General features: G+C 53.7%; 4 protein-coding genes and 1 pseudogene across 8 annotated transcripts; 2 read left to right on the top strand and 3 right to left on the bottom strand.

The window, feature by feature from the left end:
- Positions 1-3,443: 3,443 nt before the first annotated feature.
- ARSA (arylsulfatase A) lies at positions 3,444-8,792 on the bottom strand. Its single transcript, XM_079936985.1, has 9 exons — positions 8,674-8,792; positions 7,946-8,198; positions 7,489-7,729; positions 7,190-7,408; positions 6,944-7,113; positions 6,496-6,620; positions 6,276-6,403; positions 5,929-6,031; positions 3,444-5,834 (listed from the first exon to the last, which is right to left on the bottom strand). Exons 2-9 carry the CDS (start codon positions 8,161-8,163, stop codon positions 5,515-5,517), a joined length of 1,524 nt encoding a protein of 507 aa, XP_079793111.1. The 5' UTR covers positions 8,164-8,198; positions 8,674-8,792; the 3' UTR covers positions 3,444-5,514.
- A 16,616-nt stretch (positions 8,793-25,408) lies between these two features.
- SHANK3 (SH3 and multiple ankyrin repeat domains 3) lies at positions 25,409-75,258 on the top strand. Of its 2 annotated transcripts, XM_079938102.1 has the most exons (21): positions 25,409-25,775; positions 26,083-26,286; positions 27,135-27,206; positions 29,304-29,412; positions 29,488-29,639; positions 29,733-29,900; positions 30,002-30,118; positions 30,502-30,579; positions 31,529-31,595; positions 37,467-37,740; positions 40,673-40,875; positions 41,996-42,109; positions 48,586-48,661; positions 48,855-48,937; positions 49,390-49,514; positions 49,615-49,747; positions 50,677-50,757; positions 58,479-58,609; positions 59,253-59,337; positions 63,574-65,824; positions 73,878-75,258. In XM_079938102.1, exons 1-21 carry the CDS (start codon positions 25,497-25,499, stop codon positions 74,467-74,469), a joined length of 5,394 nt encoding a protein of 1,797 aa, XP_079794228.1. In that variant the 5' UTR covers positions 25,409-25,496; the 3' UTR covers positions 74,470-75,258. The 2 variants fall into 2 exon arrangements, with proteins under 2 accessions (XP_079794228.1, XP_079794229.1); XM_079938103.1 differs by lacking the exon at positions 27,135-27,206.
- Positions 75,259-81,457: 6,199 nt separating this feature from the next.
- Positions 81,458-87,324, top strand: ACR (acrosin; the record flags this gene model as incomplete). Its single annotated transcript, XM_079936530.1, has 5 exons — positions 81,458-81,525; positions 82,552-82,758; positions 82,962-83,245; positions 86,127-86,272; positions 86,797-87,324. 5 exons carry the CDS (start codon positions 81,458-81,460, stop codon positions 87,322-87,324), a joined length of 1,233 nt encoding a protein of 410 aa, XP_079792656.1.
- A 6,114-nt stretch (positions 87,325-93,438) lies between these two features.
- LOC307193917 (glucose 1,6-bisphosphate synthase-like) lies at positions 93,439-99,151 on the bottom strand (annotated as a pseudogene). Its single transcript has 2 exons — positions 99,139-99,151; positions 93,439-95,034 (listed from the first exon to the last, which is right to left on the bottom strand). The product of its transcript is annotated as a glucose 1,6-bisphosphate synthase-like (transcript).
- Positions 98,002-114,898, bottom strand: RABL2B (RAB, member of RAS oncogene family like 2B). 3 transcript variants are annotated; one of them, XM_079936660.1, is made up of 9 exons: positions 114,826-114,898; positions 112,986-113,147; positions 105,783-105,812; positions 104,532-104,611; positions 103,812-103,891; positions 101,537-101,648; positions 101,099-101,226; positions 100,615-100,698; positions 98,002-100,430 (listed from the first exon to the last, which is right to left on the bottom strand). In XM_079936660.1, the coding sequence occupies exons 2-9, from the start codon at positions 113,090-113,092 to the stop codon at positions 100,350-100,352; spliced, it is 702 nt and encodes a 233-aa protein (XP_079792786.1). In that variant the 5' UTR covers positions 113,093-113,147; positions 114,826-114,898; the 3' UTR covers positions 98,002-100,349. The 3 variants fall into 3 exon arrangements, with proteins under 3 accessions (XP_079792786.1, XP_079792787.1, XP_079792788.1); XM_079936661.1 differs by having other exon boundaries at positions 101,099-101,196; XM_079936662.1 differs by having other exon boundaries at positions 101,099-101,193.
- Between the last annotated feature and the right edge of the window lie 5,447 nt (positions 114,899-120,345).

The raw sequence follows: 120,345 nt of genomic DNA, 5'->3' as shown, positions 1-120,345 counted from the left end.
CAATCCACCAGCTCCTGCAACCAGACCCGGTTGTTTAAACAGAAACCTGAGCAGGCCGCTCGCCCTCTTAACTCTGCTGTGGCTCCCTGTGCGACCTCAGCCTGCCCTGTCGCTGCCCCTCTCCAGCCCCTCTTCCCTCCACCCCATTATTTCCACCCTGGACACTGAGCTTTCTCTGCATGTGGCTGGGTGACCTCCTATCCTCCCGGACGCAGGGGGGCCCTGGGCAGAGGCTGCCAACTGTGGGTCTGCTAGTGCCCCCGTCCTCCCAGAGCCTGGCACACGTGCTGGGGGCCCTCAGAGCCCTGAGTGGTGAGTGAGTAAGCCTCCAATGCCAGGGCTGTGCCAGCCAAGGAGAGCACCCTAAATGAAAAGCCTTGTACGGTACATGTTCTTGTTTAAAATGTTGAAAACACAAAAGACAATCTAAATATTGGCCAGTAGGGTTAACTGTATTGAGGTATATATACCTAATGGGAATAGTGGGCTGGTACAAAAAAAGTGTGCTTACAAACATTTAGTAATAATACAGAAATATTTGTTATGCTATTAAGGACAAGTAAATATGCAGAATCTACACTAGAAACTACACTGAAAAAGACTGAACGAAAACACAAAGACTGCAGTCGTTGTTGCCGGAGGTGGGGCTGACAGTTTCTCTTCCTTTTTTTCTCTGCAATGAACATGTCTTGTTTCAAGCATTATATGTTGCTATTAGGGACCCCCGAATGCAAATAGAAACACCCACAGAAAACTAAAAAAAGTACAGATACATTCATTAAATCCAAACATAGGGACTTCCCTGGTGGTCCAGTGGTAAAGAATCCACCTTACAATGCAGGGGACGAGGGTTTGATCCCCGGTCAGGGAACTAAGATCCCACATGCTGCGGGGCAACTAAGCCCGGGAGCCACAACTACTGAGCTCGTGCTCCTCAACTAGGGAGCCTGCGTGCCGCAAACCACAGAACCCACACGCCCTGGAGCCTGCACGCCACAACTAGAGATAAAAAAACCCGCATGCCACAACTAGAGAGAAGCCTGCACACGACAATGAAAGAGCCCACATGCCTCAACGAAGATCCCGTGTGCCGCAACTAAGACCTGATGCAGCAAAAAATAAAAATAAAAAAATAATAAATACATCTAAAAAAAAGAACCAAAAAACCCCAAACATAAAAAGTTATTTTGGCCACAATGGAAATACCAGTCTCATAGGATTTGGTGAGTTCAGCTGTCAGGCCAAGAGCAGGACTCCCCTGAGTGTATCTTTTCAACTTAAAGACGATTGCTAATGTTTTGGTGTATTTTTTTTCCAGTTTCCTTCTTATCTATGAGTTTTGTTTTGTTTTGTTTGAGGCCAGAAAGAGATTGGGAGAATCAAGGAATAATTTAGGGCAAAAAGATTAAGGCAAACGGGCTTCCCTGGTGGCGCAGTGGTTGAGAGTCCGCCTGCCAATGCAGGGGACACGGGTTCGTGCCCCGGTCCGGGAAGATCCCACATGCCGCAGAGTGGCTGGGCCCGTGAGCCATGGCCGCTGAGCCTGCGTGTCCGGAGCCTGTGCTCCGCAACGGGAGAGGCCACAACACTGAGAGGCCCGCGTACCGCAAAAAAAAAAAAAAAAAAAGATTAAGGCAGAGTAGCTAAGATCATTATAAAATAAAGAATGGTGGTCTCAGCTCAGATTCTAGTTATGAAACTGCTGACCAAGAAATTCATGATTTAAAATGTTTGAGTGGCAAGAAAAGGAGAAAAACATAATCATAGATTCAAAAATATAATCAATAAGGTAAAAAGAAATACATGTACACCCTGGATTTTATATTCTGCATGTCAAGAGCACGCTTCTTTTTGGATGTCACTGGGAATGTTTCAACAGTGGTTCGTGTGATAGGTGGGATGCAGAGCATTCAGCTCTAAGAGAACTGCCCAGGGAGACAGTCTAATAAATCAGGGCGTTTCTTGTGCCGCAGGAGGCCTGGACGCTGGTGTGGCTTCTAGAAGGTGACGTCGAGAACAGCAGGCTCCTTCCCTTGGTCCTGTGCCCTTAGTGTGTGGTCTTCGCCCTCATGACTGCCTGAGGGCTGCTGTGTCTCTGGGCATTGTGCTCAGTTCCATGCAAGAGGACGTACAAGGGCAGAGGGGCAGGCAGCTGGTTTCGTAAAAGCCCCACTGTGTGCTGTAGTGAGGAGAGGGCACGAATGAGGTAGGGAGGGAGCAAAAGCCAGTGTAAGGCCCATCCTCAAGGCTGGCTGCCCTTCTGAGAAGCATAAGAGTTCTTCCCTGAACCATATACCCGAAGGATGGGAAGCAGGAACACTTACCTGCTGGCTCCTGACCCCCACTGGTTGAAGACCACCCCAGGAGTGTACACCCCTTGCCCTTTAGAGCAGCTCGTTTGCGGGCTGAGAGCAGAGAGAAGAAGCAAGCCCCGCCTACACCAGGCCTGGGGTCAGGGAGCTGGCAGGACTCTCCAGACATCCCACAGGCGGTGTCCAGCCGTGATGAGCGTCAGGGTCGAGCTCAACACCCACAGGTAAGATGTGGGGGTCACAGTCACAGTCACGGGGGGTAGGAGGGGCGTGTCCAGGTATCTCTTCTTCCCTCCTGAGGGAAACCACAGCACCCACAGCACAATGTTCTGTTCCTTCCAAACACACGTGGCTCCTTCCAGAGGATGCTGGGCTCCCTGAGGAAGCCACTCGGTGGGCGTGGATGGTCTCAGGCTCACAGGAAAAGGGCTGCTTTTCAAATCAACAGCAGCAGAGAAGGGACATCGCAGACAGCATTTGGGGCTGTGAGTGTGTGTATGAACGTGCGTGAGCGTGTGCATGTCTGTGTCGAGTATGCAGGCCCGTTTTCGGGCGCGTGTGCACGAACACGGGGGAGCACGTGCGCACACTGGTGCCTCTACAAAGAGGGCGCATCGCACTAAAGCAGCTACAATGATGGGAAACAAGCTTTTCTGCCCTCAGAGCCTCCCAGCGAGACCAACAGTGGGGGGGGGGAACCTTGCGTTGGGAGGGTGGAGTGAACACCCGCCAGGTCTCAGCAGACGGGGAAGCAGCCCTACCGGTTCAGTCATTTCCAGCGCCCCTGCCCCGCCCCGCAGTTGCACTTTTGTGGCACCAAGCTCTCTTCCTTTGTGGTATTTACTACAGTGAAGTTTTTTTCTTCCAGTTTTCTCGAGATACAGTTGACACGATCACGATTAATATTTTATTTCTACTGAAGTATAAAATATACATGGCATCATAAAGGGCACTCAAGCGTGTGGCCCAAGTGCATTATACATGTGTGTGCACCGCGTTTCCAGCACCCCCAGTCAAGACAGAGAACTTCTGTAGCACCTGACGGTTCCCGATCCTTGTTCCCAGGCAACACCCACACACCGAAACCTGGGAAGTTGAGTTTCTACCACACTGAACTCCATTTGGTCTGAGTGCGCAGGGTTGATGGTCATCTCCTTTGCTAGACGTTAAGCACCAAAGGAGCAGGGGTGAGTCCCCCCTGTCGATCTGTGCCCCAGCCCTAAGCGCAGCGCTGGGTGGTAAGTAAAGGTCTGTGGAACTAATAAAGCGATGCTCACCACCCAGCTGGGCGGCAGACCTGGACAAGGCGCCTGCAGGTTATGCCTGGGTGTTGGCATTCATGTATTCTTGCTGGAGGGTTTGATCTTTGGATGTGATACAGAGATCATGCACCTGCTTCCATTCCTCTCTGTTCTCATCCTGAAACCAAGGCACCTCGAGGTGACTGCGGGCCCCCTAGAAGAGAAGCTGCAGGCTGCAGGGGGTGGGCATGCCCAGACCACACGTGCACGTGGGCCCTTCTTATGTCAGCGTCAGTGGCTGAAGGGGCCCCCAAGGAAACCACTGCCCTATGGGGGCAGCTCCAAGATACAGCAGGATCTGACACCACGGGCTCACTCAGGAGGACCCCTGCACACATACACATGCCCTCTACACGTCCCGTTCACACATCATTCCAGCAAGACTGCTTTCAGCTGCAAGTAATAGACAAGCAGCAGCACTCGGCTTACATAGGCTGGTTTATTTTCTTACATTGTGAGCTCTGGAGGTACGTGGCTGGAGACACTCGTTTAGCGGATGCATGATGTCTGGTCAGGCCCCGTGATGCTGCAGCACCGTCCTCACCACTCCTGGAGGATGAGTGATGCAGAAGACCCCGGGATTCCAGCAGACTGCCCCTGACCTTTCACTGACCAGGACCCTTGGTCACACGCCTCTCTTGGACCAATCACTGGATTGTGATTGGCTCAGACTGGCTACTAGCCTCCTGGGACTAGGACAGCCTGTACCTCAGAGGTCACGGGGCCTCTGCCCACCAAGGAAACAGTGAGGGGACCGTTAGGAGGACGGGGATGGCTGTTTGGTCTACCACGAGGACAGGACACCCACTCGGGGCCCTGAGCCCCCAGACGGCACTCTTCTCACTCAACCAATGCTGAGGGAGCATGTGGGGTGTGACAGCCGCTCTAGGAGCACGTGGCCCTGGATCGGTACACACACAAGGGGACCCCAGGAGGGCTACATGCCACCACGCAGATGCCAGTGGGTGGGCAGGCAGGGGGCCCCTCTGCAGAGAAGATGCCAGACAGAGTCAAAGATGAGCATCTTCCCCTGATGATGGGCAACCCGGCCAGCTGCCGGGGCTGACGGACGAGGGCTGTGGGGTGGGGCATGGTGGGCCACTCCAAGGAGTCTGGGTTCTATTCTGAGCATGATAGGAAGCCTGCAGTTTTGAGCACAAATGGAGCCCAACCTGCTTGTTTTTAAGAGATCACTTTGCCGGTGGGGAATGGCTCCCGTGGGGGCAGAGGCGAAGCCAGGAGACTGGAAATGTGTGTGCAGGTAGGAAATGCAGAGCTCTGGAAGGGGCACTGGGGGCTGAGGGGAAGCCTCCGGAGCTGCTGGCATGCCTTCCTCAGAGCTGGCAGGGCTCCCCAGCCCACTTCACCACAGTAGACCGTGTAACCCCTCTCCCTCCTTCACACAGGTTTCTAACACCCAGGGTGGTCCAGTTCCTGTGCTTCTTCCCCGGGGAAAACCTGGCTCTTGTGGGCACTCCGCGTCTTCGGGGTCTGCTGCCCGCCATGCCCTCGCCCCCTCCTCACCCCGTCCTGGCACATAAAAGCACCTAGTTTTGCCCCCGTGAACAGGTGTGCCCACACTCACCACCACGCTTGTCTGCACTGACACAAGCAATCACCAGGGGGAGGGGGCAGCTTCCAGAGCCAACCTCTCACTGGCTGGGTGATCTCAGACAAGTTGCTGGACCTCTCCACGCCTCAGGTTCCTCATTTGCAACGGGCAGAACAACACCTATCTCAGGGCTATCACAAGGATCATGTGAATTCTCACACCTACAAGTGTCAGCTGGTGTTATTAGCGTGCTCAGGTACAAACCACCTCTACACACCCACAGCACAGCAATGAACCATCACACGCCTGGGTGGGGCGAGGGGCACGGGGCTGGCCTCCGCCTATGCTCTCAGGGCTGGAGCTCAGGGCAGTGGCAGCAGGATGGCCTGGGGGTGCAGCTGGGCTGACAGCAGACCTGCAGGGCAGGGTCCTCGCCCCGGGCTATCTGGCTGGGGCTGAAGGTCACGGCAGCATCAAACTGGGCCTTGAGCAGCTGAAGTTGCTTCAGCGCCTGCAGCGCCTCTGGGGCGACCTCAGCCACACCCCCCAGAAGGTTGTAGTTCTCACCAGGGTCCTCAGACAGGTCAAAGAGCAGCGGGGGCTCATGGGCAGTCAGAGGACTAGAGGCATGGCAGGCAGGGTCCGCAGTGGTGTCGCTGTGGACAGAGCCTGGGGAGGGGGGCACATCTGTGCACAGGGCGGGGGCGGCGGGGGTGGGCTCTGGGGCTATGAGGGGTGGGCGGGGCTGGGGAGAGGCAGTTACCCTGGGTGAAGAAGTGTGCCTTGTACTTGCCGCTTCGCACAGCAAAGACCCCTCGGACCTCGTCTGGGTAGGCCGGGTAGAAGAAGAGGGTCTGCCGGGGACTCTGGGGGCAAAGTCGGGGGTCTGCACATACCCGGAGCCTCAGCCCTGCGTTGGGCCCTGGCTGTGCAGTGGCTCCCTGCCCACCCGAGAGCCCCAGGGGCGGCACCCCTTGGACGCTGCTCGACAGAGGGTCTGCCTGGCCCCAGGGGCTTCAGGTGCTCCCCATACTCACTCCGGGGGAGGGCAAGTTGGGGGGGCCCGGGGGGGGTTGGGGGGAGCAGGGGTCATGAGGTCACGGGCCCTACCTTGCCTGTGCCCAGCAGCAGAGGGCTGAGGTCAACGCCATCCAAGGTGACATTGGGCAGCGGGGCCCCTGCCAGGGCTGCCAGGGTGGGCAGTAGGTCCAGGGAGCTGGCTAGCTCATGGGTCACACCTGCGGGTAGAGGGCTGTACAGTCACTCCATCTGTGATCAAGGTTGGGGAGGTGGGGCCAAGAGTCCAGGAGGAGAAGGCCTGAAGACTGACCGGGAGCGATGTGGCCTGGCCAGAAGGCCAAGGCAGGCTCTCGGACGCCCCCCTCGAAAGTGGTTCCCTTTCCGCATCGCAGGAGGCCAGAGCAGCCGCCGTGGGACATCCGCATCGTCTCAGGTCTGCAACACCCGAGAGGTTATCTGCGATGAGGGGCCCAGGGTCTCTGGCCTGCCCCAGTGACCCCAGCCCCAGACTTCTAAGTTACACATTTTGCCCAGAAACGGCCAGCATGTGCCTGTCCGCTCCCTGTCCTACCAAGACAAGCACCTCCATGTACTCGTGGCCCCCAGCCTCCCACACACATGCACCTGGTGTCACCACATATGGCCAGCATCTCCCGAGACCCCCTTATCCCACTACGTCCTCGGCCAGCAGTCAAGATGGGAAGACCCCAGGGCCCTGTGAGGGATCGACCAGCATCCTCTGCCCCCTGCCGGAGTACCCGTTGTCTGCAGTGAAGAAGACCAGTGTCTCTCCGAGCAGCCCCAGGTCCCCCACAGCCGTCATCAGGGCCCCCACGGCCGCATCCAGCTCCATCAGGGAGTCCCCAAACGGCCCTCGGCCTGAGCGCCCCGAAAAGCTCTGCCCACTGAACTGGGGGTAGTGGGTGTGCTGGGGATGGAGACTGGAGTTAGCAGCAGGTAGAGGTCACGGGCAGCCCTGGGCTGGGGGGGGCACGATCACTCACATGGGAGGCGTAGTACAGGAAGAACGGGCGGCCCTGGCGCTGGGCATCTGCCATGAGGTCACGGGCGAAGGCCACGTAGCGGGCCTCAAGTCCAGGAAGCCAAGGGGGCTGTGCCTCCACCGATAGGTTGGCCAACAGAGGGACAGGGACCAGGCCCTGGTCGCAGCTGCCATCGCAGGGGGTGGCCGGCGGGAAGCAGGTCAGGTTCTGGCAAGGGCCCTGGGGGAGCAGCTCCTTCAGAGGTCTGGGCTGTGGGCTGGGGCTGTAGGGTCAAAGGGACGGACCCCTGTGGTTCCTACCTGGTCATGGGAGTATGGGATGCCCAGGAATCGATGGAAGCCATGGTGGGGGGGCAGAAAGGCCCCCTCAGGCCCCACCCCAAGGTGCCATTTGCCAGCTATCCCTGTGAGGTAGCCTCGGGCAGCCAGGACCTCAGCCAGGGTCACCTCCTCCAGAGGCAGGCCCCCTCGGGAGCTGGGCTCCAGAACGCCAGGGTACAGGCCCATCCGAACTGGGAGTCGGCCGGTCAGGAGGGCAGCCCTATAGGACAAGTCACAGAGTCCGTGAGAGGGAGCAAAAGTGATTGAGAGGGACACAAGGAGAAGGGGAGGGAGAGGACAAAAACAAAGAGACGCGAACTTCTCCACAGAGGGATGGAGACCCTCTTCCTCCCTCTGCAACCCAGAGTGCATCTGGGAGGAACTGGATGGGCAGGGGTGGGCATTTGGGGTGAGGGCTCCCGGTCTCCTTGCTCACCGGGAGGGTGTGCACAGAGACACAGGCACGTAGAAGTCCGTGAACCGCAGACCCCCTGCGGCCAGTTGGTCCAGATTGGGGGTGGTGGAACTGGGGTGTCCATAGGAGCCCAGGTCCCCATAGCCCAGGTCATCAGCAAAGATCAGCACAATGTTGGGTGGGCTGGTAGCAGCCAGGCCAGCAGCCAAGGCCAGAGTGAGGGTCCACAGAGCCACCATGGCACCCGGCACAGACAGGCCTGTAACAAGAGACCCTTGGGAGGGAAGGCAAAGTGGTTCCAGAAAGCTCTATCCCAGAACCCCAGACGCAAGGCACTACCCTCCCCTGATACCCCAGATGCAAGGCACTACCCTCCCCTGATATCCCAGACCCAGGCACTAACTTCTGATACCCCAGACCCAGGCACTAACCTCTCCTGAAACCTCAGACCTAGGCACTACCCTCCCCTGAGACCTCAGATCCAGGCACTACCCTCCCCTGAGACCCCAGACCCAGGCACTACCCTCCCCTGAGACCCCAGACGCAAGGCACTACCCTCCCCTGATACCCCAGACCCAGGCACTACCCTCCCCTGAGACCTCAGACCCAAATACTCCCCTAACCCCGCCTGAGACAACCCCTTCCTTAAGTCCCAGCGAACTCGGCACCTGAGACCCTTGACCTCAACAGAACACAGGAGCCCGTAGCCTGGGATCTAATTCCCTGGGGACCCTCAAGGGCCAGGACACCTTTAGATTCTTAGGCGGAGATCTGACCCTCTTCACGTAAAGGTCCCGGCCCAGGCTCGTGATCAGGGGCAGAAGTCCCAGGACGCTGACCCGCGCGAAGCGGGACGAAGGCAGTTCACGGCAGGGGAGGGGCGAACGCGGAACTGCGGGCAGCAGTGCCCTCTGCTGGCGCTTCCGCCTGGCCCGGTCCCGCCCCCGGCCCGCCCTGCGACCCGCCCCCTGACCCCGTGACTTCCGCGCGGCCACCCCACCCCACCCCCGCAGGGGCGGGGCGCAGGGCCGGGCGGGGGGCGCCCGGCCCGGGGGTGCGGCGAGGCCTTCTCTGACCGGGGTTGGGGCGGGGTCGCGAGCCTGCGGCGGGGGGCGGCCTGGGCGGGGGGCGGCGCGGTCGTGCGCGCGCGCTCCGACCCGGTTTGCGCCCCGAGGCAGTTGGCGCCAGGTGCGGGGCGGCGGGGGAGGTGCTCGCAAGCGGGTTGCCGGCGTTCGCGCTCGGCGCGCGGTGTGTTCCATAAGGGGCCTGAACCCGGAGAGTGTGGAGCGAGCGAATCGAAACAAAAACCGTGGAGCCCGCGGGCTGCTGGCTTTTCCTTCAACACTACTTTTGGTGTTTTTCTTGAAACAGGAGATAAAAATTTCTTCCCAACCCTTTCCCCTCCGTTCATGTGTGTGTCTGTTGTGCGTCAGGGTGTGTGTGTGCGTGTGTGATGTGTGTGTGATGTGCGGTGTGCGTGGTGGGGCGTGTGTGTGCTGTGTAGAGGGGCATATGGGGTTTGCTCTGCGTCCGGGTTACACCAATGGGAAGGGCCCATCGAAAGCGGAGATGACGGTCCTGGCTCCATCACTGCACAGCTTCGGACGAATGGCTTCACCTTTTTGGTCCGCAGTTTGTTTAGCTGTTTCAAAGTAAGAGAACGCCCCAGGGGGTGGTTAGGTGGGTATCTTAGTGCAGCTGAAGACCCCACGTAACTCCCCCGGGGAGCCTCCCCACAGCAGCTCCCCTAGGACATTCGTCGCCCACCCCCAGCCCTCCCCAGGGCAGCTCTCAGGCTTCAGGGTCCCCCACAAGGTCTGACCTCAGGAAGAGCAGGATGCGGGCTGCTGGTTGGGGAGGGCTTCCCGTGGTTACTGACCCTGGAGCCAGTGGGAGAGTGGACAGGGCCCCTGAAAGGCCTCTGGTCACTGGGGTGGGGGCCAAGACACAGTTTCCACTGCAGCCCTGGCTGGGGAGCTGGTATTTTGCTGGTGAAAGATGAAAGCTCAAGACGAGAGGCAGCGTGGGGGAGAAAATTGGAAGGGTAGCGACTCCCAGAGACACGGCTGGGCTTGCGGCTGCTGCTGGCCTTGGTGTCACATTCCAGTGTGGTTTCTGGGCCGGTGCGTGGGAGCAGTATGGGGTGGGTGGCCAGGACAGAAAGTTTTTCCGTGGCCCAGAAATCTTTGAACTTGTAATTGGAACTATCACAGCTGGTTGGTGCTGTGAATCGGAGTTTAAAAGGAATCAACCAAAAGCACTTTCTTCCCTCTCCGCTGCAAGCTGGGAACTACCCCAGGCAGCGGAGGGCCTGCCCTGACTCTCTGGAAGAGCCGGCCTGTGGTTGTGCTGTTATGCAAATGACTGGCACTTTCCCCCTGCAGTCTCTGGAGGCTGTTCTGGTGTGTGCACACGGGACAGCAGAGCCAGCCCAGCCCTGACCTCTGGGTGGGGGGAGGGCGCATGTGCTGCCAGCTGTGTTTGTTCAAAGCCGCGCTCTGCGGGCGCCAGAGTCTTTTGGAGATGTGAGCCTTTCTTGGCTTTGCTGCGGGAGCCGGCAAGAGGGTCAGCTTGGGACAGAGCCCCGGTGCGAGGCATCCTGCCAGGCTGCGGAAGTGGCTCTGGGCATTGCTAATTTGGAACTAACACCCACAGTTAGGAGAGGGGCCCTGTGAGCGGTGCGTGCCTGCTCTTTCGGCACCTAGGGCAAGGGAGGGCCTCCCATTTCCTGGGCCTGCCTGGGGTGAGTGGGGTGGGCCAGCCGCTTCATGGAGAACACTTGGCCCACCTGAAGGGCTTCTGCAGTGGTTCTTGGGACTGGCGGATGTGGGGGACCCAGGACACCGAAGACCATCTGTGCAGGCCTCCACCTCCTCCTTTGGGTCTGCTCCGTCCACTTTGCCCTCAGCAACCATCATTCCTGTCCCCTGGATATTGGAGGAAAATGATCCTAAGTCAGGCAGGACTGACTGAGCACAGGTTCTGGATCTGAGGGGCTCGGATGGTGTTGACTGTTTGTGCTGTGGTTAAAACCAGGGCTCATGACAGCCCATGTGAATGAAGCCAAGATGCTGGAAACTCTTTGGTTTAATACAGAAAAAGGCATCCAAAGACAGAGAGGGACAGGAGTGTATTGTGCTTGACCTGCTCTGTTGTCCCCTAACTGTCCTCTGTGAGGGCCTGGAAGATGCTCTCACTGAGACATTGAGGTGGACCTTGGAGTAAGGAAGGGAAGCAGCCACACCCTTGCAAGGCTCTGGGGAGCTGGCCACTGTGGGACACAAATGAAATGGATGACAAGATGCTAGGGTGGCAGAGGCCACATGGCCAGGCAGGTATTGTCACCATCATGGTCAGGCAGAATGGCTTGGCCTCAGAGATTTTTGGCTCCCTGGCCAGTGGAGTTACCCTCCAGGACAAAAGCAGGGGTCAGCACTAGTGGAGGCGGGGCTAGCGGTGGAAAGACCCTGGGTCTCGGGAACACGGCCCAGACGTGACTCACAGCGCAGCTCCTCTTCCAGTTCCTGGACATGAGTCACTCACAGACCTGGAGCCCTCTGCCAGAGGGAAAGACCTGGCAGAAACACCCAAGGCTGTACTAAGTCTTTTCCCTGGCCTCCGCTGCAGGGAGGTATGGCCTTTGGCCAGGATGGCCATGCACTAGGGGAAGGGACACCTCAGGCTCGGAGGGGTTGTTGGGCACTGGCTCTGAGCGAATGCCACTTCTTGGACATTTTTTTTTTTTTTTTTTTTTTTTTTTTGCGGTAGGCGGGCCTTTCACTGTTGTGGCCTCTCCCGTTGCGGAGCACAGGTTCCGGACGCGCAGGCTCAGCGGCCATGGCTCACGGGCCCAGCCGCTCCGCGGCATGTGGGATCTTCCCGGACCGGGGCACAAACCCGTGTCCCCTGCATCGGCAGGCGGACTCTCAACCACTGTGCCACCAGGGAAGCCCCACTTCTTGGACATTCTGATGACCCCACAGTACACTGATGAGAGCTGGGCTTTGGAAGTCAGACAAGTCATGCATTTGGGGCCACTGTCCATCCCACAATGGATACAGTGGTTACGTGAATTTATTTTGTATTAATCTCCCTGGTTCCCAAGCATATTATTCAAACAGATATGTTGAGCAGCTGGCCAGTGCAACACTACCTGCTGATCTAGACAAGGACTCTGAAGGTGGAAAGCTCAATGGAGTCTCCTATAGCAGTTGACGAAACACCAGCTACTTTAACAGATAAACCCCCAAGTCTCAGTGACTCAATACAATAGACATTTGTTTCTCGCTCACAGGAAGTCCAGTTTGCGACATAGGCAGGAATGGGGGTGGGTGAGTCTCTGCTCCATATAGGCATTTAGGGACCCGTGCTGAAGGAAGTGCTGCCACTTGTGACATGTGGATTTAAGGTCATCCTAGACGCCTACATTCAGCCAGCGGAAGAGCGAACAGAGAGCATGCAGGATAAGCAGGAGGTATTTATGGGTTAGGCCTAGGAGTGGCACACATCATTTCTACCCAAAGCAATTCCAGAACTCTGCGACATGGCCTTACCTAGATGCGAAAGGGGCTGGAAATACAGACTCCGAGGTGTGGTCTGTTGGAGCCAGCAGTTGGAATATCAGTTTTCTGACACCTCAGTTTGCTGACTGTGGCAAAAAAGAACAAATCCCCAGGGGACTAGTTCTGTGGTATTGTTGGGGGAGAGTCTATTTCTAGCAGCTCAGGGTAAGTGCTACCTTCAGTGCTTCCAATGACGTTGTAGCCACTAATTCCATGTATTAAATACCTTCCTGCTCAAACTAGCCATACGTGCGTCTATAATCTACACCTAAACCCTAGCTTTTACAGTCAGTGAGATGAGCGGTGGAGGAACTGGGAGGCCACGGTGTGAGGGATCACTTGGAGAGACATGGAGGATGTCAGAACTTGGAGTGAGCAGACCACCTGTCATCAGGGTGCTGAAGTTCTCAGTGAATGAGAGGATGTGGTTGACCAGGAGGGACCCATTTGATCACTGCTGTATTCCTAGTGCCTTACCCTCATACTTTGTTGTGTGTGGGTAATAAACATTTTAAAATGCAGGATGTTGGACTTCCCTGGTGGCGCAGTGGTTAAGAATCTGCCTGCCAGTGCAGGGGACATGGGTTCGAGCCCTGGTGCAGGAAGATCCCACATGCCGCAGAGCAACTAAGCCCGTGCGCCACAACTACTGAGCCTGCGCTCTAGAGCCTGCAAGCCACAACTACTGAGCCCGCGTGCTGCAACTACTGAAGCCTGTGCGCCTAGAGCCTGTGCTCCACAACGAGAAGCCACCGCAATGAGAAGCCCGCACACCGCAACAAAGAGTAGCCCCCTCTCGCCACAACTAGAGAAGGCCCGCGTGCAGCAACGAAGACCCAATGCAGCCAAAAATAAATAATTTATTTTAAAAAGTAAAATAAAATGCAGGATGTCTTTCTGTTCATTTATTGACTCATTTAATATCTGACCAGCAAACAATCATTAAACACTTCTATGTGCTGACTGCTGTGGCTGAATAAGAAAAACAGATTTCCAGCAATATAACCTAAAACCCCTCTATTGTGAAACACTTGGAAATGCTGAGTAAAATATAGTAAGTAGAAACTAAAAGCAACAGGGTAAGCAAGTGTGATATCAGGGACATTCTCAATACCAGGAACTTAAAGCTCTGGGTTTTAATGGCTGCATAGAAGGCAAGAGAAAGGGATGTGGGCCCATGCAATATAAGAAGTTGGTATTTTGATACCCACATGAAGTCAGGATTATTAAAGACTCATAATTTCAGTAAAAGGTTACAAAGGCTAGGAAAAAAAATCTCCTTTCTAGGAAAGAGAAATGAGAAAATTTGTGACAAACTCACCACAAGACAGAAATCAAATCTCCCTTCAGAATTCATAAGTACAGACTTTTACCTTCAAATGGGTGTGGGTTTTAAATATATACTGGATGGGGTTTTTTTGGTCACACTGCACAGCTTGCAGGATCTTAGTTCCCCGACCAGGAATCGAACCTGCGCCCCCAGCAGCGGAAGTGTGGAGTCCTAACCACTGGACCATAAGGGAATTCCCTACCTGGGTGGTTTAGAATTGAGTTGAAGTGGTTATATGTTGGCAGCATTGAGGCACCTAGCGGGAGCAAATGCAAATCACCTCTGGAGGAGTTCAATCCCTCCAGCTTACCACAGTTTGGATTAACCAAACATGAGATCACAATCTAAAAATCACAAAACATGTAAGGATGCTAAAAATGGCCTCAGAGATAAAAGATGCAGTTGAAAACCTGAACAAGGAACGAGAAACTGTTAGAAAGCATCAGAAAAAAAGGATAAAGGAAAAGAAAGAATCTGATAGATTTTAAAACAAACGAAATATAACTTTAGAAATGAAAAATATAAGAATTGAAATTTCAATGGGCAGGTTAATAGCAGCCTAGACACAACTGAGAATTATTGAACTAGAAGATGGTAGACTGAATGCAAAATAGTTAGACTGGGAGATGAGACCATTTTATAGAAGTTACAGTGAGAAGGTCTAATATATATTAAAAATTTCAATCTTTTAAAAATTTTCACAATTTATAATTTAACAAAATATATTCACAATGTTGTAGAACCATCACCACTATTCATTTCCAGAACTTGTTCATTATCTCAAAGAGAAACTCTGTCCCCATTAACAATACTATCTATTCTCTCCTTTCCCCAGCCCCTGGTAACCTCTATTCTGCTTTCTGTCTCTATGAATTTGCCTATTCTAGGAACCTCAGATCAGTAGAGTCATATAATATTTGCCCTTTGTGAATGGCTTATTTCCCTTCACATAATGTTTTCAACGTTCATACATGAGGTCTAACATATTTTTAAAAGAAGATACTGAGGAGGTACAATATTAAAAAAGATAATAGCAGAGAATTTTCAGATTTGATGAAAGACATAACTCCTCAGATTCAGGAATCACAACAAATCGCAAACTGGATAAATAAAACTAAAAGAACACCTAGGCACATCATATTGAAATTGAATAATATTAAAGACAACAGGGTCTGAAAAGTAGCCAGAGAGAACAAATTACCTACAGAAAGAATAACAATTCAAAACAGTATTTATTTTAATGGCAACAAGATGACAATAGAATAGTAAGTTTAAAATGTGGCATGTCAATAACTGTTAATCTAAAATTGTATACCCACAGTGGCATCTTGCTAGTTGCCTATTCTGATATCCATCATGACTTCTTCCTTATTAACAGAGCCCTGGTTTTCTAGGAGGCAGTAATGTGCTCACTTAAGAAAGAACATTTTCTAGCCTCACTTGCAGCCAGACCCAGTTCTGGCCGATAGGATGTACGCAGTTATTGGGTAAGGTATCAAAATGTTCCTTAAGTGGGTCAGCTATCTGTTCATAATGAAAAACTCTCTACAGACAAGGACTACAAGGTAATTTTCTAAATCTGATAAAGGGTATCTATAAAAAAACCTTCAGATAACATACTTCATGGTGAAATAGCAAACATTTTCTACTGATGATTGAGAGAAAAGCAAGAATGCCTGCTCTTATCACTTCTGTATGACACTGTACTGGTGGTCATTGCAACAAGGCAAGAAAAATAAATGAAAGGCATAAACATTCAAAATAAGGAAGTATTTTGCTATTTGCTGACGATTTATGTAGAAAATCCTAAGGAATCTACAAAAATACTATAAAATGAAGTGAATTTAACAAGGTTATAAGCTACAAAATTTACCTACAAAAATCAGTTGTATTTTTATATACTAGCAACAAACAATTATAGCATGAAATTTAACAATTTCATTTGTAATAACGTGACATAACGAAATTCTTAGGAGCAAATTTAACAAAATGTTTAAGAATGCAACCCTGAAAACTACTAAGCCTTGCTGAGATACCTGAGGAAAACAAAATAAATGGGGGACATACCATGTTCAAACATTAGAAGATTCAATATTGTTAAGATGTCCATTTTCTCTAAATATATTTATAGACTCAATGCAATACCCAATTAAATTCCCAGGTGGCTTTTAATTTTTGTAGAAATTGACAAGCTGATTCCAAAACTTCTAAAACATAGAAATGAAAATGACCTAGAATAGCCAACAAAATTAAAAAAGAATGAAGTTGTAGGACTTACACTATCTGATTTCAAGACTTAGTATAGAGTTATAGAAATTAAGATAAGTGTGGTATTGGAGAAAGTGTATAAATATACATTAGGGCTTCCCTGGTGGCACAGTGGTTAAGAATCTGCCTGCCAATGCAGGGGATACAGGTTCGAGCCCTGGTCCAGGAAGATCCCATATGCTGCAGAGCAACAAAGTCCGTGCATCACAACTACTGAGCCTGCCCTCTAGAGCCTGTGAGCCACAAATACTGAGCCCGCATGCCACAACTACTGAAGCCCGCACTCCTAGAGCCCGTGCTCCGCAACATGAGAAGCCACCACAGTGAGAAGCCCACGCACCACTACCAAGAGTAGCCCCCGCTCACCACAACTAGAGAAAGCCTGCGTGCAGCAATGAAGACACAACGCAGCCAAAAAAATAAATAAATAAATAAATGAAAAAAATTATAAATATAGATTAAAGGAAAAGTAAAGAAAGTGCAAAGGCAATTCAGTGGGAAAGGAGTTTTCAAAAATGGTGTTGAGGGCTTCCCTGGTGCCACAGTGGTTGAGAGTCCACCTGCCGATGCGGGGGACACGGGTTCGTGCCCCCGGTCCCACATGCCGTGGAGCGGCTGGGCCTGTGAGCCATGGCCACTGAGCCTGCGCGTCCGGAGCCTGTGCTCTGCAACGGGAGAGGCCACAACAGTGAGAGGCCCACGTACCGCAAAAAAAAAAAAAAAAAAAAAATGGTGTTGAGAGGTCCCTAAAATAGTGGTGGAGACAGAAAGTAGAAAAGTGGTTACGGGGGCCGGGGGAGGGGAATGGAGTGTTACTACTTAATGGGCACAGAGTTTCCATATGGCATGATGAAAACGTTCTGGACATAGTGGTGATGGTTGCAAAACAATGTAAATAAAAATATTTTAAAATAATTAAAAAATGGAATGAAACAACTGGACACCCCAAAAGGGAAAATACAAACATCAACCTTTTCTTGACACCGCAAATAAAAATTAACTTGAAATTAATCATAGAACTAAATGAAAAGTTAAAACTACAACTTCTCATTGAAAACCCAGGAGAAAATTTTATGATCTTGCAGGAGGAAAAAATTTCTTGGATAGGATACAGAATATAAATGATAGAAGAAAAAAGATAAGCTCACTCTATAATAATAAAAAACTTCTGTTCTTTGAAGGAAACTACTATGAAAGTGAAAGGAAGCTACAAAATTAGAGAACTTTTGCAATACACGTATCTTACAAAAAAATTTGTTCCCACAATATATAAAGAGCTTCAACATTTCAATTAGGTAAACTACACATTTTTAAAAAAATGGTCAGTGGACTTGAATGGACACTTCACAAAAGACATGTGAATGGCTAATAAGCTTATGAAAAGAGGCTCAATATCATTAGTCATCAGAGAAATGCAAATTTAATCACACAAGGAGATACCACTATACATCCATTAGAATGGCTAAAAATTAAAAAGACAGGAAACACCAAGTGTTAGCAAGGATATGGAGGAGATGGGAAAAGCTGGAATGTAAAATGGTACTATCATTCTGGAAAACTGCTTGCCAGTTTCTTTAAAAGTTAGCAAAAATATTCACAGCAGTTTTATTCATAACTGTCCCAAACTAGAATCAACCCCAATACGCATATCAACATGGTATTTTCATAAAATGGAATGCTGCTCAGAACAAAAAGAATGAACTGAGTGGGATTTATCCCTAGGAGGGCTTCCCTTCAAGATGGTGGGTGGGGACGTGTGAGTGCAAGGGGACCCTGGCAGAAAGTAGGCTGGGGATCCCCTGTCATTCAGAAAGTTGTGAAGGAGGGGCTAGGAATTACCTTTCATAAAAAGTTAAGCCCCTCTCTCCCTGCAATAACAGCCCCACTTCTCTTCTGGCCCAGGGGTCTCTCCAGTCCCCCGCCCACTATACTCAGGGAGCAGTTCTGTGCCCTGCAGCTGGAGTCAGCTGACCCCGCCCCACTCCAGCATGGTCCCACTGTGCCCAGCTGGCCCCTTCCCCAGAAGCTGCTGTGACATTAGGGCTGTGCAGCCGACTCTTCAGCTTTTGTTGGCTTTTCCATCTTCTGATCCGTCCGTATCATGTCTTCACAGATTTTATTCACAATCCATGTGCCTGTCTTTTAACACTAGGATGGACTTATTATTTTAAAAAATATATTGTTCCTTTTAACACTACTGTATCATACACTTAAAAGTGGTTAAGATGGTAAATTTTGTTATGTATTATTTACCATAATAATTAAAAAAAAACACCTCACATAGTTCTTAAATTGTCAGTGACCTTTGGGTAGAAGAGGTAGACATGTAGGCAAAACTCACAGTCTTGGGGCTTAGTGGTTGCGTAGTGGTCGACTGCGCTGGTTGACTGCGCAGTGGCGTAGTGGTTGACTGCGCTGTCCCCCCTGCAGGGGACACGGGTTCATGCCCCGGTCCGGGAGGATCCCACATGCCGCGGAGTGGCTGGGCCCGTGAGCCATGGCCGCTGAGCTTGCGCGTCCGGAGCCTGCGCTCCGCAACGGGAGAGGCCACGACAGTGAGAGGGCTACATACTGCAAAAAAAAACCCCCCAAAACCTCACAGTCTTGAACCAAAGGGTAAGTAGAAGCCTAAGTGTGAAATTAACTAGGCATATATTTCTCACTCTTAATTTCACTGTTAAAATAATATTTTAAGTCTAATGCTCTTTCTAAGAACTTACAACAAAGACCAGCTGTCCCTTCTCACGCCTCTGAGTTTTGCCACTATACATGAAGAATGTGCATTAGAATGCACTCCTTTGGTTGAGATGACAGAAACCAAATCTGAACTAGCTTTATGATCATACCCAAAATGTGTTCACTATGTACCAGGCACATGGTGAGCATGTCACATCCATGGACCTCATCTAACCTGCACAACAGCCCAGGGGGAAAGGAGCCACCTTGTCAGCCCAAAGGCAGGTTTTTGGTCTGTGGCCTGAATGAGGGAGGGAATGAAGTAATTCTTACCATTGTACCCAATGTACCAGAGCTCACAGGGAGACATAGGGAAGCAAGGAGGCTTTCTCAGGCCACTGGGGTATCGCGTGGCTGAGCTGGGATTCCAGTCGAGGCCCTTGCCCTAGGGCCAGCCCTTCAGCCTCTCTTTTCCATGGATTTTCAGCCTAGAAGGGAAAGCCCCTTTAGGGACCCTTGGCTCTTGAAACCAAAGGCAAGAAAAGCAGATTTCAGGGACTGAGTCTGGGGGCTCAAGCTCCTTCAGGACCGTCCTCGTCTCCTGTATCTATGTTCCTTGCAGCGTTGCTTTCTTCCCAAGGCTGGAATCTCGGTCACTAGCAGTTGCCGAGCTACATCTCTCCTGTGAATTCCAAGAGCAGAAAAAGGGTTTCTTCCCTTAGTTGCAAGCGTAAGACTCCAGGGCAGGATTCTCACTGGTCCTGCTTGGGTCACATTCCCACTGATGTGTTTCAAATCCTGGTTTCTCCACTGATGAGCCACATGTGATTCTGGACAAGTTAAGTTACTTCTAGTTTGCTTTGTTTCCTCATCTGTTACGTGAGGACAGTAATGGGTTTGCTTAGTGATTTTGTGATGACTGAATGAGTTAATACATGTCATACACTTAGGATGACATGTAGTGCTCAAAAACCTGGTGAGTAATCTATTTTCATAATTCTTATTATATATTTCTCTTTTATTTAAGCAATTTTCATAAAGCTTTGTGGTGATCTCACTGTGGAGAAGTCTCCCTATGAAGTTGTAACCACTGCTTGTCCCCAACAATTTTGGAGTCTGAACTGTATTACTCTTTGCAGTCCCCAGGACCACCAAGCCAAGAAATTAACATAAAACAAGTCCTGGGCTAGTCGTACTCCTCTGAGGGACACATCTAGGCTGCCCAGGATTTCCACATAAATACAGGCCCAGCTGAGTTCGTAACCCCAAGTCACAAAACTGTCACAGAAAGAACCTACAGTCCCCCTACAGTGAGTGAGTCGGTGGACACCGCAAACAGGATTAGACCACCAAAAATTTCACATAAGGGAACTACTGACTAGAATTTTAAAATAAATGTTTTTAAAATAATTAAAGACAAAAGAAATCTAAAAATTGCATTAAATAAAAATTGCATTAAATAAAAAAGAAAAAGCCAATATAAAGAAAGAGCAAGCAGATTTGATAATGTATGAAACACGGCTTACAGAAATAGAACCTACGGTCATTGAAATTTAAAAGTCTATGGGGAAAAAACCAACAACAACCCTATGGATGGGATTAACAGCAGATTAAAATCAAACAGAATCAGTGAGATGGAAGTCAGAATTGGGAAAATTACGCAGAATACAGCACACAGAGAGAAAAATCTTCCAAGTATTGAGAAAAAAATAATTTGTCAATTTAGAATTCTACAGTGGCTAAATTATCACTCAAAATGAGGGTGAAATAAGACATTTCAAAGACTGAAATCTGTCACTACTTTCAGGAAGAAGGAAATTCAAGCCAGAAGGAAAGTGAGTAAAGAGCGGGTTGACATGTGACTCCTGAAGCAGCCTCAAGACTCACTGGAGTGAGGACGATGTGGACGAATACCTGCAGCTAAAGCATCTTAAACTCCCCCTAGTTCCCGAGGTGGGTGGAGACAGTAATTGACTTCAGGCTTTGTTAATCCCACATGCTGAAAATTTAAGTGTGTTTATGAAAATGAAAGAAGGAGAATGCTGGACTTCCAAAACAATGGGAGTTGAGGGAAAAAGGAATAAAGATAATGTGATCAATCAAACGGAGGGCCCAACGGGAGAAAAAAGCAGCACAGAGGAAAGACAAAAACAAAAAACCAACCGACAACACAAAATAAGATGGTAAAAAAATATGAAAACATATCAGTAATCAATAATCACAATAAAGCACCGTCAAAAGTTGAAAATTGTAAGATTGGTTTTCATAAAAATCTGGCCACACATACTATTTACCACAAGCACACCTAGGAATGTAAGATGTAGAAAGGATAAAAGGAAAATGAGGGGAAAAGACATATGAGGTCAATACTCACAGAAAAGTGCCGTGCCTAGGCTAATTATTGAAAAAAAAAAATTAAGGCAAAAAGCATAGGGATAAAGAAGGGTACCATATAATAATAAGAGGAATAATTTATCAGGAAGCTGTAATAATCCTAAACCTGTTAGCATTAAAAACAAAGTCTGGAAAGACATATAAATCCCAAATTGGCAAAATTTCATGGTGAGACTGCTAAAGTGAGATTTTATCCCACTTCTTTTAGTAACTTATAAATCAAGCAAACAGAACGTTAGAAAGGCCATAGGATATTTGAATAATACAATTAACAAGCTTGATATAATGGAGATATATATATACATCTGCATTATGCAGATCACCTTCTGACCACAACACAATAAAAAAAGAAATCAGTAGCTAAGGGTTAGTCCTCCCTCCAAAGAAAACCTAGTTTACATTTGAAAATTTAAGTAAGCACATTTTTCAGCAATTCCTAAAGCAAACTATATAATTGATATTAGAAAATCAACAAGATGAAATTAAAAATGCTACTTATCAAGACTTACTGGACATAACTAAAGTCACACTTGGAAATTTATAACCTTATATACTCATTGTCAGAGAAGAGAGAGACTAAAAATTGAGTTGAGTACCCAGCTGAAGAAATAAGAAAAAGAATCTTAACAACAACCAAAACAGTAGAAAGAAATAAACAAAATAGAAGTAGAGATGATTAACAGAATGAAAAGCTGATTCTTTAGAAATAGATTTGTATTCCTAGAGAGAGAAAACTTAACAAATCAGACTCAGGATGAAACAGAATCTAAATATACTGATAGATGTTAGATAACTAGAAGCAAAACAACAACAACAACAACAAACAAAACCCCAAAACCCTACCCACAAAAAGCACGCCAGATCCGGACAGTCAACTGAACACTCAGGTATTCTGCCCCTACAATCTGCTCTGGAGGTTGGAGAGGGTCTGCTCTGAAGAAAGTTGGGCGTGAACAGTCTGTAGATGAAGGTTCAGCAAATACACGCTGAGCATCGACTGAGCACCAGGGCCTTGGACACAGCAGCGAACCAAACAGGCAAAGCTCCCTCTCCACAGGGAGCCTCCATTCTGGGGGGGAGACAGATCCTAAACAGTGAGCAACAAGTAAGTGATTACAGGCAGATGGGCCTAGGGCGCTGCGGAGGAGAGATCAGAGTGCAGCATAGACTGGGAGAGAAGCCCGAGGGCAGCCAGGGGAGCAGCCGACAGCGGGACGCTCCTCTGCCCCCCCCCGCCCCCCCCCCCGCCCCCAGTTGTCAAGGAAACCAGGGGTGAGGGGAGATCGGAGAGAACGCAGGCCTGTGGGGTTTTCAGCAGAGGCGATTGTGCGGCCAGGCCGAGGGGTGAGAGGGAGGGAAGGGTTAGGGTTTGGGTGAGGAAGTGGCCCCAGGAATGTAAAAGGAGGGAGGGATGGCATGGTGAGGGAGGGGTCACAAATGGCCTCACCAGGAAGGGCCAGGAGTTGGGGGTGGACCACCCACGCTGGTGGGGGGGCTTAAGATTTTGAGAGTGTGGGGCACCAAGGGTGTCAGACGGCCTATGTGTGCAGGGGTTAACCCACGGATGGGTTTGATCCTGTGCCAGGCACTGTTCTGGACGCTTTGCCCATGTGAGCTCCCACAGGCCCCGGGCGTCTGAACGTGTGTGGTGGGAAGAAGTGGGGATGGGAGAACCATGGGTCATTCTGGAACCTTAGCCCTGATGGAAGGAGTGGAGATGCAGAGGGGCCATGGGGTCTGGGGAATCCTCACCTTCAAGGACAGAGACAGGAGAGCAGCGGGGTGAGGCTGGGAGGTGGTGAAGAGCCTGGGGGTCTTTTATTCTCCACAAAATAGCTTGTCCCTGGGCTTCCTCCTCTGTAAACCCACCATGTTGCAGGGACAGGAGGACATTGTGTGGGTAAGGTGCTTCTGGGTATTGGAACTTTTGCCATTTGCCAGGGTGGTGGTGGGTCCAGAGGAGTGGTGCCGGTTTGGCATTCGTTCATTATGTACCCATCCTTTGCGCCAGGTGCTCTGTGGAAACAGCCCTGGCAGTGCAGGCCCGCCTGAGCCTGGAGACCAGGAATGTGGCCATCAGCAAGGTTGTGAGGTTTTCTCCTGAAAGCTCGGCATTCATCGTGCTGGACTCACTGAGGCCAGTGGGTTGCTGGGGAGGCCGAGGGGGCCTCCGTGAGGTCCAGGATGGGTGGCCACATGGGTGCCTGGCTCTCCAGGTCAAGGGTAGGTTTGCAGGGAGAGCACGGAGGCCTGGGGCTGCTCTGCAGCTGGTTGTGAGCCTCCTCCTTCAGTCCCACCACGAATCGGGGACTCCGGTGAGCACGGCCGGCCTTGCAGCTGCCACAGTGGGAGGGATGAGGGACACGGTGGGGGGGCAGCTCTGGGTGACTCAGGGAGGGGAGAACAGGGGCAGGAAGACAGTGGAGACAGGAGGGGGGCCGGGAAGCACTAGCTTCCTCTCTCCAGGGCTGGGCCACGTGCTTCCCAAGGTGCTTCCTGCAGATAAGTGGGCTTCCGACAGCCCCTTCCTGCTCCCCCCTTCCCCTACCCCTCCCATCCTGCTCCAGCCCCTGGGGACCCTCAGCTCCCCCACTCAGGCCAGGCCAGTGGCCTTGGGAAGAGCCTGGACATCCTGGGGCCACATTTCTAGGCAGGCAGGGTCCACCCAGGCTCGGGAAGAAAGCGGGCCCAGACCACAGACAGCGCTGGAAACTCGGCTCTGCGGGGTCAGTGAAATCCTGGGAGGCAGAGATTTTTCCTGAAGGGGGGCCGGCTGGGCAGGGAGAGAGCCCGGTTTCCCTCAGGGGTCAGGGCTGGTCCTGGGGAAGAGGGCCGCGGTCTGGGGTGACCAGAGGCTGTTGGGGGGGGAGGGGGGGTATTGCGGGGCTCTGTGGGGAGGAGGCTGTTCTTGGAGGGGGTGTCAAGCGCTGGTCCGTGTGGGGTAAGGCTGCTTCCAGGTTGTCATGGGGAGGGGTAGGGAGGCTTTCTGTGTGTGTGTGTGGGGGGGGGGGGGAGGTTCATTCAAGTTTATTCCCGGGAGGCTCAGGGGACCCAGGGCTGCTCTTGGAGAAGGTAGGTGAGGCTGGGCTGTCTTCTGCCAGGGACCCGAAGGTGTCCTCATGCTGGGGTGTTCTGTGAAGGTCGGCCAGGGTGAGCGGCTGCGGGGGTCAGGGCCTGTTTCTGGGGAGGAGTCAGGCATGTTGGGGGAGTTCTGGGGGAGTCAGAAGCTGTTTCTCGGGAAATCAGGGCTATTTCGACGTCAAGGGGCCGCTCTTCGCTTTTAGGGACCTTGGGGGCACAGGGTTTCCCAGCACTGGGGTAGTTCTGTGAGGCTGATGAGTGTTGGTGGGACCTGGCCAGCTCCAGTGGGGCGGTGGCGCCTGAGCTAGTTTCTTTACTGCGCTCCCCTCTCCTCCGCCTACTCATCACCCCCTCCCGCGTTGCCACGACAACGCGTGAAACTAAAATTCACTTCCCGGTTGCAGGTGGAGGCTAGTGGCGCCCCCTCCCCTAAGCCCTTCCTCTCAGGTCGCGCCCCCATCTTGTCGTCGCTAAGGTGACTGGGAGGGCGTGACAGGCGTTGGAGCTAGGCGGACCAGGGGACCTGAGGAGGAGGGCAGAAGAGGCGGGCCTCAGAGTCCGGAGTGAACTCCCCAGCCTCGGCCAGGGGTGGGGGAGCCGGGAGCCGCGCGGCACACTGTTCGGCGTGGTCCTAAGGGTTAAGTTGTGAGGTTAATTGGTTCTGGCTGTGGGAGAAGTCCCGGCCCCTCCAGGTTTCCGAGGTCCCCACCGTCCCACCCCAGGACTGGGGCAGTGTTGGTCTCTGTCATCTCCTCCGGGGCTTGAGTGGGGTGGGGAGGGGAGGTCGGTAGGGTGGTAGAGAAGCTGCCACCCCCGGAAATTAATTTTCCTGTTTTTCTCTCCCCTTCCTGCCCTGCCTCTGGTCCCTGTGCCCAAGGCGGCCCCCACGCCAGGTCCAAGACCCCCTCCTCGCCGCATCTTCCCCTGTGGGCCACAGATGCTCTTCCGCAGCCGAACGGCGGCGCGGCCCTTGCTGCTCAGCTACTCTCCCCACACTGAGGCCTAGGACTCCCCACACCCCCGGCGCAGCCCCTAGGCCCCCGCCTTGCTGCGCGGCCCTCGCCCTTCGCACCAACCCCACCCCTCACCCCTCACCCCGGGACCCCGCAAAGTCCCCCTCGCCCTCGGCTGGCTCTGAGCCCTCCCGGCCCCCGCCTCCGGCGCAGCCCCCTTGCCACCCCCGCTTTCCTCGCCGCTCAGGCCCCCTCCCCCCGCCGCCCCCGCCCCCGGGGAAGGCAGGCGCCGAGCGGAGCCGGGGCCGATGCAGCTGAGCCGCGCCGCCGCCGCCGCCGCCGCCGCCGCCCCTGCGGAGCCCTCGGCGCCGCTGTCCCCCGTGCCGGCCCCGGCCCCCCCCGGCCCCCTCCCGCGCAGCGCGGCCGACGGGGCTCCGGTGGGGGGGCAGGGGGGGCCGGGGCGCCGCGAGGAGCCCCGGGGCGCCCAGCTCCCGGCCGCGAGCGGCCACGGCCGGGGCGCGGGGATGGACGGCCCCGGGGCCAGCGCCGTGATCGTGCGCGTCGGCATCCCGGACCTTCAGCAGACGGTGAGCCTCGCCGCCCGGATCCCGGCGGCACCCCCGCCCTCCTCTCCCAGCCCCCCACCCGCGCTCTCGGAGCCCTGCGCGGGAGACCCCAGGCCCGCCGCTACTCACCCCTCCCCCACCACCTCCGCCGGGACCCTCCCCACCTCCAGGGCGGGGGCGGGGCCTGGGGAAGCACCGCCCTCGGGGCGAGGCCTAGCCGGCGGGGCGCGGAGGCTCGGGGTCCGCGGCCTGGGCGCGCGGGGCCCGGGGACTCAGTACTCAGCGCCGCGCGGGGCCGATCGGCGCTCACGCTCCCGCTCCGCCGCAGAAGTGCCTGCGCCTGGACCCGGCCGCGCCGGTGTGGGCAGCCAAGCAGCGCGTGCTCTGCGCCCTCAACCACAGCCTCCAGGACGCGCTCAACTACGGGCTCTTTCAGCCGCCCTCCCGGGGCCGCGCGGGCAAGTTCCTGGACGAGGAGCGGCTCCTGCAGGAATACCCGCCCAACCTGGACACGCCCCTGCCCTACCTGGAGGTGAGCGGCGGCCGGGGGCGCGGCAGGGGGCGGGCTGAGAGCTCCGACCTCCGGGACGGGAGCGGCGGAGGGCGCGGCAGCGAGGGGCACGGACGCGGCGAGTTAGTGTGGAAGCGGCGGGCGGGGGGGTTGAGTTGTGTGTCTGGCGCGTGAGGTGTGAGCCGCGTGCCGTGCGTGCGGTCAGCGGCACGTGCGATGGGGTGTGAGCAGGCGTGAGTGCCCGGAGCGCTGTGTGGAGTAAGCCAGCCGTGGTCTGTGTGCATGTCGGTGTCAGCGTCTCCTCCTCCCCGCCCGTGAAGTTGTCCGAAGGGCGACCTAAGCTTCCTCGTTTGCTCACCCGTCCACGGTGTAAAGGCTGCTGAGCGCCCTGTGAGCAAGGGGACCCAGACCCACGGTTTGGAGGTGGGGGTGGCAAGTGCAATGAGCACTGAAGCCAAGAATTACGGTGGCAGAGCTCAGAGCCGGCTTGGCCTCCGTGGTGGCCCCGGCAAGTAGGGACAGTTCTTCCCAGAGACGGCATGTCTCGGAAGGTCAGCCTGGAACCTGGTCTTGGAAGAGGACTGAGGTTTCCAGGGAATCCCGGGGATGGGAATGAGACAGAAAGGGCACTGCAGGCGGACAGCTGGGCGTACATCACGCCAGACCTCTGTGTTGGTGGTGTCCATGGTAGTGTGCATGGCTTCGTGTGGCTGGCCGGCAGCGGTTTTGTGGCGGGGGGCGGGGTGGTGGTGGCGGCGAGCAGCGTGGGGCCCTAGCCGCACGGAAGTGGGCAGGACTCGGTTATGTGCATACTTTCACTCACTCAGCCCAGGCGGATGCCTTTTTCTGCCTTGTCTTTACCTGAGCAGTTTCGATACAAGCGACGAGTTTATGCCCAGAACCTTATTGATGATAAGCAGTTTGCAAAGCTTCACACAAAGGTAAGGAGGCAGCCACAGGGAGTGGACTCCAAGGTCACCTTCTACACCCCCTCTGACCGCCGCCCCCCCCATGACCAGTGTTCACCCACCCCAGCCTTAACTGGGTTTTGTGGTGTCAAAAATGTTGTTTAAAAACTCCCTTCTTGAGGCCCTCCCCCTGTTCCCAGAACCCCCCACCCGACCTTGGTTGGGGCTGACCAGTCAGTCCTGCCAGCGTTGGCTCAGTCTGCTTTCTCTTGTCGTTAGGGGCCCAGAGTGGGTGTTGGGGACGGCTAGAGGGCTGGGTGCAGACTCGGGGCACCATGGCTTTGGGGTGGTCGGTCTGGTGATGGGTTCTAGTGAGATCAGACTCTGGCTGACCCCTCTGGTGGGCCCCGGCTAAGGGGTGGAGTGCGATAGGGCACAGTGTCTTTGTGGGGGAGAAGTGAGCAGGCGCCAGATGTGGTTGTTGCGGGGAGCTGGGTAGGGGTGGGGAGAACAGGGAGCCCAGCACTTAGTAGTCATCCAGTGCTGGGCACTTTAGGCATCTCATTAATTTTCTTCTGTGAGGGACTATTATCATCCCATTTCACAGATGAAGATACTGAGTCCCAGGGAAGTTAAGTGACTGACTTACAGCTCTGCATCCAGTGATGCTGGGGCTGAACCCAGATCTCTCTGACTCTGGGGCCCTGCCCCTAGGCATACTTGTGGAGTCTTTACTCCTCGATAATGTTGCTAGGAGGGTCTGACCCCAAGTGCTCTTTGGGGGGCACCTCCCTGTCTTCTCTGAATGTAGGAGGGGCAGGGTGGGTGCCGCGGCCCTTCCCACAGTCAGAGTCCCTGAGCTCCCACCCCAGGCTCCCCTGGGCCAATGGACATTTGCTTGCTGGACACTTCATTGACAGTCTCTGGAGCCTAAGAGAGGGATCTGAACATTCACCCCTGTGGCCCAGTGACCGCGCTGTGATCCTGGAGCCTCCGTGCCAGACTTCTCTGCTACCCCGGGGCATGTGGTGGTCAGTAGCCATGACTCTGTGGCTGGGCAGAGACTCCCTCACTGGCCCCGGTGTGACCTATCACCCTGGGTTCCTCCTGTAGTTGCCCCTCCTCCAAAACTGTCCCCAGTGACCCACAGGACACCAGTGACTCCTGACCTTCAGTGAGTCCCACTCGTTTTTAGGATGCGTTTCGATTCCTTACCACAGTCCCGTGTTTCTGCCTGCCTGGGCTCCAGCTGGCCCCCACCATCACACTGCCCCCCTCCCTCCCTGCCGGCTACAGCTGAGGTCTTTGCTGTCAGCCGTGAGCATCATTCCTCCTTTCTCACTGCCTGACCCCCCTGGAGGATGCTCCTCCCATGGGGCTGGCCCTGCGGCACCCTGTCTTATCTCTGATGCGCTTCGTTTCTAGAGGGCCCGGGGCCTCTGGCCAGGGCACCTTGCCTTGTGCACGTGGCACTGTAGCACCAGCAGGAGCTCAGTGAGGCTTTGCTGGGTAAATTAGCGCACGACGCACGTCGGGGTATGAATGAAAGGCGGTCAAGGTCACGTGGCAGGAGGGGGCACCTGGTGATGGGGGAGGGCCCCGGAGTTGGCAGTCTGCCATGGGGTGAGCTTGTGAAGAAAATGGGCTGGATAAGGAACAGGCTACCTTGAGAGTGATGGGGATGTGGGCTGCCCTGGGCTGGCTCCTGCCCACGCGGCCTCGGGCTCTTCCAGGCTGGACAGGTTGGGGCACCAGGAGCCAGGGAGAGAAGCCAGGGCAGGGGCTGAGGTTGGGGTAGGGAACTCACTCAGGGGGCGTGAGCGAGGGCAGCCTGGCCTTGTCGAGGGGCTGGCTGGGCTCAGGCTGACAGCTGTGTTGGGCTTGGGATTCAGGGAAGGACTTGGAGCAGGGCGTGGGTCCAGCTGAGCTGGGATCGGGGCCACAGCGGGAGTGCAGGGCTTAGGGTGACACGAGAGGCGTGACAAGGTCACGATGTAGGCTGATAGGTCAGACTGAGGGTGGGGTGGGGTGGTGCCCCACAGGTAATCTGAGGCTCCCTGGTGGAAGGTGGGTGATGGTCAGATGATGGTGGCCGTGGTGTGGGCTGATCAGGATGGCTGGGTATTCCAGGCGAACCTGAAGAAGTTTATGGAATATGTCCAGCTGCACAACACGGAAAAGGTGGCACGCCTGCTGGACAAGGGGCTGGACCCCAATTTCCACGATCCTGACTCAGGAGGTGAGAAGCAGAGCAGGAAGGGGCATGGCCTTGGAATGGCCAGGACTATGACCTTCATCTATCCCTTGAACCCAGAGTGTCCTCTGAGCCTTGCGGCCCAGCTAGACGACGCCACAGACCTGCTGAAGGTGCTGAGGAACGGCGGTGCTCACCTGGACTTCCGCACCCGCGACGGGCTCACCGCTGTGCACTGTGCCACGCGCCAGCGGAATGCGGCGGCCTTGACGGTCAGTGCGGGCACAGCCCTGGCCTGGAGGGGCGTGCGGCCCAGTAGCGGGAGGAGGCTGGCCTGGCATGAATACTGAGGTTCTCGCTCTCAGACCCTGCTGGACCTGGGCGCTTCCCCCGACTACAAGGACAGCCGCGGCCTGACGCCCTTGTACCACAGCGCCCTGGGTGGGGGAGACGCCCTCTGCTGTGAGCTGCTTCTGCACGACCACGCTCGGCTGGGGACCGCCGACGAGAATGGCTGGCAGGAGGTCCACCAGGTGGGCGGGGAGCACGACGGCGGGGGTGTCCCCGGCTCTGTCTCTGGGGTTTGGGGCTTGGGCTCTGTCCAGGGGCCCAGCAGCACCTCTTTCCTCCCCAGGCCTGCCGCTTCGGGCACGTGCAGCACCTGGAGCACCTGCTGTTCTACGGAGCCAACATGGGGGCTCAGAACGCCTCGGGGAACACAGCCCTGCACATCTGTGCCCTCTACAACCAGGTGTGCCTGCGCCTGTGCACACGTGTGTGTACACACAGGTGATGCTGTGCAGTGACTACCTGTGTGTGCACGTCTGACCCTGTGTGTCGCGCCACAAGTGCGTGTTCTGCGTTCTGCAGTGAGCTGTGGCCTTGTAGACCTACGTGTGTGTATCATTTCCCTGCACACACGTGTCGTGTGTGTGTGTTCTGTACAACCAGGTGTGAATTGTGTGCGCCTGGGCCCTCTGGGCCAGGTGGGACCTGCGCGTGTGCACCTGACCTGCTTGTCCCTGTGCTACACATGTGTGCGCTGAACGTGTAGGCGTGGGTGCGTGTGCCCTGCACTCCGGCGTGCGCGTGTGCTGTCGCCCAGTTGCAACCCCTACTCCGACCCTCCCACAGGAGAGCTGTGCCCGCGTCCTGCTTTTCCGTGGAGCCAATAAGGATGTCCGCAATTATAACAGCCAGACAGCCTTCCAGGTACGCCAGTGTCTACAGGAGCATGAGGCTGCCCCAGGGCGTGTTTGTCTGTTTGTATGTGGCTTGGTCTCTCTAGACCTTGCTTTTTTCCCCTGTAGAGTAATAAGGGAGCTCTGACTCCAGGATCGCCCCAGGGTGGGACGGAGGAAGGGGGTGAGCCAGTGCAGTGCCCAGCTCGTGGTGGGGGTGTTCGTTGAGGGTGGTTCCCTTGGTCCCCCTTCCAGGAAGAGGAGAAGAGGGCTAGAGGGCCCTGGGGCCAAGGGAGAACCGTTGTGGGCCTGATCTACCAGAGACAGGTGGGGTGCAGAGGCCGAACCAGGGGCGAGAGGGGTGGTCCCAGATCCCGGCGGAACTCACGTCATGTTTCTGGGCCTTTTCTCTGGCCAGGTGTGGTTCTTAGCACCAGGATGACCCGACGGATGGGTCTCTGTGTGGCCTGGAGTTTGTGGGGGGAGTCGGGGACCACGTCATGGGGACTTTGGGCACGGAGGGAGCTGGGACCCCACTCTCAGTGGGAGCGAGGGCCTCCATAGGAGACGTGGGAAGAGCAGGTGTGGCCACTGATTGTCTAGTCAAGGGGGCAGAGGCGGCAGTGGAGGGCTTTCTGGATGACGAGATGCAGGGGTGGGGGCACGGAGCAGAGAGGGTGACAGGAGTAAGGTAGTGGTGGGCCATGGCTGAGACAGAAAAGATGGTGTGTGGAGGGGCCCTTAAGAGAACAGGCAGAGTGGCCAGCACGTCCCAGCTTTAGCTCCGAGAGTCTCATGTCCCAGGAGACCCCTCGGTCCCATGCAGACTGGGGTGGTGAGTTTAGGCAGGGGACAGCGTCCGAACCTGGGGCCCCCAGCTGAGGAAGACCCCACACGGGGGTACGAGAAGGCGCCGCCGGGGCCCAGGGGAGGCGCGTTTGGGGCTGCTGAGCCTCCCTCCTGCCCCTCCCCTCCCGCAGGTGGCCATCATAGCAGGGAACTTTGAGCTTGCGGAGGTCATCAAGACTCACAAAGATTCGGATGTTGGTGAGTTCTGCCCACCCAGGTCCCTGCTGAATGTGCATTTGTGGGGGTCGTCGGGGCCCAGCAGTGCAAGGGTCAGTGGGGGTGTTGCAAGGAAGCCCCCATACCCTGAGCCTTTTCCTCCAGTTCTTCCAGTACAACTGGGAGTGGTCCATTAGTGGCCCCTGCAGGTATGGGGAATGTGCTGAGGGAAGGGCCTGTGTAGGGTGGACAAAGGGTCAGGGTCAAGGTCATAGTTAGGTGAGGGCTGTGGATTGGGGTTAGAGTCAGGTCAGGGTCAAGGGTATGGTAATAATGGATAGGGCTGTGGGTTGGCGCCAGTGCTGGGTTGAGAGATCAACTTAGGTTGCAAGCAGGGTTGAAGTTAGGGTCAAGATTTGTTTTCCTGTTAGGTCGTGTGAAGGGCCAGCAGGGGACACGTGGCAGTGGACCCTCAGTGTTTCACTTCATCCTGGCACATAAAGCAGTTCAAGTGGCCCGTAGCAAGCCTCGACACATGTATGCACGCGCAAAGAAGTCAAAACCCAGTGGCGGGGATGCCCGTGGGAGAGGGTGGCAGCGGTCTCGGGGCGAGGGGCTCTGAGCCTTCGGCAGCCAGTGCTTCAGGGGGAGCCCCGCACGTGCCCCAGAAGGAGAACCGGGGGTGCCCTGTAGTCTGAACCTCAGGGCAGGAGGGCTCACATCGGGCCTGGGTCAGGGGGCACCCACTCCCCTGTCAGCCCTCCAAATCCTGCCGCCCCTCCCTGAGTGGGGTGGCTGGGGGGTGGGCCTCTCTTCCTGGAAAGTATATTTTCTGGCCAGGGGCTGCCCCTTCCAGCCCCCTAGCCATAGAGGGACTTCCTGCTCAGCTCCCTCTGGCCTTGGTGGACAAGGCTTTTCTGCCCACGGCTCTCTTTGGAACACAGACTCCCAGGCTCCCCTTTCTGCTGGGACTGCGATATCCCCATTTTTTTTTTTTTTTTTTGCGGTACGCGGGCCTCTCACTGCTGTGGCCTCTCCCGTTGCGGAGCACAGGCTCCGGACGCGCAGGCTCAGCGGCCGTGGCTCACGGGCCCAGCCGCTCCGCGGCCTGTGGGATCTTCCCGGACTGGGGCACGAACCCATGTCCCCTGCATCGCAGGCGGACTCTCAACCACTGCGCCACCAGGGAAGCCTGATATCCCCATTTTTATCAAATTTAAAGTGACAGTGGACAGCAGAGGGCTAGAGCTGGTCTCAGGTTTTGAGTCCTTGTTGGTTCTAATGTGAGGTTATGGTCAGGCAGGGGTTAAGACGAAGGCCAAGTTCATGTTAAGAAGTCTTCCGATATAGAGTCTTCCCAGAACAGTCCTCCCCACAGTGAGGCTTGGTTAGGAGCCCCTCGTTCCCCAAGCAGGGTCAGCGGACTGTGACAGCGGGTAGGCTGCAGAATCAGTAGGCGTGTGTCGAGCACGTAACTGAGCTGATGAAGTGGTGTAGGCTTGGGGCCCAGGTTCTGCTTGGGAGAGAACTGTGATGAAGTTTGAGGTTTGAATTAGGGGTGAGAGACAGAGCAAGGGCTCCAGTTAGGGTCTGGTTGGGGCTGCTGCGTGTTTGGAGGTGTTTGTTAGCCTGGGAGAAGCCTGGTTTGTGGATGTGGGTTCCCTCTTCTGCTTGTGATGTCACCTTGGGAAAGCTGCTTGGGACCTCTGCGCCTCAGTTCCTTTCAGTAAAATATGGTTATTTGCAACCCCTTCCCCCTCTGACCTCATGTGGGATTCGATTCCGTGGGTCTGGACTCTGGCAGGTGGCCTTGAGGGTGGGGGCCAGGCCACGGTCCGGGCTGAGAGTCAGGCAGGCCTCAGCTGCCCCTCTTCTTTGAACAGACATGCCAGGGCTCCTGGGGTCACCATTACCTTTCTGTCTGCCTGATCCAGAGTGAGCTCACCCGGCTGGGGTTAGGCATTTGTCGCTGAGCTGAGAGGTGCATATCAGTTAGTCCCATTGTGGGCATCAGCTCTGCCGGCCATGTGCCCTTACCTGCTCAGGTGTCACACATACACTCAGAAGACGCAGCCAGGTGTCCATGAGTGCTTACGATAAACCCTGTTACTTTAATTCACTGTTTTAACAACCCCCCAATGAGTGACTGTTGTTAGTCCATTCTTACAGAGGAGGAAACTGAGGCACAGAAGGGTTAACGGCAAAGCCTGTCTTTAGTCCTGAGCAATCCAGGGATCCATCCTTGTGACCCCACTCCCTCTGCGCACACTCCCTCCATGAGTCAGTTGTCACGTCCCACCCCAGCTTGGGGACCCGGGTGGGACCTGCGCACAGAGGAGGAGCGGCAGGGAGGCTTTGCCCAGTCATCCTTCCTTTTCCTCAGGCACGAAGCCCACCTGGAGGGATCTGGTAGGCTGAGGCCTGTCACCCTTCCCGGGACAGGTCACCTGGAAGCCTCTTGGCAGCCTCACCTTCCCCCTCTAGACTGACCAGCTGGAAGCAGGGATCCTACCTGGGGGCAGCCACCTCTGCTTCCTCACCTGTTGCCTTGGGCTACCTCTGGGTCCACAGGCTCTCCCGCCCTCTCTTGTGTGTACACTTTCAAGTACACTTCTCTCTGACTTGCTCTCCCAGAGTGCTTTTGAAGAGTGCCCTAGGGAGGTGCTTCTCACTTAGCAATGTACATTTGAGTCACCCAGGGATCTAGTTAAATGTAGATTCTGACTCAGAGGGTCTGGGTGGAGCCTGAGATTCTGCATTTCTAAAAGCTGGAGGTGAGGCCCAAGGCCCACACTTTGCATAACAGGAGTCTAGAATAGGGCTTGGCAAACAATGCCCCCAGGCCAAATCCAGCCCACCGGCAAAATCAGATTCATGTAACTCATGTAACGTAAAATTAACTATTTTAAATGGAATAATTCAGTGGTATTTAGTACATTCACAACCAACTGTATTGAATTCCAAAACATTTTCATCCTCCCAAATGGAAACAACATATATATTAAGCAACTATTCCACATTCCCCTCTCCCTCAACCCCTGTCAACTATTAACATACTTTCTGTCTGTAGAGATTTACCTATTCTGGATATTTCATTTAAGTGGAATGACCCTTAGTATTTGGCTTCCTTGTTTTCAAGCTTTATCCATATTGTAGGATGTATCACTACTTCATTCCTTTTTATGGCTGAATAATATTCCATTGTTTGTATATGTGACATTTTGTTTATCCATTCATCCTTTGATGGACACTTGGGCTGTTTCCACCCTTTGGCTGTTGTGAATATTGCTGCTACGAAGATGTGTGAAATGTATTTGCTTGAAAACCTGTTTTCAATTATTTTGGGTGTACACTTAGGAGTGGAATTGCTGGGTCATATGATAATTCTATATTTAATTTTTCGAGGAACTACCAAATTGTTTTTCACCATTTTACATTCCCCCAGCAATGCATGAGGGTTCCAAATTCTTCAAATCCTCACCACCACTTGTTATTACCTTTAAAAGAATATTTTTTGTTAAAAAAATTTTTTTATTATAACCATTCTAGTCTAAGTGAAGTGGTATCTCATTGTGGTTTTGATTTGCATTTCCCTAATGGTTGTTGATGCATCTTTTCATGTGCTTGTTGGCTGTTTGTACATCTTTTTTGGAGAAATGTCAGGAGAAATGTTGCTCATTTTTATTTATTTTTAAAAATATTTATTTATTTATTTCGGCTTTGCCGGGTCTTAGTTGCAGCACGCGGGATCTTTTAGGTGCGGCATGAGGGCTTCTTAGTTGCGGCGTGCATGTGGGACCTAGTTTCCCTACAGGGGATAGAACCTGGGCCCCCTGCATTGGGAGCACAGAGTCTTACCCACTGAACCACCAGGGAAGTCCCTTTGCTCATTTAAAAATTGCTCATAGAATAAGTTAGGAAGTGTTCCTACCTCTTCCATTTTTGGGGAAGACTTTGAGAAGGATTTTGCTAATTCTTCTTTAAATGTTTGGTGGAATTCATTAGCGATGCCATTTCATGCTGGATTTTTCTTTGTTGGGAGATTTGTGATTACTGATCCAATCTCCTTGCTTTTTATGGGTCTGTTTAGATTTTCTATTTCTTCTTGAGTCAGTTTTGGTAATTTATGTTTTTCTAGAATTTGTCCATCTAGTTTATCTACTTTGTTGACATACAATTATTCATTGTATTCTCTTATATTTCTTTTTACTTGTATAAGGTTGGCAGTAATACCCCAATTTTCATTTCTGATTTCAGTTATTTGTGTCCCCCTTCTCTTTTTTTTCTTAGTCAGTCTAGCTAAAGTTTTGTCAATTTTGTTGATATTTTCAAAGAAACAACTTTTGGTGTCATTGATTCTGTCTGTATTTCTATTCTCTATTTTGTTTATCTCAAGTAAGTTTTATTATTTCCTTCCTCTGCTAGCTTTGGGTTTGGTTTGCTTCTCTTTTTCTAGTTCCTTAAATAGGTTATTGATTTGAGACCTTTATCCCTTTTTAATGTAGGTGCTTACAGCTATAAATTTACCTTTTAGTACTGCTTTTACTGCATCCTGTAAGTTTTGGTATGTTGTATTTTTGTTTTTCTTTTCTCAAAGTGTTTTCAATTTTCCTTATGATTTCTGTTTTGACACATTGTTTAAGAGCGTTGTTTAATTTTTCACATATTTGGGAATTTTCCAGGGTTTTTTTCCTGTTCTTAATTTCTAGCTTCATTCCATTGTCATTGCAGAAGATACTTTGTATGATTTCAGTCTTTTTAAATTTATTGACACTCTTTTGGTGACCTCATTAATGATCTGTCTCGGAGAATGTTCCATGTGCACTTGAGAATAATGTGTATTCTGCTCTTGTTCTGTGGAGTGTCCTCTATATATATATGTATATATATATATATATGTGTGTATATATATATATATATATATATATTTGTTAGGTCTAATTGGTTCAAGTCTTCTATGTCCTTATTGATCTTGTCTTTAGATGTTCTATTCATTATTGAAGGTGGGGTGTTAAAGTCTTAAATATTATTGTAGAACTGTCTATTTCTCCAAAGATATCAGTGTTTGTTTCATATATTTTGATGCTTTGTTGTATATGTATTAATAATTGTTAATCTATTTGATGAATTGACACTTTTATCAATATATAATGTCCTCTGTCTCTTGTAACACTTTTTATCTTTTAAGTCTATTTTGTCCGATATTAATGTAGCTACTTAGCTCTCTTTTGGTTACTATTTACATGAAATTATCTTCCATTATCCTTTTATTATGAAGCCTACTTGTGTCTCTGGATCTAAAGTGATTCTTTTGTAAATAGTACATAGTTGGATCATGTTTTTAAACTCATCATCTGCTATTTAAATAAAGTTTTATTAGAACTCAGCCACACCCATCTGCTTATACATCATTTGAGGCTGTTTTCATGCCGCAGAGGCCGTGCTGAGTCCTTACAACAGAGACTGTATGGCTTGCAAAGCCTGAAATGGTTACTATCTGATTCATTACAGATGTTTGCCAACCCCCGGTCTAGAACATCTTTTACAGTTTCTCTGGTTATGGTCAGCTGCAAACAGTTCTATACAGTGGTAGTCTGGTGAGATTTGTCACATGTGGCCGGTTTTGTCTCTCTGGAAGCCTGTGAAAAAGGCAGTTCCAAGACCTCATTTGGCTGAGAGGAAGGGCAGGCTTTTACCCCTGAAGGTAGAGGTAGAGGCAGTTTGGTATGTGTCCCTCCTGGCATCATAGTTTCAGTCATGGGGTGACCAGCTGTCCTGGTTTGCCGGGACTGAGGCAGTTCCTGGGACATAGGATTCTACTTTTAAAATCTGGAAATACCAGGCAAACCAGGACAAGTTGGTCACCCTTTCTGGCTGCCCAGAGTCTCACCTGTCCCCCCTACCCCCTCCCAGTACCATTCAGGGAAACCCCCAGCTATGCGAAGCGGCGGCGGCTGGCTGGCCCTAGCGGCCTTGCCTCTCCTCGGCCCCTGCAGCGCTCGGCCAGCGACATCAACCTGAAGGGTGAGGTGCAGCCAGCAGCTTCTCCTGGACCTTCACTGCGAAGCCTCCCCCACCAGCTGCTGCTCCAGCGGCTGCAGGAGGAGAAAGACCGGGACCGGGATGGTGACCAGCAGAGTGACGGCAGCGGCCCCGCAGCAGGCAGGGGCAGCCAGAGTAAGATCAGGTATGTGGGGGCCGGGACCTGAGCCTGGAGGAGCCAGCATTAGCGGGGCAGGGAGGGGCCTGTTTGTGCCTGGCACCTCTGCAGTGATGAGCTGAGGCTTTGGGCCGGCGGGGGGGTCTCTTTGGATGGGAAAGGGAAGAAGGTGAGGTCCTGTGGCCTGGGGCAGGCGCCCCCGTGCTGATCTCTGGCTGGAGCTGGACTTGTCCCGAAGGCAGTGGGCAGCTGAGGGAGAATGTTGTGGGGAGAGGGTCTGGTCAGACCTGTGGTTTAGAAAGGTTCCTGCAGTGCCAGGGAGGAAGGTGAGGGCTGGGATGAGGCAGGGCTGGGTGACGTGTGGCAAGAGGTCAGGGACTGGAGCTTCCTTTCCATGAGGGCTCAAAATCTATGGGTGGACCCTAGCCCCGTTCCCAAGGGGGGAGCCTTCATCCCAACGCTCCGTCTTGGTGTTTCCCCAGCCGCTCTGGCCCTGTATAACCACAGGACCCCATGGCTCTTCTCTTTATCCCTCACCATGAGTGCTGGGACCCTGAGAACCAAGGACGTCTGAAGGACTTGGCACTCCTAGAACTTAGAGCAAAAAGCCTGGGCGGGAGCCTCACCAGACTCTGTGGGCTGGAGCCCCACTGAGCTGAGCAGTGGGGAGTGGAAGGTAGAAACTGGCTCTGCAGACAGATGGATGGGCTCCAGTGCAGTCCTTGCATCTGCCTCCCGTGTGGCCTTGTGCGGATTAGCCAACCACTCTGTGCCTGCCTTTCTCATCAGTAAGGTAGGCTAATCCTACCCAAAGATTTCCTTTGGGAAGCCTTCTGGAGCCTGGGCAGTGAGGGCTCCCTACTGGGACCCCCCTGGCCCACAGCAGTGGCCTGCTGCTGCTGATTAAGGCCTCTCTCCTCCCTGCACCTTGAGGGCAGGAGCTGTCTTTCTCATTTCCCACAGTTGCTCCAGAGCCAGTCACATAGAAGGTGCTCGGCTGACATGTTGACTGAAAGAGTTACATAAATAGCACTTTGTTTTCACAATGACAGCTGGGCTCAGCAGCGTAGTGTTGACCGTGTATGAGGCTGTGCTGTATTTTACAGATGAGGGTCCTAACTCTCAGGTGGGGTAAATGACTTGCCCAAAGTCACAGAGCTGGGAAGCAGCTTAACTTGTCCCCCGGTAGACCTGATTCCCAACCTTCCTAAGCCTGAGCGTTCGGCAGAGGGGTGCAGCAGGAGCTTATAGAAGCCATTTCTTCCTCTGCTGTCGTCCCTGCTCATGTAGCCTCGACCTGTGATGTCCCTACCCAGACTGCAAGGCTACCTGTCCTGCCCCAAATCACCTGAGTTCTCCCCCAAAACTTTTGCATGGCCCAGTGGCTAAAAGAACAAACTTTGGGGTGTTTCAGTTTTGCAGATGGGCTGCTCCTGAGCTGGAGCTGTGTGGAAGCCCTGCTTTCATGCAGTTTTCGTATATTCGGTCATTCTTTCAGCAAACACAAGCTAAGACCTGCTCTGTGGGGAGAACAGAATTATTGTAGCTTTCTTTCCAGCAAACATTTAGTAGGTGCCTAGAGTGCCAGATGTGGTGGGGGGCTAAGGACGAAGCAGCAGCTGGGGGGGAGCGATCCAGGTAATTTTTATTGGAGGTAAGGGAGTCCCCCAGTGAGCGGCCCGGAGGGCGCTGAGGAAGTTTGGTGCACCCTGGAGGGAGAGGGCCTCAGGGGGAGAGAGCACGTTTGGTGGAAGGAGAGAAGGTAGACGGCTGAGTTTGAGCTGCTGTTGTGGGGTGGTGGGTAGAGGTGGCCGAGGTGGCAGTTTCCCCCTGGCTCCCCCTGTTGGCAAAGCCTGCCATGAAATGTAGTCGCAGAGTCCCCACCACCATCACAGAGCCGGACAGAGAGAGGTGCATTCGGAGCTGAGAGACAGTAACTTAACAGTTGGCCGGAGGAGGGGCATTAGGATAGCTGAGGTGTTGGGGACAGCCTTATGAGCGGCCGCGGGAGGGAAAAGAAGGCACCCAGCCTTGTTGCTGAAGTGTAGCTAATTCTCGTCCCAGAGAGCCTGGCTACCGGCGGAGAACGTGGACCTGGTCGGCCTAGGTGCCAGGGAGCCAGTGCAGGCCGTTGAGCAGGGCAGAGGCGTAGGGCCGAGGCCTCAGGCTCGGTGCCCAGATCGGGGGAGTGGTCCGGGCAAGGCGGTCAGCCTGGAGAGGGCATGAACATCCGAGGCAGATGTCCAGGAGAAGACCCAGGTCGGGAGGGGGATTCTGGCGCCCAGCACACGCAGCGGTCAGGGTGTGAGGAGGCCAAGGCCCGAGCTGGAGGGTGCGGGCGCGGACCCGCTGGGGGAGCCCCTCCTGGCGGCGAGGCGGACCTTCACGGAGGCGCTTCCCTCCTGTCCGAAGCCTCCAGTCCCTCCCCAGCTCCCACCCAGCCGGTCCCGCCTCCCCCGTCCCCGCGCTCCTCCGTCGGACTGACCCCTCCCCCACCTTCCCCTCTGGGCACCGTAGTCCCCCTCGGCCCCTCGGCCTCTCCCGCGTCGGGGCCGCGGCGACCGGGCCGCAGGGGGGAGAGGAGGGAGCCCGGCCCGCCGCCCGCAGAGGGAGGAGCCGGGCCGCGGAGGAGGCGGGGCGCGCGGAGCGGCCGTGGCATGGAGCGAGCCCGGCGCGCCCGGGAGCGCAGCCCCGCGGCCCCGGAGCCCTGAGCGGGCGCGGCTCGTGCGCTGGCGGGAGCGGGCCGGGCGCGGCGGCGCGGCCCATGGAGCGGCCCCGGGCCGGGCCCCCGGCGGGCGGGCGGGCGGCCGCGGCGGGCGGCGGGCGGCGGGCGCTGCGGCGGCGGCTGCGGTGAGGCCGGCGGCGGGGCCGGGCCGCGCGCCATGGAGGCCCCGGGCGCCGGCTTCGCGTGCCCGCTGCCCCCCGGCATCGCGTCCGTCACCTACGTGTTCGTCTACAGCCCGAGCGGTCCCGGCGGCCCCGGCGGCCCCGGTCCCGTGCCCGGCCCTGGCCCGGCGCCCCCCGCGGCCCCCGCGCCGCCGCCCAGGGGCCCGAAGCGGAAACTTTACAGCGCTGTCCCCGGCCGCAAGTTCATCGCCGTGAAGGCGCACAGCCCGCAGGGCGAGGGCGAGATCCCGCTGCACCGCGGCGAGGCCGTGAAGGGTGAGGGGGCGCGGGGGGCGCGGTCGCGGGGGGGCGCGGCGCGGGGCCTCCTGGGGTTCGCGGGCGCCACTCTGGGGTGCCCGGCCCGGCTTCCCGGCGACCGTGGAGGGGCTGATGCCATTTTGGGTGTCTGTTATTAGGGGTGTCCCTGGGAACTCTGAGTCGCCGTGGTCATTATGGGTTGCATCTGCCACTGGGGATTCCTTGTGTCGCTGTGAAGGGCTCTGTCAGGGAGGGGTGTCTGTCTTTATGGGGTTCCTGTCGTGGGTCCCTCTCCATCCTCTGTCATTTTGGGTTTTCCGTGTCACAACAGAAGCTCCTCTCGTCATGGGGGTGTTTCTGTGTCATGCTCGGGGCTGGTGGTGGTGGGGTTCTCTGTGTTCGTAGGACCTTATCCTATTACAGAGCTTCCTTGAATTATGGGGTTCCTGTGTCACTTCTGGGACTTCTTTCATTGGAAACGCTTGCGATATGTGGGAACCCTCTGCCATTCTGGGGGTGTCTGTGACAGTTTGGGTGTCTGTGATGAGGGGGTCCTGTGCCATGACAAGCCCCTTGCATTACGAGGGTCTCTGTCATCACTGGGGTCCCCACCTCATGAGCGCTCTCTGCCCGTGGAGCCTAAGAAAGACACAGTTGCGAGGGTCAGCTCTCCATGGCCCATCATGTGGCCTAATCCCCTGGCCGCAGCACAATGACCCTGAGCTCTTGGCCGTGACCCCTGGGGTGGGCGACAGAGCAAGGTTGGTTGGGGGTTGGTTGAAGAGGTGGGAGGAGAGGGGTCAGCTGGGAGGGCAGGAGTAGGATTGTGGCCCCTGCCTCTGCCTCCTGTCCCCCCCTCGAGTGTGTCCATCTGTGCGTCTCTCTGTCCCCCACATGCCCATCCTGTGCTGTGCCCATCTGTTCTTTTCTGTCTTCTGTGTGGATCCCAAAATTTTCCCAGGGGAAAAGACAGGAGGATGAAGGAAGGGACGGGAAGGGAAGGAGAGACGTGAAGGGTGGGTGGGCAGAGCCTGAGCCCGAGGAGGTGGAGGTGGGGCTGGTGGTGCTGGTGGGAGAGGTGTGGCCCTCCGGCCGCCCTCCTCCGCCCTGACAGCCCGTCTGGCTTCTGTCCCTCCAGTGCTCAGCATTGGGGAGGGCGGTTTTTGGGAGGGGACCGTGAAAGGCCGCACAGGCTGGTTCCCGGCTGACTGCGTGGAGGAGGTGCAGATGAGACAGTATGACACGCGGCACGGTGAGTGACCCCTACGTCCCCTGGGTGGCCCCTGAGGGTGCCGCCCCTTCCAGCTTCCCGTTGGTCTTGCTTGGAGGCAGATCCTCATTGTATACACAGAGAAAAGACTAGAACAAACTCAAACACACGTTCGAAGTAGGTGCAAACTCGTGTACATGACAGACACGGCACGCGTTCACCCCATACTTACTTACCAACACACACGTGTGCATCTGGATCCCGGACAGCTGTGGAGACACGTGTGACGTGCGCGCCCATGGGACGCACACGTATGAACGTGCACCAGTCTGTGATCCCACATGTGGCTCTCAGTGACCACAACCCTTCCCAGACACGGTTCTCACAGAAATGCTGGGTGCTTGGAGTGTGTGATTGCCGTGTGGCTGGCAGACAAGTAAAGAGGTCAGTATGAGAAAAGAGGCATCTTTCCAAAGTGGACAGATTGTCCAAGTGGGCAGTGCCGGGAGGCCTGGGCCAGCCAAAAGGAAATGAGGCCAGTTGGGCCCAGAGGGGCTGTCATGGGTGCCCTGGGGCCAGGATGGTCTGAGGGCAGCAGGTGGGGGATGGCTGCATCCTTAGCCTGCAGGAAGGACGTGAGGGCAAAGGCCGTGGCTCCTGGGGCTGGTGAGCAGCCTCGGTCCAACCCTGCTCACCACCTGAACCTCCAGGAAGGACCCCTCTGGGAGTTGGGATCTGAGGTGGTCCTGCCGGTGGAAAGGAGCGGGGTCCCTTCAAGACCCCAGCCAGGGCTGACTGCGCACCCAGGAGGCCCCTCGACCCGCAGGTATTATTTCTGGCCCCGAGAGCTGGTGGGACAAGGGAGCCCCCTCCTGAACGGTGGCTAGGTGGTGGTCACTAGTGGTGTGTCTGGACCCAGGGTGCATTCCTCTGTCTTTCTGCACATGAAGGGCTCAGAGCCAGGGTTGCTGTGCTCCCTTATCCTGGGTTGCGGGTTTCCCCAGGGGAGCCCACCCCTGTGTGGCCTGGACCCCTGCCCTGGGTGGAGCGTGGCAGAGCCCAGGGAAGCAGGAGTGTGGCCGCTGACCCACTCCTGAGCAGGAGCCTTTGTTATAAATTATTTATTTATTTTTATTGGAGTATAATTGCTTCACAGTGGAGCCTTGACTCTCATACCTGGCTGTTCACACCGCCTCACCCTGACGGCTCTCCTTGCGGCTGGGAGCCTGGGAGGGACACGACATCCTGTATTCTGCCCATCGTGGGCAGGTGGGGTGGTATGTTGGGGTGGGGAGTGGTTTCGGAAGTTTGGGCTCTGGTGCCAACTGGACAGGAGAGGGGAGGGGAAGGAGGGGCCTCGAGACCTGCGTAGGGAGTGGGTCCTGTGCGCCCCTATAGGGTGGGCAATAAAGGTTCTGGTCTGAGAACTCTGTGGGTCCAGGGGCAGTTGGAGCTGAATCGGAGGCTGGGGAGGAAGGAAGGGAGGTCTGGACTGGAGCTGGAATTTGAGAACAGCCCATGTTTGTTAGGTGGTTGACGTGCGCTGGACCCTGTGTTGGGAGCTGGGGTCACAGGGGCTGGCTCTCTGCCTAGCGAGGGGCAGGCGGGCACACTGCATGGCTGTGACAGGCGTGAGCACAGGGGCCTCCCTGGGTCGGTCTGAAGGAGTCCGGGGGCCTTTAAAGCAGAGGTGTTGTTTGAGCTAAGCCTTGAAGGATCGCTAGGACCATCTAGGTGGTCAGCATGGTGGGGGTGGGGGCAGAGCCTGTCGGCCAGGGCACGGCCTGTTGGCCAGGGCACGGCCTGTTGGCCAGGGCACGGCATGGCCTTCTAGACCTACACGTGCTGGCACCCCGTGTGCTCCAAGCAGTGTCAGGATGCCTGGCTGGGTTTTAAGCTCTCTTACATCTAAGAGTTCACTGACTCGTCCCGGCGTGCCTGGGAGGCGGGGACAGTTGTTGTTAGTTCACCTCTGGGAGGGTTCTGTCCCGCAGCCCAGGGCGCAGTCTCGTTTGCAGTGTAGGCAGTGGGCTGCAGGCTCTGTGCTGTAGCTACCACGCTTCAGGGGCTCTGGCTGAGCGAACCTGTGTGTTGAGGGGCGGGCGGCAGGGCTGGAGTGGGGAGTGTGAGGGCTGGTCCCGCGTCCTGGGACCAGGGGCTAAAGTTTGTGGCGGTGTCGCAGGAGGAGTCTGGGGGGCCGCTGTCCTGATCGTGCTGGTCATTTAGGATGAGGGTGATGGCCCAGGCAGGGCAAAGCAGGGAGACGGAGACGGGATGGGCAGGGCTGGACTGGAGTCATAGAGAAGGGAGACGACACAGAGCAACCTGTTGAAGGAGCTGTAGGCCTCCGGGCAGTGGTGGGGCTCCTAGACAGGGGTGGCTCTGGGATTTGTCATCTGAAAGTGTCAGAAGGTACCTGGGTAGATGGGAGCGTTTCATGGACGGGCAGGGAGACGGGCCTGCGGGGGCTGCCTGCTGGGAGGGGGTGGGAATAACCTCTGTCCTTATCTGCAGGCCCGGCCGCCAGCTGCTCTGGGCAGAGTCTCTGATCTGGGACCCAGGGGCTGAGTTCTGCCAGAGGCGAGAGGGCAGCCCAGGAACAGGAAGCTGCTTCCAACAGGCCCAGATCCAAAGAAAGATCTGTTTCTGAGACTGGAGCAGGGACAGAGAAGGGACTTAGAGGCCAAGGAGGGGATACTGCCAACACGTGTGGGCCAGGCCGATGCCCTGGGTCAGCAGAGAGCAAGGCTCCCACGGCACCCATCTGGGTGAAAGCAGCAGTTGCAAGCAGGGAGAGTTGAGCTGTGAGGGGAGGGAGTGGGGAGGCGGCCCTGGGCATCCGGGAGGCTGGCATAGAACACCAAAGCTATGGCTCTGGCTGGCATCCTCCCTCCTCCTCCTTTCTTTCCAGTACTGGGGGTGGGGGGGGCATGCTGTGTGTTTTCATTTGCGTTATGTAATAATTTGTGTTTGGTCGATAAATATAAAAATAGGAGTCCAGTGATCTGCAGAGGGTCATTTTTGGGGGAGGAGTCCTTCTGCAGGCAGGCACTGTGAACGTTTCCGAAGTTGGGTCAGCGTGGAGAAGGGTGTGGTGGAGGTGAGGAGAGGCCTGGCCTGCTCTGGCTTTGGGGACGGCAGGGTGGTGGGTGCAGGTGTGCTGCAGAGGGAGGAGAGGGTGTGAGCACTGGGGACGGTGCCAGTGAGATCAGACTATAGGCCATCAGAACCTAGGGGGCCCCTCCAAGGTGAACCTAGGGGGCCCCTCCAAGGTGAACCTAGGGGGCCCCTCCAAGGTGAATTTTCCTGCTTTATAAGGAGAGGGCCAAAAGGGACTGTCGAACATACTGAGAATCACACAAGTTAGTGGCAGGGTTCTGAAATCCAGATCAATACTTTTCCTGATACCTGTGTCTTCTGATGTTAACAGGAGCTCTTCTTTCCATCCAGCCACTGCTCCATCTACTCTTTTTTTAAAATTTTTCAATTTTTGGCTGCGTTGCGTCTTCGTTGCTGCACGCAGGCTTCCTCTAGTCGCGGCGAGCAGGGGCTACTCTTTGTTGAGGTGCACGGGCTTCTCGTTGCGGTGGCTTCTCTTGTTGCGGAGCGTGGGCTCTAGGCACGTGGGCTTCAGTAGTTGCAGCATGTGAGCTCAGTAGTTGCGGCGCATGGGCTCTAGGGCACGCAGGCTTCAGTAGTGTGGCTCGCGGGCTCAGTAGTTGTGGCTCGTGGGCCCTAGAGCACAGGCTCAGTAGTTATGGCGCACAGGCTTAGTTGCTCTGCAGCATGTGGGATCTTCCTGGGCCAGGGATCGAACCTGTGTCCCCTGCGTTGGCAGGTGGATTCTTAACCACTGCTCCACCAGGGAAGTCCCTCCGTCTACTATTTTTTTTTAAATTAATTAATTAAGTTTTGGCTGTGCTGGGTCTTTGTTGCTGCGCGCGGGCTTTCTCTAGTTGCGGCGAGCGGGGACTACTCTTCGTTGCAGTGTGCGGGCTTCTCATCGCGGTGGCTTCTCTTGTTGTGGAGCACGGGCTCTAGGCTTCAGTAGTTGTGGCTCGCGGGCTCTAGAGCTCAGGCTCAGTAGTTGTGGCGCATGGGCTTAGTTGCTTCGCGGCATGTGGGATCTTCCCAGACCAGGGATCGAACCCGTGTCCCCTGCATTGGCACGCGGATTCTTAACCACTGTGCCACCGGGGAAGTCCCCTCTGTCTACTCTTACATCCATCTATGCTTTCACTCACCCACCCATCCTGTCATCCATCAAGCCACCTAGCAGACCCAGTCCACCCATCCCCTCCTTCCATCCATCCCCCCACCTCCCTACCCTGCTCTCTTTCCCTCCATCCACTTATATATACATTTACCTTTTGATCCATCCTTCTGTCTACCTCTTGTTCCATCCATCCTTCCATCCATCCACCCCCCCGCCCCAGCCAGTTGTCCACCTGTCTGTCCTTCCAGTTGGCATTTGGAACGCCTGTTGTGTGCCAGGTGCTGTGCTTGGTGCTAGGATCACAGAAACAACTGCGACATGGTCCTTACAGGAGCTTTACAGTTAGTGGAGACAGTTAGTGGAGACATGGTCCTTACCCTCAGGAGCTTACAGTTAGTGGAGACATGGTCCTTACCCTCAGGAGCTTACAGTTAGTGGAGACATGGTCCTTACCCTCAGGAGCTTACAGTTAGTGGAGACAGTTAGTGGAGACATGGTCCTTACCCTCAGGAGCTTACAGTTAGTGGAGACAGTTAGTGGAGACATGGTCCTTACCCTCAGGAGCTTACAGTTAGTGGAGACATGGTCCTTACCCTCAGGAGCTTACAGTTAGTGGAGACATGGTCCTTACCCTCAGGAGCTTACAGTTAGTGGAGACAGTTAGTGGAGACATGGTCCTTACCCTCAGGAGCTTACAGTTAGTGGAGACATGGTCCTTACCCTCAGGAGCTTACAGTTAGTGGAGACATGGTCCTTACCCTCAGGAGCTTACAGTTAGTGGAGACATGGTCCTTACCCTCAGGAGCTTACAGTTAGTGGAGACAGTTAGTGGAGACATGGTCCTTACCCTCAGGAGCTTACAGTTAGTGGAGACATGGTCCTTACCCTCAGGAGCTTACAGTTAGTGGAGACAGTCGTCAGAATCATAGGTCCCCTCTCGGGCCTCCTTTCCTGCTCTCTCTCCTGCTCCCTCCGCCCCAGCTGCCCAGGCTGTTCACTGTCCCAGAAAGCCTTTACCCACACGGAGGGCTGCTCCCTTACGTCCTCGTGCCTTTGTTCACCTCTCCCTTCCTGGGGAGGCCTTCACGTGACCACCTAGAATTGCAGCGCCCCAAACGGCTTCCTTTTTTCTTACTGCTTACCAGCATTCCACACGTTCTGTGTGTACCTGTTTCTCGTCTCCTCTCTCTCTTCATCTGTACAGTTTAGCCTGTAAACTCCGCAGGGTAGGGGGGCTTCGTTCTGTTCTCTGCTCCATTCTTGGAGCCTGGTACGTAGTAGGAGCTCAGTACGTACTTGTTGAATGAATAAATTGATCTTGAGGAATGCTAAGCTGGTAGAGAAGGGGGGAGGAGCTGAGGGGTGAAATTACAGGTGGTGGTGGAGCTGGAGACAGAGGTGCTGGGGGCTGGGGGCCAGGAGTGGGTGCGAGGGTACCAGAGAGTCCAGTGTACGTGTACAGGCAGCTGGAGAAGTAAGCCTGGAGCAGGGAGGGTCGTGACTGGAGGTGCGGACTGGAACCTGCGGGCTTGCAGGACATCAGCGAGGCCGAGGGTGGGGCAGCTCTGCAGTGGCTGTGAGGGACTCTGAGATCAAGAGTACAGACGGGGATAAAGCTCTGTGGGATGCAGTGACAGCAGGATAGGGGGACCTAGCCCCCCATACATGGAGGTGGCGTCTGGAGCAAAGGACCCCATGGGGGTGAGCGGCTCTGTGGTGAGGGGTACGTTGAAGACACAGGGCCACCTCAGTGCCAGTTCACAGGGGTATGTAGCGTGACACTTGCGCATGACTGGGGGTCATGCACACACAGACAGGCACGCGTATGAGCACGGCACCTGCACGTGACTGCAGGTCACAGAGACACGCCTGTATGAACACAGCACTTACACGTGACTCCAGGCCACACGTGTGCGTGCGCAACCTTCTCTGCCCTTAGTCTGGGGGCTTGCTGACTCTCTCTGTGCTTGCCCTGGCCCTGTCCGGTCTGCTGTGTGCAGCCACTCAGGAGAAAGATGAGCCACAGCTCCTGCCCCCGTCTGGACCCTGACCCCTAGAGGCAAGAGTTCCTGCATGGTCCCCTCAGCCTTCTCACCTAGGACCGCTGGGCCCAGGACCCCAGGATTTGGACCCCCTACTTCCATGTGGGCACTACCATGCCAGGGGCGTGTGCGTGAGCGTGCGTGCATGCGTGTGCGTGTGTGTGTGCGCGCGCGTGCGGCTGGTGACGGGCGTGGTTCAGGGGGCGGTTCACGCCACGTGGAGGATGAGACCCTCTGTCAGCTCCTGAACCTCCCCTCAGAAACCCGGGAGGACCGGACGAAGCGACTTTTCCGCCACTACACGGTGGGCTCCTATGACAGCCTCTCTGCACACAGGTACAGGTGGGGCAGGTGGGCAGGCGGGCGAGGGTGGGCACGCGTGCGATGGAGCGTCAGATGTGGAGGGAGGCCTCCCGGGTGAGTCCAAGGACAGCTCCCAGGGTGGGCTGTGTCCGTGCCCGTGGGATCCTGTCTGGGGCACGTGCCTTCCCGGCAGGGTTCTCCTCACCTTTCTGTTTTCCTCTGTCAGCGATTATGTCATTGACGACAAGGTGGCTGTCCTGCAGAAACGGGACCACGAAGGCTTTGGTTTTGTGCTCCGGGGGGCCAAAGGTAACGGAGCGGGGTACCCGGCTGGCAAGGGCTGTGCACCACTCGGGGTGTCTTCTGTGTCCTGCCTCTGCTCCTCTCCTCTGCTCTCCTCCTGCCGCGCCCCTGCCCCCCTTTCTTCTCCCCCACCCGCTTCCTCTCCCTGCTGTGACTCTGTATTCTTGGTTTGGGATGTTGGTAGGAGGCAGCGGGTCCTTTCCCTCATTGGTTCCCAGGATCTCTGCTGTGCGTGTCTAATGGAGCGGGGGCCTTTCTGGTGGGGTGAGTGGCGGGGGCGGGGGGGTCTCTCAGAGGGGTGTGTCCTGGACTCCCGGGCTGGCTCTTCTCGCGCTGGGCAGCCCCCGCCTGCCGCCCCCCGGCCCAGGTCGTTCGTGGGAGGCTGCTGTGCGGCAGCCACCTCCGCCTGGACCCTGCTGGCAGGACGCCGTCCTCATTGCCCTCTTCCCGTCCCACAGCAGAGACCCCCATCGAGGAGTTCACGCCCACGCCGGCCTTCCCAGCGCTTCAGTATCTCGAGTCGGTGGACGTGGAGGGCGTGGCCTGGAGGGCCGGGCTGCGCACGGGGGACTTCCTAATCGAGGTGAGGCTCGTCCTTCCCTGTGTGGCCCTGTGGGGTGCTGGCCTCTGTGCGAGCCCGAGGAGGACTCACCTGGATGGCCCCCGGGCCCTGACTGTCCCAGGTGAATGGAGTGAACGTGGTGAAGGTCGGGCACAAGCAGGTGGTGGCTCTGATCCGCCAGGGCGGGAACCGCCTCGTCATGAAGGTGGTGTCAGTGACAAGGAAGCCTGAAGAAGATGGGGCTCGGCGCAGAGGTGAGGGCTCGGGCTTCGGACCTCTGTGCCCAGTCTCCCTGCTCTGTCCCCTGACCTTAGACCTTTGACCCCAGGCCCATGCTCCTCTCATCACCCCCGGCCCCAGACTGCTGACTGCTGACGTCAGAGGCCTGAACCTAGGCGAACGCCCACGTGCGCCGCCTGGGTGCCAATCCCCGATGTTAGACAGCCAACCCTCTCCCGGCCTCTGACCCCAGGTTGCCCTCCTAAGATCCCTGCCCCCTCCTTCCCGGCGCCCCCCAGCCCCTGGCATGGAAGAGCCCTCCTTCCCGACGCTGCCAGCAGCTGCCTGGAGGCCGGGGTTGCCATAGCAACTGTGAGGTTGACGCTGCCGCTGCCGCTTATTGTCGGAGGGAAGGGGGAGGCGGCACCTGAGGGAAGAGGAAAAGCGTCTTCTCCCCGCGCCAACGTCGCGGCACAGCCTGGGCCCAGGAGGCTTTGCTGGCCGGGTCTAGCCCAGCCCAGGCCCTGGCTTGGCTGACCACACCCTGGTCCCCCGAGGGGCAGCGGCCTCCAGGCCTGGTGGGGGGGGCGGGCGCTGGAGCAGCAGGAGCCCGGCCTGCCGGGAGACCCCTCCCAGCCCCCACCCCATGACTCTGCCCTCGAAGCCTTCCACGTGGGCCCTCGGGCTGAGGCTGGCCAGCACTGTGACCCCCCTGGGGCCCTCGACCACCGCCTGAGGCCCTGGCTGCCCTGGCCCAGCCCGGCCTTCAGCACCCCCTGAGCTCCCAGCGCCATGAAGAAGTTTGCATCCAGCCGCAGCCTGAACAAGATCCTGGCGCAGTGTGACTCGTCCTCGCGGGAGTACGAGGAGATCCAAGCGGTGGAGCGCAGGTGGCACCTGCACCTGGCCACGCCGCGCTGCCTGCTGCTGGACAGGAGGTCCAAGGCCTCCCTCTTCTTTGCAGCCCCGCCGCCCCCTAAGAGGGCCCCCAGTACCACGCTGACCCTGCGCTCCAAGTCCATGACGGCGGAGCTCGAGGAGCTGGGTGAGTGGCAGGGCAGGCGGTGGGCAGATAGCCCAGGGCGGGGGCCCAGGTCAGGGGAGCTGGGCCGAAGCCAGGCAGAGACAGAGGGGAGGGAGGACCGGGAGGTGGATGTATGGACAGGTTAGAGGTAGATGGGTGGGTGCTGGAGTGGTGGGGGAATTGGGTGTCTGTGGGCTGAAAAGGGAGCTGACGTGTGGATGGATCGAGGGCTGAGGGGCAGGGTGACAGGGCTGGGGACAGACAGTGGGACCACGACGTGTGGCGGTGGGGACTCAGGCCCTGGCTCACCAGTGTGTTTGCATGCGTGTGCGCACGCAGCCCCGGTCCTCCACACCTCCGGTATGACTTTACGTCTTCATTTCATCCAAGTGAGAAAAGGGGGCCTGACCTTTGCTCCCGGCTCTGCCAGGCACTAGCTGTGTGGTCTTCGCATTTCCTGTGCCCTCTCAGCACCCGTTCACACGTCAGTTAAGCAGGGCTCCGTAGAGTGAGCTGCCGACCTCGCGGGGCCGTTGTGAACATTGCTGGTATGGTGATGGGACAGGTCCTCGTAAGTTGCAGGAGGCAAACAAGAGTGTGTTGAGGCTTTGATGGGTATGTGGAGGGCACGATTCCAGGGTGACCACCAGCAGCCTCATCGTGGGTGTGTCTCGATATATGTGACCGTTAATAGCCTCATCATTGGCATGTTCAGATATACATGACCGTGTCCTGACATACGTGACAGTTAATAATGGTTGTGCCCTGACTGCCACGACCATGAACATCTTTATCGTGGCCTGTCCCAATGCACATGGCTGTTAGCGTGCTCGATCCTTCCATAACCTGAACCCAATTCGAGTCCCAGACTTTGCTCTCGTTCCAGCCATAGAAGGACCCCTGACTCTGGTCGTGTGCTGAGCTCTAGCCCAGTCGTGGGCACAGGAAGGGCCCTGATCCTGGTTCTAGACTGAGCCCCAACCCTGGCTTCAGGCTTGGTTCTGCCCCAGCCATAGAAGGAACCCTTACCTGTCCCCTAAAATTATTTCTGACCTCCCTCATGGACTGATCCCTGACCCTAGACCTTTGCTGAGCCCTTCCCTTCCAAGCAGGTACTCTTTTTTTTTTTTTTTTTTTTTTTTTTGTGGTACGCGGGCCTCTCACTGCTGTGGCCTCTCCCGTTGCGGAGCACAGGCTCCGGACGCGCAGGCTCAGCGGCCATGGCTCACGGGCCCAGCCGCTCCGCGGCATGTGGGATCTTCCCAGACCGGGGCACGAACCCGCGTCCCCTGCATCGGCAGGCGGACTCTCAACCACTGCGCCACCAGGGAAGCCCTGAGCAGGTACTCTTGACTGCAGTTTAGTTTGGTGTGGAGAACAGCCACCAAGATAGATTAGGCTGATGTGGTCAGGACCTTCTTCCCCATAAATATTCTGAATAAAGTAAAACTCTAAAAATACACAGCCATCTCAAAACAAAAGAAGAGGAATTTCCCAGTTCTCGAAAATGAAGAGAGAAATCAGAGCCAAGGGAGTGAGAGGAAGCAGATGCTCCCATAGTCCATGAGGGCTTGGGACCGATACAGATCCTACGGGCAGGGCACTGGGGCTCTGATACCCCCACAAAGCCAAGAGATGGGGGAAGTAGAGCCAAGCCCAGGACTTGGAATTAGCATCAGAAGAACTGGGAACCGTAGGATGCTATGAAACAGACAAAACAAGGTGTTTAAAGCCAAAGTTTGAGAGAAATAACAGAACTCATAATGAAAGAACAACACAGTGGGGGGGGGAAAATCAGGATAAGCAGATTTTAAAAGGATTCCTAAAGAAATGTTATTGAAACAAAAATAGAGCCCCTGAGATTTTAAAAATCCGTGCCTGGGAAACAATATGGTAGACCCACCTGAAGGAAGAAACTATGAATTAAAAGATAATCTGAGGAAACTACCCGAAGTTCAGCACAGAAAGATAAGGAGATGCAAAATATCAAAGAGTAGACAAAAAATATGGAGGCCAACTGAGAAAAATCCCAGCCTAAATAGAGTCCCAGAGGGAAAGAGTTAAAAGATTGGGGAAGAGGCAATATTTGAAGAGTAAATGGCTAAGACTTTTCTAAAATTGAACGAGGACAGGAGACTCCAGTTTGCAGGAGTGTAAGTCTGAAGCAATGAAGTAAAAACAAAGCTACCCCTAGACCTGTCATAGTAAAATTTCACAACACCATAGACGAAAAGAAAAACCTGAATTGCCAGAGAATGATGACTTAGAAAGGAACGGGGGTCAGACTGACAGCGGAGGTCTGATCAGCAGATGCTAGAAGACAGCGGAACGGTAACTTCAAAGTCTTGGGTCAGAATGCCTTTGCACCTGGAATTCTATGCCTAGTAACCTCGCTCATTCAAGAGTAAGGCAGAGACGCTCCGGGCCCCGGGGTCACAAGGGTGCAAGGCTAGTCATGGGGAGCTGACCCACTGCACTGATTGAAGGTCCAAACTGGTCAATAAACCAATACCAGTAGGCAGCTGGGTCTGGCTAGACCCCACACCAGGCTCTGGTGGGTGGTTCCTGGGAGTCTCTTGCCAGAGGCCGTCACGTGGCCACGTTCAGCTGCACGTTCAGAAAGAGGTGCTTGGGCAGCCTGAGGTCTGTCATCCAGGGACCCAGGGACTCTGCGCTGCAGAAACAGAAGATTTGCCTTCTGCTCTCTGGGCTGCTTCTGTGTGCAGAGACCAGTGGATGGAAGAAGAGCCTCCTTCCTCTCTGGCCTGGGTGTCCCCTCTGTTGCCTTGTGACAGGGTTGCTCCACAGACCCCTGTCTTCCAGAGGGAGGGGGCTCACTCTTGCGGCCCGAGGTCAGCATCCTTTTCACCAGCTTTTCCTGAGCAGAGTCTGGGGGAGGGTGAAGGGACAGCCTACCGCAGAGCCTCCATCCACACTGCTGAGTGAGCGGGTCACAGCTTTTGTTGAACTGGACCCAGGCCCTTCCCGTGGCTCTGTTCAGAGGAAACCCACAGGAAACCCACTCCTGCCCCTGGATGACAGCTGTCCTGGGAAGCCAGTCCACCTGCCGACCTTCTGTAGACACACGTGGTTTGAGGAAGCCAGGCCAGCATCAGGGTTTTCCCAGGTGCCTAAGCGATCATCCCATGATCCAGTGCTTGTGCTTTTACGGGACAGAAGGAAGGCCCGTGGGTTCGTTGCCAGCATGAACATGTCAGTTTTATGTCTCGATATCGAGGGCTGACAGGGCCCTTTAGTGTCTGTGGTCTATTGAGAAGATGACCTGAACACCTGGGAAGAAAGGAAAACGTGAGGCGACAGAAAAGCAGGTGGCAAGGATGGGGCTCACGCAAGGTGGCTCCCTGTGGCTTGGAGGGCCCTGCAGGGGGAAGAGGAAGGGAAGGTATATCCTGCCCCCTGGGGGGGCACTGGTGTCCCCAAAAAGAAAGGGCTGAGGTGGCTGGCAGAAACGGCATGAAGAGGAGGGGTTGGGTGGGGACTCTCCTGAGAGGGAGAGAGAGGGAGAAGGAGGGAGGGTGGGACCCCTCTAGTGCCCTTCAGCCCTGGGGCCCCTCACACTCAGCAGGTGCTCATTGCATAGCTCGAACCAAGGACGTGCTGGGGCTGCAGAGGTTGGTGGAGGCCCAGGCCAGAGGGGCCCTGATGGGTCCAAGCCCCTCCTGTCCATCCTCTTTCCACTAAGAAATCTGGAACTTCTGGGTTCCTTGTTCTTTCGAGATGAGAATGTCAGGGCAGGTGCCATGCCAGGGTGTGGTCCCTGACTGGCCTTGGTCTGGAAAACACGCTGACTTGCCTGTTGTTGGAAACACACTGCAGGAATGCTTGTGGGTGGCCACTGCACCATTGGTGGCCTCTGAAATGGGTTTTTATGGGGTTTTGCCTTTTTTCTGAACAAACGTTTGATTGAACCCAGTGTGACTTAGCTGTGTGTCCACACAGGTGTGTGCATGTCTGTGTGTGTGTGGACGTACACGAGCACGTGTGAGTGTGTGCGTGCGTGCGCGTGCATGCGCACAGGCATTGTCCCTGCTTGTGGTTGTTCCCACCTTGAATTTCACGTACTGACTTGGTATTTGGGTCGGTTTGCCACCCGCGATCTGACAAGGGTATAGGCCAGGGGTGGTGGGGGTCTGGGAGGTCCTGGTTGTCGGGAGGGAAGGGATGGGCTAGGAGGGGTGGGAGTGGGGAGTGGGGCCCGGGTGCCGAGGGACGAGTCCTGCCTCTCACCCGTTTACTCTGTTTCTCGATTCCAAGCCTCCATTCGGAGAAGGAAAGGGGGTGAGTCGTCTGCTGTGCTCGGGGCCCAGCTTTGCCTGACCCTTGGCTGCGGAAGTGCTTGTGTGGGAGGGGCTCCTGTTCGAGTCAGGGGGTCTGGGAGCCTGGGTTGCACCCTCCTGTTGGCCTTCTCCGTGGGGGGGCTGCTGGGGGCGCAGTGGAAGGACCTGGGAAGGGTCAGATGGGCCTGGGATGGTGAGTGTGGCCACAATCCTCGGGGGCTCGAGTGAGCTGGGGGCAGCGGTGTGAGGGCCATGGGGGCTGCTGAGGCAGAGCTGGAAAGGCATCCCAGTGGAGGCCACAGCGCGTGCCACAGCCCGGAGCAGAGGCGGGAAGGGTCCAGAGGGCCCAGCTGTGGAGCTCGCTTGGGGAACAAGGTGACCGGGCTGGTGGGGGCGGGGGTGTCAGGTGCTCAGCCCCAGCCCGTGCCGCTTCTCTCTGCTTGTTTCCTGGGGCTCCTGTGCCTGGTGTGTGGGTCCCGCCTCTGTGCTTGGCCCTTTAGGAGCGGGAATCTGGGCCCCAGAGCTGCTGACTTGACCACCCCGCGCCTCCCGTCAGACCTCCCACCCTGGATCCTTTGAAGCTCCTTCCTGGATGTCCTGGATGTCCAGCCTGGCTCCGTGAGGCGCAGCAGCCAGGCGGGGACAGAGTCTGGGCCTGGGCGCTGAGGTCCAGGGTCTGGTGGGGTCTAGGGCCTGGCCTTTGCCAGCCGGCTGCACCTCACGTGGAGCCTGGAGCCTCCTTCTGCTGCACAGGAGTCCGTGCCAAGCAGGGGCCTGAGGTGGCTTTGTGGCCCCAGGCGTGTGTGTTCACTCGTTTGTCTTTGTGCCTGGTGCCCGCCCACCCCTCACTCCGGGATCCACTGGGCCTTCCCTGTGCCAGGGACACACTTGCCCATCTGTCTGAGCCCAGGTTCCCTGTGTGACCTGCGATCTCACCCTCTGAATTCTCCCGTCGCCCTTGCCCCGGTCCCAGGTGAAATGCTTTCCCTTTTCAGGGTCTTTTCAGGTATAAAACAGATGACTAGGTCTCCTCTGGGGACACTTTTCTTCACACCTTTGAGGCAGACACACAAGCTATTTCTGGAATGTTTTGGTTCTTTCCTCAGCTCATTAGCGGGGCTCCCAGGGTGCTCTGCTGTGGCCTGTGTGCTTCTTCCAGTCGTAGGGGAAGTGACGGCGATTCGTCGCCCCCGCAGGCCCCTCATCCCTGCTTGGGTCCTGGTTCAAACAGCTGCATCCCCAGCTGCGTCCCTGCCACATAGCGACCCTGACAGCCAGTGTAGTGCCCCAGACCTGGTTCCTAATGGGCTTCATTTCTTTTGTTAAGTATCTAAAGTCATTTATTTAAGAATATAGTTTTCTCATTTTGTTGGGGGTTGGTGTCAACCTCACCAGCTTGTAGTTTGCAGAATTCTTGATGCTTTTCCTTTTGAAAATGAGTCTCGTCTGGCCTCAGCACCATGGCCCCATGGCCAACAATATTCGCTTTGCTAATAACTTCACGTGCACACTGCTCTGGGTCTCTGAGCTTGAGTGCTTCCGGACCTAGAGACGCAGCCCGTAAATCCAGAGCTCGGGTGAGCGTGCGCCCCGTGAGGCCCACGGAAATATCTTCTCTCCGCTCATGTCTTTATGTCTGTGGTTTCCGGATAATCTGGTTGTTAAGTCTGATCTCTTACTTACCGGATCTATGATCTGGGGCAACTTATCTCTCCCAGAGCTTCAGATTCTTCTTGGGTAGAATGGGGGCAATAGTGATCCCTTCTGCCTGTGGTGGTTGCAGCATGAGAGGGGCCACATAAACCTCTTCTAACTCTGGAAATCCCCACGGGCTTAGCAAATGGTGATCATGGTGATTTCAGCTTCCAAAGGGCAATTACTTACCTCATTACAGAAGCAAACAGGAAGGCCCCTCTCACAGCCCGCCCCTGTCTGCGCCTGGTGGCGCTGGGAGCTGTGCACAGGCCAAGCGAGCTGGTCTGTAGATGGAGCGTGTTTTGCTGGTCACTCGCAGCGTTTGTTGAACTCTCTTGTATTCGGGGACCAGGCTGGACGCGCCGGGCACAGCTGTAGCACTTCTGCCGTGTGTGCTAATTCTCACAACAGACACTGAAGCAGGTACCTTTCTTAATGCCTGTTATCAGATCAGGAAACCAAGTCGCAAAGAGATTAGGTCAGAACAGTCAGTGTACAGGATGGGTCTGGGTTGGGTCGGGTACTGTACATCTCGGAGGAGTTTATTTCCTTCCCCACAGCAATGACTGAGCAGTGCTGGGAGGAGGTGTCAGGGCTGACCACAGTTCTTCAAGGGGGGCACTTGGGGCATAAAAGGACTAAGTGTAACCAGATGCGTGGTCCTCTATGGTTGGCACAGCTCCTAAGAGTCTGGAAGGGCTCAGGGATTTCGAGGCTGAGTGATGGGTGGGCTGCGGTGGGGCTCTTGGATGAGAGGGGCAGTGTGGCGGCCAGGTGCACGTGGGAGCTGCCCCCAGCCCCTGCAGTGTCCCGTGTGCTGGCCCTAAGCGGGCCCTCCCCAGTCATCCGTCCACAGCTGATAGGTTTCAGACACAAGTGTTTACCAAAATCTCCAAGTCACTCGCTAATCAAAAGCACCACTTTCAGAAACATTACGTAGCTTTAAGAAAAACAAGCAAACAGTTTTTCTTTTCCAACAGATTTGAAGAGCGCCGCCCGAGGGCACCTGGTTCAGGCTCAGCCCTGGGCTTGTCCTTCCCGCTCCTGGCTTCTGGGGCTGCTTTCTAAGGGGCCGGTGGAAGCCCCCCAGCACTGCCCCTCCCAGTGTCCTCTTCTCTGCACCCCCCACCCTTGGTGGGGCTGCCTTTCGGGGGTTGTAGGTTCTGTGGCCTCCTGATCCGCATGCAGCTATTTCTTAGGTCTCTAGCCTCGGGCAGTGAGCCCGCCCCGACCCCCACGGTTCTTGCTTTATACACATTCTCTGTGGGCAGCGACTGTGCATCAGGTCTGTTCTGGGGCTACAGCCTATCTTTTGGTGCAGTGGCAGTACAGGCAGGCGAGGAATGCCACGTGCTAAGGAGAAGAATGAAAGGGCAAAGGGAAATGGGGAAATTCAGGAGGTCTCTGGGCTGTAAACAGTCCCGCCCCCTGCCTGGTTCTCTCCCTAATGGTCAGCCAGGCTTTTCCTGGAGTGGGGTTCGCGGGGTCCCCTGGGGCCTCCCTGAGGACGGAGGGGCCAGGCTGGAGCAGGGTCTGGGTTCTGGTGTGTGAGGGGCTTGGATGGGATACAAGTTGTGGGGCCTCCTGTCTTGTGTCTGGATTGTGTGCCTTGGGGAGGGAGGGGCCGAGGTGGGCGGGGCCCAGTGGCCTCTGTCAGCAGCCCCAGCCAGGATGCGTGAGTGGGGCTGCAGGGGGCGGTAGCGGGTTCGAGGTCCCTGTGGCTGAGACGGCACCTCCTTGGCTGTGCAGAGAAGCTGGACGAGATCCTGGCAGCTGCCACGGAGCCGGCGCTGAGGCCGGACATCGCGGATGCTGACTCAAGAGCTGCCACCGTCAAACAGCGGCCCACCAGTCGGAGGATCACCCCTGCCGAGATCAGCGTAAGCCAGCCTGGCAGCTGGGGGCGCTGGGGGATGGGTGGGGCACGGGGTCAGAGTGCCATGGCCCCTACTGGGTGTTTGTGCATTTTGGAGGGTGAGGGTCCATCATTTGGACTCCACTCTCCAGGGGTGGGGGTGAAGGACCCCATAGCGTCTCCCGAAGACACCTGGGGCCATCAGCCCTCAGAACAGCCACAGTCCAGCTCGTGCTGAGCTCTCACTCTTCTGGCGCCTCCCGCCTTCGGCAGGTTCTGTGCCACCTAGAGCAAGGACCCCAGCCGTGCTGAGGCCACAACATGGTGTCGCTGTCCCCCCCGCCCACTCCTCTCACTTGGCACCTTCTGGGCTGCTCCCGCAGCCTCACCTCGGCCATACCCAGGACCCCTGACTGCTCTGGCCCGTCTGCATCACCCCTGCCCAGTGCTGCCTATCCCTGTGGGCCCGCAGCCATGCCCCTGCTTCTTGGAGGCAGGGCCTGGGCCTGGCTTCTGGGTCAGACACCGTGGGAATTAGCACTGTTGGAATTAGCACATGGGGTGTCTGATCTCAGGCTTGGGAGGAGGATGGTTGGGGCTGGATGGGCAGCTGGGGACCCCAGTGCTCTGGAACCTCCATATACCTCCACCCCCTCCAACTCTCACAGTCACTGTTTGAGCGCCAGGGCCTCCCAGGCCCAGAGAAGCTGCCAGGCTCCCTGCGGAAGGGGATTCCACGGACCAAATCTGTAGGTATGGCTGGGCTGGGAGCTGCATGGGGCTGGAGGACTGGGGCGGGGGCTGGAGCGCGTGCGGGGCTGGAGGACCCCGTCTCTCCCCACCTTTCGACTGAGGTTTCCGGTTTCTCTCTGAGTCCTGTCTCTCCCTGGCCCCAACCCAGGAATCTCATTTTTTGTGGACGTATATGGATGTGCGTGTGGGGTGTCAGCCCTTCCCCCAACCCAGAGATACTTTGCTGAAAGATACCCTTGAGGCTTCTCGCCATCTGTCACCCCCTGCCAGTGGGCACCCCCGTCTGTACTTCCCACGGACACCAGCATCCCTGTCCCTGGGTCTTCCATATCCTACCTGGCTGTGCCCCCTCCAGCCCGAGTACCTGTCACGTTTCTGATGCTAAGCTACCCTCCCCTTGAATCTGCCCTCTCCCCTCCCCCCGGCACCCCAGTTATTGCTCTGTATCTCTCCTCTCCTTCACAGCCAGTTTTCTCCGGAAGTCACCCATATTTGCTGTCTTCCATTCCCTGCCTGCCTCTCGGCCTTTTAGGGAATTGTCCATACCTGAAACTGTTCTCACCAGGGTCACCAGTGGTTTCCAGGGCGTTCCTCCCAGTGGACACATTTGATTTTGCTGCTCCCTCCTCCATGGAATTTTCCTACCCAGGGCTTCTAAGACAACACTTAACTGGTTTTGCCCTCAGTTCTCAGGCTGGACCTGTTCAGTGCCCATCGTTCCCCTGCAAGATGTGGGTCTTTCTCAAGGTTATGTCCTTAGCCTCTTTGCCTTCTGCACCTGTCTCCTTGGGGCCTCATCACATCTCACCCTTGGCCATCTCCTCTCTTGTTGACCCCAGACTGGGTCATCTAATAAGCCCCGCCCACTGCTCCTCCCTTACCTGCCCACCTGTCCATCCATCCACCTACAGACATGTCCAGTTGTCTGTCCATCTGTTCACCCACTGGCCTTTCCACTCGTGCATCCGTTTGTCCCTGTGTACCCCACCGCTCTGTGTTCTACACACACTGGTTCATTTAGTACTTACAGGAACCCTGCTGAGGTAACACCATCAGCACCTCTGGATTATAGATGAGAAAACAGAGGTAAAATGACTTGCCCAAGGTCACACAGCTGCCTTACCTGTCTTCTATTCACTCATCTGGCCAGTTTCTGCAAACCCAATCCCTCATTCACCCCAGGACCCCAGCTGATTGATGCACACTCTAGGCTGATGCTGGGCAGGGTCTGGGGCTCAGTTGGAGGAGGTGACGTGTCTGCAGACAGCTCAGCTCAGCAGTTACATGGGGGGTGCAAAGCACATTTACTAGGGAGCACCAACCATGCTTGGGTGTCAAGAAAGGCCGGGCATGTGTGTGTGTGTTTGGGCTCAGACGTGCCAGATACGTTGCTGAGTGGGGGTTTCTGAGAGATAATGGCATGAATTGCTGACAGTAGTGGTCCTTCAGAGACCGCTATGGGTCATTTCTGTAGGTAGGAGGGTGGGGGAGAGGACACATGAGACTGCAGCTGCTTTGGAGCCAAGAGGCACTCCCCCCTCACCTCCCTGGCCTAAGCCCTGGGCATCCTCTGTGGTTTCCTCCTTATTCTCTGCCTCCCCGGACAAATTAGGGATGGCCGGCTTCCTCACCGTCCTTGCAGCCTTACCTGGCCAGGCCTCAGTGTCTTGTGCCTCAGCGTCTGGAGACCACAGCTTTGGTCTCCTCTTGACCTCCTGCCCCAGCTTCACCCTCTAGTCCATCCCTCTGGCCACAGGGGGCTTTCTGCACAAGATGCCACCTCACATCCCTAGAGTTGGTCCTCTGTGGGCTCTGCCTTGCCTTGGGGCCCTGAGGCCTAGCCCCAGCGCCCTCCTGCTTCATCTAGGGACCTTTGTCTCTGCCTCCCTCTGTGTGACATCTACCAGGACTGGCTGTTCTCCACCTGCCCTCATCTGCCTGGATGGCCTGTCCCTCAGCCCCACCCAGTCTCAGTACTGACCACCACAGGTCCGCATCTAAGTGCCTGTCCTTCAGGCTGTAAGCCTCAGTGGAGACTGCCAGCTGGTCCCTGCTCACCCTCCTGGACCCTCCTGTGCTCGGTCCATGGGTGGCTCATCTTTAATCCCCCTTGCCCTAGCCTGCCGCCTGTCACCCACTTGAACGCCGGCTGAGGTGTCAGACTCCGGGACTCCTACCCCTTGTCCTGGCTACGTGGCCCTGGGCACACATCTCAAGCCTTGAAACCTCAGGGTTGAGGTTCGCACAGAGGGCGGTACTCACAGACTGAGTACTGAGTAACTGCTCGCGGTGATGGTAGATGCAGGTCCTGCACCTTGAGGCTGGTGCGCAGAAAGTGCTGGCGAAATGCTCACGGCTGTTGTTTGGATTCCCGTTTTCATCGCAAGGAAAGTGACTTGTCTTTACCCTGGGTCAGAACGTGGCACGCTGACCCTCCGGCGTGTCCCAGGTGCAGTAGCTTGTCCCACGTGGCTCCGTCTCGCGCACAAGCTTGTGGGTGTTGAGCTGCTGCGCAAGAAATGCAGCAGGGAGGAGACCCAGGCCGGACCTGGCACGGAATCTGTGTCCAGCAGTGGGGGTGGAAGCCTGGCCTAAAAACGATGATGGTGGTGGTGATGATGATGGCGACGACCTCAGCCACCTTCCTGGGGGCGCCGCTGGGGGCTCAGCCCTGTGCTATGAGCTTTGAATGGCTTCACTCCGCGCTTCCGTGGGAGGGCGCAGGTCTCCAGAGATGAGGAAACTGAAGCGCCAAGAGGTTAAGAGGCATCAGACAGGAAGTGGCAGGGCTGGAGCTCAAGCCTTCTCTCACACGAAAGCTCCCGCATGCGCCACGCCCCTTGCTGAGCCCTTACGCAGGACACACGCGAACAGTGCCGGGTGGGAGGCCTGCTGAGCACTGTGGTGGCCAAAGGAGGAGGTGGTCAGGAACAGGCAGGCTGCATCGTCGTGAGTTCATAAAAATGGGACCAAGCCCAGAGTGAGGCCAGGTGTAGATTCCCAAAGACTTGTTCCAGAGACCTGTGTGTCAGCACTGAGGAGCCACCCCTCCACTGTCCTTGCATCGGGCTGCCTTACACCTGCAGCCTAACCGAACACACCTGCAGCACAGGTGTACGCATTGTGTACACGGAACACTCGGGAGGCCCTGCCCTGTCCCGGCTGGGCGGCGGGACGGTGGGGGCTCTGAGCGCCAGCCCTGACCCCGCACAGGTCCTAATGACAAGCTGAGTGCGGCAGGAAGTAGGGTTCACTTTCAGTCCATGTTGTCCATGAGAGAACTGGGGCGTAGAGGGGCTCAGGGCCTGGCCTGGGGTCACACAGCCCATAAGGAGTGAAACTAAAATACGTGTCAGGTGCTCAGCCTGCCATTCCACTGCCGCCCGCCCTCCCTCCTGCCCAGCCTTTCTGAATTTCTGCCACTAGGGCTACGGCAGTGACCTGGCAGCCTCCCCCAGTCCAGTGCCCGTCGGTCTCTGGGGTAGAGCCTTTCAGGACTTCTCTTTACAAAGCCTCCCTCACCTGGGCATCGGCTCTCTCCCCGGCCACAGCCCTGCTGCCCCCTTGTCCACAGCGCGTCACTCCCGCTTGGGAGAGTTCCCGCTCATTTCTGACCATCTCCCTTCTTCCCGCCTCTGGTTGCCACCAGGGCCTCCCAGTGACACCTGCTTGTTCCACTGCTGGTGGTTCTGAGATGAGGCCTTAAGCAGTCTTGTGTGCGAAGGCCTGTGCCAGCCACCTCCTGGCCCTTCTCTGCAGTTCTGTCCCCACGACTGGGGGTGGGGGTGGGGCTGCCCCTGCCCTCCTGCGGTGTTGACCTTGGGCTCTCTCCATGTACCCAACCTGAGGAGGCAGAATTTGGGTCTTCTGTCACAGCCTCCGCTGGGGGGCCCTCCTCTCCGCTATATCTGAACGGATACCTCTCCCCAGTCTCCGCAGGAGCCCTCCCAACCCGGCGGGGACGAGCCCAGACTGGGGATCTTGCTTAGATCCCCTGCTCTGGGATCCCCGTGTCTACCCCTGATCTCATACTAGCGCCCACGCCCACCCTGACTCCGTCCTCTGGCTGGCGGCCAGCACCGCCCGCGGATTAAGAAGGCGCCTTGGCGTCCGGGACCTTGGCTGCCCTGGGGTGGGGGGTGGGTGGGGGCGGGGCCGGCCTCTGCGGACGGGGAGGGGCCTCCTCGAAGGCCCCTGGCTCCTGGGCCGGGCTCACCGGGGCCCCTCTGTCCGCAGGGGAAGATGAGAAGCTGGCGTCCTTGCTGGAGGGGCGCTTCCCGAGGAGCACGTCGATGCAGGATTCAGTGCGCGAGGGCCGAGGTATCCCGCCCCCGCCGCAGACCGCACCGCCGCCCCCGCCCGCACCCTACTACTTCGACTCCGGGCCGCCCCCCGCCTTCTCGCCGCCGCCTCCGCCGGGCCGCGCCTATGACACCGTGCGCTCCAGCTTCAAACCCGGTCTGGAGGCGCGCCTGGGCGCGGGCGCCCCGGGCCTGTATGATCCCGGCGCGGCCCTGGGGCCGCTGCCCTACCCGGAACGGCAGAAGCGCGCGCGGTCCATGATCATCCTTCAGGACTCGGCGCCCGAGGCAGGCGACGTCCCCCGGCCCCCGCCAGCGGCCACTCCGCCGGAGCGCCCGAAGCGTCGGCCGCGGCCGCCCGGCCCCGACAGCCCTTACGCCAACCTCGGCGCCTTCAGCGCCAGCCTCTTCGCGCCGTCCAAACCTCAGCGCCGCAAAAGCCCGCTGGTGAAGCAGCTGCAGGTGGAGGATGCGCAGGAGCGCGCGGCCCTGGCCGTGGGTAGCCCTGGCCCGGCGGGCGGCAGCTTCGCCCGGGAGCCCTCCCCGACACACCGCGGGCCTCGGCCGAGCGGCCTCGACTACAGCCCCGGAGACGGCCCCGGGCTCGCGTTCGGCGGCCCGGCCCCAGGCAAGGACCGGCGGCTGGAGGAGCGGCGGCGCTCCACCGTCTTCCTGTCTGTCGGAGCCGTCGAGAGCAGCCCTCCTAGCGCAGATATGCCCTCCCTGCAGCCCTCCCGCTCCATTGACGAGCGCCTGCTGGGGGCCGGCGCCACCACCGGCCGTGACCTCCTGCTGCCCTCCCCTGTCTCCGCTCTGAAGCCATTGGTCAGCAGCTCGAGCCTTGGGCCTTCGGGCTCCACCTTCATCCACCCGCTCACCGGCAAACCCCTGGACCCCAGCTCACCCCTGGCCCTTGCCCTGGCTGCCCGGGAGCGGGCTCTGGCCTCCCAGGCGCCCTCCCGCTCCCCCACACCTGTGCACAGCCCTGACACCGACCGCCCTGGGCCCTTGTTTGTGGATGTGCAGGCTCGTGACACTGAGCGAGGGCCCCTGGCCTCCCCAGCCTTCTCCCCGAGGAGCCCCGCCTGGGTTCCTGTGCCTGCTCGCAGGGAAGCCGAGAAAGCTCCCCGGGAGGAGCGGAAGTCACCGGAGGACAAGAAGTCCATGATCCTCAGCGTCCTGGACACATCCCTGCAGCGGCCAGCCGGCCTCATCGTCGTGCACGCCACCAGCAATGGGCAGGAGCCCGGTGGGCTGGGGGCCGGAGAGGAGCGCCCGGGCACCCCAGAGCTGGCCCCGGCCCCCACGCAGTCGGCCGTGGTGGCAGAGCCCCTGCCTAGCCCCCGGGCCCAGCCCCCTGGCAGTACCCCGACCGACCCCGGGCTGGGCCAGGGCAGCTCAGAGGAGGAGCCAGAGCTGGTATTCGCCGTGAACCTGCCGCCGGCCCAGCTGTCCTCCAGCGATGAGGAGACCAGAGAGGAGCTGGCCCGCATCGGACTCGTGCCGCCTCCTGAAGAGTTTGCCAATGGGGTCCTGCTGGCCACCCCACTCCCTGGCCCAGGTCCCTCGCCCGCCACGCTGCCAGGCCCGGCCTCAGGGAAGCCGAGCAGCGAGCCGCCCCCTGCCCCCGAGTCCGCAGCGGATTCGGGGGTGGAGGAGGCTGACACGCGCAGCTCCAGCGACCCCCACCTGGAGACCACGAGCACCATCTCCACAGTGTCCAGCATGTCCACCCTGAGCTCGGAGAGTGGGGAACTCACCGACACCCACACGTCCTTCGCCGACGGACATACTTTTCTACTCGAGAAGCCACCAGTGCCTCCCAAGCCCAAGCTCAAGTCCCCGCTGGGGAAGGGGCCGGTGACTTTCAGGGACCCGCTGCTGAAGCAGTCCTCCGACAGCGAGCTTATGGCCCAGCAGCATCATGCCGCCTCCGCCGGGCTGGCCTCCGCTGCCGGGCCTGCTCGCCCTCGCTACCTCTTCCAGAGAAGGTCCAAGCTGTGGGGGGACCCCGTGGAGAGCCGGGGGCTCCCCGGGCCCGAAGACGACAAGCCAACTGTGATCAGTGAGCTCAGCTCCCGCCTGCAACAGCTGAACAAAGACACCCGCTCCCTGGGGGAGGAGCCGGTTGGCGGCCTGGGCGGCCTGCTGGACCCCGCCAAGAAGTCGCCCATCGCGGCAGCTCGGTGAGCAGGGCGGTGTGGGGAGGGTCCTGTCCCCTGTCCATGCCCACCCCGTTCTTCCTCTTGTCCTTCCACGGTTCCCTCTGTTCCTCCTCCACAGCCCGTGCTGTCCCCTCCCTCACCTGTCCGTGGCACCCATCCCTGTGCTTCTCCCGTCCACATCTTTGTCCTTTATCTGGCCTTGCTTTACCTGTCTGAGACCGAAGGCTCTTTCAGCGATCTGAAATATCAGGGGTTCTGTTCTCTCTGTCCCTGTCGGTGCTGGCAGTGGGAGCTGGGCACCCACCGGAGACCCAGGCTGGCCATGAACGCCTTCACAGCCCTCCTGGAGGCTCCCTGCCGCGGGGTCCCTGTGCTCTCGCTCTCACACCTGACGTGGCTGCCTCTGCTACCATCAAGGGTCGTTCTCTGGTCCACACTCAAGGTGCAGCTCTCCCCCACCCCCACCCCAGCTACTTGGCTTCTCTGTGGCCACATGGCTGTCCCACGTGGCCAGTGCCATCGTTCCTCACTTCCTTTCGTAGCTGCCTTGCTTCCTTTTGAAACCTGGAGTACACTGGACCCTTTTCCTCTTAGGACCCACCACCAGTTTCCCGTTTTCTGCCCCGGAAACATTTCTGTTCTGTCTCTCAGCACCGCCTCAGAGTCTCTCAAGCACAGGTCCCTGTGCGTGATTTTCAAAGTGCATCGGGAAGCCATTCTTGGGCGGAAATCATGCCGTTTTTCTGTACCTCTGTCCACTCTCTCTTCTCCATACTTTACCCGTTCCTCTGTCCTCCCCGCCCACTTCCTACACAAGGTGGGGACTTAAAGAGGCCACATGGTGCCCTGGAAGTGGGGGGAGGGGCCGAGCAGGGGGCTGGGGTGCTGCTCTGGCTGGGCAGAAGCTGCCAGAGCCTCTGGGCTCATCCCTTGGCCCTTTTCTTGAGGACCTCATTCCCAAGGCTCCGCCCCCAAGGGGTGCCTCCTCGGGCCTGTGGGCTCCAGGCTTGCTGGCGGGAGAGCTGGTTCCTGCCCACGAGTGGTCTGAGGCAGAGCTGGCCGCCCCCTGGCCAGCCCTCGTCTGCCTTCGCCTTCTGCGCCCCGTAGCCCTCCCCCACCTCTGGCTTTGTGGGTAGCACTTGGGTTGCCACCTCCTGAGTCCTTCTCGCCGCCCTGAAGACCAGCCTAGCGAGTCTTTCCTGCCAGCCTTGGGAGGCAGAGTTCACAGAGCAGTGAGGCATCCAGGTCTTGCGCACAAGGGCTTGTCTCATCTACTTTCTTCCAGCTGAGGACTCGAAGGATAAGTGGGGGCTCGGGAGACGAGTGACGCCTCTCCCGCGTGGTTGGGCAGCGCTGCCCTCCGGCTCCCGTCACCGCAGGCTTGCGCCGGGGCCCTCCCCTTTTCGTCTCTTCCAACTCCCAGTTGAATGTGAAAGCCCTCTTCCCAGCAGGGCGATGTTTAAAGTGCCCTTCGAGTGGGTGTCAGGGGTGTGGCCAGGAGTGTCCAGTTGCAGTGAGCAGCCCAGGTCCTAGGCCTCTGTGGAACAGAGGGCGGGGATCCCCGATACAGCCTGGACCAGCCCCCATCTTCGCTCTCTGTTTCTCCCCCCTCCACCAGCCCTTCCTTTCCTCTGTGCCCCTTGGTCCTGATGAAAATTAAAGCCATTGACAGCGGGTAGCACAGTGCCCGGCACAGTGCAGGCCTCAATAAAACATTTGCTAAACGGACGAAAGAACAAAGCTAAACGCAAGTGCTGTCTTTTGTGACTTGAGGTCTAGGGAGGTGGCTTAGGACAAATGCCACAGAAGGACAGACACTTGGTTGAGGTTTGCTGGTTGTCGAGCCCCTTGGCCGAGCTCAGGAGAGCCCAGGTGTTGCCTTAGCTCTGCTGGCTCCTGTGGTGCAGCTGGGCCGTCACAGGGCAGGAGGAGGTGGTCTCTGGGCTGGACCTGCCGCCATGTCCCTCACGGTCGTCCTCAGCGTTTCCCCTTTGTCACGGCGAGGCGCTCTTGGCCAGTGGGTCTGGGTCATGCCAGAACCTGTGTTTGTTTCCTTTCTTGGAAGTGGTGTGGGGGAGGGGCAAGGCCAGCAGTTCCAACCTGTACATCCCATCTGTCCTGCAGGCCCACGGGAGAGTGAGCCTCTTTCCCTCAGGAGTTCCTGCAGAATCCCGGCCTCCGATTGGCTTCGTGTGGATCCCCTGCCTCCCCTGAAACGGTCACTGGGGTCAGGCAGGCATCGGGCTACTGTTGGCCAGGCCTGCCTCATATGCTATCCTGGGAGCCAGGGCATGGGGTCAGCCAGAGCTACCGGATGGGTGCTGAGTGAGGGGGGCGGGTGTCCAAAGGAACGTCAGGTGCTGTTCCCAAAGGTGCCAGATGCCGGAGAGCCTGAAACAAGAGGCTCCCTGTGCCACGGCATTCACCAGCTCTGGCACCTGGCTTTGTTCCCTGACATCGGCCTGGGGTCAGGGGGCCCTGGATCCCCACCTCAGCAGCTTGCATCTGAGTTTGTATTCTTGGACAAACCACTTAACCTCAGTGAACTTCAGTCCCACCCCTGTGAAATGGTGAGGGTGACCAGGCCCTCAGGCGGGCCGGTAGGAGGACTCTTAGGGTCCTTACGGGAAAATGAGCGCTCTGCACTGGAAAAGGCCAAGTCACGTCACCTCCTGTTCAGAGCAATTCTGTTCGATGGATAATAATAGAATCTCCATTTTCCAGACGATAAAATTGAGCTTCTGAGGAGATCCATTCCAGCCAGCAGATGGTGGCATCTGGCCTCAAGCCCCACTCTCTGTCCACTGGAGTATGGGGCCTCTGTCATTCAGCCGCTTCTAGTGACAGACACTGTGTTTCTGTGCGCAGTCCCCTCACACAGAAGCGCGTGTGTTCGTTCTGTAGACCGAGCCTCTGTCTGTCGGTCAGGTGTGTGACAGACAGCACGTGGGTTCTGAAATCACCTGCGGTTGAGCCCAGCCAGTGCCGCTCGAGAGGCCCAGCAGCTCCCGTCTGCCCTGCGCTTCCACTCCCACTTCCCTCTACATTTCCTTCTGCTGCTGTTCACCCTTCCTTCCTTCCTTCCGTCCTCTTACGTGCCCCTTCTTGCCCTCGGACCTGGGTGGAACCATGGCCCCCGGGGTGGGCCCCACTGCCTGTCCTGGACCCTTTACTTCTGGCCCCTGGCAGGTGGCTGAGCAGAGACGCTGTGGCCACGTCCAGTCAGCCCCGCACGTGGCCGGCAGTGGCTGTGGTGCCCATCGGCGCTGCTGGGCAGCTCTTGTTTTGCCGCCAGCGGTGGCTAGAGTCTGACACTCATTTCTCACACAGCGATAAAAGTGCTAGTGATACTGTCTTTCAGAGACATGTCCAAAGTGCAGGAAGTTCTGATGTCCCAGCGGGGCTGTTTCCTTCCCAGGATGAATCCTAGCTGAAGCCCTAGGGCAGTTGCCACGGCCACCCAGTGGGTCACACCCCTGTGCCTTGTCCACTGGCCCCCATGTGTTCCCTCGCAGGCCTGCCCCTCTCCTCACCCGACAGACACCACAAGAGAGGAAGCGCCTGCTCTGCCCACCTTCCTCGCTGGCAGCTCAGTCTAGGCTCCGGCGTCCTTCCCCCGCAAGACACTCTGCGGCCCGAGGTCTAGGAAGACCTCAGAAGGGGAAGGGGACGTTACCCCTTATGTCACGGACTTGAAGCACCTTGTGGAAATGGCACTGGGGCATCCGGAAGGCCCATGGCCTTTGGCTTTTTGGAACTTTGATCCCAGACCATCCACCTCTTTATGCTTCTGGCTTTGGGTCTAGCCTGATAGGCAGAACATTTGTCTGCTCAGAGCCCCACATCTGCTCTGAACTCCCTTTGTCTTCCAGACCCCGCGGGTGGTCTGAAGGGCACATGTCTCTGAGCCCCACAGCAATACTCAGTTTTGCTGTGGCCCTCAGCTTGACACCTGTCTGACCGTCACATCTGATGTTACAGAAAAAAGTTCATGGCGAAATAGCTTTGGAAACCCAAAGTTGATGAGGTTTCTTTCCTGCAGTACTTCTCAGAACTTTTGATGTGCTGTGTGCTGTGGTCTCGGACAGCTTCTTTAGTAGATCACTAATTAGCATCCCACAGAAGACGCACGTTTCTGCGATGGTGGAGAAACCCCGCCCTGGGGACCTACTGTGAGCTCTGTCCTGCTAGCCCATCTGACAGGGATCTGGATAAAGCCATACATGACTGCAGGTGCCTCAGGGCTTATTCTTTTGAAACTGGACCTGTTGTTTGCCGGCCAGTGCAGGGCACAGGGGCCAGGATGTGCTCTGTCCTTGCGGAGGTCCTCACAGGTTGGGGGCCTGTGAGGTGTGTTTTTGCAGCAGATGTGATCAGGGCTTCAGGAGTTCACGGAACTCTGCTAGGGGAGCGGGAAGGGGTCACAGAGGAGGGGTCATAGGGGCATCTGGGTGCATCAAGGTTGGAGCCATGACCTAGTGTGGGCGGTGAGAAGTTAGGGCTGGAGTGAGACACAGAGACCAGAGAGAGTGCAATGGGACGCTCACAAGCCCGTATGTAGTTTGTGCTTCTGTTGAGGAGTATTTCCGTTAATGGGGCTCTTAAATTTCAAAAGGCCACAGGCCTAGACCTGCCCTGCGTGAGTGCAGTGGCAGAAGGCTCCAGGCAGGGACCAGGGCCGGAGTGGGCTTTTTCTTGCCTGTTGGCACCAATGGGTTGACAGGCAGTCGAGCCTGAGAGTGACATGTCACGTTGTTTTATAACGTTTTTTTCGGTGCATATTGTGTTCCTGGCTTTGAGCTAGGCACCAAGCGTCAAGGATAGCAATTAGGAAGTGAGAGGAAAGGTCCCGAGTGAGAGCGCGGAAGGTCTGGGTCCGAGGTGGCTGCGGGCGAGGAGGGCCAGGGTTAATGCTGGGAGTTGGTGGCGCATCGGCCATGGCGGGGAGGATGGAGCGGCTGATGGTGGCTCGCAGGCCTCTGGTGTGGGCAGGACTGGGGCGAGGGAGAGCGTGTTTGGAGACCCCAGGAGAGGTCTGGGGAGAGTCGTTGGCTTCACATGTGGCCTTCTTGGCCACATCGGTCACAGGAAAGGGTGGGAGTGGGTGACACGGCCTGGGAGAAAGTGCGAACTGAGAGGGGAGCCCATCTAGGAAGGAAGGGGTAGAGGAGAGGGTGCCGGGCGCGGGGTGGTGGGGCAGGAGCAGACCTCACTGGTCAAGGAGTCACGAGGAAGCAGGCAGTGCAAGGTTCAGACACTGGTGGCGAAGTTGCTGGGGAGTGTGGAGCCTGGCTGAGACGTCTGGGGAAAGACCGGAAGGCGTCCAGGGGTGCTGTGCCTAGTGAGGTGCCACATGTTAGAGAGTGGGTGGCCCAGAAGCCCTCTGGGAGGCTGGCAGCGGTTGTGATGTGGCCATGCCGCGGTCAGAGGCTGGCTGGGGAGGCCGTCAGACAGCTCAGAGGCGATGGACAGCAGTGGCCCTGCAGAGGTGGTGTGGAAACATGTGGACCTTGACCATGGACGCTCCCGGGTGCCTGGCCTGGGACAATGTGGGAAGTGCCCTGTTCCCCAAGAGGAAGGGGAGAAGCAGCAGACCTCTGGGCCGTGGGCATCCCCGGCCACTCCCTGCTATGCCCTGGGGCCTTAGGAGTGTGACCCGCCCTCTCCCCTGCGCTCCGCTGGGTCAGTCCCTCACTCATGGTACCTCCTGGCACCAGCCCTAGCCTCTGGCAGGTGCCCACCTCCCCACACCCAGTATCTCCCCTCGGCAGGGTCTCCCTGGTGCTTCTGAGCCAGTCTGCCCTCATCCTAGGCCCCCAGCTCACCCCCTGCCAGGGCTCCAGACCGTGCTCCAGGGGACTCTGGGGGTGGGCCACGCAGAACTGCATCCCGAGATGCAGGTCCCCGTGCCAGGGTGGGATGCTTGAGGCCCCGGGGTGCGGGAGGGCCCAATCCCCCAGCACTGCCCCCTCGCCCTCTCCCTAGCAATCACGACCACTTGGGCACCTACCACGTCCTTGGCACCCTCCCCCACCCTCCACTGCCGCCCCACTTTGCTCCGGAACCCAGGCGGTACCGTGGAGGTCAGACGTGGGAGAGGGGAGGGTCTCTTCTGGTGATCGGTGCCTGTTCCTTGAGCCCATCACCCCAGGCGTCCTTTGAGTCCCTCTCTGCTGGGTGGGGGAAGCATGGTCTGGCCTCTTCAAGAGGCTCTGCTCTGGGTCTGAGCAGGTGGGCGAGGCAGCAGGGACAGAGGCTGAGGAGAGGGAGCCAGTGGAAGGCAGTGGAAACCAGGCTGAGTGGGAGGGACAGAGTTGGGTCTCCAGCGGGAGGCTCACCTTGCACGGCTGAGACGGGAAGAGACCAAACCTGCTTTCAGGCGAGGAGGGATGCTCAGGGTGCCCGTGCAGTGTGGGACAGGTGCCAGTCAGGGTAGCACAGAGGTGGGTGGGGGAACCCAGGGGAGGGGTCCTTAGCCCAGTGTGGGCAAGGGCAGGGAGAGGGAGGTGCGATGGCAGCTGGAGAGAGGCCCTTCAGGCAGCAGCAAGGGGACACGAAGCATCCCCAAGTGCCAGGGGTCTGCTGAGCAGCGGCCACACAGGGCTCTTAGTAAAGCCTGTGGATGGACACCACTGTGGTCTGCACTTCACAGACCAGAGAACAGCTCACAGGCAAGCCAGGAGCCCACCCAGCTCTGCCCACGTCGTGCCTGCACTTTCCTTCCTCCAGCAGCTCCAGATGTGTTCCCTCCCATCTCACCTGGGCCCACTGCACCTGAATCCCTCCCTTACTGGGTATCTGGCCAGGGGCCCCTGCACCTGGCTGCCCTCCCTGTGGTCGTGACTGGGGGCCGTGTGCCTGCTTTGAGGGCCTGGGCCGCTAACACTCTCTCTCATTGCTCTCTCCCGCCCATCTGCATGTGGCTGCTCTGTCTAGCTGCGCGGTGGTCCCGAGCGCCGGCTGTGTAAGTGAGCATGCCCATCCCATGCCTCTCGCTGTCTGCGCTGCACCTGCCCGCCTGGATCTCTGCTCTGCGTGGCTTCATGGGGCTTTGGTGCCACTGACGGCCCCATGAGGCTTCCCGTGGCCACAGTAGGGGATAGGGAAAGAAACGGGGTGGAGGTGGCCTGGGATCTAGGAGTGGGTTTTCTCCGGAGGCGTTCCCCCAGCCAGGCCTCCCACCATGGCCATGCTGGGGGGCGTGGCGGGGCTGAAGACCTGGGGTCCTATCAGGTGATGCTGGGAAGTGAAGACCCATCTGTGTGTGTGTGCGTGCGTGTGTGTGTATGTGTGTGTGCGCGTGCACGTGTGCTGCTGTCACTGTCGTGAGCAGGCCACTGCCACTCCTGCCGCTGCTGCTGCATGTGTGTAACACACGTGGGTGCTGCCGCTGCTGCTGCGCGCTGTCCTGTGCGGGGAGGCCGAGTGTCATGGGTGTGTTGCTGCCTCACGCCTGCCCTGCACGTGCCGCCGCTCTGTGTGGGTGTGAACGCCGCCTCGTGTCTGTCTCAGACCTCATGGACTTGTTCCGTCTTGTGCTGCCACCAGCCTGTACCACGACTCAGCCAGCCGTGCGGCCAGCCCAGGTCTTTCTGGGTCCCCTCATGATGACAGAGGGGGAAGTGGTGTGTGGGAGAAGTGGTGAGGGGTCTTGCCGGAGTCTTCCTCTCCAGGGTGTGGGTGGACGGGGCACTGTCCAGAGCTGGTGTCCCGGGCTGTCAGAAATGCGGTGGGAAGCCCTTTGCCCCAGCGGCTGTCTTTCCCCTGGCAGCCTGCCCTTGGAGCCCGCAAAGAGTGGAGGGGGCCAGGGGTTTTACTCCTCGTGGGCCGCTCAGTCTAGGGCCCCGCCTCCCCCAGCAGGGCACTGGCTCTGAGTCTGAGGACCGGGCCAGAGTAACCACAGGACCCTACCCTCCTTTCTTCCTCTGGCCCTGAGGCTACCCACCGAGTCCCAGGCCACCCCCTCCCGCCCCCACCCTCCCACAGTCGTCCTGGCCGCTGGCCCCCGCCCCTCCGCCCACCCCCACCTGGCCTAGTGCCCCTCACCTGGCCTTGACCCCCTCTCCCTCCGCAGGCTCTTCAGCAGCCTCGGTGAGCTGAGCACCATCTCAGCGCAGCGCAGCCCTGGGGGCCCGGGCGGCGGGGCCTCCTACCCGGTGCGGCCCGGCGGCCGCTACCCAGTGGCGCGGCGCGCCCCGAGCCCAGTGAAGCCCGCGTCGCTGGAGCGGGTGGAGGGGCTGGGGGCGGGCGCGGGGGGCGCGGGGCGGCCCTTCGGCCTCACGCCCCCCACCATCCTCAAGTCGTCCAGCCTCTCCATCCCGCACGAGCCGAAGGAGGTGCGCTTCGTGGTGCGCAGTGTGAGCGCGCGCAGCCGCTCGCCCTCGCCTTCGCCGCTGCCCTCGCCAGCGCCTGGCCCCAGCCCCGGGGCCCCCAGCCCGCGCCGGCCCTTCCAGCAAAAGCCCCTGCAACTCTGGAGCAAGTTCGACGTGGGCGACTGGCTGGAGAGCATCCACTTGGGCGAGCACCGCGACCGCTTCGAGGACCACGAGATCGAGGGCGCGCACCTGCCGGCGCTCACCAAGGACGACTTCGTGGAGCTGGGCGTCACGCGCGTGGGCCACCGCATGAACATCGAGCGCGCGCTCAGGCAGCTGGACGGCAGCTGACGCCCCCCCGCCCCCCACGCCCGCGCCCTGCCGGCAGGGTCCCCCACCTCCGCCCCCGGGCCGCGGGCTCGGCCCGCCCCCTAACCCCCACCCCAACGGCGCCCGGGCCAGGAATGTTGCATGAATCGTCCTGTTTGCTGTTGCTCGGAGACTTGCCCTGTACATTGCTTAGTGCCCTCCCAGGCCGTCGAGCCCCACCCAGCACACGGTCAGGAAGGGCGCGGGCCGTGGGGCGGGGGTGGGGGGGGGGGCTGGAGCGGGAGGGGGTTGGGGACGGGGGTGCTCCGGCCCGACCATCTCCCGCTCAGCTCCTGGTGGCTACTTTCGCAGAGGGGGGAACCTAGTCCAGCATGCAAGGTCAAGACACACCTTGGTGACTCGGGGGGAGGGGGGAGACATTGGGGTTCTCGGTTGGGGGCCAAGGAGCCCCCCTGTTTTGCATATTTTAATCCACTCTATATTTGGAACGAGAAAAGGAACAAATATCTCTGTCCTCAATAGCTTCCCTTCCCCTCCCCTCCAGCCCCCCACTGGTTCCGCTGCGGCTGCCCAGTCTTCCATCTCTGGCCCCTCAACTGCCACTGCCACCCCACATGGGGCGGGGGATGCTCCAGCTGGTCTGGGGTTGGCCAGGGTCCTAGTAACCCGCCCTGGGGCCCCGGCTGGGCCCTCTCCCCTCGCTGAGCTATAGTGTGCCCCACCGACCCTTCAGGTGCTGCGTGGAGGAGGGGCGGCAGGCAGCGAGTCCTGCTGGGCACTAGCAAGGTCAGATGGCCTGGGAGACCGTGGCCCTGGACCAGGGGTGGGGTGGGGGTGGGGTGGGAGGGCAGGGCCCTGGCACCCGCCCCCAGCTCTCTCTCTCACAGGGTCCCTCCCCAGTAGGGGTCTAGCCTCCTCCCCACGCTGCTGGGCGACTACAGCAAAGAAGCCTCCCCGCCTCAGACCTGAAGTCTCCAGTTCCGCCCTGCGTGTGTGCGCACATGTGCGAGTGTGTGAATCTCGGGGTGCGACTGAGTGCATCGGAGCCCCGCGTGTGCCTGACTGGAGAGCGGTCCCTAGGGGCCACTCTGGACTAGTGTAGGGGCTTCGGAAGCGTGCACAGGGTGCGTGCATGGGTGTGTGCCTGTGAAAGCACCCCGTCTCCACTTCCAAAGAAAGTCAGAGGTCGTCTTGCACACTGGGACCTGCTGTTTGCCCAGCCTGTCCCTCCAGAGCCTCGCCGAGCCTGCGTGGGCCTTCTTGGCGAAGGCATGCTGCTTGGGAGAGGCCCCCAGGGGCCCCTGGAGGCAGTGCTCTCCCCCCCCCCCCCGTCGGGCTTCATAGGGGCAGCCCTAGAGCCAGGCCACTGCGAGCCCTGGGGAGAGGCAAAGGCCCCGGCGGGCACCCCAGCCCCCCTTACTGTGACTACTCACACTCAGCAATGACCTGTGGGGCGGGGGGCCCGGGACGTTTTTAAACCTAGGCTGTGGAGTCTGGACTAAGCTCCATCCACGTCACTCACAAGTTTCTGTTTATATTTCTAGCTTTTTTTAATAAAAATTAAAAAACCCAGAAAACAGAAGTTTTCACAGCCCAGGGACCTGGCACGCCGGTCTGTGCCCACCTGCCCCGCCCCCAGCCCGCTGGCCCCATTCCCTGGGCGGATTCACACCCAGTAGCCCTTTCACCGAGAGACCAGGTCACACAGCAGCAGTCACTGTAACAGACTGCCACATACACACTCGTCTCACACTCACCTGTGGGTTTTTGGTTCCGTTCCATTTGGGTTTTTAACTTTACAGGGTCAGTTCTGCTTCACCCCTCCTTTTGTATGGAGTTCCAGCTGGGGGATTTCACCCCCTGCTCCAGTCCTGAGGCCTCCTGACCCTGACGTTGTGATACACCCCACAGAGATCTATGTTTCTTATATTATTATTATTGATAATAATTATTATAATATTATTATGTAATAAATTTATAAGAAATGAAACCATCTCTCTGTTGCCTGCTTGAGAGGAGGTGTTGGGAGCGCAAACTCTGCTGTCCCTTGGACAGCTCACACAGACCTCCCCGGCCTCAAGTAAGCATTCAGCCACACGCCGCGATCACCTGCAGATCCCCGTCTCTGACCCAGTCTCTCTGCTGAGCTCCACGCCCACGTGCCCGGCTTCTCCGTGCCTCTCTCTCTCTCCAAGTCCTGCTGGACCTGAGCCCATGCTTCCTGAGCTGGAAGCTTCGCCCTCTGCTCACCAGCTCAGTGAATGACACCTTCTGAGCTATAAGTCCGGTTGTCCTCCGTGGCCTCTGTCCACTTTTCCCCCTGGTATCCAGTTGTCCCTAAATTCTGCTGCTCCTGTCTTTGAACCCTCTTCTGTCTACCCGTGCTTTCCAGCCCCCAAGGCTTCTGCCCACGTTCAGGCCTTCTCCCCTCTGAGCCAGCTGCCACCAGCCACTGATGGGGCAAGTGCTGTGTGGCACCTGGTGGGGGCTGGTAGCTCACGGGAAGGGCAGAGGCACCTCTAAGAGTGAAAGGAGGAGGAACAGTGAGGCGAGAGGGCCAAGGAGACCCAGAGGGAGCCGTGGAAGGGCGGAGACTGCGGGGCCCAGGTCTGAGAGAGGGCCAGAAGCCGCAGAGGTGGGCTATCGGACCCGTTGGGCACCAGTCGCCCGGTGGGGTTTTAGGAGGGGCAGTGGGTGCACCGCCTGGCCACGCTGGGTCAAGGTGGAATGTGAATGTGACACACGACAAATGTAGACCTCGATTCAGGATGGGGCCTGGGCGACGCCTCCAGGGAAGCGTGAGGATCCCAGGGAGAGTAAGAACGGTGGATGGGTGAAGCCTTGTGGGCAGAAGCGGGGTGGACTCAGGAGTCTTTACCCGGAGGTGGGGGGAAGGCAGAGAAGCTCTGAGGAGCAGGTGAAGGTCTGGACGGCCTGCAAAGGAAGGTGAAGGCCCCAGTGAGGCTGCGACGGCGACTGCTTGGCAGTGGGACCTTGAGAGAGGCTCATCGTCTGTCTAGAAAGCCCCCCAGTTTCAAATTTTCAACACTTTCCAATTTTGGCTTCGTTTTCAAGTTAGAAACAGTGGTCATCCTACAGAAGAGGCCAAGAAGGGAGTCGAGGAGTGGGGGCCTGGGAGGGCCCGGGTGTGCGGGGCAGAGGTGGGGCCCCGACTCGCTCTGGGCCTGAGCGCCGTGGCAGCTGGGGCGCTGAGCTCCTCTGAGCTGCGTGTGGAACCCTGGGCCTCCCCGGAACTGGGCCCGGGACTTGGGGCGAGTCCAGCTTTCCAGTGGAGGAGAGGAAGAGCTCGGCAGTGGGAGCCGCCTTCCCTGGGAATGGCGTTGCCGTCCCGGCCCCCGGGGGTCTGGGGAGACCGATGTCCCCACGGGTCGGAAGCCACCCCAGTGCCTCAGAAAATGGGTCAGAACCTTCCAGATCTATACCAGAGAAGCCTGCAGCGGCAGGTGGAGAGATGGCAGAGGGACACAGGGCTGAGTGAGCTGAAGCCTCCAAACGCCTGTGACCACTTTCTCACTCTGGACTATGAACTCCCTGCCCCGCCTCTGCCTCGTCACGACCTCAGAATGTTCCAGCTTTATCCTCTCAGGGGCCCCAAGCAACTCACCAGTGCTCTCTCTGGAACCCGGAGCAGAGGCTGTGGCTCCAACCCTCCCTTACCACCAGCCGCCCCCAAGGTCCTGGGGGCACTAAGGCTGGCTGGACGATGAGGTTTCTTCTCTGCCGGGGGCCGTGCTGGAGAACAACAGAGGATGGGAGAAGTGAGGGAGGGGCCGGTGGGAGCCGGCAGAGGTTAAGGGTCAGTGTGAGGAAGACGGGGTGGGAGTTGGACTGTTCAGGTGAGTGGGGTGCAGAGTGCACAGGAGCAGGGCGGAGGGCCGGGGTCAGCTAGAGGGCCACGTCGGGGTGGGGAGGGAGTGGGACTGGAGACTGGGGAGAAGGAACCTCGCGGGGAGGGGTACGGGAGCCCCACCTTGGCCTGAGCCCAGCCCCCAGTAGCCATTGAGACCCCATCCTCTGGCCCCGGAATCCTAACTGTCCTGTACCTTCCCACCTCCCTCCTTTGCTCTTGGGAACAGCGTGGAGAAGGCCAACGCAGTCACTCTTCCATTAGGTTTAACGACAAAATTAAGCCTCTGCTGGTCCGTGTGCCTATCGCTCAACCCATGACTGTGGCCGGGAGCAGGTGCTCTAACCCCTCCAAGACTCAGAAGTGGGCGCTACTCTGAAGAGTCAAACAATAATTGTCTTCTGGGATCTAGACATTGGGTCTTCAATCTTTGTTACTGCATAACCCCTAAATGTTTTGAAAAACTGGGTACCACTTTTCATTTTGAAGTTTATATGTTACATTTTCATCCTATATTTTGGAAAACTTGCAAAAGTTATGATTTCCAGAAAATTGTACATATTAACATTTAAAATAAATGGTTACATCATTCTGTTAAATGACTCTCATGGATCTAAATACTGGATCAATTTTATGCCCATCAAAATCCTGTAAAAACACCTGAATAACCTTTTCTTTAACAAGCAAACCTTTAATATCACTTATAGAGTTCCTATTGCCATTTCTTGAACTATATTTCCAAAGCCTTTTTTGGTTACCTTATCAGGCACAGTCTGACACTGAGTTAAAATAAGCAAGGCCTCAGGTTGGTGAAATAGGACCTCGAAACCTTCAGATAGAAGAGGTGAGACCACCTGAGATGAGAGAGAGGAGAGAGAGAGAGAGAGAGAGAGAGAGAGACCTTGAACACTTATGTAAGGCAGAAGAGTCCTCCTGAAAGTCAAGTAGAAGAAACAAGTCCTGTGACACTCAGGTATGGGAAGTAAGAGATCCTAACAGATAAAGTATCTAAGAGCCCTGAAACGGACGGAGGGGAGATGAATCCTCCTTACGCTCAGGGAGCGGAGAGGGAGACCTCCCGACATGCAGTAGCAGAGAGGAAAATCTCGTGACACTCCAATAGTTGATATCTTTGAGACCTGATTGCATTTATATAAGGGAAATAAAACCTCCCGCTTGGCAGGAAGGGAAATAATGAATCTCAAACTCATCTTTGTAATAGGAGAGAACAAGACCTTCTGACCTGCGGGGAGAGTATATTTGGGGCCAGTCATGTGGAGAAAATAACTTCCTGACAACAAGGTGTGTGAGAGGATGTCTCTGGACATTGGAGAGGAAGTGAGGTGCCCCGACAATTAGGTAGAATAGATGGAAAAGCCTGATACCCGGGGACAACGAAGCCTCATGACACTCAAATAAGGAAGATGAGACGTGCTTGTACTAAAGTAAGGGACAGGAAACTCCTCGGTCACTTAGAGAGAAGAGGCAGGACCTCCAGACACAGAGCAGAAGAGATGAGACCTCCCGACACTCAGGGCCTGTAAGACCTCCTTGTGCTCACATGGGAGATAGAGATTTCATGACCCTCAGGTAGGGGAGGTGAGACCTCCAGACACCCAGGAAGGGGAGAGAAAGACTTCAGACAGTCAGGGGGTTGAAGGGAGAGCTTTGGACACTTATGTAGAGGAGAGGAGACCTTGTGGTGCTCAGGTAGAGAAGATGTAAGCTCACGACATTCCAGAAGGGAGACGACGGTCTCCTCAAGCAGGGGCTGGGAGACATCCTGGCAGTCAAGTGGGGATGTGAGAATCCCTGACACTCCAGTGTGGCAGTTGAAGCCTCAGAGTACTCATATAGGTGAGATGCAACCTCTTGACACTCAGATAGAGGATGTGAGACCTTTCGGTTCTCAGGCAGAGAAGATGGGACAAAGTGACACTCAGGTGGTGGAGTTGAGGCCTTTGGCCCCGAGATGGAAGAAAAGAGACATCGTCACAGTCAGGGAGAGGAGATGGCAGCTCCCTGATACTCAGGTAAGATATATGCCACCTGCTGGATGTTCAGTTGAGGGGCATGTGACCTCCTGAAGGTTACATGAAATGAGAAAGTAGGGCATTTCCTCAGAGAAGATGCTCGGGTGAAGGAATCGAGATCGGCTGACAATCTGAAAACTCTTCACACCTGGAAAGAGGACATGAGGTGTCCTGACAGTCGGGTGGGAGAGGTGGGGCCTTGTGACACTCATATAGGTGGAGTGCAACTCCTTGACATTCGGATAGGCCAGCTGAGACCTTATACTCAGGTACAGGAGCTAAGACTGCTCCTCTAGTAGGTAGAGATGCGACCTCCCCACACTCTTACAGGGGAGGTAAACTTTTTAACATCCAGGTAGGTGAGGTGAGCATTCTCCTACTCTGGAGGCGAGATGCTGTCTCCTGACAATCAGCAGAAACTTTACTTCATGACATTCAGGTAACTGTGCTGAGAATTCCTGACACTCAGGTATAGGAGACAACACCCTGCTGCCCATGGCCCCAGGGAGGAGACCTGGAGACACTCAGGTAGAAGATGCCGAGAGCCTGTGGAGGGAAAGGTGGGCTTTGTAGTCTTAAGCTGGGCGAGTTCAAAATGGTCTTCAGAAAGCGTGCTGACAGCACACGCTTGCAAGAGGGAAAGACAGTTTCCCCGCAGTGTTAAGGGTCTGTCAACATGTGGAGCCTCTCTCGAACCGCTGACATTTTGCACCATCTTGTCGCAGAGTGGCTGAGCTGCCCCTCAGCCTGTGAGTTGGAATGGGACTGTGGCTACAGCTTGCATGAGGGTCAGACCCTGAACCTGCACAAAGGTGGAACCTCAGATGGTGTGGGACCTTGGAAGATAACTGGGACTGCAGATCCTGGCCTTGGGACAGAGGGAGGGGGCTGCATGTGAACCCGCGTCACCCTGGGGCGGGGGAAACCTGTGCAGGAAGTTGGGAAGTCACTTCAGCATGAACCGGTTGAGCTAAAGGGCTCCTCCTGCCTGGCCTGACTGCTTGGAGGGTGGGCGGTGGGAGGTCACTCTGCTGATTGGTCAGAAGGCCATGGAGCTTTGTGAGGTCACTGGGCTTCCAGGCCAGGCTGGGGCAGGAGTTTGGTAGAGATGCTGCCAACTGCCGTTCTGCTGGTCTTGGCAGTGTCTGTGGTCGCTAGAGATAACACCACGTGTGAGTAAGTGTCAGAGACACCAGGGGCGGGGAGGGTGTCTTCTGAGTAACAGACCCCACCCAGACACCCTCTGTCCAGGGCTCTGGAGGAAGCCAAGCTGGGGCCTCAGCCGTCCCCCGGGTCTCACAGCGCCTGTTACCCACATCCCCAACCCGGACCATCCCTGCTCCCAGCATCCTCATCCCAGAGCCCCCAGGGCCCCAGACGTCCATGGTTTCCTCCAGAGATTGACTCCTGGGGCCCTGCAGCACACAGGCCTGTGCTCCCTCCCCGCCCAGTGACGGACTTCACTGCCTCTTGAACGGGAGTCTTGATTCTCAGGAGCTCCTGTCCTCCCGCAGACACTGGGACACCCCCCCCCCCCACTGAGGGTGACCCCAAAGGCCCCAGGGTATCGTCAGGCGGTACCTCTGGGACCTCCACTCCATGTGTAGAATCCCAAGCCCCCAAGGTGCCCCGCAATGCCGATGGCTACCAAACTCCCACCAGAGACACAGAGCCTTGACCTTCCCCACTCTGGGCCGCTCCCGCCCCAGTGTGCCCCCCTCCCCTGGGGGTCACTGTATCTACCTGCGGCTGCTCTCCTCCTACCATTGTCCAACCCAACCCTGCAGCCCCAGGACCTGCTGGCTCTTCCCGGAGTTTCCCACACAAGATTACCCACCTCCGCTCCCACCTTTAGCCTCCCCCTCTGATCAGGGAACTCCCATACTTCTAGGGCCCTCACAGTCTGTCCTAGCTACCCATGGGCCCCTCTATCCCCACCTGTGACCACACTCACAAGACCCAAGAAATGCCACCCCTGGAAAAGTTCCTGGAGCCCGTGGCTTCCTGTCCCATCACAGCCGCCACAGCACCACTGCTCAGCCGTCCCCCTGGATCCCACACCCTCGAGCTGCCCCTGCTTTCCCAGGACCCCACAGCTCTTCCCCACTGTGACCAGCCCCATGGCCCTCTCCCCCAGTTGTGGAGGCAAGAGGACAGGCTGGCCTATTCTTGATTCGAACTGTGCCCATGGTCTCTCCTCAGTGGCCCCTGCGGGCTACGGTTCAGGCAGAACCCGCAAGGGGGCATGCGTATCATCGGTGGGCAGCCCGCAGCGCTCGGGGCCTGGCCCTGGATGGTCAGCCTCCAGGTCCTCACGTACCACGACAATCGGCGGTATCACGTGTGCGGGGGCACCTTGCTCAACGCCCACTGGCTGCTCACTGCTGCTCACTGCTTCCGGAGCAAAACGTATGTGCGGGAACACGTGGAGGGGGTCTTCAGAAAGGCTCTTCTCAGAACTGGGCGTTCTCCAAGGGTCTGTGTGCCGGGGAAACCTGATGCTTTGGGCCCCGTGTGGTTGACCCACACCCGCTGGGGATGGGGTGCTCCAAGGGTCACGGTCACCAGCCGGTCCACAGTGAGGGTGACCTGGCTTACCTCTGTGCCCACAGCAAAGTTACCGACTGGAGGCTGATTTTCGGAGCAAAGGAAGTCGTGTGGGGAAGCAATAAGCCGGTGAAGCCGCCCCTGCAGGAGAGATACGCTGAGAAAATCATCATTCACGAGAAATACTCCCCGGGCTCAGAGGCAAACGACATCGCTCTCATGAAGATCACCCCTCCTGTTCCCTGTGGGTACTTCATTGGACCAGGCTGCCTGCCCCAATTTCGGGCAGGCCCACCCAGAATTCCCCAGACATGCTGGGTGGCTGGCTGGGGATTCTTAGAAGAGAACGGTGAGTACTGGCAGGGAGAAGTGCTGGTCACCTCGTTGGTGGTCCTTGAGGTGAAGGGGAAATATGTGGGCGCCTGCCCTAGCCCCACCCAGTCCCCAGCGTGGTGCTGTGAGCGGGTCCAGTCACTGTCCCCTTTCACAGCCAGAGAAAGAGAGTAGAGTTCCCTGCCCAGGGCCCCTCACTGGTGGCTGGTGTGCCCCCCGGGGAGAGGCAGATGGCAGGCGCCAGGAGAACCTTGGCGTCTTTAGCATGGGGTCGAGGCTGTGCCTGGAGCCCCAGGGTGAGTTCTGGAAGTGGGGGACGTGCCCCGAAGTAGCACTTGGAGAAGGGCTTTAGACTGATCTTCCCTCTCTCAGTGCCTCAGTTTCCCCATCTGTATATGGAAGGGCCAGGTCACGTGGTCTCCAAGCTCTGCGACTCCTGAGCCCGGCCCTTCTGTCCTAGTGCCACCTCTGCTCCACACGCTGCCCAGCAGCCCATCCTGCCCAGCCGTGTCCTGTTACTGCGCGTGTCCTCTGGAGGCCGGGAGAGGGGCTGGCGGTGGTTGTGGCTTTCTGCGGGTCAGCAACGGGCAGCAAGGTTCTGCTAGGGGGGCAAGACGGAGTAGGACAGGCCTCTGCTCGTGAGCTGCCCGTTCAGCTTTCCGTAGCTGGGTGCGTGAGTCACATTAGGGATGTGAAGATATGATTGAAATTAACTTAGCTTTCAATCTCTTTTGTTCATTGATAATGGAAAATCTGGGATTCCTAACTCAAGGCAGTTCAATCATTTGGGGTTTAAAACTCAGTATTTTTTTCTTTTTTTGGTAACAAAAATCGGTAATTTTGGATGCTTCCCTTAACTCGTCTTCTCCTCTCTCACAGTTTGCTCTTAGTTTCTGATAGGATTGCCACCTATGCTGTCCCTCGGGGAAGGGCATCTCCTCCCAGCCGCCTGTGCTTTCACTGGCCTTTGCTGACTCACAACCTTTCCTCCCTGGCCTGGGGTGTCAATCCCTGTCCGGCTGTTGGTGTCCGTGGCTCTGCCATCATCTCTAGAGCAAGTACACACTTTCTTCTTTTCTCATCCCCTGGCCTGCCCTGCTCTGCCCACCCGTCCGACGGGGGTTCTTTTGGGGGTTCTTGCAGTCCCTGGAAGGCTGATCTCAGGATTTCCATCTGGTGACCGCCCCCCCCACCCGCCCACCAACCCCACCTCTGCTGTCCTTTTGCTCAGGAGAACTGTGGGCTCCCACCTATACCCTGGACGTCATGCAAGACCTATTTTGTTCTAGAATCACCTTAAATTTAATGAGATTTCTATCTTTTTTTTTTTGCAAGCACATCCCCCACCTTTAAGGCCAAGTCTTAAAGAAACCCCCAGCCTCCTGTGATATTCCTTCCGACCTTCCTTTTCCTTGACCTACCTGTTCCTTGAACTCGGATGCTTTGGGGCTGGAAGAGCACTTTTGGGAATCGGCCTCTTTTTCCATTGAATTTTTAGCTCCTGCAGGCTTTTTTGGCATTTGACGTTTAAAGCCAAGGTGCTGGGACTGAGAAAACTCTTCTGTGTTTCAGGACACCTGGCTCTGAACAGTGAATCTCATGGCTTTCAAGACTGTGGGCTCTGCCGTAGATTTAAGAGGCCACCTCAATGGCCAACAAGCCAGGCTTGCCCTTGTTATTTCCGTGTTACCCCTACCCGAAGGGCAGTGCGCGTACAAAACCCTCATTGCTGCTTGGATGGGAAGGAAAGGTGGGGGCTGAGGAGGCTGGAAGCGTAACCTAAGCCACGCACACATGCATTCGGCAGCCGTCTACTGAATGCTGCCCGTGCCCGCCCCACCCGCAGCGCTCCACGGGGCGCCTGCCTTCCAGTCTCGGCCTTCAGAGCCGCGCTCCGGGTCTGCCCCTCCGACAGGTCTGACCTGGCAGCTCCCATCTGTACTGCAGACGATGCTCAAGCCCACTGGGCTGTGGGTGCTGCTGTGGCAGGGCCAGTGGAGCCCTCCTGTCTGTGGGACCACGTGATGCAGAGGGGCGGGCGCGTGGGCTCTTGGGCTCCAAGCCAGAGGCGATGGAGCTGGCTGCTCTGGCCCCAGCACAGGCTGGGCCTTTCTTAACCCCTGGTCGTGGCCGAGCACCTGAGGCAATAAAGGAAGTTCTGACGTGGCCTCAGGGGTCATTTCAACCACCCGTGCCCCTGACAGGTCTGCCTGTGTGTGGAGGCCCTGCCTAGCCCTGCTCTCTCCACATCTCAAAACAGATACGAGGCACATGGAGAGGGACTCATCAGACCAAGTCCAGCGGGTCCCATCCACAACCGGGTGGAGGATAGAAAGCAGGGGGGTGACCTATAGCCAGAACGAAAGGCATGGTCTGGACTTGAGTCTAGAGAGGAAAACCTGGGTGTGAATCCAAGCCGCACCAGGTCCCTGCCGTGACCCTGGCAAGTGGTGCTCCAATCTCCTGATGGGAGAAAAGGGGAATAACCGTTCCTAACTCCTGAGGCGGCTGTGAGGAGTGAATGGGACGAAGCCTGTGTGATTCATCGTGAGTGCTCAGCGCATCCTCAGTATAATTGGTAACATGCCCGCTGTCAGCCATCACCTACCATGAATGTACACGACGCTCCAGCTGTATCCATCCATCCTCCACCTGCCGTCTGCCCACGTGCACCTCCTTCCTCTCTCCTCCACCTCCATCTCCCGTCTCTCTTCCGCTCTTCCAGCTGTGTGTTTTCTTCCCTTCAGGAGTGGGTAAGGAGAGGCCGGGGGCGTTGACTTGCATGGATCCCAGGTTTAAACAGAGCATTTCAGGACGATGGGGTTTTAGTGGAGGGAGGAAGGCTTTCCCGGAACCCGTCTTCTGTGGTCACTGACCACGGAGTCGCCCGGCTGTAGTCCCCAGGATATCACCTGTACTGCAGGAGGCACGCGTGAACATCATCGACCTCGACTTCTGTAACTCGACCAGCTGGTACAACGGGCGCATTCGTTCAACCAATGTGTGCGCAGGGTATCCTGAAGGCAAGATTGACACCTGCCAGGTAACTTTCCTTTGGGTGCCCAGGCCCTTGCGGACACCTCTTTTTTGGATCCCTGAGCAAATTTCCCCGGTCCCGTCTTCCAGCATCTGCAGTCACAGTGAGCTTGGGAGGTGACACCCACCAGCTGCCCCTACAAAGGATCAGTCACCACTTGTAGAACTGTATCCCGCCCTAACGCAGAGATCATATGATCCAGACGCTGCTCCAGAGAGGCGCTTACCTCTCTTCACCACAATGCAAAGCAGTCAGATCCCCTGTACACACATGCTCACGTACGCACGTAACACCACGTGCTCAGGCACATGGATTTGCTCATCCTGCCCCCTCACCGCGAGGAAACCCATGACAATCCACACCCTTCTCATCCCAGAGAGGCTGTTGGTGCACCTCAACTCTACCACAGCCGCCTGTGTTTATGGCAGCAGGGAACCGTACGACTGCAAAAATGCCTCCCAGAGTCTATGACGCTTCTGGGCAGGGAAAGTGGCTCCGGCAGAGAGTGACTTCTGTGTCCTTCTGGGCAGGGGGACAGCGGCGGGCCTCTCATGTGCAGAGAGAGCGTGGAAAACAGCTACGTGGTCGTGGGAATCACAAGCTGGGGGGTAGGCTGTGCCCGAGCTAAGCGCCCCGGAGTCTACACGTCTACCTGGTCCTACCTGAACTGGATTGCTTCCAAGATTGGTTCTAATGCTTTGCACATGATTCAGTTGCCCACCCCTCCCCCTCCTTCTACTCCAGCCCCCCCCACTAAACCCGCCTCCACTCAGCCTTCTATTCGCCCACCTTGGTACTTCAAACACCCTCCTCGACCACCTCCCTCCCAGAGCCCCACTGCAGTGGCCCGACCCCAACCCGCAGCTCCACCGCCCCCCCCTCCCCCCCCTGCCCCCCCTCCCCCACCGCCACCTTCCACTAAACCTCCCCAAGCGCTTTCTTTTGCCAAGCGACTACAGCAGCTCATAGAGGCCTTGAAGGGGCAGGCCTTTTTTGACAGAAAGTGCACTTATGAAATGGAGACCACAGACATCCCAGAGCAGCCTGCCTCCTTCTGATCTGACCCCCTTCTCAACGGACCCATTGAACCCCTCACTCCTGAGGAAAAAAACTCGAAATAACTGATTATAGATACAAATATAAATATATGTACGTAAAGAGATGCTCTCTGGACTTCTTCCTCTCTGCCCTCCCCAACTCAATCCCTCATCTCAACTACCTTGTCTCCTCCGTTCACCGCCCGACAAGTTGGAACTGCTTGTATTAATGATGTCAATTGTGGTTCTTTTTAAATCTTGATTTTAAAAACTAGAACAAGGTGACCTGGGGCTGTGGTCCAGGTAATCATTTAGCGCTTAGCGTCTCTGCATATAATCAACGGGCCTCTCAGCTCCCGTGAGGTGAGCTGACTAGAAATGAAGGGTGTGCGTCCAAGTCTGCTGGAGGCCATGCTCTCCTGGTGGTGTGAAGAGACAGACCCACGAGAGGAATCTGTCCTTAGTTTGCTTCTTCTCTCCTCCTTGAGGTGGAAAATGCTGCCCTGGGCCTACGATCTGTAGCTGACACTTGGGTCTCCTTCCTGGAGAGACAGGGCTGAGCTCAAGGAACACTCTGATGGGAGCCCGCAGAGTCTAGGCGGCGGGTTCTTGTCTACCTTCTGCAAACTTCCCATGCACGTGACGGTAACCTAATCCCCTTCTTATATTTTCACTGTTGATATTACTCTTTGACTTCCTTTTTTTCATTTATCGAATACAGACATTTCCATATTAGCGCATATGGACCCCTTCTCTAACTACGCTCCGCAGTATGGGCATTTTTGAGCTATAGTGTCACATTTCCTTCCTAGGAGGGAATTTCCAGTCTTCCATTTTAGCTCCCCCCTCAATGTGCACGTTTCCCCACATCTGGTTCATAACAAATTCATCAGTCCTTGCCAATCTAATGGATGTTTTAATCTTCATTTTAAAAATTATGAATGAAGCTGTTTATAAGCGAAGCAAGACTCTTTTTTTTGCGGTACGCGGGCCTCTCACTGCTGTGGCCTCTCCGCTGCGGAGCACAGGCTCCGGACGTGCAGGCTCAGTGGCCATGGCTCACGGGCCCAGCTGCTCCGCGGCATGTGGGATCTTCCCAGACCAGGGCACGAACCCACGTCTCCTGCATCGGCAGGCGGACTCTCAACCACTGCGCCACCAGGGAAGCCCAGAAGCAAGACTCTTTGATCGGCCTTCATGTCCCTAGCCCTGAAAATGGCTACTCTAGCCCTGAATATGGCTCTGTGGATACTCTAGCCCTGAAAATGGCTCACAGATCCTGGAGCAGAAGCCCCTGCCCACAGGGGCAGGAGGAGCAGGGAAGAAATGGATAAGCAGTACGTTGAACCAATACCGAAGGGCATCCAGGCATCCGAGGAATATGCTCACTCTTTCCCTGTGGGATCGTTAGGCAAATGATAAGTATTCTCAAAAAAATAAAATTCAGGGCTTCGGACGCGTAGGCTGTATCTGTAGGCCGTATCACCTTCCGAGTTCCCATAGGCCCCTAAGACACAACACGCTAGCAGGGACTGAATTAGTGAAAGGGATACTTTTTCTCACCTCATAAAACTAGGTCTCTTTTTAGTGTTTGCTAATAAAGGGAAACAATTGACTCATTACTGCTCCTATAATAACAGACAAGCACAAGTCAACAACTTGCCCACAGTCAGTTTGTTCCTACTTTGGGGTGGTAAGTAGGTTTGCCCTTCCCAAGAAGCGTTTCCTGTGCAGCCTTACTGACCTTTCTGTTGTTTGTTTTCACTGCTAATTTCCAACATATGCTTTGATCTTGCCCCACTCATTATTTCTTTTTCCCCAAACTCTAGAAAATTGAGTTTTGATATGTGCAATCAAGGAGAATTCATTCATTCCCGTGATATTATTCCTGGAGAGAAAGATAAACAATGCAGAGCCCAAGGCTGGGACTTGCTGGCTACCATCTGCGTCTCTCCTGGCCGGCCTGGGCACTGAATTGATCCTGTTAGCCAAGTGGTGAGCACTATGTTAAGCTCATGCTAAACATCATGCTCGGACAGACTCCAGAGCTTGGCTGGAATCAGATGATTCCTCAGTCTATATACTTTGGGAATTTGTAAGATTTCTGTTCATTTTAATTTTGGATTTTTAAATTTTTTTTTTTTTTTTTTTTTTTTTTTGCGGTACGCGGGCCTCTCACTGTTGTGGCCTCTCCCGTCGCGGAGCACAGGCTCCGGACGTGCAGGCTCAGCGGCCATGGCTCACGGGCCCAGCCACCCCACGGCACGTGGGATCTTCCCGGACCGGGGCACGAACCCGCGTCCCCTGCATCGGCAGGCGGACTCTCAACCACTGCGCCACCAGGGAAGCCCTGGATTTCAAAATTTTTGAGATAAGAATCCAAGCTTCTAACTTTTCACCTTGATTAAGATGACTTAAATCTTGCGTTATATTAAAGCACTCAAATAAAACTATGCTCCTCATAGAGAGTAACCATCAAGACGTGGCTTAGTGATGATGAACGGGCTGTTGTATCATTTCAGCTCCGCTTTGTTCTTCAGTCACTGAAACACGGATATCAAGCCAAATATACATATTTTTCACATATACAGTATTATACCACTTTGTAAAATAGAGGCCATTTCCTAAATGACAATCTACATTCTTAAAAGCAAATAAAAAATTCTACATATTTCTTCTTCAGTGCAAAACCTTTGAAAACAAACTCATTCAGAAAAGTGGTGCTTTACGTTTGGCTAGCTGTCTATTACCTAAATCATACAAGACACAGCTATGAGAAAGTAAAGAAGGAAAAAAATTAACAATAGTGGCAATATAATAATTTGAAAATTATGTGCGTTCAACCAAATGTTAGCTGACAGCTGCAACAAACCAAACCATGATTTACTGAACATTCTAATCAGTTCAAACTTTATATTATTATTATGTTAGGAAATAAATTCTCTTATACCACTGCTATCTCCTATAGGTAATTTGTTTAGTACGATTACATTCAAGGCCTTATGATTGTTACCTCTTAAACTATACCACGTGTGTTTAAGTATTCTGTGAACTATGTAGAACAGAATATACTTTAAGATTAAACAGCACTTCTCTATTAAGTCTTTTTTCAGAAGACTGCAGAATCAACCAAAAATGACCTTCCATAAATTTTTTTCCACATTAAAAATGATAAATGGTTCTTATATGATCAGAAATTTTGTTCAGGTCAGAAAAATGTTACAATAAACTGGAGTTTTAGTGTTCCATAACACCTAAAATCTGTTTGTTTTATTTCTTAGTAACATTAGCATAAATCTACTTACAAAAATATAATTCAAAAGTTAAACTTCTAAATAAATTCCAGCTCCTTTCTCAGCTCTGATTTTTTTATTTACTTAAATCAGCAAATCCATTTAACATAGAGGTGAAGCACCTAAATAGTTCAAAAGATTTTTCTCTAGCTGCCTAAAAACGAACTGATTAAATCATATGCAATGCAGGAACATCATTTCAGTTCACACCAGACCCTGAGAAGTTTCCAAGAAATGCGACAAGAACAAAGCCACCAGGAGCGTCCCCTATTGGTTTATGTTCAGTAAACATCGGGATTTTTAAAATATACAATAAACGTATACTGCACCAAGAGTATCAACAGAGGTGCTGAAGCCACATATGGAAGCGCGAAATGCCCTGCTTCAGATATTCTAATTTGTAAATAAATACCTATGATGTAACAATAACACGTTTCCACAGTGATCTGGGAACAGTGCCATTTTCTTGCCAATTTAATGGATTAACTTCCTTAACTAACTCTACAATTAAATACATAACACATGCTTCTTTTAAAAATGTGCTATAGGGACTTCCCTGGTGGTCCACTTGTTAAGACTCCACGCTCCTAATGCAGGGGCCTGGGTTTGATCCCTGGTCAGGGAACTAGATCCCGCATGCCGCAACTAAAAGAGACTGCATGCCGCAACTAAAAAGGTACCGTGTGCAGCAACGAAGATCTTACACCCAGCAACGAAGATCCCATGTGCGGCAACTAAGACCCGACGCAGCCAAATAAATAAATAAAATGTGCTATACACAATTACAAGACACTGGAACTAAGCTTAATCACACTTTAATTAGTAAACTCACTTTTGTTATGTTTTTGTTAAAGGAAGAACAATGTGTTGCTATGATACTTCTAATGTAATGAGTTTTGTTCAAGATTATGAAAAGTTTGAATAATTTCCCTCCAGACCATTTCATTTCAAATTTATACAGCTTGTTTAGTTACTTGACCAAGCCAGAAGAAAATAAAAGGAAAAAAGACACTCGGCCGGATGAGATAAAGAACGCTAACACGAGGTCCAGGCGCAGCTTGGTTTTTCTGTCCCAAGTGCCAGCGAAAGCAACGACAGACGGGTGTACACCTAAACAGAGTGCCAGGTCAGCCCATTTTTACTGGGCTCAAAATTTTTAATCGAGTGATGAAACAAAATTCACATTTTGTGGCAAGACAAGAAACAATTAAACGTAAAATTTCTCTCTCCCGGTCTGGGCCTCTTCAGACCCTTTAGTGTGTTCTGTGCATCTGCATTAACCAGACCTCCTTAGGTGAGAACCTTCCTTCCTAATCTTGTAAGGAGCAAAGACGACCCACTACTGCCTCTGTACACGCAGATCTGGATTGTGTAAACTATCAATATGTCATTTGATATATAACACTTTGTCTCAAAAATGTATATAACTGTTCTTTGACCAAAAATGGGCCCAACAGTCCTCAGGGCTTCCTGAAAGACTGTCTCCTGGGTAATAATACTCAAATTGGCTCAAGTAAAATTTTCCATTCCTTCCTTAGATCAGCTATTGATTAACTGATTAATTAATTGAAGGGCCTCAATGAATTTCTTCAATTCTTCTTTCAGTAAGGCAGCGACACTCTGGTTGGATGATGTGCGCTTCTCTGCATAATACTTTATCTTTGGTTTTGTCTTGCTTGTCTGAAGAATAGCAAAACAGCATTTTGAAAAGCAAGTGTGAAAGTAGCTCTTTTGCCCATTTCTGTTCCCCTCTAAACTTGAAATAACCTAATTAACCTGTTTATTCTTTTCCTAGATAAAAAGAACTAAGAATAAAGAATTAAGTAAAGAATGACCAGCTCTCTATCCCCAACAACTCCCTTAGCCACCCTGCAGGCAGATCACACGGGCAAGACGGGCGTCAGAAGGGAGAGTCAGCCAGCCTGCACGCAATAGGGAAGGATGCGGAACACAGCCTCCTGCCTCGATGATTCACTGAGATTCTCCCCCCTCTCGCTTTTCCCTTTAAAAACTGTCATGGCTGAGTAGAATCTTTGGATTTGGTCTGGGGATGTGAGTCTGCCTTCTCCCCAGATTGCCGGCTTTTCTGATTAAAACATCTTTCCTGTCTACTGACACTTGCCTCTCGATTATTGGCTTTTGAGCGGTGAACAGCTGAACCTGAGTTTGTTAACAAATGTAATCATTTGGTTATTTTTATTCACAGGCAGCATTGATTTCTTTCTTTTTTATAAATTTATTTATTTATCTTTGGCTGCACTGGGTCTTTGTTGCTGTATGCGGGCTTTCTCTAGTTGCGGCGAGCGGGGGTGGGGGGCTACCCTTCGTTGTGGTGCGCGGGCTCCTCATTGCAGTGGTTTCTCTTGTTGTGATGCACGGGCTCTAGGTGTGCAAGCTTCAGTAGTTGTGTCACGTGGGCTCAGTAGTTGTGGTTCACGGGCTCTAGAGCTCATGCTCAGTAGTTGCGGCGCACGGGCTTAGTTGCTCAGTGGCATGTGGAATCTTCCTGGACCAGGGCTTGAACCCGTGTCCGCTGCATTGGCAGGGGGATTCTTAACCACTGCACCACCAGGGAAGTCCAGCATTTACTTCTTATTAGGCTGGCTGCTGTCATATTCACAGGTAATGTCCCATGTATGCAATATGATGGATATTCTTTCAGAGAATCAAAATTGTGAAGACTTTCAAATATGCATTTGTTGGTAGTCAGATCAAAACACAAGAAATATGAAGTTTTTGAAATATGATAATCATATTTTTCACAAACCTTAATCGGTTACTGGCTCAGTGTTATGCTTATGGTTTCCAGTTAAGATAACACCTCAGCCACAACGATGGCTGTACTCACCCCATCTTTATTCAAAATTGAAGTTCCACGCAGAAAAGCAATGGACTTTTTAAATGCAATAATGACTTCTTTCCCATTTTCCAGGTCTTTTATCCTACTTCCTAGCCATTTAAAGTCTGGTAATATTTCTTCAAAATAAAAATCCTTCTTTTTTTAAAAAAAATAATCTATTTATGTATTTTATTTTCGGCTGCTGTTGGGTCTTCGTTGCTGCACACGGGCTTTCTCTAGTTGTGGCAAGCAGGGGTTACTCTTTGTTGTGGTGTGAGGGCTTCTCATTTTGGTGGCTTCTCTTATTGTAGAACACGGGGTCTAGGCATGTGAGCTTCAGTAGTTGTGGTACGTGGGCTCAGTAGTTGTGGCTTGTAGGCTCTAGAGCACAGGGTCAGTAGTTGAGGCACACGGGCTTAGTTGCTCCATGGCATGTGGGATCTTCCTGGAGGAGGGCTCAAACCTGTGTCCCCTGCATTGGCAGGCAGATTCTTAACCACTGCACCATGAGGGAAGTCCCTAAAATCCTTCTTTAAGTGCAACTGGATACAAAATTTTGGAAGAGACTGCTGAGGCTAACATATAAACATTATTCACATCAGAATTTCTTGATTTATTTTTCCGGCAATCAAATATCCACCCCCCCGCCCCCCCCCCCCCACTAAACAAAGTTGCCAACTCATTCCCCGTGAAAACTTTCCATTGACCATCCTCCTGGAGTTCTGCCACAGCCAGCTGGTCTGCACTGGGACCTGTAGGTAGCACTATCTGAGCGTTCTCTTTCTCTGCCAGTCTCTGGGAAATTTCCAGCACAGACTCTCCTTCATATTTGGGCAGTTAATGGTATAAAAGTCTGGATCAGGATCTTTTTGTTCTGGTAATGGAATTGGAGGCTTAAAACCAAACACGTGCAGAGTCAACTGCACATAGTCATGTCCAACCCCATGAAAAGATATATGTACAAATTTCAAGGTGGTCTTTGAGTTTGATTCCCTGTGAAAATCAGTCTTTTTCAGATCTTCCATGTGTCTCCTGTAATGTCCTGCAGAGAGTCTCTCTCCAGTAGGCTGGCATTCACTAAATCATTATTCCAGGAAGCATTCCAGGGTTCCACACAGTCCTCTATGCATTTTGGACTTTCTTCATCATGAGGAGATGTGATCTAAACACCAGTTTCCCAATAGACCCTTTGTCTGTTCTCTTCCTTGCAGTTGTGAGAGGCAGTAATCACCACACCTCCAACTGCTTTGAGCTCCTGGACTGCATATGATGTAGGAACTTATTTCGGAAAAAGGTACACAGAAACATCTTTAGCCAGCAAGACTGAAATGGTGAGTTTGGAAGCCTTTGGATGCTGCAGCTGTTAGTTACTTGACCCCAGCTGTCATACCCAAGACAAAGTTTCTCAACATCTCTCAAGGTATTTGTGCATCTTCTGTGTTGATTGGATTACTGTAAGGTCATTAATATAGCAAAACCCTGCCACCAGAGCAGAACCAAGTCCTGCAGCTCCAAAAGTCATCCAGCAACAAAGAACCTCCTTGTTTGTCCCATTCAGTAACAGATTTTCAAATTGCTCTTTTGTTTTGGCATTGTTTACTGGTTTGCAAAGGGTGGCTCAATATAAAAAATCAATCAATGTAATTCATTACATTGATAGAAGTGAGGTGGAAAGACCACACAGTCATCTCAACTAATGCAGGAAGAGCATTAGACAAAATCCAGCAGCCTTTTATAATGAAAGCACTCGGAAAATCAGGAATAGAAGGGAACTTCTACAACATGATAAAGGCCATATGAAAAATCCATAGCTAACATCACATTCAGTGGTGAAAAACTGAAAAAGTTCCCCCTAAGATCAGGAACAAAACAAGGATGGCTGCTTTTACTATTTAATTCAACATAGTACTGGAAATTCCAGTCAGAGGAGTTAGGCAAGAAAAGGAAATACAAGTCACCCATATTGGAAAGGAAGAAGTAAAACCTTTTCAATATGCACATGATATGATTCTATTTATAGAAAAACCCCAAAGTATGCGCAGGAAAACTATTAGAATTAATAAAAGAATTCAGCAAAGTTTCAGGGTACAAGATCAACACACAAAAGTCAGCTGTTTCTATAAACAGCAAGGGATAAATAAAAAAGTAAATAGCATCTAAAAAAAATCTGGAAATAAATTTAACCAATAAGTGAGAGATTCATACGTGAAAAGTACAAACATTGATGAAAGAAGTTAAAGATATAAATAAATGGGAAAAAAAAGGAAAGACATCCAGTGTTCATGAATTGGAAGACTTAATATTGTTAAGATGTCAAAACAATCTTTAGAAAGAAGTTGAAGGACTCATACTTTCCAAGTTCAAAACTGTACTACAAAGCTACAGTAATTGAAATAGTGTGGTATTGGCATAAGGATAGACATCTAGACCAATGGAATAGAATTGAGAGTCCAGAAATAAACTCATACAACTATGACCAACTGATTTTTGACAAAGGTGGTAAGACCATTCAGACAGAAAAGAATAGTGTTCTTGACAAATATTGCTAGGACAATGGGATATCCACAGGCAAAGGTAGGAAGCTGGATCCCTACGTTATACTATATATAAAAATTAACTCAAAATGGATCAACGACTTACATATAAGAGCTAAAACCATAAAACTCTTAAAAGAGAACATAAGGGTAAGTCTTCATGACCTTGGACTTGGCAATGCGTTCTTAGATATGACACCAAGAGCATGAGCAATAAAAGAAAAAAAAGATAAATTGGACTTGATCAAAATTAAATACTTTTCAGGGAATTCCCTTGATGTCCAGTGGCTAGGACTCGGTGCTTTCACTGCCAAGGGCCGGGGTTCGACCCCTGGTTGGGGAACTAAGATCCCGAAAGTCACAAGGCACGGCCAAAAATAAAATTAAATACTTTTGTTCATTAAGGACATTATCAAGAAAGTGTAAATACAACCTGTAGAATGGGAAAAATATTTGTAAAAGTCATAAATAAGAATTTAATATCCAGAATATGTAAAGAATTCTTATAACTCAACAGCAAAAAGTCAAACAACTCAATTTAAAAATAAGCAAAATAGGGGCTTCCCTGGTGGTGCAGTGGTTGAGAGTCCGCCTGCCGATGCAGGGGACACGGGTTCGTGCCCCGGTCCGGGAAGATCCCACATGCCGCGGAGCGGCTGGGCCCGTGAGCCATGGCCGCTGGGCCTGCGCGTCCGGAGCCTGTGCTCCGCAACGGGAGAGGCCACAACAGTGAGAGGCCCGCGTACCGGGGGAAAAAAAAAAAGCAAAATACTTGAATAGTTGTTTCTCCAAATAAATAATACAAATGAAGGGGAAATGTATCTCAAAACCACAGTGAAGTACCACTTCATAACTACTAAGATGGCTTATCTTTAAAAATGGAAAATAACAAGTGCTAGCAAGGATGTGGGAAATTGGAACTCTTGTACATTGCTTGTAGGACAGCAATGTAAAATGGTGTAAAATGGTGGTTCCACTGTGGAAAACACATTGGCAATTCCTCAAAAGTTTACACATAAAATTACTATATGATCTTCTTTTTTAAAAAAAATAAATTTATTTGTTTTTGGCTGTGTTGAAAGCTGCGCGCAGGCTTTCTCTAGTTGTGGCGAGCGGGGGCTACTCTGCATTGGGGTGCGTGGGCTTCTCATTGTGGTGGCTTCTCTTGTTGCAGAGCACAGGCTCTAGGCACACGGGCTCAGTGGTTGTGGCACGTGGGCTCAGTAGTTGTGCCTCGCAGGCTCTAGAGCACAGGCTCAGTAGTTGTGGCACATGGGCTTAGTTGCTCCGTGGCATGCGGGATCTTCCCGGGCCAGGGATGGAATCTGTGTCCCCTGCACTGGCAGGAGGATTCTTAACCACTGCGCCACCAGGGAAGTCCCACTATGTGATCTTGTAATTCCACTCCTAGATCACTGTGCTATGCCCTCCTCCCACACCCCCCAATTTAAATGTTGAAGCCCTTACCCTCATGTGATTGTATTTGGAGACATGGTCTTCAGGAAGTAATTAAGGTTAAATGAGGTCATACGCGTGGGGCCCTAATTAGGATGTCATTATGGGGGTCACAGGATATAGTCTTTTTAAAAAAACTATTTTTTGGCTGCGTTGAGTCTTTGTTGCTGCGCGTGGGCTTTCTCTAGGTGTGGCGAGCGGGGGCTACTCTTCGTTGCGGTGCGTGGGTTTCTCACTGCGTTGGCTTCTCGTTGCCGGGCACAGGCTCTAGAGCACAGGCTCAGTAGTTGTGGAGCACGGGCTTAGTTGCTCCGTGGCACGTGGGATCTTCCTGGGCCCGGGCTCAAACCTGGGCCCCGGCACTGGCAAGGCAAGCGGATTCTTAACCACTGCGCCACCAGGTAAGTCCCAGGACATAGTCTTTTAAGAGGACTCTACCTGAACACAAAGAGGTCATGTGGGCACACAGTGAGATGGCAGCTGCCTACAAGCCAAGAGAAGAGGCTTCAGGATGAAACCTACCTTGCCAGCACCTTGACCTTAGACTTCCCGGCCTCCGGAACTGTGAGAAATAAATATCTGTTGTAAGCCACCCAGTCAGTGGTATTTTGTTACAGCAGCCCGAGCAGACTCTGACACCCAGAAGAATTGAAAACTGCTCGTATAAGCACATGTATAAGCATGTTCATAGCAGCACTATTCGCAATAGCTGAAAGACGGATCCAAACATCCATCAACGGATGAACGGATAGACAACTTGAGTTATTTAATACAATGGAACATCAGCCATAGAGAGGAAGGAAGTACATGATATATGCGTGAATCTTGAAAACATGCTGAGTGAAAGACACAAAAGGTCACGTATCGTTTTATTTCATTTATATGAAATATCCAGAGTAGATAAATCCATAGAGACAGAAAGAACGTGGATCAGTGTTTCAAAGGGGCTGAGGGGAGGGAGTGTTGGAGAAACTACTAACGAGTAAGGGGTTTTACTTCAGAGTGATGGAGATGTTTTAGAACTAGATAGAGGTGACAGTTGCACGACACTGTAACTGTACTAAATGGCACTGCATTGTGTACTTTAATTTTATGTTATGTAATTTCACCTCAATGAATTATTTAAAAAAGACTCAGGGGTGGTGTTCCTGTATGTCAGGGTGACATACTGCTTTAAGAAGCAGGTGGATTTGAGCAATGTATGGGCAGGTGGCCATGGATATTGCTGGCACCCTGCCTGAGCACTTATCCCCTACCTACTTTGAGTGTTGAAACTCACAGCTGCCCTTTCCCCAGGGAACTGTCCTTGCTAAAACAGGAGCCCTTTTGCCCTGGACACTACAAGTCACCCCTTCCACCTCCTCCTCACACACTTGGCCAACCGGCACAAAAAGGGCCCTGGTCTCAAAGTGGGACCATCCTTGTGGGGCAGTTTGTCCTCCAGAGCTTCCCTAGGAAGGGGGAGACTGAAGCTGGTCCCCAGCAGAGACAGAAAACTGCCACAATGAGTCATCTGAACAAGAGTTGCCTTCTCAGGCTTTGCTTCCAGGGAACCTGATGCAAAATGGTTACGTAAAGCCAATACTGATGGTGAATTATACGGTTTTTGAATTGTATCTCAGTGAAGCCATTATATTTAAAAAACACTTATTAATCATTTATAATAACTAAAGGGTTGTTTCTGTTGTTTGTTGTTTTTAAAAGTACATCTCACCAGGGTAACGCATTCCTGAAATTTCCTGGTCGGGTTAAATCTGTGAAGTTGAAATTGTAAGCGTCAGTAATCTAAAGGGTAAAAATGCTTGTTCTTGACTCCCAAACAAACACCCATTCTTTTAAAAACACTGAATTCCACGGAAATGGTCTCTGTGCCAATCAATCTAGAGATAACACGACACGTCACGGCAGTCTCCCCTTACTAACGTGGCTGATGATCCGCTCGTTCTCTTGTGACTCTTTGCTCAGAGAAATCCATGCCCACAAAGCATGCACATCTATTCAACGTAAATAAAAATAAATTTTAAAAATGGAAATGACGTACAAGATGATCATAAAAGCATCCTAGTGAACCACAAGTCCTGGAGATAAATGGAGAAGGCACCATGAGAGTTCTCAGCAGCCCTTGCCACCCAAGGAGGTACAATGTCCACACTAGTCCTCAAGAAAAATGAAGGAAATCCTCCCTTGTTGAAATAGGGGTTCTAAAGGAAGCTTTCCGAAAGTCAATTTTTTACAATGCAAACAGGTGTGCCTTGTGGTGTGGCTGTATTGACCCTCGATGTTTACAACTACGATGTTTGTGTATTACTAAGTATGGCCAGAGCAGTCGCCTGCTTTCACGTGATGTTAACAACAAACTTGGGCCTGTGATCTTGGCCTCGCTGTTCATCAATGTACTGGCTGTACCTAGAAGAACTCTGGAAAAACTTACGGAATGAACAGCTCTCTGTTCAAAACCATTTTTTTAACATGGTTGGTTTCGTTGGGAGACTAGAGGAAAAAGGACAGTCAGGAATTAGAAATCATTCCCTTGGTAGAAATGCAACGAATAGGCCCTGAGGTCAGTTCTGGGAGGGGGAAAAAAAAACACCTAAATTTCCTTTTATTTAAGAGACACACACAGAATGTTGCCCGATTTTCTTCACCGTCCCACATAACCTGGAGTGTCCATCCTTAATTCTGCCCCAGGGTCTGGTGCGGACCCCTTCCCTGCCCGACTACAGGGGAGGGAACAACTGTGACGGGTCAGGTCTCACGGGCCATGGCAGTGGGGGAGCAAATGGGATGGTTGGCTCTGTAGGAGGCATAGCAGGGGATGGCCTGGAAGAATGTCTCACGTGAGAGCTGAAGGACTGCAGAAGGGAGGGGTATTCTGAACTCCCCCCCTCCCCAAGTCGGCCGTGGAGAGAGGCCTCCTTCTGTGGCTCAGGAGGGAGATGGGCTCTCGACGTGGCCACGCGGCTCTTTGCCCAGCATATCCTCCTCCTTCTGCTCCAAGCTGATGCTCTGTGAACAAGGTTGCAGGTGAGGCCTGGCCTTGCATTTGACCAACTGTAGCTCTGACACCTCTAGGGGCAGTGCCCTCGACGAGCACGTGTGGCCTGCAAAGTCGGTCTGTTGGGTTATGCTCCGCACCCCTATGAAGGGAAGCCGCTTCCTCTACGCCACCTGACATCCGGGCCTGACCTACCTCAAGCTCCCGCAAAACCTCATCCATGAAGTCCCGGGAGTTCTGTTTGTAGGACACAGCTAATCGAATTGCATCGCTGAAGAGCTGGAGGTAAGGTGAAGGTGGCGGGAAGGAAAACAAGGCCGTGGGGCCAGTGGCCTGGACTCTGCCTGCCCTGTACCCACTGGCCCCGCTCCCATCATATGTCCCCACAGTACTCCACCCTAAAATCAGCACGGTCACTCCTCAATTCACCTTTTCCCTGTCACCCTGACCCCATGCATGGTCAATGTACCTTTTCTTCACCAAGCCCAACCCACCACCGCCCCTACTGTCAATGCTCACACGACCCCTTCCTGTCACCACATGCTCAGCACAGCCCCCAAAACAGTGCCCGTCCTCTCCACCAGCCCTGCAGCCAGCCCTTCTCTCCAGCGCTTCCCTGGTGACTTCAGCACCAGGCCGTCCCCGGCCTTACGAGACTGTCTCTGCAGTCTCCCATTACCTTCACAACGTTGGTACCATCAGCAGCTGAGACAAAGTACAGGGGCAGGGAGAACTTCCTGGCAAAACTGAAGCTTTTTTGGGTCATCTTTATGTCTGCTGTAGAGAGAAGGTAGGACATGGGCCTGTCTACAAAGGCAAAGGGAGAGAATTTTGCAGGGTGGGTCACTGGAGGTCCCCATTCTAGGAAGAGGGATGAGCAGGGACAACCAGGGGACGCGTCTTAGAAAGAGTTCATTTCACTGGGATCTGTGTCTCGAGAAGGCAGGTTGCCTCACTTGGATCCTTACTGGGAGGGCAGTGATGGCAAGAAACCAAGGGCTGTGTGTCGGGAAAAAGAATGGCCCATTGACGGTTCGCTGGCCCAGGAAAGGAAGAGGAAACGTGTGATGGTGGGTCCCCCATGAATTGCTGGCACCCAGATGTAAGGTGGCCTCACCATCGATTTTATTGGCCACCACAATGCATGGAATCTCTGGCCTGAACTCCCGAAGCTCTGCATACCAGGTGCTCAGGTTCTTGTAGGTGATTTTCCTCTGCACATCAAATACCTGCAATTAGCAGAGGAAAGAAGACAGCCCAAGTGCATCAGTGTCTCTGCATGCCACCCCCAGGTGACACACACACAAGCAGGCAAACACGGGCTTGGCAACTCGGACCACGCACCACTCTGAGCGGCCTCCCCTCTAACCACAAGGGCTATGCCTTGCCCACCCTTCTCACCCTCTAGAACCTTCATCCGGTCACCTTATTTACCTATTTTAACCGGATTTTATCATTTTACTTATTGATAAGTCCGTTACAAATGGTAAGCTTTTTGTTTTTTTCGTAGTCTAACTACTGCTTAAACTTTGTTTAAAAAACTCCCTTATAATGGGACTTCCCTGCTGGTCCAGTGGTTAAGACTCCACACTTCCAATGCAGGGAGCGTGGGCTCCATCCCTGGTTGGGGAACCAAGATCCCACATGCCACGCGTGGTGTGGCCAAAAAAACCCAAAACACCTCCTCTATGATAATCTTAAATGTTTCTAGAATTTCCTTTCAGTTATTTTGATTTACTTTTAATGATAAACTTTTAATTTTGTATTTTAGACTTTGTAGAAGTACTTTTGTCTTTTATTATTCTGTAGCTTATCATAATTTTACTAACTTTCTATAATTTATAGTTTTCACCTATTGAAAAGTGCCCGCAAGAAGCATGAGCACTGTGACTGGCTCTAGGGCGGGGAGGACAGAAGCCCTAAGATGCTTCACGTTGCTGCTACAGGGATCCTTCAAGCCCCTCGCAGGAGCTTCTCAAAGGCCAGCTTTCTGTTGCCCAGACACCCTCCAGAAGAGACTCCCATGTCCAAACTGCCCCAGCACAGCAGTGGATTGAGATGCACAACCCTGTAACCTGCTGGAATGGCAGATGTTGCTTCTAAGCAACCCAGCCCTTCATGGGAGTAACCACGTCCAGGGCCAGGGATTCCCCCTGCACGGCAGCGGGCTCTGGTCAGCAGCTGTCACACCTGAGGCAGCAGGAGGTCCACCTGAGAGGCTCTTCTATGGCACTCTCCAGGCCCAATTTCAATAAATGACTACTTTGTCTTGAATTCCCAATAAAGACTTCTTTTAAAATACGCTTGTAATGAAACTTCCGGAATCTGCTTCACACCTCCCATGGCTGCCTGCCATGGTGACTGTCAGTCACACTTTGTCCAGGCCTGGTTTCCTGAGCTTCCTTTCCTTGTTTTGAGAGCTGAGGAGCTGGTTAGGCTGAGAAGCATACCCTTTGGGGTTTCAAGGTGGAGGGTGGAACCCCAGCTCCCTCTGGGACTATCAGGTCCCCGTGTGGTCACGAGAGGCTGAGCGCTTTCTACCGGCAAGGCCCCCTACAGCAGGCTGGGGCTGGTGGTAGGCACCTGCACATACAGGTATGCAGGGAGGCTGGCAGGACGAACACCCCAGGTCTCAGAAGAGGGCCCAAAAGGAGCTAGTGGAGATGTGTCAGAGGCAAGAGGTCACGACTGCTGGCACTAGTCTGCCCCCATTTGCCTTACCCTGTTACCCTCTTTTGTTTTGTCCCATTATAGGTACTAGCATTAAATTTTGGAAAATTTCAAGAGATCTTGTGCTTAAGGGACAGAAGAGCCTGAGAAAGGAGCCAGTGAGTTTGTGGGCAGGAGGTCCTAAAGGACACAGGCTTACAGCTCCTCTCTCTATTCGTGGCCCTTGCCATAGCTGAGTGTCAGGCTCTCCTGCGGCACCTGTCACCCACTGGCTACTGGGCTGGACCTCTGAGGGCTGTGCTCTAGACAGCAAAGTGAGAGGCTGAGACGGAGGAGGGGGCCATTTTGGAGGGGAAAGCTCCCTGGGAACCAGAGCCTGCTCAGCCCCAGCATCTGCCCCTAGAGAGCAGCGGATGAGGGAGGCCTCCATTAGGGAGGGACTGTGTTGGACTCTTAGATGCTCTGCCTGATGATGAGGCCCTGAACTTGCTCCTCCCGCTGGAATGGTGGCTCCACACATCCCCCCACCCCTGGAAGAGAAGCCGGCTCTGGCGTGTTCTCACTCCGAACCTCTGGGAAGCACGTGCACTCTGAAGCCTGCGCTAATCCTTCCCTCCAGCACCCAGCCCTGGTGAGGAGGGCTCAGTCCTGCTGGGCCCTTCATCCCTTCACCCCTCAGGCCAGACTTGCCCAGAGCCTTTGCCCTCCAGTTGGTTTCATACCATGATGCAGGCGTGGGCCTTGTGGTAGTAGGAGGCGTGCATGCTCTGGAACCGCTCTTGGCCTGCTGTGTCCCAAAAGTCTGCAATGTGAACACAGCTCTGACTGCCTGATGGGGGATGAAGGGCAGAGAGCCCCAGACGCTGAGCATCTCTGTGCGGTGTCTGTGTTCGGAAACACAGGCACCCGTGGGAGGATGGGGAGCAACGGAGACCACACAGCTCGCGGGTGTGTTGTCAGGATGTAACGCACCTGGGCGTGCGTGGGGGCGGGTGAGAGGGAGACCCAGGGCCAGGAGGAAGGAGAGTACAGACAGGGAGCCCCAAGAGGGAGAGGGTCAGTGACCTCCTTCCCCCACCTATAAGATGCAGGACGCTCCAAGGTCACAAGTAGGCCCAATTCCCATGTGTGCTGATCACAGAGGGTGGGCACAGTCAGGCCGGACGTGTGGCCTGGCCAAGGGGAAGGTTGTGACCACATTTAAAGCCAAACCCTTTGTGGCAGATGACACTCAGACCAACCCTGTTGTTTCTTTACACTGGCTGAAGAGCACCGGAACAGAACCCTGCGTGCTTCCTCCCACCCTCCCTGGCTTCCGGGCTCTCTGGGTTGTACCTATCACCCTTCATCCATGCCTGGGGTCTCATTTCCCCCTGCTTGACTCTCTCCCCCACTACTTCTCCCTCCTGAGAGGTGGTGTGGCTCGGCACTGTGCTGCTCACCCACAAGGACGGTCTTGCCGTCCACCGTGGCCGTGTGCTTGTACAGGGTCAGGGCGTGTGTGGACAGCTGCCGGGGCTGACTGCACTTAGGTTAAGGGGCAAAGATGAATGAAAAGAGACGTAAGCAAGGTGCTGGGGGGGCGGCTGCTGGGGGGATGGAATGGGCTCTCTCTCTCCTTCTTTAAGAAGTTATTTAGATTTTAAATTGAATGAGTGTTGCAGACAGAGGATCAACTTCAAATATCACAGGCACAAGCTCCATGGAAAGGTGAGGGGTGGGAGAGGTTGGGATTATGTCCTGGCCACCTAAGTCCAAGGGAAAACATGGAATGGAATTTTACAGAGCAGCTGTCTGAAACAGCATCACGTAGTTGGCCAATGAGACTGCGGGGATGCCCCAGCTCCCCATGGATGGGGCTCTTGCAGGCCAGAGAGGAAACCCAGCCATAAGAAGCAACATGACAGTTCCAGGGAAAAAAAGTCTTCATAAGCCAGACAGCTGACAAACTGTTTATGAACTGTAGTTTGCTTTTTGCAACCCTATCAAAAAGCTTGGGGAATAACATTTCCTGAAGCTGCAAGATGCTGTGTGGTTTAACCATCGGAGCTGGGATGATGCAGGTGGGTGGGTGCAAAGGAGAACTTGGTAGAAGGTGAAGTAAGATACACTTAGAGTCTACCACGGGGGGGCTGGGGCCCCGGGCAGGGAGCAGGGGGCTCTGGGGTTCTTCTCACCCCCAGTTCTCAACGGACTCACTTGGGAAGCTTTTAAAAACCATCCCAATTGTCTCATTCCAAACCTGCACAATGCAACGATTCACGGAAGGAGGGTGGGGCTGGCGCTTCCTATTTTACAAAGTTGACTCATACCAGAGAATGTTTAAACATTAGAGAGCCCAAGCTCTGAGGTCAGAGATGTTAAGTGACTTGCCCAGCGCCAGAGCTACTAAGAAGGAAGAGGCGGGGTTTGAGTCCAGGCATTTGACGAGGTACTTACTGTTAGCCATTCCACTGCTTTCCTAATAGAAAGCAGATCCAGATGTGAGTAAGCTTGAAAATATGCAGCACCAACTACATGTGATGCCACGTGGGTCAGCTGGTGAGAAGCCAGCATGAAATGAAACCTGCGAACTTACTCACTTATCCCTCCTCCCTGGACCGCTGGAGCAAAGGGGTGGGCAGTGGGGCTGAGCTGGCCTGAGGGTGGAAAGGGCCACAGGAACAAGGAGCATTTCAAAACTTGAAGGATACAATCCATCCATGAGAAATCTCTCCATAAGTCTGTAAGGAGAATGTGCAAGTGGTCAGGTGCATCCCTCAACGCTCCTGCCTGCCCCTGTTGCACCACCCAAGGGTTGAAAACTTGGAAGCCAGCTGTGGCTTCCCCCCTCCCACTCCTTCCACAGCTACACAGTTTCCTTTCAAGGACAATGCCCAGGAACCACCCACCCACCCTCTTTCTGACTCCCCTTAAGTTCCTGACACCCTTCGGCTATAACGCTGACCCAGCACCCACAGATGCTTTCCCTGTGGGCAGGGACCCCAGTTTCCTCCTTTTAGGGAATAAACAAACTGTGGTACATCTATAATATGGACTACTACTCAGCAATAGCAAGGAAAAGATTACTGATATACCCAACAATTTGAACAAATCTTAAGGGTATTATGCTGAGTGAAAAAGGTCACACGTTGTATAATGCCTTTTATACAATGTTGCCAAGATGACACAATTATAGAGATGGAGAATATTAGTGGCTACAGGGGTTAATAGGGGTGGTAGGAGGTGAAGTGGGGTGGGTGTGACTATAAATGGACAGCAGGACCGAGGCCTCTGCAGTGATGGAATAGTTTTGGATCTTGAGTCCAGTGATGCTTACACAAATCTACCCATGTGACAAAATGACACAGAATTATACATATGCATTGAACTAATGCCAGTTTCCTGATTTGATCTTGTACTACAGTTATGTAAGATATAACCACTGGGGAAACTGGGTGAAGGGTACACAGGCCCTCTCTGTATTCTCTTTGCAACATCCTGTAAATCTGTTATTTCAAAATGAAAAGTTAAGAAATAAACAAAACAAAACAAAACACAGACTGGGAGAAGCTACGTGCAATGCCAATCACTGACAAAGAATTAATATACAGAGATTATGAACAGCTCTGATATGTGAATAAGAGAACACACACACAACCTGGGTCCTAAGAATATGAACAGGCAATTCAGAAGAATGGCTAAAAAACATATGAAAAGATGCTCAATCTTGAATGATTTTAATGTAAATTAATGATTTTCATGCAAATTAAAATAAAATGAAATAGCACACACATCCTTCAGATTAGCAAAGTTGAAAAAGTCGTATGATACCAAATGTTGCACATTTTGTGGAAACTCTTGTACTGTGCTGGTAGGAGTGCGAACTTAATATACTACTACTTTGGAGAGCAACTGGGATAAGTCAAAGTTTGAGCTAATCCTAAAACTGGGCAATTTCACCCCAAGTCTAATAGACTGTGTGCCCAAGATGATAGGCATAAAAATATTCACTGCAATATTGTGTCTAATACCATAAAAATTGTAATTTCATAACTGTTCTTCAGCAGAAGAATGGACAAACATATTTTAGTACAAAAAAATTTAAAATAATTACTGAGTGCTTGCCATTTGCCAGATACTATGCTAGGTGCCATGATATAACATTTAACAAAACAGAGGAAAATTCCTGTCTTCATGGAGCTTACAGTCTAGTGGGTGAAGACAGGCAGTAAACACACACTTAAAATATATATAGCCACGTGTATGGTCACTGGATTTAGAACAAAAGCATTACTGCAATTCAACAGGGTAAAGGATTGTTTTATCAAGGAATGGTGTGGAAACAAATGGATATCTATGTAGCAAAAAAATGAACATTACTTGAGGACATTACTTAAAATGGTGGATGGAGTATGAAGTTCTATGGGTCACTCCCTCAACTGAAACAACCAATAACTGGAAAAAATGATCAGAATCAACTATTTCAGAACTCTGGAACGTGACTGGACACAATGACCAGTAGAGTGCTGGATAAAAGGAGAGTGCTGGTCTTGTGCAAAAGAACAACACGCACAAACCAGCAATGGTCACCCACTCCTCAGGCCCACTGCAGCTAGGCAGTGACCCGTGTTCCAAATGTCTGGCTCCAGTAGAGATACTTTCCTCAAGAAGTTTGGCCGAGGAGCCGGATCTCAGCTCTCTTAGGCTTCAGAGTCTTCCCCTGCTGGCATCTATTGGAAATTTAAAGGGATAGGAATACCTCTTTGTTTCTTTCCCCTTTTGGAGTCAAATATTTAAGGAAATCTTTATCAGGTCACTGTATGATCACAGATAACGGAATAGAAATATCAGTGACCACACACAAGAAGGAATATACACTTTGCAAAAATAGTATATGGGAAAGTTACAAGTGGATACTCCAGCTCTAAACAAGCAGAAATCAGCTATACCCGAGGAGTGGAATATCTGAGTTCCAAAGTCACCACATCAAAATACTCAGAATGTCTAATTAACGACCAGAAAATTACAAAGCATACAACGAAACAGGAAGGTATAGCCTATTCTCATGATAAAAAGAATTTAACAGAAACAATACCTGAAGAAATCCAGACCCTGGAATTACCAGTCAAAGAAGTTAAATCAATGATCTTAAATATGCTCAAAAAACTAAAGAAAACCATGGACAAAGAACTAAAGGAAATTAGAAAGCAACATATAAACAGAATGAGAGTATTAATAAAGAGATAGAAATTATGAAAAGAAACCAAATGGATATTCTGGAGCTGAAAAGTACAATAATTTAAATGAAAAACTCCCTAGACAGTTTCAACAGCATATTTGAGAAGGCAGAAGAAAGGATCAGCAAACTTGAAGATAAGGCAACTGGAATTATCCAGTCTAAGAAGCAGAAAGAAAAATGAGTAAAAATGACCACTGCCTAAGGAGCCTATCAGACAACATAAATCATCCTAACACATGCATCATCAATAGAAGAGGGGTGGGGGCAGAGAGACTAGTTGAAGAAATAATGGCTAAAAACTTCCCAAACCTGATGCAAGACATGAATGTACACACCCAGGAAGCTCAACAAACTCCAAACAGGATAAACTCACAGAGATCCACATTATAGGCAAAATGTCAAAACTCAAAGACAAAATCTTCAATAAGATAAACAGCTAGCTTCTCATCAGACACCACTGAGATCAGAAGGCAGTGGAATGATATATTTAAAGTCCTAAAAAAAAAATTGTCAAAAAAGAATTCTATGTTCAGCAAACTATCCTTCAAGAATGAGGGAGAAATTAAGACATTCCCAGATAAACATAAGCTGATGTGACTTATTACCAGTATATCTGTCCTATAAGAAATGGTACAATAAGTCCTTTAGGTTGAAATGAAAGGACACTAGACAGTAACTTGAAGCTGTATGAAGAAATAAAGATCTTCAGTAAAGGTAGCTACACAGGTAAAGATAATAACCAGTATTCTTGGGCTTCCCTGGTGGCGCACTGGTTAAGAATCCACCTGCCAATGCAGGGGACATGGGTTCGAACCCTGGTCCAGGAAGATCCCACATGCTGCAGAGCAACTGAGCCTGTGTGCCACAACTACTGAGCCTGTGCTCTAGAGCCCAAGAGCCACAACTACTGAGCCTGTGTATCACAATTACTGAGGCCCACGCACCTAGAGCCCGTGCTCTGCAACAAGAGAAGCCACCGTGATGAGAAGCCCGTGCACCAAAACGAAGAGTAGCCCCCATTTGCAGAAATTAGAAGAAAGCCTGTGCGCAGCAACAAAGACCCAACGCAGCCAAAAAAAAAAAAAAAACCCCAAAACCAGTATTCTCATATTTTTGGTTTGTAACTCCTCTTTTTTCCCATGATTTAAAAGACAAATATCTAAAACTATAATTGTAAATCTATGTTAATGATCACAATGTATAAAGTTGTAATTTGTGACAAAACAATATCAAGGGGAGGGATAGAAATATATAGGAGCAAAGTGTTGGTATACTATTATAACTAAACTGGTATTCAAATAGGCTGCTCTAAATTTTAGATATTAATTATAATCTTCAAGGCAACCATTAATAAACAACTAAAAAAATTATACAAGACAAGAAGGGACTCAAAATAGTACACTACAAAAAATTTAAAAAAAGAAAAAGTAATGGAGTACTTGAGGAAAAAAAACTGGAGACATAAAACAAATAGCTAAATGGCAGAAGTAAATCCTTCTTTATCAGTAATAGCTTTAATTATTGTTGTTGCAAATGAGAATAGATAAAACTCTCCAACTAAAAGTGAGAGATTGGGAGTGTATATTAAAAAAACATGATCCAGGCATGTCCTAACTGTAAGACACTTGCTTTAGATACAAGGTCACAAAGAAGTTGGAAAACAAAAGGATGATAAAGATATTGCATGCAAACAGTATTCAAGAGAGAAATGGGGTGACTATACTACAGTCAGACAAAATAAACTTTTAAGTGACAAATGTTACAAGAGACAAAGAAGGACATTATATATTGATAAAAAGTTCAATCTATCAAAAAGATATAAAAGTTATAAACATATATGCACCACACAACAGAGTCCCAAAATATATGAAGCTAACACTGACACAACTAAAAGGAGAAATAGAGAGTTGCACAATAATATATTGAGATTTCAATACCCCACTTCCAATAATGAGTAGAACAATGAAACAGAGGACTTGAACCACACTAACTAGGTCTAACCACCAATTAGACCTAACAGACATACACAGAATACTCCACCCAACAATAGTAGTATACATATTCTTCTCAAGTGAACATGAGTTAGGCCACAAAAAAAAGTCATAATAAAATTTAAAAGACTTAGATCATACAAAGTATCTTTTCAAATAAAATGGAATGAAACTAGAAATTAATAACAGAAGAAAAACAAGAAATTTCACAAAAAGGTGGAAATTAAATCAAATAGGGAAGATTTAGTCAAATTAAATCAATAACATAACTGTACATCTTTAGGTAGTAGACATGAAAGAGCAAACTAAACTCAAAGTTAGCAGAAGGAAGGAAATAATAAAGATTAGAGTGGAGATAAACAAAATACAGAATAGAAAGACAACAGACAAAAATCAGTGTAACCAGAAATTAGTTCTCTGAAAAGATCAACAAAATCAACAAACCTTAGCTAGACTAAGAAAAAAGAGAGGACACAAATGATCAAAATCAGAACTGAAACTGGGGACAGTAACATCAATTTTACAGAAACAAAAAGAATTACAAGAGAATACGATGAACGAACAAGCTGGATAACTGAGATGAAGTGCACAAATTCCTAGAAACACACAAAGTACCAAACAGACTCAAGACGAAATAGAAAATCTGAGTAGACCTATACCAAGTAAGGAGATTATATCAGTATTCAAAAATCTCCCATAAGGAAAAGTCCGGGACTGGATGGCTTCACTGGTGAATTCTACCAACCATTTCATGAACAAACACCAATCCTTCTCAAACTCTTCCCAAAAATTGAGGAGGAGGGAACACTCCATAATTCTTTCTATGAGGCCAGTGGTACCCTGATTCCAAAGTCAGACAATGACACTACTAGAAAAGAAACCTACAGGCCAATACTCCTCATGAATTTAGTTGTAAAAATCCTCAAAAAAATCCACTGGCAAAGCAAATCATATTAAAAGGATTATACACCATCAAAAGGACCAAGGGAGATTTATTCTCAGAGTATAAGGATGGTTCAACTTAAAAAAATTAATCAAACATATCATATTAATAGAACAAAGGAAAAATCCTACATATTCATCTCAACAAATGCAGAAAAAGCATTTGACAAAAACCAACACCATCTCATGACAAAAACTAGGAATAGAAGGTAATTACCTCTAGGATAAAGGCCATATATGAAAACCCCACAGTTAATACTCAATTGCAAAAGACTGAAAGCTTTCCCTTATAATGAGAAACAAGAAGATGCCTACTTTTGCCACTTCTATTCAACACAGTACTGGCAGTTCTAGCCAGAGCACTGTGATGAGAAAACAGTTATTGTGAGTTGCTTCCTAGACATTTTACAGCATGACAATCCTGCTCACACCTAAAGTCTGGACATTTAGATGAGGACCTGAGTTTAGGATTCCCGCCACAAGTTCCTGCTTTGCTTTTCCCAGGGCACCTTTTAAAATAAACAGACTTGAGGTTGAGAAAAGTTAGTGACCTCTGCCCCAATCAGCAAAGCCCCTAGGGAATTACTGACAGCTACCTGGGTCTAAGGATATGTTAATAACAGATAAAAGTGGAAACCAAGGTGGAACTGGGGCACCTGGGTATAAGACTAAACTAGGCATCTGGTTAGGGGCAAGTTTACCCTCATCCTGCGAAGGCAGAAATGGATGTGTGCCCCACTGGTCCAAGACAGCTGAGAAACAGGCTCACACCCTGTGGAGACAAGCTGCCAGCACTGCAGAGCCTCCCTTCAGGGGAAGCTCCACGCCTGTGCACAGAGGCACTGAAGTCAGTTAAAAGAGTGTGTCAATCTTTACCCTGGGACTTCCCTGGTGGCGCAGTGGATGGGAATCTGTCTCCCAATGCAGGGGACACGGGTTCCATTCCTGGTCCAGGAAGATCCCACATGCCGCAGAGCAACTAAGCCCATGCGCCACAACTACTGAGCCTGTGCTCTACAGCCCACGAGCCACAACTACTGAGCCCGTGTGCCACAACTACTGAAGCCCGCGCGCCTAAAGCCCACGCTCTGCAACAAGAGAGGCCACCACAGTGAGAAGCCCACTCACCTCAACAGAGAAGCCCCCGCTCACTGCAACTAGAGAAAGCCCGCTCGCAGCAACCAAGAGCCAACACAGCCCAAAATAAATAAAAATTAAATCTTTTAAGAAAAAAAAAATCTTTACGCTGATTATAGTCAGGCATCATTTCTATCCACTCTTCTCAACTCTGAGTTCTTTCAAGACAGTATCTTCACCACCTTTCTTCGACCTGTCGCTGGTTGTGCCAGTCACACTTCTCACACTTTCCTCTCCCCATTCCCACTGTCTGCATCTTGCAGTCTCTCAGCCCCATACCACACACAGGAATACCCCAGCTCTCACCTCACCAGGACTGCTTCAGTAGTCTCTAGGGTGACCGGTCCCATACTTTCTGCCAGGACTCATGGATAAAGCTCAATTTCCTCAGTCCTGTGACTTGCCCCTGGGGACGCCCTCCTCCCCAAACACACACAGCTGCTGATGTGACGCTCCCTTGTTCCCCCATGCAGACCTGGGCTCCAGCCAAGACTACTCTCTCACCACTCCCATAGAAGCCATGCTCCTCTATGCCTCTGGAGGATTTTTCTAACAACCTAGACCCACTCTGGGCCTGGCATTTCTTCCCTAATCTCCCAACATACTTGGACTTGCCCACAGCGCTGTCCCCCAGGCAGATGATTTTCACATTGTCATCGGCATCGTATTTCTCTTGGTCCAGCTCACAGGGTTTGGCTCTGTCCCCGGCCATTGGCTCCTGGCTGTAGAAAGGGGATCAGCTCAGGGGAGGGGGGTCTTGTCACCGTCTGGGAAGATCAAGAAGAGGCTGTTGTTAAAGAGATGAGAAGTCCCCTCCACCAAATCCACTTCCTCTTCCTGGACAGGGGAGACAATGAGCTGACAAGAGAGGGGCCCAAGGAAACACTTACATCCTTCTCTATTCACCACCCACCTGGCTAGCACTTGCTGAATCATGGGGCTGTAATCTTGTCCCCACCCAGATCTTCTGAGAGTGGTTTACCCTATGTCATCTCTTTACTTCAGCTATGCTCAGAACCACAACTCCCACTCCCACCTGGAGAGACTATTCTAAAGCCATGTTGAAGCTTTGCAAGTTTTACCTACAAGCGTTTTCTCACTTGTAAAGCAGGGACAAAACTCAGTGCCCACATCACATGATTGAGTTGAGACACTGTCTGACAAAGAGGGCTCTGTAAGCCTGAATTCTCATCACTGAATGACAGATCACACAGCCAAAGAACCCTAACCTGTATTCCTGATCCTCTACCTCATGCTTCTCACTTCCACTTCATTTTCCATCATACTGCCATCAGTAGCTGCCCTCTCCTCTCTCAACTAGGCATTCCCCAGACCCTCTTCTCTAGGGTTATTCCAACCTCCACTGGTTTTAGGTATCTCCTACATGCTGATGATGCCAGATCTGTATCTCCACAGAGATCGCTTCCCTCAGTGCCAGACTCAGGTATGCAACTGCCTACCAGATTCTGAACAGCGAACTATTCCACACAGGCAAAAATAACCTGTGAAACCTAAGCCCTGCCCACCCCGAAGTCGCTCCTCACGTTCCCTGTCTGCACAATACATCACCAGCCACCCGACGCCAACATCGAGGCGTAACAACCTCTAGCTCTATTCCACTACCCTCATGTCCTTAAGCCCAAATATAACTTCACGAACATTACTGGGAATGTGCCGTAGTCCACACTCTGAGTTAACTCGGCACACAAAAATGATGCAACGACAACGCAGCATCAGTGCTCGCACTTACTGAGGGTTCATCACGGGTACATCTTGCACCCGGATAGGAGACACGATGGCAGTCTACTGTGGCAAGAGCTATGACAGACGTGCACACAAGGGTGGAAAATACCGACAGGACCCCTGAGTTTCCCTAACTGCAATGCTACTGTTTCTGCTCAGGTAGGGACTCAGCCTTCTTTACCGAGGTACCCTCAGCCTCAAAAGCAGTGACTGGGAAGTGGCAGATGCCTGATAAGCATAATGAGGGGCTGTCCCTTCTACCTCCACCCTGAAGCTGGAGCGACCTGTTCGGAAGCCAAACGCGGCCAAACCCGTTCTCAAAGACCTTCAATGGGTGTCGATGTCCTCGCCACCCAGTGGATAAGTCCTCTTTCACTCAAGTAGTTTTCGGGCACCAAACAGGTCTGAGAACCACTTTACCCCCGCAGCCAGGCTGGGCTGCCTTCGCCCCCCCTCCCCCTACCGTTGCCAGAACCCACTGTCCCGTTCTTCCCCGCACTGGCCAAGGGCCCGAGGACGGCCTTGGAGGGGCGGTTCCCACATGCGAGGCCGCCACCCGCGCGACTTCGTCTTCTCGGCCGTTCCCGGGCGAGGGCTGGAGACCAGGAGCGCCGCAGGTCGGTCCGCCCACGGCCAGCCGCCCTCAGGGCCCCGAGTCCCCCTCGGATCCCGCCCCGTCCCGGACCCTGCCCTGTCTCGGACCCCGCGAGTCAGCCCGGGTCCCAACCGCGGTTCACTCAGCTTCCAGCGCTGCCCGCGTCCTCGCAGATGCTACGCAACCGCGCAAGGACCCTAGGCGGGCTGCCCGGCCAAAGGCCTGAAGGACCTCGCCGGGGGCTGGCTGGCTAGTCCAGTGCCGGGCGAGAGTACTGCCGGTCAATGAGTACCCGGACCGGGCCGGCCTGGGGCTTCCAATAGCCGGAGTCTGGGGTGGGCTTTGGCCCCGGGGCTGAGCCAGGGTTCAAGCGGCTGTAGGCCTTGGGGAGTGACTGGGCGGCCGCGGGGGGAACGACTGGGGAAGCGTTCCTGAGGCGTGGGGGCGGGGCCTGTGGCGTGTGGGGCGGGGTGCTCAGGTGCGGTGGGTGGACCATAGGTGTGGGGCCGGAGTCTTGTGTGGGCGTTGGTGCCCGAGTGCGGGGCTTCTTTGGGGGTGATGGAAGGGGCGCAGAGCAGCGCTGGGGAAAGTGGGGGGGGGGGTGGGGCCTCATGTGTGGGAGGCAGAAGACTAGGTGATTTCTAAAGTTTGTAATTCTCTCTTGGGGCGATTCTGAGCATATTTTTCTTTCTTTTTTTAAAAAAAAAGTTTATTTATTTTTGGTCTTTGTTGCTGCGCGCGGGCTTTCTCTAGTTGCAGCGAGAGGGGGCTACTCTTCGTTGCGGTGCGCGGGCTTCTCATTGCAGTGGCTTCTCGTTGCGGAGCACGGGCTCTAGGCACACGGGCTTGAGTAGTTGTGGCACGAGGGCTCAGTAGCTGTGGCTCGCGGGTTCTAGAGCGCAGGCTCAGTAGTTGTGGCGCACGGGCTTAGTTGCTCTGCGGCATGTGGGATCTTCCCGGACCAGGGATGGAAACTGTATCCCCTGCATTGGCAGGCGGACTCTTAACCACTGCGCCACCAGGGAAGTCCCATGAGCATATTTTTCTACTCCATTGTTGTTAACCGAGAATTGCGACAGCCACGACTGAGCCAGGTTTATCAGGGAACCTAGTTCTCCCTCCACACAGCTCGGCAGTGAGATGCCGGCTCAGGGGCATTCATTGATTTATTCAAGAAGTACCTGTTGAGGGCAGCTGTGGGCTAAGACAGGCATTCCTTGTGGGGACTGAGGGTACAGCGGAGAGCAACAGAGCTGCCATCTTGGCGCTGACCTTCCAGTGGGGCAGACGTGTAAATCAACGAGCTGTTGTAATAAAATTACAGACAAACCCTCTGAAGAAAGTGCGCAGGACGCCGAGAGAAAGCAACAGGGGAAGTGAGCTGGGCTTCAGCGGGTAATTAGGTGCTAACCCAGGGAAAGTCCCCACTCAAAGGCTGTCTGGCAAAAGAGCCTTTTGGAACGGAATTAGAGTAGTCATTGTATGATTTGTATTCTTTTAAATTTGTTAAGTTGTGTTTCATGGCCCAGAATGTGGTCTATTTTGGTATATGTTCCATGTGAGCTTGAGAAGAATGTGTATTCTGCTGTTGTGGGATGAAGTAGTGTATAGATGTCCATTATATCCAGTTGATTGAAGGTGCTATTGAGTTCAGCTACGTCCTCACTGATTTTCTGCCTGCTGGCTGTGTCCATTTCTGAGAGAGGGGTGTTGAAGTCTCAAAATAATACTGGAATCATCTGTTTCTCATTGCTGTTCTTCTTTTTGCCTCAAGTAGTTTGACACCCTGTTGTTTGGTACATACATTAAGGATTGCATGTCTTCTTGAAATATTGACCCCTTTATCATTATGTAATACCTCTCTTTATCTCTGATAACTTTCCTTGGTCTGAAGTCCTCTCTATCTGAAATTAAGATAGCTACTCCTGATTTCTTTTAATTGGTGTTAGTATGATATATCTTTCTCCATGCATTTACTTTAGACAGCAGGTAGCTGGGTCTTGTTGTTTGATTCACTCTGACAATCTGTCTTGTAATTGGTATATTTAGACAATTGATATTCAAAGTGATTATTGATATTGTTTGATTAATATCTATCTATTTGTTCCTAGTTTCTATTTGTTGCCCTTGTTCTTTTTTTCCTATTTTGTCTTTCCTACTTTTTTTTTTTTTTTTTTTGCCTTTTGGGGTTTTAATTGAGCATTTTAATTTTATATGATTCCATTTCCTCCCCTCTCCTGTCATATCAATCATGCTTATTTTGTTTTTACATTTTTGATGGTTGCCCTAGAGTTTGAAATGTACATTTATAAAATATTCAAGTCCGGTTAATAACACTATACCACTTCACAGGTAGTGCAGGTGCCTTATAATAATGAAATACTCCTATTCTTTCCACCTGTCCTTTATCTCACTTATATATAAGCACACATAACTGAATGCATTGTTGACATTATTATTTTGAATAAACTGTTATGTATTAGAGCAACTGAGAAAAAGAAAAATTAAATGAAAAGTTTTACCTTCACTTATTCATCCTCTGATGGTAGATGTGGATCCAAGTTTATGATCTACATTATTTTCCTTCTCTCTGAAGAACTTCTTTATAACATTTCTTGCAAGGCAGGTCAATTTTTGTTTGTCTGAAAAAGTCTCCTTCACTTTTTTTTTTTTTTTTTGCGGTACACTGGCCTCTCACTGCTGTGGCCTCTCCTGCCGCGGAGCACAGGCTCCAGACACGCAGGCCCAGCGGCCATGGCCCACGGGCCCACGGGCCCACGGGCCCAGCCGCTCCGCGGCATGCGGGATCTTCCCGGACCGAGGCACGAACCCGCGCCCCCCGCATCGGCAGGCGGACTGCCAACCACTGCGCCACCAGGGAAGCCCTCTCTTTCACTTTTGAAAGATACTTTCATAGAGCATAGAATTCTAGCTTCGTGGTTTTTTCTCTCAGTACTGTAAGTACTTCACTCCACTCTCTTCTTGCGTTCCTGGCTTCTGAGAAGTATGTAATTCTTACCTTTGTTACTTCATGGGTAAGATGTTTTTTCCCTGTGGTTTTTTTCAAGGTTTTTTCTGTATGTTGGTTTTTCTGAAGTTTGAATATGGTATGCTTAGGTGTGTTTTTTTTTTTGGTGGCGTTTATCCTGCTGGTGTTCTCTGAGCTTCCCGGGTCTCTGTTTTTGTGTCTGACATTAATTTGGTGGAAATTCTCAGGCTTTAGTGCTTCTGTTCTGTTCTGGGTTTTTTTCTGGTATTTCCATTATGTGTATGTTACACCTTTTGTCTTGGATATTCTGTCCTGGTTTTTATATCCTCAAGCTCAGAGATTCTTTCCTCAGCCACAACCCGGATCCTAATAAGCCCATCGAAAATGTTCTTCATTTTTGTTACAGTATTTTTGATCTCTAACATTTCTTTTTAACTAATTCTTAAAAATTCCATTTCTGTTCTTACATTATCCATGTTATTTATTTGTTCCAGTAAATCCCTTAGCATATTAATAAATATTGTTTTAAATTCCCAATCTGATAATTCCAAATTCTTGCCATATCTGACTCTGGTTCTGATGCTTGTTCAGTCTCTTCAAACTATGTTTTTTGCTTTTGAGTATGCCTTGTAATTTTTGTTGAAAGTTGGACATGTACTAAGTAAAAGGAACTGTAGTAAATAGGCCTTAGTAATGTGATGTTAGATGTGGGAGAACAGAAGTGCTCTGTAGTCCTGTGACTAGGCCTCAGTCTTTGGTGAGCCTGTGCCCCTGGACTGTGAACTTCACCAGTTTTTTCCCTCCTAAGGTGGGACAGGATGGATAGAGCTAGCTGGAGTTGAGTATTTCTCTTCTGTCAGTTTGGTTGAGCTCTCATAAAACCCTAACAGGTCAGGCTCTGGCAAAATGGTTTCTCCTGAGGGCAGGCTTGTTAAGAACAGAATGCCCTGGTGTATTTTAAAGTAGTTATTTTTCCTTTCCTTCTGCTGGAAGCATGAGGGATTTTTCTCCAATATTCACTGTGAAGACCTGGAGCTCTCCTGGAGGTAAAACTCACAAAAGTGTGGGAGCTCCCCTAAGACTGGGCCCACCCTGGAGTTTTTAGCTCTCAGATTTGTCCACACTGAGTGTTCAGTGACTTGTCAATTACAGTAGGTAGGTTTACCTTTCCTGATGCTGGTTCCTGCGATGTGTTTCTACTTGTGGGTTTCTGCTCTGCCTGTCTTTCTCTTCATTTTGGGGGGCAGTGGTTTGCTCTGTGACCTCACCTCTCTAAGAATAGCTGGTGGTTTTTCAGTTTAGCTTCTTACTTGTTAGGACAGAGTGTCAACTTCTGAACTCCTTGCATGCTGGACCGTAAACTGGAAGGCTACCAGGTACTCTCTTTTGGGGGTGTATTTTCATTGGTGGCTGGTGAAGTTCACAGCCAGACACTTCGGACTTTGATACCAACATCTTTGCTCCCCTTCCCCCAGAATAGATTATTATTATTATTATTATTACTTTTGCTACTCTTTGAAGTTGCATGTCATCACAGCTGAGCCTCTGCCTTCTTTGGTCACTCCCATTCATTCAAGCCCACTCCAGCCTACTTTGAATGCCCAACACTACAGAAATTGCACATGCCAATGTCATCAGTGATGTCTCTGGTGCCAAATATAGTGAGTACATTCCAGGCTTAGCTATACCAGACTCTCAGCAGCATTCGACTGCTTTTTTCGATACCACATTCTCTCGGTTTCCTTCTTGCTTTTCTGGCTGTTTCTTATTCTCTTTAATTATCTTAGATTAGGATTATGGTGAGAAGTTAGGGTTTAGTAGTTAGGGTCAGGATCAGGGTTTGAGACAGTGGTCGGGGGTCCAAGATCTAGGATAGGGTTCAGGGATCAGAAGTTAGAGATAGGGTTCAAGGGTTAAGAGTCAGGGACTAGGGTTCAGGTTTGGGTTGGAGTATGGGTTAGTTAGGGTATGGGTTAGAGTACAGGATAGGGCTAGGGTTAGGGCTAGGACAAAAGCTAGGTTTTAGGATTTAGGGCTTAGGACTAGGGCTAGGGCCAAGGGGTCTAGGGGCTAGAGTTAGAGGGTTACAGGGTTAGGGTTAGAGTTAGGGTTAGGAGTAGTGAATTTAGGCATAGAGATTAGGGATTAGGGTTTGAGGGTTATGTTAGCGTTAAGGGTAACTGGCCCACATTTCTCTCCTTTTTTCCCCATCTCCCTGACACCTCTAGGAGGACGGCACTCTCTAAGGGTCACTCATGAATGAAAGGTTGAACTGGACCATTAGTTGGGTTAGGGTTAGGGGTCAGAGTTAGGGTTTGATATCTCCTCTGCTTTTCTGACATGGTATTGTCATGGTTGTTTTAAAAAGTAATTTACTTCCCAGTCATTTCAAACATACAGAACACTTTCAATAACAGTAAAAAGTGCTCACATTTGCCACTTCACATGAAATATTCCAGTTTATTTTACCCAAAATAGGGACACTCTCCCCAGGAGCCAGCATATAACCCCAAAATGAGTAAATCAAAAGGTTTCCACTTTATAATTTAATCCACAGGCCCACTTCAACTTTCAGCAGGTTTTCCAGCTGTTTGGAAATGTCTCTTTGCATCCTGACCCAGTTTTCTTTTTCTGGAAT

This window comes from Stenella coeruleoalba (assembly GCF_951394435.1).
Source record: "Stenella coeruleoalba genome assembly, chromosome: 11".
Classification (NCBI taxonomy): Eukaryota; Metazoa; Chordata; class Mammalia; order Artiodactyla; family Delphinidae; genus Stenella; species Stenella coeruleoalba.
Note: the sequence above shows the minus strand (reverse complement) of the source record. Positions and strands in the feature narration are given on the sequence as shown.

Excerpts from the sequence above, each read along its gene's own strand:
- ARSA (XM_079936985.1), bottom strand. The coding sequence starts at position 8,163 with ATGGTGGCTCTGTGGACCCTCACTCTGGCCTTGGCTGCTGGCCTGGCT. Across the intron at positions 7,730-7,945 it reads TCTCTGTGCACACCCTCCCG|GGCTGCCCTCCTGACCGGCC; the intron begins GTGAGCAAGGAG and ends CTTGTCCTATAG. Across the intron at positions 6,404-6,495 it reads GCCAGGCCACATCGCTCCCG|GTGTGACCCATGAGCTAGCC; the intron begins GTCAGTCTTCAG and ends CTCTACCCGCAG.
- SHANK3 (XM_079938102.1), top strand. The coding sequence starts at position 25,497 with ATGCAGCTGAGCCGCGCCGCCGCCGCCGCCGCCGCCGCCGCCCCTGCG. Across the intron at positions 42,110-48,585 it reads ACAGTATGACACGCGGCACG|AAACCCGGGAGGACCGGACG; the intron begins GTGAGTGACCCC and ends ACCTCCCCTCAG. Across the intron at positions 65,825-73,877 it reads TCGCCCATCGCGGCAGCTCG|GCTCTTCAGCAGCCTCGGTG; the intron begins GTGAGCAGGGCG and ends CTCCCTCCGCAG.
- RABL2B (XM_079936660.1), bottom strand. The coding sequence starts at position 113,092 with ATGGCCGGGGACAGAGCCAAACCCTGTGAGCTGGACCAAGAGAAATAC. Across the intron at positions 105,813-112,985 it reads AGCGCTGTGGGCAAGTCCAA|ACTTATGGAGAGATTTCTCA; the intron begins GTATGTTGGGAG and ends TTCTCCTTACAG. Across the intron at positions 101,649-103,811 it reads AGGCCCACGCCTGCATCATG|GTATTTGATGTGCAGAGGAA; the intron begins GTATGAAACCAA and ends TGCTAATTGCAG.